This window comes from Equus quagga, chromosome 3, assembly GCF_021613505.1.
Source record: "Equus quagga isolate Etosha38 chromosome 3, UCLA_HA_Equagga_1.0, whole genome shotgun sequence".
Classification (NCBI taxonomy): domain Eukaryota; kingdom Metazoa; phylum Chordata; class Mammalia; order Perissodactyla; family Equidae; genus Equus; species Equus quagga.
The window spans coordinates 116,577,383-116,700,228 of record NC_060269.1 but is presented as its reverse complement, the minus strand read 5'-3'; the positions used below and the strand labels follow the sequence as shown (position 1 = coordinate 116,700,228).

Here is a 122,846-nt window from a genome sequence, read left to right as displayed (position 1 = left end):
ATGAGAATTTACTTCACAAACCACTAAATGCAAGTGAAAAGTGCTATATGTGAAGCAGTCATGATGTTTAACCCTCTAGCAACTAGTTCAGACATGTCAAGAGACAGCAATGATATTTAGATGTGCATTATATAGATAATACATATTACTTCACAATTATTGTGTATTAGCCAACAAAGACATCCTTTGACTAGGTTTGCATAGCTAGGAAAATGGTCAGCAAATTTGAAAATACTCAATGTTTTTTTTTTTCACTATGAATAAACATCTATCTGGTCCTTGACCTGTCAGAATTTACATTCTTTTGTTTTTCCTTTTCAGGAAAATTAGCCCTGAGCTAACTTCTGCCAGTCCTCCTCTTTTTGCTGAGGAAGACTGACCCTGAGCTAACATCCGTGTCCATCTTCCTCTACTTTATACGTGGAATGCCTACCACAGCATGGCTTGCCAAGGGGTGCCACGTCCACACCCAGGATCCCAACTGGCGAACCCCAGGCGGTGGAAGCGGAACCTGCGCACTTAACCCCTGCGCTACCAATGGCCCCCACATTCTTCTCAACTTTCAACAAACCAGGTATTGAATGTCCACTGTGTCAGATACTATACTAGACATGGGAAACAAAAATGAATGATCCCTTTTCATCACGTATACAGACAAAAACAAACAAAAAACTTAGAAGACAGAAAAAGAAGCAATTTTTTAAAAGTGCAAACGTCTGTTGAAAATTATTGATCAGGTGATGCTAAAGTAAACCGAACAACTAGATCTTTGTTGAATTGTCAGGGAAAGGTTTCCTGGATGGCTGAGTACAAGTTTTAAGAGAAGGAATCAGATTTGGCAGGCAGAACATTCTAGGCAAGGAAAATGCAGCACAGAAAGGATAAAGGGTGGAAGCAAGTAAGCCATGACATATAAGCCCACACCCAAGTGTAATAGGACTGGATCATTACTGGCTAAGGGTGGAGGAGGCAATTAGAGGAAAGCTGGAAACACAAGTAGCTCACCACTGACATCTGAAGAACAACGAATGTGGTCAAAACAAAGCATCTGAGTATTTTTTGCTTTGTTGTGCCATCAGTAGTACACATACCTGGTGCCACTGAAGGCAGATCTTTACATTCATACATCTTTCAGCATTCATCCGTATATGTCATGTTAAGTACTTTTGTATACAACTTTATATACTTTTAATATACAACTTTTTAAAAGTCAAGACACACTACAAAAAAGTTTTTCCGAAGAAAACGACCCAAAGAGTAGATGATGCATCAATGAACAGACAAAGGCGAGGGGAGAGGAGCAGTTTTCCACCCTCCGCTTCCATGCCAGTGCGCAGCAAACTTTAAGTCGGGAAAACTGTTTTAATCGATAAGATAATACCTTTAAAGTGCTTAGCACAGTGTTTAGCCTGTAGTAAGTACTCAACAATTTATGGTTATTTTGACCTTAGACCTCGCTTCACCATTTGGGATTCTGTTTTCTCATTTTCAGAGGAAGAAACGGGTGACAGAAAATCTCTGAGGCTCCTGCCAGCTCTGACACTCTCCTATTTCAAGTAGGCATCGAACAAATATTTGCTGAACAGACGAAGTAAACCGTCTCTCCACGGGCCCTGGCTGAGCGCCCATCTGAGAACCAGCCGGGAGGGAGGACAGGATTGGCCCGCTGGTCCCACACGTCCGTGTTTGGGGGTGGAGAGCACACTACACGCCCCTCATCCAAGACCAATAGGCGTGGCTGAGCGAGAGCTCCCGTTTGCGATCTCAGCCCCACCCGCGCCCCAGTCCCCACCCCTCCCGGGCGGCGGCGCGCCTATCTCCCCAGCTCAGGCCCAGCCTGCTGTCGGAATCGCTCTTCCCAGCCAGCCTAGCAGCGTCCCCCAATCCGCCGGCGCCCGGGCACGTCCCTTCCGGCCGAGGCCCCGCCCCCCGCGGCCCCGCCCCGCGGCGAGCTGGGCGCCGGGTCCTCTCAGCGCCGGCCGGCGGCCTGGCCCACCCCCGACGCTCTGAGGTCACCGACGGGGCCGGCCTACGGGGGGCGGAGGGACGGAGGGAAGATGGCGGCCGAGGCCGGATATTGGCGCCGCCTCCCCCAATCCTGGAGCCGGCGCAGATGAGGCGGCTCGGCTGGGGCCAGCGGCGCTTGGGAACCGGAGCTGGGGGGACCCTGGCGGTGGGGCCTGGTCCTGCTATGTGCCGGTGCCTCCGCTAGAGTGAGCGGCGGCGGCGGCGACGCCTCTTTCCTCCGGCTGTTTCGCTAGTGCGGGCCGGCGGCGGGCGGCAGAAGCGGCGGGGCCGGGATGGAGGACGTTAACTCCAACGTGAACGCGGACCAGGAGGTGCGGAAGCTGCAGGAGCTGGTGAAGAAGCTGGAGAAGCAGAACGAACAGCTGAGGAGCCGCTCGGGGGCCGTGCAGGGCGCCGGCTCGCTCGGGCCGGGCAGCCCGGTTCGGGCCGGCGCGTCCACTCCCTCCTCCGGCACCGCGTCCCCTCGCGGCTTCCCCTTGGGCCTCGGCGCCAAGTCGGGCAGCGGGGCGGGCTCGGGCCCGAGACGGACGAGCAGCGAGGAGCTGCGGGACGCCACCTCCTTGCTGGCCGCGGGCGAGGGCGGCTTGCTGGACGAGGTGGAGCCGCTGCGGCCCGAGGAGCTGGAGCGCCTGTCAGGCTGGGAGGAGGAGGAGGAGAGCTGGTGAGCGCGGGGCGCCGGGCCGGGGCTGGGCGGGGACGGGCCGGGGGCGGAGAGCGTTCTCCGAGGGTCCCCGCGGTGGGACACGTCGCTTTGTGTAGTCGGATCCGCGCTCTGACGGGGACCCGTGACTGTTTTTGCTTTTGGCTGCGGAAAGGTCAGCTGAAGTTGGGCAGTCGAGGCGTGCCAGGGGAACAGGGTTGGCAGCTAGTTCTCCTCTGGGTCGTGGACCCCAGTGGGTTCTGTGGGCTGGCGCAACCTGGGGAGGGCTGCTCTGCTTTATAGGAAGGGATCCTGCTTTGTGTGAAATCCTGGCTTTCGGATGGTGGCCTGGGCATTTTGGACGTCGGGGAGGAGTCTGCTTGATGGGGTATCACCGGTGCGGGGAGCAGCCAGAGTGGGCTACGTCTGTGCCGTGGTCGGGGTTTTGGATCAGTGGGAGATGGGTACATTCCTGGCGGTGATGGGGAGACGGTGTGAATCAGCACTCCCCTTTGGGTAGTAGGGCAAAGCCTGCTTTGTGTGAAGAGGGCAGAGGATGGTGCTGCTTTGTGTGAAGAGTCCAGGGTGGAACGAGAGCCCTGGGTCTTGTTTTTTAAACAAGAATCGGGGCTGGCGTTTTCCGGATCTGTGAAGTGACAGTTATCACGTCTGTCTTTCGTTTCCCTGTCATCCTAGGGGTAGAGAAAGAGAGCCCTATTTAAAAATCTAAACCAAAGGTTGTATCGCCGTAGGCCACTTCTGGGTAAAATTGTGACCCGCGCCGTAATATCGCCTCCATAAATAGAAAGGACATGGGAGGCGTTTTTCCTCGTAGTTTATTGCAACCGTATAAAGATGTCCGTGTGAAATTCTTTGTCTTAATTTATCCCTGTTTAAAGTTTTAACTTTTGGCTAAAATGTCTCTACTCTCCGTTGAAATGGAAACTTCTAACTTAGTGAAATCGAAATCCTGCATGGACTCTGGTATTGCAGGGCTGCAACTCAGTGTACTGAGGTGGTTAAGAGCTTTGCCTGGCTTCAGGCCCTGGCTCTGCCACTTACTTGTTGTATGACCTTGGGCAAGTTACTCTGAGCTTCACTTTCTATCTGATGGAGAAAAGAATAGTTCTTACTCTGTGGAGTTGTGAAGATTATGGGAGATAATGCACGTATACTTTTAGCACTGGGTCTGGCATATAGTAACCTCTCCAAGACTAGCTGCTGTTATTCTCAAGCCTGGCTATTTAAGTCAAGAAATATTTAGTGAGTTCTTGGAAGATCTTGTGGAAGATTCTAAAGATAAAAGGATTCTCCAGATTAAAGATTCTTGAGTGTTGATCCCTGTTCATTAAGGCAGTGACAGTCTTGTTGGGAGCCAAGTTTATATAAGCCAGGACATATACAGTGAATTGCTAAAAAGAGTGATAGGAACAAAATGTATTGAGAGTGCTCAGAAATTGGGAAGAAAATAGTCTAAAGTAGTTGGGGCAAACTTTGAGGAGAGGTTGCTTTGGAGCCTGGGGGTGGGGAAAGAGTGGGAAGGGCGGTTTATGCTCTTGACAACTGCCAGAGCAGGGTCAGAGATATTTGTAACTCCCAATTAGGAAGGTTTGAAATACAGGGATACTCTTGAATACATGATGTCAAGCCTTTATTTTATTACCAAGTGATACCAAATATTATTAGAACTGACTGCGGTAGTGACAGTTTCTCATATTAGTGTGAAATCACGTCCTCCCAAAGGAATCCTGGGTATGTATACGGTTTAAAAGAGCCCAGAATCATCTAAATATCATCACATGCCTCTTCCAAGTGATGATGATAATGATGCTCTTAATAATGAGGATTAGCTGCACCCATCAGCCCATTTTAGATTATGTATTATTAGAACACATTGGCTTCACTTGGAGAAGTTGTCCTTTGCTGGTTTGGTTTCTGAGCATAGGGTTTGTTTAGGTAAAGCGAGTCTTCTTAAATACTATGCCAGAAGTTTCTTTTGACCAAATGGTTCCTGCTTACTGCTTTGATCCTAGCTATGTAGCTTGATATTGTAGATGTCCTACACTTTTTCTGAAAAGATTTGTGTGAATTTAAAGTTTCATAAATCATATTTAAAGTGTTTTGGAGTATGTGTTAGGAGTATAAGTTGAAAGGGGTGGATGTTGGTGGCAGGAGGAGGAAGATTCAAAGAGTCAAGAGTTTTTTTCTTGGCAAGCTAAAAATCTTTATTTATACCCGTTGTACCTTCTTTTTCATCTAGGGGAATGTTTTTCCCAAGTGTGTACCACCAAATGCTAGTCCTGAAGGTGTTAGTAGATGTTGTGTGAAAAATAATGATAGATCTGAGGTCATGTATATGTGGGAAAAACGAGGTTCAACAAAAATAAACAGGTTTCTTTAATGCTGGACTTTTTGATATGCTACTGTGTATTAAATATGGTAAACCTCTAAGTGGTATGGTTTGTTTCCTAAACTTATTTGAGCTCCCAAGGAACTAGTATCTATAGAACACACTTAGAAAACAATGCTCTAGAGCAGTGGCTTTCACAGCTCCCCTTTTTTTTTTTTTGGCCCAGCTTCATGATAAGAAATACATTTTACATCATAGCCCAGTACACACATGTATATGAATAATTGAAACAAAAGTTTCACAAAACTATAGTTACTTTTAGTACATGTGCTAAGTTCTAATATTTTCTGTTCTGTTTCTTTGGAAAAAAATGTTGGTTACAGCCCACTAAGCTGATTTTGTGACTCGTCAATGGGTTGTAACTTTTTGAAAAACACTGTTCTAGAACAACTCAGAAAAGTCTAGAGAAGGGAACTAACATCGTAGTGTATCACGGTGTGTTGGGCTATGCCAGGCAGCTTATAAACACTTTTGTTCTTAATTGCATTTAATTTTTATCCATTTATGAGGTAGGTATCATTTTCTAGATAAGGAAGCTTAATCTCTAAGCATCAAATAACACACAGTAGATGATGGAGCCAGGGTCTGAACATCAAAGCCTATGCTGTTCCCACTATATTTTGTTTTTTCCAAGTATAATCCCTTTTCCATGTGAATGGCCCCTTAAAATATTTGAAGACTACTATCATCCTGCTGATCCCTTCTCTCCAGCACATACACATTCTCATCACTTCTTCAGAGTAAGGCAATCCCAGTTTATTTAATCATTCCTGAGATAATGTAACTCTCTGATCCTTCAACCATGGCCATTTTTCTCATAATGAATTTCTAGTTGCTGTTGTCATTAAACATGGTACTCGGAACTGTATTCTGCATTTTAGATGGTACCTGACCAGAAAGTGTTTGGTGGATATACCTTGCTTGAGCTAAATGCTATTATTTTGAAATATTTTATTAATAGTTTTAACCTCTGTTACTTCTGCTTAATATAAGCTAGGAGTGTCAGTTACACTCTGTATCTTTTATACATAAGTTGTTAAACTAAGTCTCCCTCACCCTCTTTTTGTGTAATGAATTTTTTTAGCATAAATATTAGGCTTTTATATTTCATTTTGTTAGTCTTGATCTAGCCACTTAATATTATCTATTCTTTCTCATTTTTTTGTCATTTTCATGTTTGGTATGCATACCTATTGGGTCTTCATTCAAGTTGTTAATAAAAATATTAAAATGACAGCAGAAAGGGCTCTGAAGTGTGCAGCTCGACTGGACTCCCTCCAGATTAACATCAATCCATTAATCAACATGCATTGTGGTTGTTAAATAACTATTAGTTCCACTTATTATTGTCAAGCCCTTATGCCATTTTTTGTGTATGAATATTATGAAAGATTTTGCCAAATGACTTGCTGTAATTAGGCTATACTGTGCCTGCAGGGTTCTTACCTGCAATGAAGTACACCTATTAAAATAGAAATTGTAGTTAATTTGGTTTGACTTGTTCAGGGTGAACTCTCTGACTTTTTCCTTTTCTAACTTCACAAACGTTTTGTTGAAGCCAGTTTTGAATTTTGCAAGGAATAAGTTTGGTTTGGAATTTCTAGACACTACTTATTTTTCTCTTGAGGAATGATCATATTTCCTCTCATCCAGGCTTTTGACCCTGCTGTGATGTTTCAGATCAACAATAACTGGTAATAAAATTTCAATTCTTTTCCATTATTTGGAGGGGTAGGCCTAAGCCTGTTTCAAGCTACATTCCAGGGACTGGGCCCATGGCCAAGTGGTTAAGTTTGCACACTTTGCTTCGGCAGCCCAGGGTTTTGTTGGTTCGGATCCTGGGCGCGGACCTAGCACCACTCATCAAGCCATGCTGAGGCGGTGTCCCACATAGCTCAACCAGAAGGATCACAACTACATATACAAGTATGTACTGGGGAGCTTTGGAGAGAGGGAAAAAAAAAGAGGAAGACTGGCAACAGATGTTAGCTCAGGGCCAAACTTTTTTTAAAAAAACAGCTACATTCCAGCTTACTGTCTGTCATCTTGCCTCATTTGAACTTCAGTTTCCTTCAAAGAATGTGTATTCAACCTGTCCATTTGAACAGACTATTGGTAGAAAAACAGAAGCTAAAGAATAATTTCTGCCTTCCCTTTGTCATTTAGTATCATTGCATATTTTAGTCCCAAGACTTTTTTGTACTAATGCTCTCAATGTAATTTTTTTCTCGTTGAGTTTCTATTTGTTGAGATATAATTCACATACAATGAAATTTGCCCTTTTATAGTTTGTAATTCAGTGCTTTTTAGTGTATTCACAAAATTGTGCAACTGTTATCACTATCTAATTCCAGAACATCTTCATCATACCCCCAAAAAACTGCAGCCCACTATCAGTCACTTCCCATTTCCCTCTCATCTCGCCTTCACTTATCTACTTTGTGTCGATGGAATTGCCCATTCTGGTTATTTCATGTAAATGAAAGCATATAATATGTGGCTTTTTGTGTCTGGCTTCTTTCATTTAGTATGATGTTTTCAGGGTTTATCCATGTTGTAGCACGTATCAAAACATTCCCTTTCTTTGTTCTATTTTATATCTGAATAATATTACCACATTTTGTTTATCCATTCCTCAGTTGATGGACATTTGATTTGTTTCCAGCTTTTAGCTATTATGAAAAATGCTGCTGTGAACATTTCTTCTCAGGTTTTTATATTGTCATGTTTTCATTTTTTCTTGGGTACATATACCTGGGAATGAAATTACTAGGGCAAATGGTAGCTTCATGTTTAACTTTTTGAGAAACTGCCACACTGTTTTCTGTGGCTGCACCATTTTACATTCCCACCAGCGATACACAAGGGTTCCAATTTCACCACATCCTCATAGACACTTGTTATTGTCTGTCTGTTTTGTTATATAGCCATGCTACTGATATATCATTGTGATTCTGATTTGCATTTCTCTGATGACTAAAGATGTTGAGCATCTTTTCATGTATTTGTTGGCCGTTTGTATATCTTCCTTGGAGAAATGTCTATTCAAACCATTTACTCATTTTCATATGGGTTACCTGTCTTTATGTTAAGTTGTAAGAGTTTTTTATATATTCCTTGTGAGATAGATGATTTGCAGATATTTTCTCCTGTTCTGTGTTGTTTTTTCACTTTGTTTTTGGAACTCTTTGAAGCACAGAGTTTTCAATATTATTAAATTTGATTTATCTAATTTTTCTTTTGTTACTTGTGCTTTTCCTGTCATATCTAAGAAACCTCTGCCTTATCCAAGATGATGAGATTTACTCGTATCTTTTCTTCTAGAAGGTTTATAATTTAGCTCTTACATTTAGGTCTTTGATCCATTTTTTTTATCGTGTTAAAATATACATAACATCAAATTTACTGTGTTAACCATTTTTAAGTATATAGTTCAGTGGCATTAAGTACATGCACATTGTTGTGCAACCATTCGTCTCCAGAACTTTTTCATCTTCCCAAACTGGAGCTCCGTGCTCATTAAACAATAACTCCCCATCTCCTGCTTCCCACAGCCCCGGACAGCCATCATTCTGCTTTGTCTCTGTGAGTTTGACTGCTCTAGGTAACTCGTATGTATGGAATCATACAATATGTGCACTTTTGTGACTGGCTTATTTCACTTAGCACAATGTCTTCAAGATTCATACATGTTGTAGCATGTCTCAGAATTCTCTAAAGCTTTATTTAATCTCATAATTCTCAATGGGCAAGAGAAAACAGCACTTAAATCTTTCTATCCCAAACCTAAGCTTGTATGATGAGTATATGATGTTCATATTTAAATATGGAATTTATATGTATATGCTTTTTTGTGCATGTGACAAAAAAACCCCAAAACACATGGAAAATTCAGCCTCTCAACAGTTTCTAAGTGTACGGTTCAATATCGTCAACCACATGCACATGTTGTGCAGCAGATCCCCAGAATCTTCCCATCCTGCGTGACTGAAACTCTGTACCCACAGAACAGTGACTCTTTACCTCCCCTTCTCCCAGCCTCTGGCAACTACCATTCCACTTTGTTTCTATAAGTTTAACTACTTTAGATACCTCATAAGTGGAATCATTATAGTATTTGTCTTTTTATGACTAGCTTATTTTACTTGGCGTAATGTCCTCAAGATTCATCCATGTTGTAGCATATGCCATGGTTTCCTTCTTTTTTAAGGCTGGATAATATTCCATTGTATGTATATACCACATTTTCTTTATCCATACATCTGTTGATACCTCTTGGCTATTGTGAATAATGCTGCTATGAACATGGGTGTACGAATATCTGTTCAAGTGCTCGCTTTCACTTCTTTGGGGTATATACCCAGAAGTGGAATTGCCAGATCAAATGGTAATTCTATGTTTAATTTTTTGAGGAGCCACAATACTGTTTTCCACAGCAGCTGCACTGTTTTACATTCTGACCAGCATTATACAAGGGCTTCAGTTTTTCCACATCCTTGCTGACATTTCTTTTGATCCTTTTTGAGTTTTTATATAGTGTGAGGTAGGGGGTCCAACTTCATTCTTTTTGCATGTGGATATCCAGTTCTCCCCATACCATTTGTTGAAAAGACTTTTCTGACCCCATTAAATTGTCTTGGCACCCTTGCTGAAAATCAGTTGCCCATAAATGTATGGGTTTATTTCAGGACTCTCAATTCTGTTCCATTTATTGATGACTATCCTTATGCCGGTACTGCACAGTTGTGATTACTGTAGCTTTTTAGAAAGTTTTGAAATTGGAACGTGTGAGTCCTACAATTTTGTTCTTTTTCAAGATTGTTTTGGTTTTTCAAGGTCCCTTGTATTTCCATATGAGTTTTAAAATCAGCTTGTAAATTTCGTCAAAAAGAGGCAGCTAGAGTTTTGGTAGAGCTTATATTGAATCTGTAGATTGCTTGAGGCATCTTAACAATATTGATTCTTTCAATCCGTGGAAATTGGATGTCTTTCCATTCACTTAGGTCTTCTTTAATTTCTTTCAACTATGTTTTATAATTTTCAGTGTTTGAGTCTTGCATTTCTTTTTAAAATTTTATTCCTAGGTATTTTATTCTTTTTTGATGCCATTGTAAATGGAATTGTTTTTCTTAATTTCACTTTTGGATTGTTCATTCCTATTGTGTAATGCAGTTGTGTTTTGTATATTGATATCTTTGTATCCTGCAGTGTTGCTTAGGTCATTTATTAGCTGTGATAGATTTGTGTGTATGTGGATTCCTTGGGATTCTTTTATATATAAGATCCTGTCATCTGCTAATAGAGAAAATTCTACTTATTCCTTCCCATCTGAATGTCTTTTTTTTTCTTTTTTTCTGGTGAGGAAGACTCACCCTGAGCTAACATCCATTGCCAATCTTCCCCTTTTTGCTTGAGGAAGATTAGCTCTGAGCTAACATCTGTGCCAGTCTTCCTCTATTTTGTACATGGGATGCCTCCACAGCATGACTGATGAGTGGTGTGTGGGTCTGTGCCTGGGATCTGAACCCATGAACCTGGGCCACAGAAGCGGAGCACGCCAATGTTAACCACTCAGCCATGGGGCCAGCCCCAAATGTTTAATTAATTAATTAACTGTTTAATTAATTAATTTTGAGGAAGATTAGCCCTGAGCTAACATCTGCCACCAATCCTCCTCTTTTTGCTGAGGAAGACTGACCCTGAGCTAACATCCGTGCCCAGCTTCCTCTATGTTATATGTGGGATGCCTGCCACAGTGTGGCTTGACAAGCAGTGCCTAGATCCACACCCAGGATCTGAACTGGCGAACCCCAGGCCGCTGAAGTGGAACGTGCGAATTTAACCACTACACCACTGGGTCAGCCCCTTGGATGCTTTTTGTTTCAACTTCTTGCCTAATTGCCCTGGCTAGCATATCTAATATAATGTTGGGTACAAATGGTGAAAGTGGACATCCCTTAATGTGATTTTTTTTTTTTTTTTTGGTAAAGAAGATTGACCATGAGCTAATATCTGTTACCAATCTTCCTCTTTTTGCTTGAGGAAGATTGTTGCTGAGCTAACATCTGTGCGTCTTCCTCTATTTTGTGTGTGGTATGCTGCCACAGCATGGCTTCATGAGCAGTGTGTAGGTCTGCACCTGGGATCTGAACCCACAAACCCCAGACCACCGAAGCAGAGTGAGTGAACTTAACTACTGTGCCACTAGGCTGGCCGCTCAACGTGATTTTTTTTTTTTTTTTTTAAGATTAGCACCTGAGCTAACAACTGTTGCCAATCTTCTTTTTTTCTTTTTCTCCTTTTTCTCTCCAAATCCCCCCAGTACATAGTTGTATGTTTTAGTTGTGGGTCCTCCTAGTTGTGGCATGTGGGAGGCTGCCTCACCATGGCCTGATGAGTGGTGCCGTGTCTGCGCCCAGGATCTGAACTGGCGAAACCCTGGGCCGCCAAAGCAGAGCGCAAGAACTTAACCACTTGGCCACGGGGCCGGCCCCCTCAATTTGATTTTTATTGCTCTTTTATTTTTAATAATAGCTAACAATTATTTATTGCATTAACATGTGACAGATACTAAGCACTTTATATAAAGTGTTATCTTCCTAATAACCCAATATGATCAAACTGTTATTAACCCCATTTTAAAGATGGGGAAATTAAAGTTTAGGTTAAATAACTTGCTCATAGTCACTCAAGTATATGGCTGAGCTAGGATTGGAACCTAATTAGCCTGACTTTATATTTAAAAATTTTCAACCCTTACCTAATTCTAATTATCTGTATTTTTTATGTTATTCTTAAAAGATTTATACTGTTAGGTGATATCTCAGTGTAGTTTGGATTTGCATTTTCCTGATGATTAGTGATGTTGAACATCTTTTCATGTGCCTGTTGGCCATCTGTCTATCTTCTTTGAAAAAATGTTCAGATCCTCTGCCCATTTTTTGATTGGGTTCTTTGTTTTTTTGTTGAGTTGTATGAATTCTTTCTTTATTTTGGAGATTAACCCCTTGTCAGATATGTGATTTGCAAATATTTTCTCCCAGTTGGTGGGTTGTCTTTACGTTTTGATCTTGATTTCTTTTGCCTTGTAGAAGCTCTTTAGTCTAATGAAGTCCCATTTATTTACTTTTTTCTTTTGTTTCCCTTGTGCGAGTAGACATGGTAGTCAAAAAGATCTTTCTAAGACTGATGTCAAAGAGTGTACTGCCTGTGTTTTCTTCCAGGAGTTTTATGCTTTAACGTCTTACCTTCAAGTCTTTGATCCATTTTGAGTTAATTTTTGTGTATGGCACAAGACACTGGTTGTGTATGGCCTTTATTATGTTGAGGTACTTTCCTTCTATACCCATTTTATTGAGAGTTTTTATCATAAATGGATGCTGAATCTTGATGATTGCTTTCTCTGCATCGATCGAGATCATCATGTGGTTTTTATTCCTCATTTTGTTAATGCACATCACATTGATTGATTTGCAGATGTTGAACCATCCCTGTGTCCCTGGTATAAGTCCCACTTGATATGATGTGTGATCCTTTTAATGTATTGCTGTGTTCGGTATGCCAGTATTTTGTTGAGGATTTTTGCATCTCTGTTCATCAGCAGTATTGGCCTGTAATTTTCCTTCTTTGTGTTGCCCTCGTCGGGCTTTGGGATCAGGGTGATGTTGGTCTTGTAAAATGAGTTAGGAAGTGTTCTGTCTTCTTCAATTTTTTGGAATAGTTTGAGAAGGATAGGTATTAAATCTTCTTTGAATGTTTGGTAGAATTCTCCAGAGAAGCCATTTGGTCCTAGACTTTTATTTTTTTGGAGGTTTCTGATTACTGTTTCAATTTCTTGTGATTGGTCTATTCAGATTCTCTGTTTCTTCTTGATTCAGTTTTGGGAGGTTGTGTGAGCCTAAGAATTTATTTATTTCTTCTAGATTGTCCAATTTGTAGGCATATAGTTTTTCATGGTATTTGAAAATTTGAAATCCTTTGTATTTCTATGGTAGCTGTTGTAATTTCTCCTCTTAATTTCTAATTTTATTTATTTGAGCCTTCTCTCTTCTTTTCTTAGTGAGTCTGGCTAAGGGTTTGTCAATGTTGTTTATCTTCTCAAAGAACCAGCTCTTAGTTTTGTTGATCCTTTCTACTGGGCTTTTTTGTTTGTTTGTTTCAATTTCACTTATTTCTGCTCTAATTTTTATTATTTCCCTCCTTCTGCTGACTTTGGTCTTTGTTCTTCTTTTTCTAGTTCTGTTAGGTGTGGTTTAAGATTACTTATTTGAGATTTTTCTTGTTTGTTAAGGTGGCCTTATATTACTGTGAATTTCCCTCTTAGGACTGCTTTTGCTGCATCCCGTATGAGTTGATATGGTGTATTTTCATTTGTCTAGAGATATTTTTTAATTTCTCCTTTAATGTCTTCAGTGATCCATTGGTTGTTCAGTACCATGTTGTTTAGTCTCCATATATTTGTCACTTTCCCAACTTTTTTGTTGTAGTTGATTTCTAGTTTCATAGTATTATGGTCAGAAAAGATGCTTGATATGATTTCAGTCTTCTTAAATTTATTGAGGCTTGCCTTGTTACCCAACATATGGTCTATCTTTGGGAATATTCCATGTACACTTGAGAAGAATGTGTATTCTGCTGTTTTTGGATGGAGTGTCCTATAAATCTGTTAAGTCCATGTGGTCTAGTTTTTCATTTAATTCCACTATTTCCTTGTTGACTTTCTGTCTGGTTGATCTCTCCATTGATGTAAGTGGGGTCTTAAGAACCTCTACTGTTATTGTGTTGCTGTTAATATTTCCTTGTATATTTGTTAAGAGTTGCTTTATGTACTTTGGTGCTCCTGTCTTGGGTGCATATATATTTATAAGTGTCAATGTCTTCTTGGTGGAGTGTTCCTTTTATCATTATACACTGCCCCTCTTTGTCTCTCATTGCCTTTTTTCTTTTGTTTTTAAAAAGGTTGGCACCTGAGCTAACAACTGTTGCCAATCTTTTTTTTTTTTTTTTTCTGGTTTATCTCCCCAAATCTCTGCTGGTACATAGTTGTATGTCTTAGTTGGAGGTCCTTCTAGTTGTGGTGTGTGGGATGCCACCTCAACATGGCCTGATGAATGGTGCCATGTCTGCACCCAGGATCCAAACTGGCGAAACCCTGGGTGCCACAGCGGAGCGCACAAACTTAACCACTTGGCTGTGGGGCCAGCGGCCCCTACCTTTTTTATCTTGAAGTCTACTTTCTCTGATATAAGTATGGCAACACCTGCTTTTGTTTGCCATTCGCTTGAGTATCATCTTCCATCCCTTCGCTCTGAAGCTGTGTTTGTCTTTAGAGCTGAGATGTGTTTCCTGGAGGTAGCATACTGTTGGGTCTTGTTTTTTAATCTATCCAGCCATTCTGTCTTTTGATTGGAGAATTCAGTCCATCTACATTTACAGTGATTATTGATATATGAGGGCTTAATGCTGCCCTTTTATCACTTGTTTTCCAGTTGTTCTGTATTTCCCTTGTTTCTCATCCCATGTATTTAGGACTGCCAATTCAGTTTGGTAGTTCTCTATGTTGGTTTTCTCGTTTTCTCTTTATTTATCGTTTGTGTCCTTGTTCTGATTATTTGTTTAGTGTTTTTGTGAGGTTTGTGTAAAAAGTCTTATAGATAGTCCATTTTCTGATAGCCTCTTATTTTCTTAGTTTAAGCAGGTTCTGTCTCTTTCCTCTTCCCCTTCTAAGTGATTGTTGTCACACCTTAGTCTGTTTTGTGTTGCAAATTTGTGGTTAAAATGACAAGCTTGTAGTTATTTTTGATGTTTTCCCTTCCTTTATCTTTAGTGTTATAATTGTTTGTTAACCTGTTCTGATAGCTGCAATTTTCTGATTTTGTCTGCCTATTTATCTCCTTGCTCAAGGCTTTGTGAATCTCCCTCTTTTTTCAGGTATAAGGGCCTTCTTGGTCATTTCTTATGGGGGGGGGGGTCTCATGGCAATGAACTCCCTCAGCTTTTGTTTATCTGGGAAAGTTTTTATTTCTCCATCATATCTAAAGGATATTTTTGCTGGATAGAGTATTCTTGGCTGAAAATTTTTGTCTTTCAGAATTTTTAATATATCATTCCACTCTCTCCTAGCCTGTGAAGTTTCTGCTGAGACATCTGCTGAAAGCCTGATAGGGGTTCCTTTGTAAGTTCTTTTCTTCTGCATTGCTGCCCTTAATATTTTTTCTTTGTCATTGAGTTCTGCCAATTTTACCAGTATATGCCTTGGAGAAGGTCTTTTTACACTGATGTAATTAGGAGTTATGTTAGCTTCTTTTACTTGTAATTCCAGCTCCTTCCTCATCTATTATTTCTTTGAACAAGCTTTCTGCTCCTTCCTCCCTGTCTTCTCTCTCTGGAATACCTATAATCCTTATATTGCATTCCCTAATTGAATTGGATATTTCTTGGAGAATTTCTTCATTTCTTTTTAGTCTTAGTTCTCCTCCTCCATCTGAAGCAGTTCCATATTTTTGTCCCCCAAATTGCTAATTCTGTCCTCCATGATATCAGCTCTATTATTCAAGGACTCCAGATTTTTGTTTATTTCATCCATTGTGGTTTTTCATCTCCAACATTTCTGATTGGCTTTTCTTTATAGTTTCAATCTCTTGTGAAGAATTCCCTCTGTTCATTAATTTTATTCCTGATTCCATTGAATCGTGTTTCTGAGTTTTCTTGTATCTTGCTGAGTTTTTTTAATGATAGTTATTTTGAATTCTCTGACATTTAGATTGTAAATTTATGTGGCTTCAGGATTGATTTCTGCTTGTCATTTCCCTTCTTGTCTGGAGTATTAATATATTTTTTTCATACTATTTGATGGGGTGGATTTGTGCCTTTGCATAGTGATAGTATCTGTTTGCAGATTCCGCTTGCCCCCACTGGGGAGGGTCAGGAGCTGTGTATTCAGAGCTTGTTGCCATCCCTGGCATCTGTGCCTGTCCTTTGGAATCTGTGCTGACAGGACCTGTCTGTGATTGCCTGCTCACACTGCTTCTTTACAAATGCATGCACTTTGGTGGTGGTCCCTCGCCCTGGCTGACTGGCTGAGGTGGTGTGCCAGGTGAGGGGAGGGGTGCTTTCTTTTGCATGCATAATCCCTGGGACATTCTCACCCTGCCCTCACTGTGTGCTCTCCTCCGGTGCTGGCTTTATGATGACACCCCTCACAATTGCTTAGCCTCCTCTGTCTGCAGCTTTCCCAGTGCTGGGAGGCAACTCAGAGAGCAAAGGCATTCCTGCAGTGAGCTGCCCTTCCGCCCCCCACCCCCTTTTCAGGGCTGTACGTGTTCCTGTGCCCTAGGTTGCTGCTGGGGAGGGAGAGGAGATCCCCTTACCTCCTACCACTTCCTCCTGGGGGTGTCCAGCACCTCCACCTTCAGATGTATGGATCTCTCAGACATCTGTTGTGTGAATGTTCTCTGTTGGTCTATGAATGTCCTTTTCGTTATATCTTGGGGGGAGAGAGGACACTTTTTAAACGTAATCATTATACCAATTTCACCTCCCAATTAAAAATCTTTAATATTATCAAATGTGTTCTGGATGTTTTTAGATCAAATTTTCTTTTTTACTTTATTTTTTTTTGAAGAAGAAGATTAGCCCTGAGCTAACATCTGCTGCCAATCTCATCCTCTTTTTGCTGAGGAAGACTGGCCCTGAGCTAACATCTGTGCCCCTCTTCCTCTACTTTATATGTGGGATGCCTACCACACCATGGCTTGCCACGCGGTGCCATGTCCGCATCCAGGATCTGAACTGGGGGACCCTGGGCCGCCGAAGCAGAACGTGCCCACTTAACTGCTGCACCACTGGGCCGGCCCCTAGATCAAATTTTCTAAAACTTGGTTTGCACATCTATGTTTAGCATTTTCTTTCTATTCTGTTATAAACTCTAAGATGAAATTGGCTGCTTCCAGCATTTTGATCATTTTTATATCACCAGTTAATTTGTTGATGATGGTCAAAACAGGTTCAGTTCTTCTTTCTTCCCTAGCCTTTTGAGAAATTAAATTGTTGGGGTGAATCAAGAATTTCTTGAGTGTTCTGCTGTGTGTAGGGTGAAGCTTTCAGGCGATGTCTGACTACTCCAAGTCCATATCACTGTTATATCCTTGCACTAGAATTAGAATTTTATTATTCATATCTTCCCTTGGCCTTTTGGCCTGTAATCCACTTCCATAATATCATCCTTATTTTCACATTTATAATTATTTAAGATTTTTAGTTAAATTTGGTTTTAGTGTCTCTGTACTTTGACCCATGAATTTGTACTCTCAGGCTCCTACTTCTTCTTCTTTTTTTTTTTGAGGAAGATTAGCCCTGAGCTAACTATTGCCAGTCGTCCTCTTTTTTGCTGAGGAAGCCTGGCCCTGAGCTAACATCATGCTCATCTTCCTCTGCTTTATATGTGGGATGCCTACCACAGCATGGCGTGCCAAGCAGTGCCATGTCTGCACCCAGGATCCAAACCAGTGAACTCCGGGCCACCGAGAAGCAGAACGTGTGAACTTAACTGCTGCGCCACCAGGCCTGCCCCGACTCCTACGTTTTTGTAGAACAAAGTAATTTTAGTCTAATTTTCCCTAAGTCTACGTTTTCTTCATTAAATTTATCTAAAATGTTTCTTTCCTGAGGAAGGGAACAGTCTTGGGTCTCAAAGAAAGGATCCTTTATTAATGGTTTTCATTGGAATTTCTCAAAGGCCTCATATAAAAGAATGAACAAATGCATATAATACATAAAAGTCTTTATATTACTATTTAAAATATTTGTTGTTGAGGTAAAGGGTTAGGAGCTGACTTCTCCATCTCTTTAAGTCTCATAAGATTGTTGTCTCCATCCCTACTGTTAATTGTACTAATCGAAGAGAAATTTACATGTGGGCAAAAGGGGAGTGTATGTGTGAAATACTTTTTAAATGAGTTTTAGATTGTTTATTCATCTACTCTGCACTGATATAGATGAAAGTTTACTGTTGCATATATATTCATAAAGACTGCATTATCTAATCAGTATTTGCTAGTTAAAATTAATTGTTAATATCCAGCAGTTTGTTTTATTTTTTCCCCTTTTTCTTACCTTTGAGAGATCCATTATTGCTGGCATAAACCCCGTATATCTGTAGTGGAGACAATAGATTGAGAATAGAGATGTTAGGGAAAATTGATATGACTTGTCAGGCTCTTTGTAGGGCCTCTAGGAACTTTTGCAGAATATAAAATCATAGAAAATGAAATTAGAAATGGACTTGCAGATTAGGTGCTCATTCCTCTTGTTTTTAAGCTGTTTAATATTCAAGCTGGCTGAGGCAGATGGTTTCTTAAAAATTTTTGAGATTGGAAATATAAGTTTCTCATATTCTGTTAAATCCATTTTACTTTAAATCAGTTTTCTCAAATTTTTGAAGATACTTTAAACTCAAACTGACTTCTTATCAATAAATTTTATTGATAAACTTCCCCAACTAGATAGGTATGTGGTTTTTACTTACTGTGTTTTTTTACTCATAGCCTTTCTCTTCTGAGCATAGTCTTTATTACATGACCTCTGTTTTATGTATGCTTTTTGTAGGGGGCTATTCGTAGAATTAGCCATAATTTAATATGATAAGCCTAGGTTAATAAAGCAGTTTAATTTGTGTAATTATCACCACTTATCTGAATATTTTGGAAGTCACTCACTGATTAACATCTTGAAGTTTTGTTTACTAGATTGTTCTGTACAAGGAGATGTTACCTTAAAGGAAGGTGTGAGTGTTTTAAATAAATCAGATGTTATACATCTGGGTGAGCATTTTGTTCTCTTCTTAGCAGTGTTTTCTCAAGTAATTCTAACACGGCTTTAAATTTTTTTCATTAATCTAACAAATACTTAAAGCTCCTATGTGTGAGCTGTGCAATATTGGAAACACTGAAAGACATGATAATGCAGGTCCTTGCTTTCTTAAAAAATGGAATTTGGCCCAGAAGGGCCACATGGTTCATAAAGTATATTATAATCACTATTGTTGGTGCACATTCTGTATGCTCAGTATTGTATAAGCCATTTTGTGCATGTTAAATCATTTAATCTGCACAATTTTGAGTTATAGCTATTGTTATCCCCATTTTTTTACGTGGTAAAATATACAAAACAAAAAATTTACCATTTTAACCATTTTTTGAGTGTACAGTTCAGTGGCATATTAAGTACATTTACATTGTTGTGCAGTTATCACCACCATCCATCTCTGGAACTTTTTATCTTTCCAAATTAAAACTGTGTAACAGTAACTTCTCATTCTCCTGTTCTCCCTGTCCTTAGCCCCTGGCAACCACCATTCTACTTTCTGTGTCTACAGATTTGACCATTCTAGATACCTCATGTAAGTAGAATAATACAGTATTTGTCCTTTTGTGTCTGGTTCATTTCCTTTGGCATTGTGTCTTCAAAGTTCATCCATGTTGTAGCATGTGTTATGTTATCCCCATTTTACAGGTAAGGAAACTAAACTCAAAATCACATAGCTGATATAGTGAATGAATTGAGATTCATAGCAAGCCTGAAAATCATGCCTAAATAAAACGTTTGATCTTGATTTATTTAACCTGTAGATATTTAGCTTTGAGAATACTTTTTAAATATTTGAAGTACTATAATAAGGTTTATTAGACTTATTCTGTATAATTCTGGAGATCATTACTAGAACAATAGATATCAGGGAGGCAAATTTTTATTTAATATAATGAAGAATTTTCTTTTTTCTTTTTTCCTTTTTTTTTGGTGAGGAAGATTGTCCCTGAGCTAACATCTGTGCCAATCCTCCTCCACTTTGTATGTGGGACGCTGCCACAGCATGGCTTGATAAGTGGTGTGTAGGTCCACGGCCGGCATCTGAACCCATGAACCCCGGGCTGCCAAAATGGAGCACGTGAACTTAACCACCACGCAACCAGGCCAGCCCCAAGAATTTTCTAATAGAGCTATTCCTAGATGGTATGGACCCCCTTTAAAAAGTGTTATAAGTAATCTTCAGCAGTAAGGACTACTGAATGGTCCTGTGGCAAGAGATGTTACAAAGAGGTAAAAAGTTGAATTAGTTTACTTCTAAGTGTCTTTTAAACTCTGTGTTTCTGTGATTAAAATATTACAGTCTATTTGGGAGTGTAAGATACCTTCAAGACAAAGTGTTAAGCATAAATGTGGGAGAGATTTTTTAGCAATGGAAGCATCATGGATGTTTCTTTTCTAAATCCATGGTACGATTTTTTGAATATCCTCAGCAACGGCAAATTCTTTTCCTCTTGAGGTTTGAGTTTTGAAAACTATTAAAAGTCATTATTATGCCTAGTGAACAAAAATGGATTAGCAAGATATTTAAAGTCCTCAGCAGTCCAACTTCAATTTACCTTTTTCCTAGATTTACTTGCTATTGCCAGAAAACATCATGAACATTCATGCCTGTTAGCTTTTGATGTTCATTCTGCATAGAGTACCTTTTTTCTCTCTTTCGTGAAATTCTAAATTTCCCACTTGGTTTCCTTCCTCTTCAACGTTACGTAGCACTGTTTATATATCCTTTTTAGAGTGTGTGTAACATGACAGCCTTGTACTTTGGTCTGTCTAGATTGTGAGCAATTTAAGCAGGGGGCAGTATCATATTTAACTTTGGTGTCTGAATAGACTTTCAGTATCTTGTATCTAGTAAGAGTTCAGTTACATTAAATTAAATTAAATCAATCTTGTTGTCAATAATGTTAGGTTGAAATGAGGTGAAGCTATAAAATTACAAGACCAAATTTCTTGCATGATTTGCATGACCCTTATGCCAGTTACAGATGAGGAATTTCACACATATTCTCCATAATGGCAGTATTGAATCTGTACTTTCCCATGATGAATTAAGAAAATACTGTCTAGATACAGTGTCTGATTTTAAAAGTCAGTTTTAAAATTAATCAAAATAGTGATGTCTCTATCTTTGATAGGATAACAGATGCACCTTGTTTTAAACTTTTTTGTACTTTTTGTGATTTCTAAATTTCCACTTATGAACACAGATTGCTTTTGTAATTAAAAAACATCCTATTGATTTAAATCAGTTTCGTTATTCTTTGGTCACATGGGTAGGGATCATACTATAACATGATACATTAAAAAGCCGTTGATGTTTTTCTTGTTACTTGGTGGTGTAAGATTATATGTCACAGATGGAGAAATTTTGGTTCTAGTAAGTTTAGACATGCATGTTTGATAAAACTGGAGCCCAAGTCAGCTGATGTGTATGATCCTATCTATTGTTTTTAATTTTGCATTTTAAAAATGAAATTCCACAAATATAAATATCACCAAGTTTATCAGATTTACCTAAATTGTCTGTTTTTGTGGGGGAGACCCCAAAACTTCTTTATTTTCCAGGAATATCAGATAAGAAACCCTAAAGCTGTGTAACTTACATCCTGTGAGCCTTCTGGATCACTGATGTGCTTGCTCTCCTCAGTCCCGTCTTTGGAACTACCCTGCGCACAAACCCCTATGTCAGACTTCCCAGGGAACCTGGTGCTGATGCCCTAGTAGCCCAAAAGAGTTCCTTCCCTTCTTCCTCCACTTACCCAGACCCCTGCTTCCTTGCCTTTCTGCCAGGAACATATCTATAACTGTATCTGTAAATTAGTTTGATTTTGACATGACTTTTTTAAAAGGAGACAATTTGGATAGTAAATAGTGTCTTAATGTAAATGGGTTGAGTTACAATAATGTACTGTTCCTTACAGTAAGTGCTTGTACTAGCCAGAGCACAAAACACGTTGACTCTTGTGGTGTTAGTTTAGTAGCAAAAGTGAACTTGTAAAAGCATGTACGTTTTAAGGCTTTCAGTAATCTAAGTTCTTATTTTTCCTGTTCCGTTTACTCAAAATCACATCCTCTGGGAGCTTTCATTTGGGAATCTAAAGTATGGTGGAAATGGACACCTTCAGGAACAAACTAGCTTATTTAAGAGGAAGGCTTTTAAACTAGGTCTTTAAACTAGGTGTGGCTCAAAAAATGCAAAACATACAGTTTGCTTTGATCTTGGAAAAGGCTCAAATTCTGGAATAAAATTGAAATGTCTTAAGCGTGTTAAAGGACTGTAAGAAGGAAAAGAAAAAGCGATTGCATCGCTTTGAAATGTGAGAAATAATAGAAGCAAGATAATGCAGTGCTATAATATCTGATATGAAGTTTGTGAAAATATTTGGAAAGATAAGATGAAGAGGAAGGTAGTGTTTAGTTAAAAATTAGAAGTTTAGGGGCCGGCTCCATGGCCAAGTGGTTAAGTTCGTGCGCTCTGCTGTGGTGGCCCAGGGTTCGGATCCTGGGAGCAGACATGGCACCGCTTGTCAGGCCACGTTGAGGTGGCATCCCACATCCCACAACTAGAAAGACATGCAACTAAGATATGCAACTGTGTACAGGGGGGGTTTGGGGAGATAAAGCAGAAAAAAAAAAAAAAAGGAAGATTGGCAACAGTTGTTAGCCCAGGTGCCAATCTTTAATAAAAAAAAAAAATTACAAGTTTAGATTTCATAGAGGTGAATCAAACCATCTCCCACTCCTACAGTTTACTAGAAAGAAACCCCTCCCATACACAGCCCTCCACTCCTCCATTCAAGAGCTTCGACTCATCTCTCTGTGAGAGAGTAAAAAAGAGTAGTTAACCATGTGTGGCTGTTAAGGGTTGTTTTATTTGGAAGGTGTGAATAAGAAGCAGGGCTGGGCCAGGCTAAGTATGTAAGTGACCTGTGAGTCTGATAAGCTTGAAGAATGGGATTTAATAGATGCTTTCAAATTAGTAAGAAAGTTTTTAAATATGCATTTAGTGCCTAATTAGCACTATATTTTAAAATTATATTGAGATTAGATTGTATGTCTTTAATTTAGTATTTTTAGCATATGAATATCTTTTTTTCTTCATCTTTTTCCTTCTTTCTTTCTTTTCTTTTTTTTTTTACAGGGGAAGATTCACCCTAAGCTAACAGCTGTTGTCCGTTTCTCCCCCACCCAGCTCTTCCCCCTCCGCCCAAAGCCCCAGTACATAGTTGTTAGTTCTGTGTGAGCTGCTGCCACAGTATGACTGCTGACAAATGAGTGATGTGGTTCCACACCCGGGAACTAAACCCAGGCTGCTGAAGTGGAGCACGTGGAACTATAACCTCTAGGCCATCAGGGATGGCTCAGGATATGAATAACTTTTGAGTGGACTGACTGATTTACCCTCTAAGAGGGACATAATGGGTTTTGCTGTTGACTTGTCATAGTGAAATTCTTGTTTGCTACTGGTTATTCTTAGCCAGGGCTGATCTGGAGAGGATTAAAAAACAAAATCCAAAAAACTGGTGAATCTTTGAAACCTGGATCTGGAGGTTTGGAACTTGATGAGCAGGCACTGTAGGTCTTGATGATAGTACAGTCTATGAATGACAGAGGCTAACAACCAGCACTATGTGAGTTACGATGTTCTAGTTTTTGTCTTAATTCAGCTTTGAATTCCTCTGTAGCACCATACTTGGCCAATGGTGGCTGCTATATGAATATTTGTTTAAATGACTGTGTGGAGCTTGCTATTGAGCTTTCAGGGTGCTTAGAGTTTGGAGACAGAATAAACAGAATTCGGTTCTCTCTGAAACCAATAATGAGTCCATGGAAGAAAGGTTTATATGTTCTTGAATTTGAGAGCTGGGACTTAGGATTTAGGTACAGATGGAAGGGTATTTCTTCCTGTTCTGTCAGAATCAAAGAGTGCAGGGAAAAGAATCAGTGCTGCATTTGAGTAGGGTAAAGAGAGAGCCTATGAAGATGCTTAGGTAAAGTTTGTTGGGAAACAAGTGAGAAATAAAGTTGAATGATTGGGTAGGGGACCGTACTGTGGATGGCCTCTGAAATCTAGGAGGAGATTTTTTGAGTGTTGGAATATTCTTAACAAAATGGTGTTTTGGAAAGATTAGTGTGGCAGTATGTAGATGGGAACAGAAGACACAGCTACCTTTTAGGGCTAGAAAACTGAGCCTCTGAGCTTTGCATACCTCTTGTGCCCAGAAGCACATGGCAAAACTGGAATTCAGACCAAAATGTTGAGTCGATAGTGATATTCTTTCCATTTCATCCTAACTACTTTAATTACATGAAAATCATCATATCAAGGTAAATGATTAAAGATCAGATTTATTTAGTTCCTTTTATAAAACATCCACATTGTTTAAAAATATCATTTTGATCTTAACTCTCTTCTATGAGGATATTGACATTTTGGGTGCTGTCCTGTGTATTGTAGGATGTCTAGCAGCATCCCTGGCCAAACAAAAATGTCTCCAGGCATTGCCAGATGTCCACTGGAGACAAGTATTGCTTTAAAGCATACTTAAGGTATGGTGTCAGCCTAACCAGAAATATTTAGTGCTATATTGCAGGAATTAGTATCATATTCTAGTAACTTTGCTCCACTTATATTCCTAAGTTATAAAATAGTAATGTTCTGAAAATTAGGGAAAACTAAAGTGATTGTGTAATTTATTTGTACAAACTTGGACAGTTTGCAAATCAAGGGAGTGCTGGGATGCCAAAACAATAGACTTAAATTAGGACTTCCCTGGGCAGATTGAGATGAACGGTCACTCTAGGAGTAATCATCAAACATTTATTGAGTACCTACTGTGAGCAGAGCATTATGTTAAGATAATAAGGAGTAATCATAAGAACTGTGGCAATTGGAAAGCCTCGTGAAAAAGCTAAGTCTTGAATTGGTCTTGAAGTAAGGCTTGAGTTAGACAAGGAAAATGGAAAGGAAATTCTTTTTTCTCCCCCGGTAGTAAAAAGAACTTATGAACAAAGGCATCTGTGGTTTAACTGTCTATAACGCATGGAGTGAACATTTATTTGGTCAGTTTGACTAGACAAGAGGATTTTTTTCCTGAAGTGCTTGGGAGAGAGGATCAAAGGACAAAGTTTTGGATTCGGTAACACAGGATCTTGAAAATTAAGCTGGGGACTGTATCCAGTGGGAAGGTTTTTGAGCTGTGAAACAACGTTACACTGATCTGTGTCTTAGAGAGCTGAGTGATAGGGGCTGGTGGATGGATTGGAGGGATGCGAGTCTGGTAGGTAATGGGAAACCAGTAGAGAGTATTGTAATAATAGCCTGTGTTGTGTGAGATGAGGGTCTAAACTAGAGTGAGGTCAGCGGAAATGAAAAGGAACGGATGGATTTGAGGGCATTAATGAGTTAATAGAATATGTTGACTGAATACATGGAGAGAGAAAACAGTCAAGGTTAGCGTAAAAATTTTCATTTGTTGACTGGAGAAAACAATGGTGTCATTTTAGGTCTGTTTGGGAATATTTGATTTTGGGGGGGATATGTGTAGTAAGCGGTTAGAGCTCTGTGACTAACACCCAGGAGAAAGATTAGGGCTAGAACTATTAGAAAATCATGTATGTCCAAAAAGTGATAGTTGGTTATGATGAAACAAAAAAAACCCTTCAAATTATAAAAGTTTCTGATAAACATAGAATAAAATAGTAGGAACAAATAAATAGTTGTATCTTGTGAGGGAGCAGCTGATAAAATAACAAAAATCATGTGATATAAAAAGTGTGTGAAGAAATAGAAGAGCTCAGTTTTTACATTTATACTGTGTTTTCAAACCCTCGTGTCATCACTTCTAGCTTTGGTAATTAAACTTTACTAAGTTATGTGGAAAAAACTGATGGGAAAGGGGAGAAAGTTAAGAGACTGGAGAATAGGTTAAATTTAGCCTCTTAAAGACACGGAGATAATTTGATTACTGTCACTTGGGAGAGATTCTGGTTAGTTGTTATGGGTATTTTGAAAGGAATGAATAAGGTGGAATGGCTGTGACTTAAAATAGGAAAAATTTAGTTCTGCTAATCTTACAACTGGAGTAACCAGATGGTACAATCAAGAATAACTGTAGAATTTCCATGGTTAATTTTTCAGGAAAAAATGCAGTGCTCTATTATGAATTCTTTGTCATTATATTCGTTTTCTCCTATGTGCCAGACAGTTTTCTTTGGGGGTGAGAATGGGGCATAAGAGATCAGGTGAAATATTCTTATTTCTGCCCTTGAGATGCTTGGAGTCCCATATGAGAGACAGTTATATAATTATATATAAATTGTATATATACATGCAACTGCAAACTAACAATGGAGGGCTAGATTAAGTTTTCTCTCTAGGACAATGCCAGTTCTAAAAGTATTATCCCTCCCTCTCCCTAAATGTATTTTATGCATTCTGACCCCCTCAGTATACAGGGCACTTCAGGAATCCTCGCATACCCACTCTTATCTTTCTTTCTATGAAACTCAAAAGAAAAAAAGAAGAGAATGTCTGGACTGGTCTTCTTAACATTAACTTTAGTTCTATAAGCAGAGTACAGGGTACCATTCTCTCTTACTTCCTCCTCTGGTGTATAATGTAAAAATATTGCCAAATTTTCTGTAGCACTTCAATAACCTGATATTTTAGGCTGATCTATTGTTGAGGTTAAGCACATATATTTACAAATATATGTACTTAAATATATTTGGTTTATATTTTTCTTATTTGATTCATATTTTCCTATTCTTATTTGGTTCATATTTTCACAAAGTGGATAAAATATTGTAATATTATACTAATTCAAGAAACCAATTTTAGATTCTGTAGGAATACTGCAAATAGAAATTCTCTGAGAGGACAGTTGCTTAATCTTTATTGTATTAATAAACCTTTGTTATCAGTGTGCTGTGGATTCTAACTTTATGCTCTCATACCTTTTCTCAGAATTTTGTAGAAACCTTCTCAACAATAAGAAAAGTATATTAATTTTTAAAAACCTAACGTTAGTTGACAAACTATTAAAAGTCATTATAGTATGCATTATTATTATTTGCGAATTGAAGGATGTATCATTTGCTAAAACTTATGACTTTTTAGCTATAGGTACCATGGTTTCTACAATTAAGATCTTGTTTAAGGCATTTCACAGATAAAGTTAGCTATTGATGAGCAAGGTACTCTAAAAGAATCAGTGTGAATTACACACACATTTCATATATATGTAACACATATATCTGTATGTGTATATATATATATATGTATATACATATACCCATGTATTTTTTCTGTGGACTAAAAAATTTTGCTATCTATTTATGCGGTTGTGGCTGGAAAGATGTGTACTAATCAGTATACATAAAGACTGTCTCTTGCTTTGCAGCGGTTGCCACAATTTGCAGCATCTGATGTAGTTTGAGACATTCTTCCTGATGTCTTTTCTCAGAAAGAACTCAGTTTCTGATTGTTGTGCTCTCATTCAGTCTTATTGCAACTGTTTTTTTGTTATGCCTCATGGCTATGCCTCAACACTAGAAGTTTCTCTTTTTTTTATTTTTTTTATTTTATTTATTTATTCTTTTTTAAAGATTTTATTTTTTCCTTTTTCTCCCCAAAGCCCCCCCCCCCCCGGTACATAGTTGTATATTCTTCGTTGTGGGTCCTTCTAGTTGTGGTATGTGGGACGCCGCCTCAGCGTGGTTTGATGAGCAGTGTCATGTCCGCGCCCAGGATTCGAACCAACGAAACACTGGGCCGCCTGCAGCGGAGCGCACGAACTTAACCACTTGGCCACGGGGCCAGCCCCCTAGAAGTTTCTCTTTTTAAAGAAGTAATTTCCAACCTCAGTTTTGTGGCATCCCAGGGAATATAAAAATTATTTTTATTTTCTTAAAATTAACAAACCCATGCCATACCAGAATGAAAATCAAGAGAGTCATGAAATGAAAATGAAAGAGTAGACTATCACTGTTAAAAGTTTGGGATTCACTGCTTTAAAGCTTTTCTTCAGTCTGCTCTGCTTGCTCTGCCCTGTTTTTTGGTTCATCATGTGTTCTACTGTCGTACCTGCTGTTTGTATATGTATCCTACCCTGCAGCTAATGTCACCTCCGTGCTTGTAAATTGTTCTCTTCTAAGACTTTATTCATGAATTCACTTTGTTAGTAATTACCATTATTATTGGTAATACTGGTGATGATCCTTTAAAAACCAGAAAGATTTATTTCTTGATATAAATATCATATGCTTTTAAGTCACCTAGTGGGCCAAATATAATAGTAAATGGCATGATGATCAATCTAAAATTTCAAGAAATTTGAACCAAAGATATTTTTCTTCAATTGAGTTGTGATTTTTTATTATAATAGCAGGATAAATTACAACTTTATGTTTTATGGTTGGTAGGGTTTACGAGAAGAGAGCAGAACAGCAAGAGGCTGTTAGATGATTACTATATTGAAGTCTTTAACTTAAGGATCTTTTGCATTCTTTTTTAACAATGGTATTAGACAGTAAAGTATAATAGTTAAGAGCACAGGTTCTGGAGCGGTCCTGGTTTTGCCACGCAATAGCTCTGCTACCTTGGACGAGTCATTTATCTCAGTGTGCCTCAGTGACCTCATCTGTAACAGGGATTATTAATAGTACCTATCTCACAGATTTGTTGTGAAGATTGAAGGAGTTAGTATATTTAAAGTACTGAAACATGCCTGGTATGTAATAAGCACTTGATAAAATATAAATAATAATAATAATGTTTATTATTATTGCCACATCATCTAAGAAAGCTTGTTAGGGGTCAGCCTGGTGGCATAGTGGTTAAGTTCACACATTCCGCTTCGGCGGCCCAGGGTTCCCGGGCCTACACACTGCTTATTATCAAGCCACGCTGTGGCAGGTGTCCCACATATAAAGTAGAGGAAGATGGACACAGATGTTAGCTCAGGGCCAGTCTTCCTCAGCAAAAAGAGGAGGATTGGCGGCAGATGTTAGCTCAAGGCTAATCTTCCTCAAAAAAAAAAAAAAAAAAGCAAGCTTGTTAAATCATTATAAAGCAATGTATCCTAATAGTTTAGAATTATTGAATTATATTTAGTTGTGGGTGAAACCAAAGATACTTTTATTAGCTAAAGCTTTTAAAAAACATAAAATTATAAAAATAGAAACAATTACAATCTCAAAATGGTCACTTTGATATTATTTACTTTGGTATGTTGTTTCCTTTATCTTTTTTATGTGCATTTTTAAACATTGTAAATATGGTGGTTTTATTCAGTGTTCATTCAGATGCAAATATTTGATCATCTCTAAATGTCAGTCAATATGCCGGGGATTATGTATTGAACTTTGTGAAGACAGAGGCTCTGTTCTTTTGCCTTGAATATGCCTAACTCAATAAATAGATAGAAAAGGACGATTTTGAGGTATTAAAATTTGATTATTTTCCTTGGCCTGTAAAGTTTGCATACTAGTCTAAAGAAATTTATTTCAATAACAATTTTAATATATCTTTATTTTTCCTTAAGTTAAATCTTTGTTGTTATTAGCTTCACTAGACTACTTTCTGCTGACTACAATATGAAAAGTGATTACTATGGTTACCAGAAATTCAGCAAAGTGACTCCAGTCTCCTTTCCTATCTCCATTCGTTTAATTATATCTCTACTATATGTGGATGCATAGAAAAGTCAGGAGAGACATACTTGGAACTATAAATAACTTTGGAGGATAGAATTGGTGGGGTGAGGGAAATTATCATCACCCCTTACATTTATGCATTTCTATATTACTGAAAGTTGTTACACTTTTAAAAAAATAATAAAGTTATATTCTTAGTTTTTATCACCAATCATTTTATATAGGCGTGTGTGACATATAGGTCACAATATGACTTCTTATTGTCAGTTTCATAATATTCATACTCTTAATTACCTTTCTACTAGTTCTCTCAGTATTTAACAGTATACATAATTATATTTAATGGTGTTAATTCCTTGGTAATGATTGTTCTAAGGGAAAAAGTGATATCTTGAAAGACTAGTTTATTTCTAACAGCTTTTTTAAACAGCTTTTTTGAGGTATAATTTACATAGCATAAAATCCACCTGTTTGTACGATGCTTTGTAGTATTTAGTGATTTCTAGTATATTTACAGAATACTAGAACCATCATCATAATCTTGTTTTAGAATGTTTTCAACATCCCCTAAAGAAACCTTGTATACCCATTAGCAGTCACTTCCTATTCCTCTTCTCCCCGCCCCCTCTCCCGTCCCTAGGCAACCACTGATCCACTTTCTGTCTCATGGATTTGCCTATTCTAGACATTCCATATAAATGGTGTCATACAATGTGTGGTCTTTTGTGGCTGGCTTCTTTTACTTAGCATAATGTTTTTGAGGTTCATCCATATTGTAGCATTTTTATTGCCTTTAACACATTTTTTTTAAATCTCTTTTCAACCTATAAATACCAACTCAAAAACTTCAAACAGGACAAAAATGAATAAAATATAAAGTAAGTCTCCTGTAATTAGAATGAGGGTTAGAGATGGAATTTCCTTTTTGATGGCACATATCTAAGTGACTGCAAAGATGCTTTGTTAAAACACTTTGTTTTACCATGTAATACGTAGTGGGGCACCTAATATAACCTTCTGAGAAGTGTTCAAGGGAGCTTTCCTTGAAGAAATGACATTTAAGCTGAAGCTCAGTAGAAAGTAGGAATGAGAGCTGAAGTTGGGCAAGGGGACGTTGAGGTAAGCGAGAAGTGGAATTGAGCTTGTTTCAGGCAAGGGGAACAGCATGCACAAATGAACTAAAAGCAAGTGTTGGGCTTTCCAGGAATAGAAATTAGTACCATATGGCTGTTATTTAGATTTGGATGATGGAGGAGGGTGAGAAATGTAGCTGAAAAAAAATACTGCAATAGTTAGATCATTGCTCACATCTCAAGGGCCGTGGGGGCCAGTTTTTGGAAAATACTCTCTCCTAAGGACAAAAGGAAACTGGCACAGACTTTTTAGCAGATGAATATTAATAAAGTCAGATTCATATTTTAGAAAACAATTTGGCTGTAGTATATGGAATGGATTGGAAGGGAGCAAGACCAGAGCTTTTCAAATTAAAAAAAAAAAGATTTTGTCTTTTTCAAAATTGTTTTGACCATTCTTTGTGCTTTGTATTTTCATATAACTTTTAGAATCAGCTTGTCAATTTCTATAAAAATGACTGCTGAGATTTTTTAGGGATTATGTTGATTCTGTAGATAACTTAGGAAGAATTGACATCTTGACAGTATTGAGTCCTGAGATCTATGAACATGGTACATCTCTCTGTTTATCTTTAATTTCTCTCAGCAGTGCTTTATTGTTGCCAGTGTACAACTCTTGTACTTCGTTTGTTAAATTTATTTGTAAGTGTTTTCTTTTTGATGCTGTTGTGAATGGAATTGTATTTATTTCATATTCAAATTGTTCATTGATAATATATAGAAATACAGTTGTGTTTTTGCCTGTCAATATCTTGTGACCTTGCTAAACACATTTATTAATTCTAGTTGGTTTTTTGTTGTGTTTATTGTTTTTTGTAGATTCCTACAAAGGATTTTCTATATATGGGATCATGTTGTCTGTGAATAAAGACGCTTTTACTTCTGTCTTTCCAAATGGATGCCTTTGATTTCTTTTTCTTGCCTTTTTGCACTGATTCTAGTACAGCATTGAATAGAAATGATGAGCGTCTACATCCTTAACTTTGTTCTCAGTCTTAGAAGAAGCATTCAGTCATTCACCATTCGAGCTATTTTTGTGAGAGTTTGTGTAGGATTGGTGTTTTTTTTCCCCTTAGTATTGATAAAATTAATAAGTTAAGACTTTTGGGTCTGGGCTTTTCTTTGTAGGAAGATTTCTAATTACTGATTCAATTTCTTCTTAGTAAATCTCTTCAGATTATCTGTTTCTTCTTGAGTCCCGTTTGGTAACTTATATCTTTCTAGGAATTTGTCTATCTTACCTAAGTTATCTATTTTGTTGGCATAAAGTTGTTGATAATGTTCTCTTATAATCCTTTTAATATTGTTAATGTTTGTAGCAATGTTCACCCTTTATTTCTGATTTTGGTATTTCATTTTTTCTGTCTTTTTTCTAGGTAAAGCTAAAGATTTATCAGTTTTTTAATTTTTTGAAAGAATGAACTTTGATTTTTTTCTCTATTGTTTTTCTGTTTCATTGATTTCTACCAATATTTAAAATCTCCTTCCTTCTGACTGCCTTGGGTTTAATTACTCTTCTTGTTTTATAATTTTTATGCTGAGATTGATTTTCTTTCCTAATATGTGTTTAAAATTATAAATTTTCCTCTGAGTACTTTGTTAGCTTCATCATGTAATTAGTGGTTATGTTATATTTTTGCTTTTATTCAGTTCAAGATATTTTCTAATTTCTCTTGTGATATCCTTTCACCTGTGGTTATTTGTAAGTATGTTTAATTTCCAAATATTTGGGATTTACTAAATTTTTTTGTTGTTCGTTTCTAATTTAATTCTATTGTGGTTGAACAGACTTTGGAGAATTTTAATTCTTTTACATTCAGAAAGGCTTTTTTGTGGTCTAGATGATGATCTGTCCTGGAGAATGTTCTGTGTGTGCGTAAAAAGAATGTATATCTTGTTATTGTTGGGTGGAGTGTCTCGTAAATGTCAATTAAGTAAAGCTGATTGATAATGTTATTCAAGTCTTCTATATCCTTACCGATTCTGCATGTAGTTCTTTTTTCAGTTATTGAGTGGGGGCTATTGAAAACACCAAACAAAATTTCTCAATTATCTCTTTTTTCTTTCAGTTTTACTACTGTTATTAGGTATATTTACATTTAATTTTTATATCTTCCTGATGTATTGATATGTTTTGTTTGTCTCTAGTAATATTTCTTAAACTCCAGCTCTCTTATGGTTACTATTTGCATAGTGTATCTTTTCCTGTCCTTTTATTTTCAACCTATTTGTGACTTTGAATCTAAGCTGTTTCTTTTGTAGACAACATATGGTTGGGTCTTGTTTTTTTTAATTCAGTCTGACCATCTCTGTCTTTTGAGTAGGATGCTTAGTCCATTCACATTTAATGTAATTATTGGTGTGGTTGGATTTATGTCTGCCATTTTTTTTGTTTGTTTTCAATGTGACTCAATTTCCTTTCTGTTCTTTCTCCCTCCTTTAACTGTGTGCTTGGTATGATGAGTGAGTTCCACTTGTATCTTGGACATTCTAGGTGTCATGTTGTGAGACTCATAATCATATTTCTTCTTTTTTAGTAGGCAGTTAGTCACCTTGTTTAGGTGTAAGTGGATGGGCCTGGATAGGGGTGGATGTTCAGCCAGGCCCTGCTGATACCACCTTGGCAAAAGTAGAGCACTGCCTCACACTACCTCCTTCCAGATGGATGGGGTGTAAGATCAGCTCCCTACTGAGCCCTACTGACACATGGAGGGTAAGGAAAAGAGAGAGGAGTTGTCCCACTTCCAAATGTCTCTGCCTCATTATTGCTGGGCAGGGATGGAGTCTCAGCACCCCACTGGACCTCTGTGACTTAATTTTAGCAGAAATAGAGTAATGAAGTAATATCTTTCAAGTTTTCTTGGCAAGTAAAAACTTAACAAAACTCAACCTGTTGTAAGTTGCATTAGCCATCAATAAACTGGCTGCATCCATCAGAACTAAGTCCCTCTTGATTAAACCATATATTATTATACAAGAAATTCAAAAGTGTCAGAGTGAAAAAAATGGTTTTAGTAGGCAAAATAGTTATTTTGAAGAGGTCTATGTGTTTTTAAGAAATGAGCAAAGGAGATGATATATGTAGTTATTGCAAATATTTTTACTTGGAATTTTCTTTAAAATTCAGGGACCAACACACCTAGGTCTTGCTAAAGGAGGATCCAGTTATATGCTACAACCCAACTCATGTGTCCTCTGGCCAGTTGAGAAGCACTTTGAAACCTCAGTTGAAGGTTTTCTGATTGAAGAATAATTTTGTGCCAATACTGTAAGGGCCAAAGCCCTCCATTTTTAGTCTTGGGGGTAGTGATAGGGCACCAAAATAAGAGAATAGAGTGATCGAAGATGGCATAAGCAGGAGTTATTGAATCAGTCTCCCCCTTTTCATCACTCTAGGAATGGACAGGTTGCTACATTAACTTCTATCTGTTAGTGGAAGGAAGGAGCATTCTCTATTGCCAGTTAGAGTATTAAATATGGGAATAGTGGGGGGAAATGTAGTTTATATGTGTAGAATCAGTAGGACTTAGTGACAGATTATTGATGAGGGTAGGAAATAAAAAAGATGAAGGAACCCAAAATTACTGTTAAGTTTTTAGCTTTTGTAACTGAGAGAATTATATTGCCATTGACAAAAACAGGAAAACTACCATTCATTGAATATAGGAGAAATGATGATGTTTTAGTTTAATTGATTTTGAATTGTTGATGTTTTATTCATTTACCTTATAGTAGTTTCTATATTTTTAAATATGCTAAAAGCACCTTACAACTTTTTCATAGACAGCTTTATCAGGATATAATTTACATACTATAAAATTTACCTGTAGCTATGTAATTTATGTACCATAAAATTAAGTGTATATTTTGATGAATTCAGTGTATTTACAATCGTGACACTGTTACTACAACCAACACCACCATGTAATTTTAGAACTTTTATATCACCCTGAAGAGGAACCTTTTCCCCATTCCTACCTCCATCTCTAAGCAATAACTAATCTACTTTCTGCTCCATGTTCTTTTCTAGACGTTTCATATAAATGGAATCATACAATATGTGTTTTTTTGTGTCTGTCTTCTTTCACTGAGCATGTTTTTGAGGCTCGCTCATGTATCTTGCACTTTTTAAAATGAGTTTTATAGTTAATAGTAGAGAAACATATTAAGTACATGTGAGTCATGGGGGTAAATTGTGTGAAAAACCAGTCAGTATACGGAAAAGTTATATATTGGAAGAGTGGCGATGATGTCATAAAGTGATTTTATTGTCTGTCATTAGTCTATAGAGGATTCGCTTGCTAAATATTTGCTAACATAGAATATCAGTATATAATAATTATCATAATTAAAGGGAATGCTGAGGTAGAGATTTGTTGTGAAACATTTGTAGTATTTAAGTTGGAAAGGGAATGAACTCCATTGGTTTCATTTTCATTTTGAATTTTTAATAAGCTGTTTAACAAGTTGAGATTGTATTTCATTATTTCTGTCCGAATGAATATGAATTGAGGACCAGAGAAATGACTATTCACCCTATTGTCTTGATTATCTTGATCAGAGCTAAATAATTGATGTCACAGACCTAAGTTATAGATAGAGGAGATGAAAGAATGGACGGAAAATGTACATTTTGCCACTGGGAAGTAGTTTGTCAATTATGGTACTGTAGAGATTATATTTAAATATTTACACCAGAACACACTTCACTTTATTGCCGTAACTTGACTAATGTAAAATATGAAATTATTAACTCCCTGCCTTATTGAGACATTTGACTGTGTAGATATATCAAAGCATAATTTTGTTTACCTCATAAATTCCACTTAAAGTATCTTAATTTGGAAACTACTCTGGTTAGAATTCAAGTAACTTCACATTTTTCATATGGGGTCACATTTGAAATAAATTAATATCAGTTGACATAATCTGGACTAATCTGAGGAAAAACTATAAAGTAGGCAATTTAAGTACACCCTTTCCCTATCTTCTCGCCTTTTTCTTTTCATATATCTTCTCCAGGAGCTTATAAAATACTGTCTCTTCTTTCCTGAGACTGAAGTAATTTCACAAATTGATTCATATTAAATTATTAAGAATTTAAAATAGTGCTTTTCTCTGATGTTTCATCATTTGAAAAGTGGGCTACAAAATGGTTACTGCTTAACTGAAAGGAGTGAGTTACTAATGGTAGATTTTTGTGTGGTTTGTGGTAGGAAGGCATTATATTAGGGAGTTAGTCGAGTACTATTGTAAACAGAATAAACCATTGTAAGGATAAATGTTTCCTCATAGTTTTTTGTAACGAGAGTAAAAGAGACATTTTAGGATTGGACAGTTGGGCTCATTTGAGTTCATTTAATAGTTGAGATTTGGGTTTATGTTGATCGTTGTAGTGTCATTTTCTTCCTGTGCACAAAGTAACTGTGGGTGATTTTAAAATACTCTGTCACTTTTACTCCCCACCCAAATATAAATCTATCCAAAAGGATCCCTGTCTTATAACCTTGTGCTTAATAATGAATGTTACCCTTTTGTTTTTTGTTTTCTTCTAGGCTGTACTCATCACCAAAGAAAAAACTTACACCAATGCAGAAATCGGTTAGTCCATTAGTTTGGTGCAGGCAAGTTTTGGATTACCCAAGTCCTGATGTTGAATGTGCTAAAAAGTCTCTTATCCACAAACTTGATCAAACTATGTCAGGTATGTCTATAATTTTACTTGTGAATTCATCTCTTTGCTTTCTTTAATCAAAAAACAGATAAATGTTGAGTGGTATGTTTTTAGGAAGGCAATTATTTGCTTGGATAGTGTTTTTTGAACCTCATTGTGCATACCATCATGAGTTTTTGCCATATGCACATAACCTGTTCTGTTATTTACTTAATAGATTTCTTCGGCCTCCTTATTTTTATTTAGCTTCATCCTAAAGAAAAATAGCCATGAAATAATGGATTTTATGTGATAGCTGTTTTTCTAATACAAGTTAAAACAAATACTTATTTTAAAAAATGTTTGTCTGGTATCATCTAAAATCATCTCACTTCCTACCCTCAGGGAAATTGTGATGTGGTAGAAAGATACAGGTTGAGAGCCAGAGTTAGACCTTATTCTTCTTCTAGCACTTGGTTACTGTCTGACTCTGCGCATTATTTAACTTCTGTGAGCTCAGATTTCTCATAAGAATCATGAATCTTAAAAGGTTATTTTAAAGATTACATGATCTTTATGAAAGAGCCTGTCATGTTTTTCTGGCTCATAGTAGATTCTTAATAAATGTATTCATTTCCTTGTTATGTTGTTCTTGTTTTTTTTCTTTAATTTGGTGTTTAGATTTAAATTCTTTTTATCTTCTTTTGTTTAATAGCATTCACAAAGCTGACAAAATATATCTGTCACTATGTATGGCCTTTAATGGAGCATGCCAGTATGGGGTAGAAATGTAGGAGAAATATTGGCTCTTTCTTGGAATTTATCTCAGTATCTTAAGAATGTTACTGTTTTCTGGAATACTCACATAGTAAAGGATTGATGCATGATTACTGATTCTAAATAGCTTTTTGTTTTTGTTTTTTGCATTGTATTTACTTGTACTTATGTACCCATGTACTTAAAATTGCTTATTTTGGCTTTGTTATTGAAATATGTACTCTCTTGTTTAGAGTGTAAGCTGAAAATGGTCAGAGGACTCAAAGGGGAGATTAAAAAGTTAAACTGGCATACTAAAAAAGCGTAGTTCGCTTGGCTGTAAGGAGTAATGATTATTATATGAAAATAACATATAGGATGTGATTACGGAGCTTCTCAGTCTGTTTTGACATTAAAGTCCTACTTTTCCTCTGTGTAGAGAATCTCTTTTGAAAAAGCAATAGCCTTTATGTAATTTTTAAACATGTTTTTGTCTGAATATCAAGTGTTTTTAGAATTGTATCCTGGAGGTTGGTTAAAATCATATTCATAAGAGATTATTAGAAATAGGTAGACAAGCTAGTAGACAATTTGAAATAAGTGGAAAATTTATAACTCAGATGATATTATTTAGACATTTATTAAAAATAGTTTTAGAACCAGCCCTGATGGCCTAGTGGTTAAAGTTTGGTGTATTCTGCTTCAGTGGCCTAGGTTTGGTTCCCGGGCACAAAACCATACCATTCTTCTGTCAGTAGCTATGCTGTGGCAGTGGCTCACATGGAGGAACTAGAAGGACTTACAACTAGAATGTGCAGCTATGTCCTGCGGCTTTGGGGAGGAAAACAAAAAAAGAGAGAGAGAGGAAGGTTGGCAACAGAAGGTTAGCTCAGGGCGAATCTTTCCCAGCAAAAAATATATATGTATTTTTTAGTAACAATTTTCCAGTACTCTGTCTTACCTTAGAAATATTGTAAGTAATTTTACAGTTTAATTAGGAATTTTCATTATTGAACAGTGTATGTTCATAACCTACTATGTGCTAGGCATTATTCTCAACTATGAAGATATAGCAATGAATAAAATAGACCAAAACATCCCTTACCTCCTGGAGCTTGTATTCTAATGGGGGAGGCAGACAATAAACAGAATAAGTTAAACATATAAAACAGAGATTGGCAAACTTTTTCTGTAAAAAGTCAGATAGTGAACAATTTAGGCTTTGTGGGCTATAAGGTCTCTGTTGCAGTTACTCAGCTTTGCCCTTATTGCACACAAACAGCCGTAAATAAGACATTAATGAATGGGCATGGCTGTGTTCCAATAAAATTTTATTTACAAACAGGTGGCAAGCTGGATTTGGCTCACAGGCTATAGTTTACCAATCCCTGGCTTAAAACATCCTAAGGAATAGGAAATATTAGCAATTGATAATTAGTAACTTGGACTTAGGAGAGAAAACCAAAGCTGTTGCACCTCAAAAATAGCAATTTGAGTGAGTGGTTTTTTGCTTTATTATAACAAGGATATTGAAGATAGTAGGAGTGTGTAGGAAATCCTGTTACTCTTGAACCAAAACTAGATGCAATCAAGTGCAGGATCTTTTTAACAGTGTTTAAACTTTATAGCTATATGCACAGAGCAGTAGCTACAGCTATCAATATAATGTCTATTTAAAGGAAAAATAACTTGGCTATTGCAAGTTTGAACCTTGTAGTCCTAAACCTCCCTTTTCCCAAGTTAGAGGGGAGTTTTTGTTTGTTTGTTTGTTTGTTTTTTAAAGATTGGCACCTGAGCTAACAACTGTTGCCAATCTTCTTTTTTTTTTTTTCCTGCTTTTTCTCCCCAAATCCCTCCAGTATATAGTTGTATATTTTAGTTGTGGGTCCTTCTAGTGGTGGCATGTGGGATGCTGCCTCAACGTGGCCTGACGAGTGTTGCCATGTCCTCGCCCAGGATCCAAACCAGTGAAACCCCAGGCCGCTGAAGCAGAGCTTGCAAACTTAACCACTCGGCCGTGGGGCCGGCCCCGGGAGATTGTTTTTTAATTGTATTTTTGGATAAGGCAAAACTTTCTGGGACTATTGTATTCTAGCGGAACAGTTTCTGCTCCATCACACTCAGGCACTACCTCTTGTTCCTAAGCTGTTCTTCTCTTGTTTTTTATGATTGTGCATTATCTTTTTCACCCTGTCTTACCCTCCCTGCTGTGTTCAGTTTATGTTGAAGATTTTTCCTTCTCTGCCCATCTTTTTTTTATTGTGGCAAAATTTATATAACATAAAATTTCCCACTTTAATAACCATTTTTAAATATACAGGTCAGTGGCATTAAGTACATTCATATTGCTGTGCAACCATCACCATTGTCCATCTCCAGAACTTTTTTATGGTCTTATACTAAAATTCTGTACCTGTTAAACTTCCCATTCCCCCTTGCCCCCATCTGCCCATCTTTCAAGTTTAGGGTACCCTAGGTCTCTTTTGCCCCTCTTCTCTCTGTTTTGATGATTTCATCCATTCATATGTTGTCCAGGATTATCTCTGTTCAAATTAATCTCATTCATTCATGCATATATTCCATTAATATTTATTGAGAGCCTGTTATGTATTAGGCTTTGGGGAAAAGTTGAAGGATACATGATGGGGAAGAACTAACACTGTTCCTGCAGTCATGGAGTTTATCATCTAAAGGGGGAAACATATTAATACAAATAATTTTTATAACTGGTGATAAGTAATAGAAGAATATGTAATAAATACAGTGCTTTGAGAAATAGGTCAAACATCAGGAGATAAAATTCCTGAGTCATAAAGAAAAATTTAAGTAGGGTAAGGGGGAAGGAGAAAGAGTAGGGTGTTGCAGGTAGAGAAAACAGCATGTGCAGAGGCTTTGTGAGAAGCCTGTGGCTGCATGTGGAGGGAGCATGACATGCATGAGGAACTGGACCAAGCCAGGGTGGCTAGGGAACAGTAAGGAAGGGAGAGACGTGAGATAAGGCCACAAAGATATGTAGGAGCCAGACTCTGCAAGGCTTTATAGGCCATGTTAAATATTTTGGACTTTATTCTAAAAGCAATGGGAAGATATTGAAGGGCTTTATCAAGGGTCTGGTGTGTGTCGGTGGGAAGACATGATCACATTGCTGATTTTTTTTTTAGTTTTTATTGAGTTTATGATAGTTTATACCCTTGTGAAATTTCAGTTGTACGTTATTGCTTGTCAGCTATGTTTGTAGGTGCACCACTTCACCCTTTGTGCTCACCCTCCGTCTCCCCTTTCTCCTTGTAGCCACTAATCTCTTCTTTGTCTACATATTTAACTTCCACATGTGAGTGGAGTCATACAGAGATTGTCTTTCTCTATCTGACTTATTTCACTTAACATAATTCCCTCAAGGTCCATCCATGTTGTTGTGAATGGGACGATTTTATTCTTTTTCATGGCTGAGTAGTATCCCATTGTGTGTGTATATATATATATATGTATATATATACACACACACACGCACACCCCATATCTTCTTTATCCAGTCATCAGTTGTGGGCACTTAGGTTGCTTCCATGTCTTGGCTATTGTAAATAATGCTGCAATAAACATAGGGGTGCATGGGACTTTTGGAATTGGTGACTTCAAGCTCTTTGGATAGATACCCAGTAGTGGGATGGCTGGGTCATATGGTATTTCTATTTTTAATTTTTTGAGAAATCTCCATACTGTTTTCCATAGTGGCTGCACCAGTTTGCATTCCTACCAGCAGTGTATGAGGGTTCCTTTTTCTCCACAACCTCTCCAACAATGTTACTTTTTGTTTTGGTTATTTTTGCCATTCTAATGAGTGTAAGGTGATATCTTAGTGTAGTTTTGATTTGCATTTCCCTGATGATCAGTGATGATGAGCATCTTTTCATGTGCCTGTTGGCTATCCGTATCTCTTCTTTGGAGAAATGTCTGTTCATGTCTCCTGCCCATTTTTTGATCAGGTTGATTGATTTTTTTTGTTGTTGAGTTGTGTGAGTTCTTTACATATTATGGATATTAACTCTTTGTTGGATATATGACTTGCAAATATTTTTTCCCAATTAGTGGGTTGTTTTTTTGTTTCAATCCTGTTTTCCCTTTCCTTGAAGAAGCTGTTTAGTCTGATGAAGTCCCATTTGTTTATTCTTTCTATTGTTTCCCTTCTCTGAGAGACATGGTGTCTGAAAAGATCCTTTTAATACTGATGTCAAAGAGTGTACTGCCTATATTTTCTTCTAGAAGCCTTGTGGTTCCAGGTCTTGCCTTTAGTTCTTTGATCCATTTTGAGTTTATTTTTGTGAACAGTGAAAAAGAATGGTCAATTTTCATTCTTTTACTTGTGGCTTTCCAGTTTTTCCAGCACCATTTGTTGAAAAGACTTTCTTTTCTCCATTGTAGGCCCTCAGTTCCTTTGTCCAAGATTAGCTGTCGACAGATGTGTGGTTTTGTTTCTGGGCTTTCAAGTCTGTTCCATTGGTCTGTGCACCTGTTTTTGTACCAATACCATGCTGTTTTGATTTCTGTAGCTTTGTTGTATGTTTTGAAGTCGGGGATTGTGATGCCTGCAGCTTTGTTCTTTTTTCTCAGGATTGCTTTAGCAATTCGGGGTCTTTTGTTGCTCCATATCGCATTGCATTTTGATAAAGTCATGCCTAGCTTTAGTATGGAGAGTAGAGTGGAATGTAGGACGCTTTTGAGGGGAATTGATGATTGTAGCTGGGCAGGGTGTGTTGAGGGGAAAGAGTGGTAGTGGAAAGGAAAAGATATATAAGGAAAAAGGAATGAGCCAAGTATGAGGAAATGAGCAAGAAGAAAGTATCAACAGTAGTTTCTAGGTTTCCAGCCTGTATAACAGGATGAATGTTATCATCCTGCTATAGGGACCCCAGAAAAAGAATTTGACTGTAGCAGGCAAATGATGAGTGTGGATTTGGACATGTTGGCTCTGGGGTACGTTTGCCATATCCACAGGGGAGACATTAAATGGGCAGCGTATATGGCACTGAAGCTAAGGAAAATTTAGGACTAGAGATATAAGTAATGGAAAGGACTGAGGACTTGAAATGCTAGTGATTAGATAAATAACCAAGTAAAAGAGAATAAGCTTCAAAGGAGATCAAAGAGTAAAGAGATTAGGAAGAAATTAGCACCTCTGTTTCTGCTCAGGTTGATATTTCTGAGATCATGCTGCATACTACATACTAAATGTTTAAAATGTGGTCTCTTGTCTCATAGTGAATATGTATAAAACTACACTGTCCAGCTTCCTGCACTATCCAACTAAACAGAAAACATATGTTCCTCCTCCCAAAACCACTACCCTTCCAGTAGGCAAACCAGAAACTTATCTTATTTTTTTTCCCTTTAGTAATCCTTTTTGGTTTTTAATATCTATCCTTTTTTTTCCCTTTTTTTAATTTGTCGCTTGTACTGCCTAGTTCAATCTAATCTATCAACATCAAAATTTCCATCAAATTTTTTCCTACAGTGATTGGATCATATCACTGTTACTCAGAAATCACTGATGGGGTTATCATTCCTACTCAATAGAGTTCAGACTCCTGAGCATGGTGTTCCAGGCCTTCCATCATGTGGCCCCAGCTGGTTTTTCCTGTGTTGTCCCTCATCATGTGCTTTACCTTTCTAGAGTGCTCACTGTCATTCCAGGAACATACTGTGCATTTTCAAGACACTGCTTTTGTTCATGTTATAAACACAGATGAAAACACATATTTTCTCCACTTTGAATGGCCTATCAAATTCCTCCGCATCCTCTCAAGACTGCTCTAGTGCCTCTCCTTCCAAAAAGCCTTACCTAGTTTCTCGCAGTTGTAATGAATTAACTCCTATCTCATCATTTCCACAGGCCTTTGCACCTTTATGATAGTACTTATTTTATTTTGGCTTGAGATACTGTTTTTTCTGCCTTCACCACTTAGCTGTAGGCCCCTTGAGAAAAAGCACCGTGTCACACTTGTCTATGTTTTCCACACAGTGCTTGCCAGTGGTCATAAATACTGAATAAGCCGTGGATTTTAGAATAGGGTGGAATTAAGAAATACTGTCTTAAGTATTAAGTTTTCTTGTATGTAATTGTACTTGATACTTATCACTATCTTTATATTTCTATAATTTGATATGCATGGCATAATTTTTTTTCCTTTTTTTGACAGAAGTATTCTCCTTAGGTCAGAAAATGGGGGGGAGGGTGAGCTTTTTTCTTGTTAAAAAGAGAATTCTTGCACGTTTTGACGTTAACCTGGCCTAAATAGTCAGTATTACTTTATCTTTTAAAAAATTCAAGCTTTGGGGCCGGCCCCTTGGCCAAGTGGTTAAGTTCGCGCACTCCGCTTCAGCGGCCCAGGGTTTCGCCGGTTCGGATCCTGGGCGCGGACATGGCACCGCTCATCAGCCCTTGCTGAGGTGGCGTCCCACATGGCACAACCAGAGGCACTCACAGTTAGAATACACAACTATGTACTGGGGGGCTTCAGGGAGAAGAAGAAGAAGAAGGAAAAAAACAAATCAACCAAGATTGGTAACAGATGTTAGCTCAGGTGCCAATCTTTTAAAAAAAAAAAAAATCCCAAACTTTGGAAAGGCTGTTTTTAAAACTCATTATTTCATAGTTTTTTTTTGGGGGGGGGGCAATATATTTGTTATGGAAAAATGAGAACACAAATATGCTTTTACATTCATTTTATTTTTAAAAGCCATTTAGGGTTGATACAGTTGGAATAAACTTTCTAACAAGATAGAAGTAAATTAATTTTGTGGTTAAGAATTTGTCGAGATTGTCTTGCTGTGATATTATTTTTGTTGTTTGGTGTGGCTATTATTTGCCTAACGCAATTTAAGATAGTGGGAATATTTTGTTGGGATTATTAATATGATATATTTCCCCCACTATTATAAGATGTTTCTGTATTTAAGTTGAGATAGATAATGACTTAATGAATTTCCTAATAGGAAAAATTTTGAAATAAAATGTTAACTCTTCCTCAGTTATTAAATTTGATTTCCCCCTTTCTTATTAATGCAGCTCTCAAGAGGCAGAATTTATATAATAATCCTTTCAACTCTGTGAGTTACACAAGCCCTTACAGTCCAAATGCAAGTAGCCCATACAGCAGTGGTTTCAATTCTCCATCTTCAACCCCGGTGCGACCTCCTATAGTCAAACAGCTAATACTTCCTGGAAATTCAGGTAAGGAGAAAATGAATTGAAGTAATTAAGGAATGGTTTTTAACTTACTGTCCTACCTCAGAAAATAACTTATTCATTAGCAGTTCAAGTTTTTTTATTTATGCAACTTTTAACTGGTTAGAGAAAATAGCATTGAGGAGCTACTTGGCACTAAGTACTGTACAAGGCACCAGGGATTCGGATAAGCCAGGTTACATCTGCAAAGTTTGCTTTAGCATATGCTTAAATGTTTCTAATCTGGCTTGATTAAATAGGGTCACAAGCATGCTTCTTTTAACCAGTAGATACTTAGTGAATAACTTGCTTGGGTTGTAATAGTCACAGAGTTTAAAACTTTTTTATATGAGTTTTCATAAGGTTTGGTATTGCACTTAAATAATAGTGCAAGGCTATATATGAATGTGCCAAAAGAGTGTTTGGAGCCCTAAATGATATGGGAAGGGGGATAAACTGCTGTAAATTGGGGTCAGAATGTTCTGCTGTGATTCTGTGACTAAAACTGTTACTTTGTAGCTTACTTTTCTTTAGAATTCACTCAGTTATTACTGTACTCTTTTTTTTTTTTTGAGGATGATTAACCCTGAGCTAACTACTGCCAATCCTCCTCTTTTTTCTGAGGAAGGACTGGCCCTGAGCTAACATCCGTGCCCATCTTCCTCCACTTTATACATGGGATGCCTACCACAGCATGGCTTGCCAAGCAGTGCCATGTCTGCACCCGGGATCCGAACCGGTGAACCCCAGGCCGCCAAGAAGCGGAACATGCACACTTAGCTACTGCGCCACCGGGCCGGCCCCTTACTGTACTCTTATTGCTGCTATTCTTATGGCTAATTATATTAGCTTCCTTAAAAATTAGAGTATTGTTAACTGCTTCAGATTTTTGACCTGTGACCTCTGTAGTCTAATGACTTTATTGACCCTGCTCTTTACTTTGCACATAGGTTGTTAGGTGCTACTTATTTCACCTATGACTGTCATACTAAAAAGTTTAATCTGCTATATTTGTTTAGCAGAATAAAGAGTTTTATTCAGATACTATGTGAGCCTGACCTTATAGTATTTTTCCTATCATGTGTGCTATGCTCTTCTTGATGATATAAGCATTAACTATTTTGTATTCTTCTTGCTCTTCTTATGTTCCTTTCATTTTGGAGCTGATTGTTTTGGTGAAGAATTCTGGAAAAAAATCGTTTCAAATAAGTCTGTTAGAAATATTAGTGACAGTGTTGTAATTTTATTATTCTTCACTAGAAGGTGATGATCTGGTGAAAGCATTTCCTTAGAAACAAGTTAGACTCTTCTGCACATGTATATCCTTTATTCCTCTGACCTGTCTTCTATCCCCTTTTAGAGTGATAAAGTACTTTTTTTAATCTAGTAATTTTCTTCATCCCATCTTTGTGCTTTACTACTAAACTTCAGAGGACTCCTTGGATCCCCATTACTAGTTTGGCAAAGGAATTTTATAAATATGGCATAATGTAGGAGAAATGAGCCTGGTGTCCTTTTTTGGTTTGTTCCTAAATCTCTAAGGAATCCTGATTTTCCTCAAATTATAGTTTTCTTGTTTAGGAAAAGTAGATGCTTTTATTCAAGGGAAAAGATGATGGTGTTTGCTAATGACTATGAATTTGGGAGGGGGAAAACACCACATCATGAATTCATCTATTCATTGGTTTCTTTGGTTATCTTGTAAAAGTTGAAATCCTCTAACATATATTTATTGAACACTAACTTCTTGCCAGGCACTGTGGTGAAAGCTTAGTTATTTCATAAGAAGATAGATAAGTTATAGTTAAATGAAAATTTGTTTTGCCATAGTACTTGGAGGAATCTCTGTAGCCCTCTTTATTCTTAATAAGGTCAATTTTTAATTTCAATATTTGGGATTTTTACCAACAGAAAAGGCAAAATAATAATGAACTGAATCACAAGATATAATATCAAGTTAATTGCATCAGATGTTTATTCAATTTTTGTTTCACTAAAGTTTGAATCTTTTTCTTTTTTTAAGGTAATTTGAAAAGTTCGTCAGATAGAAATCCTCCGCTCAGTCCTCAATCCTCTATAGACAGTGAGTTAAGTGCTTCAGAATTAGATGAAGATTCAATCGGATCGAATTATAAGCTAAATGATGTAACCGATGTGCAGATTCTAGCTCGGATGCAAGAAGAAAGTAAGTATTTTCATTGTTAAAGTTGAGGTCTTTCATTACTGCATAATTTTGTTATGGGTATTAAATATGTCTTACAGTGTCGTGGAATAGTACTGTCATAAGAGTAGAAATGTTACAATTTCAGAGACTTCTTCCATACATGGACTCGTTTGTTCATTAGCTTGTTTTCAGAGTCTGTGCTATGTAGAACAGTTTACTTTGATGGTAATCCTACCCTGCATGGTCTCTACGCTGGCACTCACTGCGGTAGTTATTACTGTTACACTGTGTTTTCTTAGTGTAGACCAGTGTTTCTCAACTTTTTTCATTATTGCCCCCCTAAGGATCCTTTTTAGATACTTTTTTTTCCTTTTTGCCAACTACCCTCCTCCATGAAATTTTAATACCACAGATATACTCTATATCTCTTTATGTACTATGAGGGCCACAAACTATTATGATATCTAAGATTTTTTTCACACCCCAGGAACCAATTTTTGCCCCCTTAGGGGCAAATATCACCTCTCTTAGAATGTATGGTATAAACTATAAAAAAAGACCTTTGTGAGAAAATTGGAACTGTGATGTTAAATTAAACAAAGCATGTGATACTGCTTTGCAAAGTGGTCCTTTCAACTTTGTAGGTCACAGACACTTTTGAGAATCCAATAAAAATGATGTCTCTGTCATCCCCAAAATGTACATATGCACAAAATTTTTCATACTATTTTAAGGGTTCCTGTATGCCCTGGCTGTCATCTGAATGTAAGCAGTTGTGAGAGTACTATTATTGCCTGTACATTTTATTGTAAGATGCCATGGGCTTAACTGGGAAATAAGTAATCTCTCTGAAGTGATCCCTTTAACCTTTACAATGAAAAGACCTTTGAAGCACACATTTCAGAGTCTCAACAATTGGCTGAGGGTAATGGAGCATTGCTGTCATTCAGTTCAAGAGCTTTCTGTTTTGGGCCCTTGCTTTTAGGGAAATATGTAGTAAGTTTTATCAAGCTATAACATTTATTAAGAAACTGCAGAATGTTTCTTACTCTGCTGATTCATTTCCCATTTTCACACAGCTTCCCTTAGACAGATAGAAAGACTTGGCACTTGCTTCATTTATCTTTAGCTCTAGAAACTAATAGAATGGAACCCTTTTCTTCTTCTGTAATTTTGTTTAACTCCTCACCGAGACTGTGTGATTGTCAGCTAGTGGGCTGCTGGTTGTTGTGGATGTGAAACGAGGATAAAGAATGCTGCTTAACTGTAACTTAGAGTAAACTCACTCGTTTCTTCTTTGAACCCTGACTTCTTACACCCCGGTATTTTGTTAGAAACTCAACCAGCCATTTGCTGTAGCTTTCATGTTGTGTTTTGATACCAAATAACAGAAACTTTAGCTTTACTTTAATAATCCTTTCTTAACTGTCAACCTACACAAACATTTCTTTTCCTGGTCAATAAAAAAAGATGCTAAAAATGTGTGTGATACCTCCATGAAAATGCCAGCTTTTTTTTTTTTTTTTAAGAGAATGATTTTCTTTTTTATAACGTTGTTTATTGAGTGTTTTTGCTAACAGAAGTGTAGAGTTACAGATTTGGGCTGTTGCCTGGTTAAGCCCCCTCATTTTTAAGATGGGAAACGCACAATCCCACAGTGAATGTGACTTCCTTAGGATCCCCTTGTTAGTGGAAAGCTTACATCAAGATCTGGATTTTTCTTTTCTAAGATACTGCTCTTTTCACAGCTCTGTTGTCTTTAGTTAGGTGACATTAGTGCTACGTTTGCTATAACGATATAACAAGACACTACATAACTTGTTGGATACCACAGTGGTTCCCAAAGGCCTAGATGGGCCCCAGGAATCTGTAGTTTTACAGATACCCTGGTGTGATTCTCATCCACTGCTTTGGGGAAACCATAGTGATAGCACTTTCTGTGTATGAATATATAACTTAAAAATTTGAATACTATTCTATAACAGATCTTTTAGGCTAGACTGCCGGTAGTTATCAGAACTTGCTCAAAATATTATCTAAATTCCGCACATTTTTTAATTGTAGTTTTTTTCCTTGTTTAATGTGTGTCAACATTTGTTTTTTGTTTGTTTCTTTTTTAAAGATTTTATTTTTCCTTTTTCTCCCCAAACCCCCCTGGTACATAGGTGTATAGTTTTAGTTGTGGGTCCTTCTAGTTGTGGCGTGTGGGATGCTGCCTCAGCATGGCCTGACAAGCGGTGCCATGTCCGCGCCCAGGATCTGAACCTGTGAAACCCTGGGCCACCACAGCAGAGCGCATGAACTTTAACCTCTTGGCCACGGGCCCGCCCTCAACGTTTGTTTTTGTTCTAGAAGTTTTTATGCTATTTGAAGGGCTCCTAAGGTTACTTGAGTGTTTCTGGAGGTATCAAGATACATAAAGGACTCCTTTGAAAATTCTTACTTTGATGGCTTAGAATTTAAGCTTGTTTTATTGAAAACTCTTGGGTTATGAAGCAATCGAAATTTCATTTATGCCCAACTATTGAATTCCTAAGGGCAAGATAGAAGTTTCCTTCATCATCTTCACAAATAAGACTAACTCAAGAGTTCAGCATCCAGGGAGTTTATTTACTCACTGCTGTATTCTTTTCCCTGGTTGGGTAGTAATTGTTTTTCCTCAATATTCCTTTAATGTTAATCTCAAATTTGGATTACTGTCTTTAGTAGTAGAAATATTTTTAAGTTTATGATTCCACTTGTAATATAGATTTTAGATTCAAGAAGAAATGTTGAAATTGGGCAGAAGTTTATAGAATGTCATTCAATTTAAAAATAACCTTTAGATGTGATTATGGGAGGATGTCCATGATGATTCAAGTGAGAAGGGAGTTTTCCTTTATACTTTGTACCCTATTTTAATTTCTCAATGATAATCTTTTGCTTTTAAACCTTAAATATTTAAATGTTTAAAAATGTAATTAAATAAATAACACGTTCATTGTTGTCAGGTCTCCGACAGGAATATGCAGCCACCGCATCTCGGCGCAGTTCTGGTTCATCTTGCAATTCTACAAGACGGGGTACTTTTAGTGATCAGGAACTTGATGCACAAAGTTTAGATGATGAAGATGACAATATGCATCATGCAGTATACCCTGCTGTTAACAGGTTCTCGCCATCACCACGCAATTCACCTCGACCATCACCTAAGCAGTCACCCAGAAATTCACCTCGTTCACGATCTCCTGCTCGGGGAATAGAATATAGTAGAGTGTCCCCACAGCCTATGATTAGCCGCTTACAGCAGCCTCGCCTTTCACTTCAAGGCCATCCCACAGATTTACAGACAAGCAATGTTAAAAATGAAGGTAATTAGAATGTTTCTGGAAAAAAAGTTGTCCTTCGTATTTCAGAATGAAAGTAACACAATTTTTACAAAGGTCTTGTATTTCGGATACGTAGATCAAGAATTCAGTTTACCATTTTGTTAGTAGTGAACCAATACAAAAGTAAAGGAGAAAGTGAATTTAATTTTGCTTGATTATGTTAGTTTTGCTTTATTCCTCTCATGAAGTGATCTGTATATAGATTGTGATTTAAATAAATAATTTAGGGACCAGCCTGGTGGCGCAGCAGTTAAGCTCACACGTTCCGCTTTGGCGATCAGGGGTCTGCCAGTTTGGATCCCGGGTGTAGACATGGCACTGCTCATCAAGTCATGCTGTGGCAGGCATCCCACATATAAAGTAGAGGAAGATGGGCACGATGTTACCTCAGGGCCAGTCTTCCTCAGCAAAAAGAGGAGGATTGGCAGATGTTAGCTCAGGGCTGTTCTTCCTCAAAAAAAAAATTTTTTTTAAATTTAAAAAATAAAATAATTTATGATTCTTTTTAAAGATTCTCTTATTCTACCCTTTTATAGAATCTAGGTTGAGTTGTTTGTTTTTTTATAAGGCATGTACTTCCTGTTAGCTCTTCTAAAATATGCAGAATGCTTCAATAAAGAATTTGATTTTGAATGATAATTAATATTTTAGTTTTCTCCATCTGAACAAATGGTTTGATTTTTTTTTCAATTAAAATTCTGTTGTCAGAAAAACTAAGACGCAGTCTTCCAAACCTGTCCCGAACATCTAATACACAAGTTGACTCTGTGAAGAGCAGCAGAAGTGACTCAAATTTCCAAGTGCCAAATGGAGGAATACCTCGCATGCAACCTCAGGCTTCAGCCAGTAAGTATCTTTCATGTGTTAGTTATTTAAAGGAAAATGAAAATTAGATATTCTTTGCTGGTAGGTATATTAAACTATATCTGTAGTACAATATGATTAGTAATTGCTATAAGATAATCATAGCTATATTAAAATTTAAAATTTGTCCCTCTAAGATACCCAGTTGCATCAGTAATTATATTTACATGAGACTCCGATCTCTCCAGAATTTTAAAATAAGCAAAGTCTAGCTATTTAATATATAAATATATATTTCTTAAAAACCTCACATTCTGCAATACTGCACATTAAAAATGACAGGATTTTGGGAGGAAATAATCCTAGAACAGAACACTTAAAACCCAAGCAGCTTTCTTACTAGAGCATTAGTAAAAACCATAATGATCCTATAAAAATGCTAGCACAATTAAAGGCATGTTAAATTCTTCATAAAATAAATACTCCAGCAAATATAGAACTTCATTAAAAAAATTAAAGTTGAAGATAACTTGATGGAAGGGAAGAGTTGAGACTATTGAATTAAGGAGACATATGCAATATAAACAAAGATCAGAGAGAATCATGCAGAAAGAACTTCTGAGACAAAGTGGCCAAACTGAGCCAAGAAGTGATGTAGCAGTAGGTACCGCTGTGTACTTTACTGTACAAGGTGATTAAAAAAGAATTGAACACTTTCCAAATAGTATTGCTTATGGGGGCTGGCCCGGTGGCGCAGCAGTTGAATTTGTGTGCTTCGCTTCTGCAGCCCAGGGTTCGCTGGTTTGGATCTGACTCACCACTTATCAAGCCATGCTGTGGTGGGCGTCCCACTTAGAGAGGAAGATGGGCACAGGTGTTAGCTCAGGGCTGGTCTTCCTCAGCAAAAAGAGAAGGATTAGCAGTGGAGGTTAGCTCAGGGCTAATCTTCCTTTGGGAAAAAAAAGTATTACTTATTGACTAGGATAGATATGAGCATGTAGTCAAATCAATTTTAAATGAACTATCTCAGTTATTTCTGTAGTCTTAGAAATGCTCACTGTGTGTGCTTTGTATCCCACAGCTTACATCAGTCCTGTAGTCTGATTCACTCAGTTCCTTTGTAGCATATTACCAATGGTTGAAGTGGTGGCTGTGATGTGTTCCTTCATTTCCTCAAAGCTTTGAGGAAGAAGTGATACAAACATGAGATTATTGACTGTCTGTTCATCTATAACTTGTTTATTGAGTAACACGACTTTTGAAAGCATTCAATTCTTTTTTAATTCCCTGTCCTCTTCCTTGGTTCTATTGTGTTTAGCTGACTTTGTTTACTTTGTATGAAGCTGCTGTTAGTTGGTAGCTCAAAAATCAACAGAGAGGAAAAAGTACATTTGAACCAAAATGACTTTTGTGATAATATTGATAAATTTTCCTTCTTTACCAGTTGCATATATTATTATTTATGTTACAGAAACTCACATTATACTGTACTGTACATGCATAATCCTATTTAATCCTCAGAACAATTCTATGAGGTAGGTACAGTTAACACATTTTACAAATTAGGAAATTTAAGCTTTGAATGGTTAAATAACTTGTGTATGATCATACGGCTTGTAAGTGGCAAGTTAGGACTCAAACCCATGTTGATCCTGCTCGAGAGCCCAAATCCACCTAGAGAGATTTGTCACATTCGTGATTTAGTAGTAAGACATAAAAATTATCCAGAAATATTATTTCTGTCTTTCATAAGGTAAACTCTAAAATTTAAGGCACTGTGGAAAATTGTTACCTAGAGATTTGTGTACCTCATTTTTTTCACTTGGATATATACGAAAAACATGGTTTTGTACCAAATTAAATTTTAAACTTAGTACTCCAATATTCTTCGTATTCCAGTATACACAGCTCTTATGAGCTGTGTCATTGAGTGCCATTATGATACTCATACGGTATTCATAACTGGTATAGAAAATAGGGAATCACAAAACTTTTAAAAATGAAAGTAAAGATACAATCTAAAGTCTGTTATCCCTGGAATGGTGAATGATAGGTTTTGTGCCTTTAAACCTACAAATTAAGTTAATTTGACACTTGAGACAATCTTGTTTCTGGTCACCCCCACTCCCCCCCTCGCGCCCCCCCCCCCCCCCCCCCCCCCCGCACCATGCCCTTGGTATAGTTGCCTGAAACAAAAAGCAATCCACGATGTTAGTATAAGAGGAAAGAAAATGTTATATCATTAAGAAGATGAAGTAATAAAACTCCCGTATATTATAAGCTACACTTTTATAGCCTATGCACAAGTAATCCAAAACATCATTTGTACTTGGGTTGCAAAGGTGTTTCATACTTAGTTTGAATTGTTAAGTTCCAATTTCTCAAAACTTTGCATGATACATCTCCAAACAGCTTCCCAGCTGTTTGATAAAACCAGCTAGATCTACGTCCTCTTTGCCTCATTCCATTATTGTCAGTACTAACTTTTTACTCAGGGTTGTTCCCTCATGCCCTCATACATGCTCTTTATTTGAACTATTCTAGCACCTCAATGCTGTATGGAAATGAAAAACAATTTTTCACAAAAACAGAATAAAATAGAAAAGTTGAGAACCTAGGATAAAAATGTTTATAATAGAAGAATATATTGACCATATCCTAAACTTTATGGTAATTAGCTCACCTTCGCTAGTGGTAGAATTAGGGTTGTATAATCACCTGCTGATTCCCTAGAATTTTTTTCTGTGCGTGAATTATTTTTCCTTCTTCCCCAGAAGTTGATAATTAAGAAAAATATATAGGGAAACATAATGAGGTTCTAATCACTGATTTACTTATAAGTGGAAAATGTAGTTTCATAATGGTGTATTTCAATATTTGAATAATGTACAGGTAGAAGAGAAAGTAAGGTACCGTCTGTTTTTTTAAGTGCATATGCTTGTTTATGTTTATATTTGTAGCTGTGGTGAAGCTTATTTATACTTAAAATGTCACAAACATTTGTTTTAGTGTAGAATCACACTATTCACAAAAATGTATTTGGAAAGTAGTAAATCCAGAATATTAGGAAGTTTGAAACTTAATATTGTTTATTTTATAAAAATATTTAAAGCTTTATGTTTAAAGTTAATACATTATGAAGCAAAATGTTAGTCTCTTTCTCTTAAAAGTTTTCATATATCTTTGATACATAAAAGTGTGTATGCTTTCTTTTAGTGTTATTTGTATATAAATATATACTGTTTTCATAGTACCTTTTAAATTTTGATAATCATGTACAAATATTATAATAGCAAGTTTCATACATTCTATACATGAATTATTATTTTTTTTTGTATAAACCAGTTAGTATAATAGATGTTGCATTTTGGGTTTTTTTAAGCATTTGTTTTTCTAGCTCTTAAGTGGTAAAGCTTGGGTTCTTACTTGCTGGTCTGCATGAACCTAACTTTGCAAGGTTGCTGTTATTTCCACCTAAGGGACCACTTCTTTTGCCTTGTTACTGTGCCAATCACTATTTTTATATGCTTATTTGCTGTGGCTGCATTATTGTGGATGCTGGCATTCAAATATGAATATTATGAGAGTTCTAATATATTTTCATTTTTATAGCTATTACAGTTTTCAACTTTTATATTTCAAAAATGTGAGTAACTTAAAAAGTTTAAGAAAACCAGAGCACTGCAGAGGTCATGGATACATGTCATTTTCTCAGTTTCTCCAATTAAAAGAAGGAATGTGTGTCAGGGGTAGAGTTCTTAGAAAGACTAGTGCCTTGCTTGCTTTCTAAGACTACTAGAACACAGGTTAAGTAGCAAGTTTTGTTTTCAGAAAAATACAGGAATTTTTGGTTCAGAAATAAGGAAAGAGAAGGGAGAAAAACCTAAGACAATCTGCTGGTTTAAAAAAAGTAATAATACTCAAACTTTGGTTAGTATTTTTAACTGTTTACTTTCACATATATTATCTCAGTTGAACCTCACAACAACCCATTTCTTATTTTTAGAGAGAGCAGAAATCCATATAAATTATATATATAACTTCATATAACTAGATAAGTGGCAAAACCAAACCAAATTACTCCCAACTCCTCCCTGAGTCTCCTGATGTCCTGCCAATCATTGTTTGAATTACATCATGCTGACCTAACTGCAAATGAGTAGGCATCTTGGAAAATATTCTTGGATGACTCTATTGGAGTGTGATTTGAGGTTGAACTATAAATACTTTGTAAATTACCACAAAAGAGTAAAATAATTCAATGTAATATTTATCCATTTGCTTACGTTTAGCCAAATGGAAGATTTTTTCTTTATTTTTTGAGGAAGATTAACCCTGAGCTAACATCTGTGCCCATCTTCCTCTATTTTATATGTGGGACGCCTGCCACAGCATGGCTTGATAAGCAGTGTGTAGGTCCATGCCCGGGATCTGAACCCATGAACCCTGAGCCACCAAAGCAGAGTGCATGAACTTAACCACTACGCTGCAGTGCCAGCCCCAAGAATATTTTTGCATAGAATACAGAGTATACTTCCAGAAAAAAGGCATATAGGATCAATAGTGTACTCTGGACATCTCACTGAAGAGGGAGTATCCAGGGTAATTGTCAGCTTATGCATAGCGATGCTGCACTGAGGCCCGTGGGGAAGGAATTCTCATCCAGATTTTCCTTGGAACCAAAACACTAAAAGATTACACTTGAATTTTACATAATTATGAAACATAAATTGAAGTAAGTAATTCATGATAAATCTTTGTAATGGGCTAATGTAAGAATGAATGAAATATTTGTAGAACTTCTGTTTAAAGATAAGTAGTGCAGTGAGGTTGGGTCAATTATCTGATCATGAAAAGATTTTATAAATGTAGTTTTTCTGGCCCTTCTGGAAATTTTGATTGAATATCTCTGGGATGAGGACCCAGCCTCTCTGTTTTTAGAAGTATTTCAGCTGATCCTGGGGCACATTCAAGTTTCACACCCTTTGGATTAGACCTCAACTGTGGAGGATCTTGAATGCTTAGTTTAGATCTCTGGATTTTACCCAACAATCAGTCACTTATGTGGTCCTTAATTTTTCAACCAGTATTTATTGTGTGTATGTTACATTCCAAGCACTGGGAGTGTAAATGTGAATGAGACGACTTGTGCCCTTCACTAGCAGGGAGTGATAGGCAGGAACTTCTGTGGAAACAGAGGAGAGGCATTAAATTCAGTGTGAAGAGGTTTTCAGGAAAGATATTGAGAGAGATATCAACCAGCTCAAGAGGAGCTTGTGAGTTGCTACATGAAGAAAGAAGGTATAGGTTTTCCCAACAGTGGCATCAATAATAAAATCTTAAGAATGGCACCCTGATGATAGTAGTTTTGTATGACTAAAGTGTAGGGTGCAGGATGATTAGAGGGTGCAGTGATGAAGGACGAGAGGTGTAGGTAGGGAACAGATTGTGGGAGTTTTTTTATTATCATATTAAAGGATTTGGATTTCATCTGTAAGAGTAGGGAGCCATGCTAGGGTTTTAATCAAGGTTGCTTAGAAAATTCAATCTGATGGCAATGTGGAGAAGGGATTAAAGTTGAGGAGAGACTAGAATCCAGGCAAGAGATGAAGATCTGAACAAGGCAGTAGTGCAGAGGGTGATGAGATCTGGATGAATTTAAAAAATGAAGTGAAGATATGTGGCTTGGTAACGTTGAGATGATTGGAGATGGAGAGGGAGAGAGGATTGAAGGATGACTGTGAATGAGAATTTGTAAGCAATAAAAGGTTTGAAATAAAAATGTCATGGTAGGGGGACAGGGACAAGGATCATTTTACATAGTAGTAATTAACATTCATTTCTAGTGGGTTATGCTTATTTAGTATTTGGCATCTAGAGATTATTCTTAAAGTCCCCCCATATGACAAAATTATATTTGATAGTAATCATCAAATGGAATTATAATAATAATGGCCAAGAAAAAAGGCAGAAAATGAAAATGTTCTTTTATTGACCTATTTTATAACTGTGTCAAAAAATAATAAAATCAACATTATGGTACCAAAAAAAAAGTTAATGGGTTAATACTTTTAAGTTACATTAATCATTTTTTTAAAAAGGAAAAATATACTTTTACATATTGGTCTTTTACAGTAGTGAATATTTACTTATTCATTTACTTATTATTTATTACTTATGAATATTTACTTATCTGCTTCTGCAGATGTCAATAATTTCTTCAGAATTGATCTTTGCGTCTTGCTGTTCAATACACACTATAGCCAGATTTATCAATTTATCTTCACTCATATCAATTGAAGAACAGTCTTCAATTTTTAGTTCTGGAAGGTTTTGATTTTTTTTTTCCCCATGAAGCAACTGCTATACAAATAGGAAAAATCTTCAACATAAGGGTAAGTTTGGCAGAGATTCATACAATCCATTTTAGAATAAATTCCAGAAATTGCCATACTGTCCATATCTTTGTTCCTTTGGGGATCAAGTCTAATGATTTTTAAATGTCTTCACAGTTGAAAAATTTTAAATACATACTCAAAGTCACATATAACAACAGAATTAAAGTAACTCACATTGTTTCATTGATTTTATAATCACTATACCATCATTGTTTATTTCTGATTTGTCTACATATAGGAATATATTACTGTACCATAGGGATTGGAGGCATATACTCTGCTGAAGTGAGCTTGATTTCAAATTGCTACAAACTTGCTCAGGAAAAAAAACATGTAGCTGAATCCACCTCTTTCAGGGGAAACTATATAACTGAGAGTTATCCTAGTTGTCTTTCATGTGAAATGCAATGTTTATTAAAGGATAGGTATTAAAAATGTGCTAATTTAAAGCTAATATGTTATTAAAACTCAACACTACCTACAGCAGTTGTTTATAACTTAGGCCAACAAGTTATTTTCTTCAGAGACGAGCATTTTATCACTGACATTGATTTTTTTTTTTAAGATTGGCACCTGAGCTAACAACTGTTGCCAATCTTTTTTTTTTTTCTTTATTCTTCTTCTCCCCAAAGTCTCCTAGTACATAGTTGTATATTCTAGTTGTGAGTGCCTCTGGTTGTGCTGTGTGGGACGCCGCCTCAGCATGGCCTGACGAGTGGTGCCATGTCTGCACCCGGGATCCGAACCGGTGAAACCCCGGGCCACCGAAACGGAGCGCACGAACTTAACTGCTCAGCCACGGGGCCTACCCCACTGACATTGATTATTATTGCTGGGACATGATAATGAAAAAACAGACCAAACTTGTTTTATTTTGTTTCTGAATTCCCTGCAAACAGTACACTCACTTATTGCCTGCTTTTGGGGGAGTAGAGGGCAACACTTTCACCACCTTTCCCTTGATGTACATGAAGGAAGTGAAAGAACTTGGATGTAGGGAGATCCAGAAGGACCCTGTTCTGGTCCAAAAATAGAGTGATGAAGGTCTGAATTAGGACTTTAGGAGACAGTGGGGATAGAAAGGAAGGGATAGATCTACAGAACTACGGAGATGAATAAATGGAGTTTAAAGTAAGAAAACTTTGAGCTAGAATGATTTGGAAAATGGTGGTATATGTTTAACAGAAATACAGAGAGTTTTGGAGTTGGTTTGTGGAGAAGACATTAACCTACATAATGATAACATGAGAGAATAATATTTTCACTGTACCATCTTTGCCTCTCACAGTGGGATCTTGCTAATTTGAAATTATGTAAATATTAAAAGAGAAACCAGGGAAACCATACGTATTTTAAAACAACTAACACATTGAATTCTATTATTTTAGAGAGATTTGGAGACTTGCAGTTTAACTACTTACACTTTATCATTTAAAAAATGATTTTGTCCTTAGAAAACTGATCAAATTAAGATTGATAATTTGGATAAAAATTAAGGTTTTGCTCTATTTGGGTAACATCATGTGACTATGTGGTATCTTATGAAAATCATTCATTTCATTCTGTCTGTATCAGGCAAATTTAGAGTACACTGCCTGATTGTATTTGCATTCTGACTCTTTGAATTAGCGTATGATAGTTTTCACTTGTCTATAGGTGCTGTTCTTGTGACATCACCTATGAAACTTGAGGGATAAGTAAGGTTCGTTGGAGTCATCGTAGCTATTAATTTAAATAGGACCTTTCCAAAACAGATGATTATAGTTGGTATAAAGCCCTCATTTAAAAAAATTGAATAGTTAATAGATATTGTGGATTTTTAGCGTACATACAGTTGGTAACCTTTTGCCCTCATGTACTCCAGTCACAGTGGCCTACTTTCTGTTCTTCAGACATTCTGGGCACACTCCTACCTCAGGTTCTTTACCATTGCTTTTCCTTCTGTCTAGGATGCTTTCCTCAGATATCTATATGGCTCACTTCCTCTCTTCAGATCTTTGTGCAGATATCATCCTAGGAAAATCTTTCCTGATCACCCTGTTTGTAATTGCAATTTAAATCTCCTACTTCCTGTTTTCCTTTTCTATTCAGTTTTCTCCTTAGCAGCTATCACCATCTGGCAGGCCATATATTTTACTCTTTGTTTATTGTCTATTTTTCCTTTCCTAGAATGCTAGTTCCAGGAGAGTAGGAAATTTGTCTGTCTCATTGGCTAATGAATCCATTGTACCTAAAACAGCACCTGGAGTAAAGTAGATAATTAACTATTTGAAAGAATGAAAGAAAGCAGGAATGAATGAATGAAAATATGAAGGGGATGAAAGCATGTATGAATAAATATGTAAATGAAGACTATTCACTGATAGCATCCTGTATTTCTGTGGGAGATATAGTAGGCAATGAAATTATAAAACTGATTTTTTTTAGGTTTGGAGAATTTTTTGCAGATCTGCTTAGCATAAAATATTACTTAGCTACAGTAATGTGTGGAGTGCTGTAAAATTTGAAGTCAAATACATTTGTTACTTTTAAAAAATGTTTACTATCAGACAGTGAGAAAACAGTTTTTCAGTGTTGATAGGGTTAAGCAATAGAGCATAGGAAAAATTCTCCTTAATTCTCTGATGATATATCAAGTATCCCTTTATCCATGCAATGATTTTTTTAAACTAAGGCCAGATTTATGATTGTGGGATCTCCTTTTTTTTTTTTGCATATCAATCGTAGAGATAATATGAAGTTTGACTTTCAAATCGGTAGACGTTTTAGAGCCACTTAAATAGGTGACTTAAATAGGTGTAGGACTCATCAGTTCATTGGAGCCATAGTGATCTTTAACTCTGGATGGCTCTGGGCTGCTGCTTACATGCCAGTTTTGAGAGTTTCATTGCAGTTAATAGATTAAGAGTTTTGAATAAAGCTTAGAATTCCCCATTGATCACTTTAACAAACAGATGCTCTGACTCCTCCAAACCCCTCAACCATAGTCACACACACACACACACACACACACCCCTACCCACCCCATATGCATATATGCACAGCCCAGATATGTTGCTACCCACAGTCTAAAGTACAAATTAGTTGTATTCTACAGCAAGATGATATTGAACACATTAAAGTCTCCAGATTGTGACTCCCTTGAGGACCTGCCTCGTTCTGAGTTTTCTTCTTTTTGAGTTTGGGAATTACTGTTTCATGTTAGGGCAATTCATCTAACAATAACTGCTTTGCCAAAGTCCGCTTCTTTGCACTGAACAAGTATTACATTTATTTTATTGTATACTATGTGCTTGTGTTCATCACTTTTACTTAATTAGCTTTGTATTCTTTGCATCATGTAGCATGTTTGCTGGTGATTTGTTTTCTCTTCGGTATTTTGATCAGTTTACATACTGTAGATTTTGTCATCTAGAAGAAACTGTTTCTGAAAGTATGCACTTTGCACTAAAGATTTCTATCCCCTTTCCTTTCCAACTTAATGCACTAAGCATCACTTTAAAATTCCTCTGCTTCTGGGATTCTAACACATTTTCACCTTATGGTTTCTATTCCTTGACAAATTTTCAGGTTTGTATTAAAATATTCAAGTTTACAAAAGCTATAGCCGTTATCTTGTCCTTTCAGGCAAATATTACAGTTCCTTATTTTTCAACAGCTTCGCAAAGGCTGAAAAATTTGCCTCGTACTTCCCTCAAAGCCAAACAGTTGCTTCAAACTTCATCTACAAAAAGAGGTAACTACAGCCTCTTACTAAGTTTTAAATTTCAGCACTGGTTAAGTTAGCTAAATCTTATACCTTTTGACCTACTGAGTCAGTGATGTCTGTAGGGCACGTTTTAGTTTTCTTTTTAACAAAAACAATAAAATAAAATAATGTGGATTCATTCTCTGTTATTGGATAAATGCAGAAGAAACTCCTTTTCTACAGAGGTATGTATTGGGTTGCTATTCTGTTCAGAATGAATGATATATAGGTTTAATATTAGAGAATTTATCATTTTTCTTACCAACCTAAAACTGAAGGTCATTGTTTTAGCTTAATGTTAGATGAACTATTAAATGCTTTAAAATGAACTGGATGTCAGACATCATGTATGTAATACGTTTTCTCCTGACTGATTTTTGGATTTATTTATCTGTAGGATGAAATGGAATTCTTTCACATTAGAAGTTGATTGACGTTAAGTCAGAAGTTGTTATGGTTAACTGATAATGTTTGGAATATTTAGGGAGTGGTAGCTTCTGTAAGAACTGAGAGTTGAAGAAGTACAGGAAGATTGGACATCAAAGCTGTCATATTAGTTCCAAGAGATTGGATGTATGGGCAGCTAGAAACAAGTAGAACTGGGAGAAATACTGTGGGATTGGGTAGACCAGCAGGAATAAGAATGAATAGAATTCTCAGAGGAAATGGGATGGAACAAACATAGGCAATGAGGAAAAATATTTCCCCTATCCAGGACATGGAGATTTCCTGATAGCTTCAGAACTCAATAAACAACAAAGATATATAAGGAAGATAAAGCGCTAAAAGACATTATGTGGAAAGAGGAGGTTTCAGATTTGATTTGTTGAAAAAAAGATTTAGTTAATATGGTTACAAAAGTACTGAAATAGATGTTTTAACAAGTTCATTAATGCAAATGTTTTAGGATTGATTTGGTGGATTAAGTATAATTTAAGGAAATAGTTTTAGATAATAGAATCTGAAGGACAGAGAATAGTTGAAAAGTAGGATATGTGAATGTTCGTGTTTTGAATATCAGAAGTTGATCATAGGGCTCCAATACACGTGTCTTTTGGTGCCACTGTCAGAAATTATAGGCTGGATAGATTATGTTATTTGGATGGAGAACAAGATGATTTTTTAGGGATTATTATAGAAAAGGATTTTTATAGAAATTATTTGAGGACTTCAGGCTTCTTTTATGAGACTTCTAGGTATTTTTAAAGTACTTTTAGGGGTGGGAGGTAGGTGAAAACAGATGATCATGAAAGGATTGTGGTGTCTAAAACAGGGCAAGAGTTAACTATACCATAAAAAAGTGGAGGATTGTAAGTTTACATAAATTTTATTTGCTGTCTGCTTCTGTAAGCTGCTTCATAATGTTTTTTGGAATCAGGTAGGTTTAAATCATTGTAAATTGTTATTTAGATTTTAGGTTGTTGTTTATTAGGTTAAGAAGATCATAACTTCTGACTTTTTAAAAAAGTTTGCCTATGGTTCCATTATTTTTGTGACTCTAAGCACCAAACTGCCCACCCTCCATGATAAGATGACAGGAAAACCCAATCTCAAAATTCTTGGTACCTCCAGCTGTCTAGTTGACTTAGTAAAGGGAGAGAAGTCTGTAAGTGTGTGTGTTTGGTTTTCTTCTGTGTTGTTTCATTTTGTTTAATCTCTTACTTATTTAACTTAATCCTGACTCTCATATTTTCTGGTTGGTATGATCATTTTACACTATAAGTTCTGAACCAATTGAAAAATGGACACAAGTATACAGTAGGACTTAAAATATTAGTAATTACTGGTAAAGCTGAGTTGGAGAATACCTCTTGGATTCAAGGCCAAAATGGATTTTTGAACTTTCCCTCATATCCAGACTTTAAGAGAGAGGGATCTGCATGGGACTGTGGAATTTTCTGCCGTTGTAGGGTAACTTTGGCACATTAGACCATTAGTAGAGAGTAGGCACATTAGTAGAGAAACACGGACTTTATAGTAAATTGTCGCATCAATCAATTGTCCCCTCCTGAAGATGAGTCTATAACATTTCCTAGAAAGCTGATGTACTTATTTTAAGGGCTCACAGCATCATGGGAAGAGGAAGAAAAGGTACACAATTGGAAATATGATCACTTTGATTTTAATTGCATTTAGTAGTAGCTGGAGTATGAAGATGAGAAGGGAAGTAAAAACTGTGTTACCTGGCACCAAGAGACACACCATAAACATTTGTTAAATGAACACAGTCATTCACACTCACACTCAAGAAAGGCTGGACACGTTCCTCTTTGTGTTTTCCTCTTGCAAGGTTTTTGTGTTTCTTTAGCCCATCCTTCTCTTTGAGGAAAAGAATCCATTGTGTATTTTAAGGCTTCGTGGAAGTGACTGCTAAAACAAACTGCTTTGACAAAGAGATTATTCATTCGCAGTTGTTGGGAACTCAGTCAAGTGGAGGTAAACAGGGTTCAGACCTCACCAAGTCAGGGAAAGAAAATGAAGACTCGTTAGAAAAAGTGAATGTGGAGAATCAGGACAAATTAAGATATAGAAACATTTTTATTTAGAAGGAAAAAGGCAACTAAGGAGGAGTTAGTGATGGTAGTTGTCTAATAACTTCTTTAATTCACTATATTTTCAGATATTCAAGGTCAGATAAATAAGTTTATAATAGGCCTTGTTGATTTGAGTTTAAAATACTGTTTGATATCAGACTGTCTGAAAATGGAGAACCCAGGAATTACGTGATTATCCTGGATCCAAAATTTAAAATTTCTTGTGTTCCCCTTTCTATCAACAAGTATTTATTGAATCTGTATCAGAAACAGGATACGCTCATTATATCCTTTCCTTTTTTTTTTTTCCCCTGTTCTAGCCCCTCTTTACTTTCTCTTCTGTCATAGGTGTGGTCAGAGCCAGCCTCTGCCGTAAATAGAGTTTCTAGATCCAGTTAAAGTGATAGGAGTTGCTCCCCCTCCCATAGCTTTGTTACGTACAATTGGGAATGGGAAGGGAGAGAGCATGGGGGCTATTCCTGGGGCTCCCTCCAAACACAGAAATTCCTGTTAGACCATTTCATGCTATTTGATAATTGAATAGATTATTTGCATTTGGACATGGTAAGGCTTTTATGATTTTCCAAGATCTTTCTTTCCTCTTTGGTTAAATCTTGACTGCATCTATAAATTTCCTTTGCTGAGTAAGTCCTAGATCAGAATTTTCTCCTCTGTGAAATTTGTGCCTTGATTTTTTCCAGATTAAATACTGGCTACATTTTAGAATGTTAGTTACAGCTATAAGGTTTAAAGACCTAATTCCAAGTAACCTCATTATATTTTTTATTCCTCCCTAGCCCAAAGTTTATAGATAAAGTAGAATGCTGCTACCATTAGAGGAAACATTTTTTGCAAATCATCTTCTCTAGTTTTCCTTCAACTTATACATTAACCTTGTTAAAGTATTTCTCTCCATATCTTGAGATTGTAGAACTTTTTGACTTGTCCTTTCATAGACTCTAGTGCATTTATCTAAGAATTGAAGGATTAATAAATTTAAAAGGATTTCTAATTTATAAACCTGTTTTTTAAACTTTTAAAAAAAATATAACACACCTTCAGAAAACTGTGTAATACATAGCTTAATGAATTCTTATCAGGCAACCCCCTAGTAACCACCATCCATATCAGAAGATGAGAACTTGCTACCTCAGACACTCTCCACCTGTCTGCTTCCAAACATAATCCTCTCTTGATCCCCCTCCCCTCAGACTAGCCATTCTTCCGAATTTTTATAGGAATCATTTCCTTACCTCTCTATATGATTTTTATCATCCAAGTAATGAAACTATAGTTTTGCTTCTTTAATATACGTCTTTTTGAGTTTCTCTTAGTTTACAGTTTTCTTCCATCTCTTTACTCTCCCTTGTTTGTTTGCTGAAGAAACCAAAAAGATCATTTGTCCTGTAGATGTTCACACAGGCTGAATTTTGCTGGCATCTTTTCCATGGTGTCATTTAGCAGGTTCCTCTGTACTTCCTGTAAGTTGATAGTTGGATCTAGATGCTTAATTAGATTCAGTTTTGTTATTTTGGGCGAGACTGCTTTTATAGGTGGTGCTGCTTCTTCAGCCAAAGGTGCATCACATCTTTTTTGTGTTGTTAACAGCCATTGACACTTAATGCCCATATCCTTACTTTATCAGGTATCACAGAGCTAGATTATTCCAATTCTAACATTCCTTTTTTTATTTGTCAAAATGCTTGTGTAAAGAGGAACTTTTCTTAATTATTTGGTCACCCAGCAATACAGTTTCATTAGGAAATTCAGAATAAATACTTGTTCTTTCCCTTTATTTACCAGTTTACAAAATAAAAAATTGGCAACCTAGCATCCTGCAAAGGTGAACAATATTTTTCTTAAATATATATCATTATAAACTTGTAAATGTAAATCTTTTTATGTGTTTCGATCCATTCTGGATATTTTCCCAGCTTTGGTGGAAGCTGCTTCAAGTTGGCTTTCAAGTCTTTCTGACACAACCCTACCCTAGTAGTCTTTGATAACTTCTTGCTAACTGGTATGACAAGATAGACTCACCTTGTACATTTCCTGCTGCAGACCTGGATTTAGTCATTTCTTCAGAAAGACTGGTTTTGAAGGTAGGAATTGGTATTTTAAAACCAAAATCCAAGTTTTCAGCTGTGCTCATTGGTACCAGGTTGGTCGTTGTTTCTAGGTCTTTTCAATTACTAGAGCTAGTAAATATATGTGTAGATTTGTCTTTGTGTATTTTTAAAGATTGAATGCTCTAATGAGTTCATTCTGCTACTTCCTATTCAAATTCAGGGCTTGAGGGTAAATACTTAACTCTTTTAATTTACATCTGTATCTCTTATTTTGCTCTGAGAATCCTATCTATCAGCAACACACAAAATTACAGTATCATTTAATAATTTGTTTTATCCCATATTACACACAAAATCTTGTAGGGATGACATTAGCATAATACCATACGATATTATTATTGAAAACAGTTTATGAAACTTTTTGCGCATGCTCCCTCCATTTTTTTTTTTTTTTTTAGTTATGCTATATCTCCATTGTCAGATTAAATAGCTATTACTCTCCTTTATATGCCTTATTTATTTAGTCTTAGGTCTACATTTAAATATATATTTGATCCTTGCTACCAGTCTGTATGTTATTGTCTCCCCAGTCATTTTTCTTGTTTGAATCTCATTCTCTAGTAGATTCCTCAAGAAGGCCTTGTGGAAACAAAATCCATTCCCTCAGTTTTTGCGTGTTGATGAGAGCCTGTCTGCTGTTTTTATGTTTGAAAGTCATTAGCTAGATATGAGATCTTTGGCTCACATTTTCTTTCTTTGAGTATATTAAATATATCAGTCTATTTTTGTCAGGAATAAAGAATTTTGTCTGTTAGAATCATTTGGTCTTTGGATGTCCAAAGAATGTTTTAAAGTTCAATAATTTATGAGAATATCTCTTAGTATTGGTCATTCTGAATTAATTTTCTCGGATATGTGGTGTGTCTTTTCAATCTGGAGTTGTAAATGTTTTTAAATTTTAGGCAAATTCTTTTGGATTATAATTTTTAGTATTCTGTTCTCTTGCCTTGGTTTTCTTTCTGGTAGGGATTTCTGTTGTACACAAATTGGATATTCTTTTGCCTGTCTTCTGTATCTGTTGACTTCTCTTGAATCTTTTTCATCTTTCTTCATTTCTTCTTGTTTTATAAAGTTTCTTTTCATTGTCTATTTCTGTTAAAGCATAATCTTTGTATACCATGACTCTTGTGTTCCTTCTATCTTAAACTTCATTGTGAAAGGATTTATTTTATGTCTCATTCTTTGCTGGGTTCCATTGCCTCATTTTCGAGTGTTTCCCATTCTGATTTACGATGTTCTTTCATATCTTGTATCATTTTCTTGAATGGCTTTAGAATTTGAAATAGTAGATTGTGATTTTTGTATGTACATGGTGGACATGATTTCTGGCAAGTTTCCATCATTAGTAGAAATGTTATTCTGTTGCTTTCTCTCTTTTTTCTTATAATAACTTTATGTGGGATTTGACCTCAACCCTTTTCTGTTACTCATTTTTTCCATGAAATTCATTTTTCTAAACATTTAGAAAAGGAGCTTGATTTAAGATTTTCTAATTTTGTGGCTCTAGAGTTCCCTCTTCTGTTGTTTTGGGGAACTCTTCAAAAATATGGCTACTTATTTTCTGATATTTCTTGCCTTTTTTATTCACTTTCTGCTACTTTTAAAATTCATTCTTTTAAAATATACAACTCATTGTTTTTTAGTATATTCCTAGAATTGAGCAGCTGTTACTGTTGTTTGATGTTAGAGATGTTCATCACGCCCTTAAGAAACACCATACCCATTAACAGTCACTCTCCATTCCCCACTCCTTCCAGTTCCTGGCAACCACTAATCTTTCTGTTCTCTTTGGATTTTCCTGTGCTGAGCATTTCATATAAATGGAATCATACAATATGTGATCTTTGTGACTGGCTTCTTTCACTTAGCATATTTCTGAAGTCCATCATATTGTAGCATATGTTAGTACTTTGCTTCTTTTTATTGCCAAGTAGTATTCCAGTGTATGGATATACCACATTTTGTTTATCCATTCATCAGCTGGTGGACATTTGAGTTGTTTCCACTTTTTCCCTATTGTGAATAATGCTGCTAATGCTGCAAATGTTTGCTGGAGCTTATTTATTTATATCTATCAATCTTTTTGTATGTGTGGAAGAAAAGCTAGTAAGCCCATTCCCAGAGCTTTCTGCTACCCTTATGTTTAATAAATCCTCTCTTGGGGCCAGCCCCATGGTGTAGTGGTTAAGTTTGGCACCCTCCATTTTGGCAGCCTGGGTTCACAGCTTCAGATCCTGGGTGTGGACCTATACCACTCGTTAGCCATGCTATGGTGGCAACCCACATATAAGTGGAGAAAGATTGGCGCAGATGTTAGCTCAGGGCTAATCTTCCTCGGGAAAAAAAAATCCTCTCAATAACTGTATGCTTGCAGAAATAATGGTGAGTCATGTACACTAATGGAAGAAGAAATTAAAGCTTCTATGACTTGTTATTTTTTTGTGATTTGTCAGCCATTACAAATTCACTATGCCTTGGTGTCATATCTAATGACACCTGCCTGGGATAGTAGCCCCACAAATAAACTTTCTGAGTCTAGTTGAAAGTTAAAATGGTGAAGATAACATTTTAATATCTACTCCCAGAGGTATTTCTCTTTTTGGTTTCCAGTAAGGAATGCCAATCAGGGAATCAGGGGACCTGGGTTCAAGTCCTGACTGTCCTCTTTATTTGCTCAATTGACCTCTGTGATTGTGGCAGTTTTCCTTCTCTGTACAGTGAAAAGGTTGGAGTAGATAGTCACTAGGAACTCGTAACAAGGATTCTTTAACTCTGTAATGAGAGAATCATATGTACTTCATCTCGGTGGTCTTTAGTAACCAGAACTTATTTTTAAGTGGTTATTATGTCAGTAACCTTTTACTATCTTTGATGGTGCATAGACCATTGAGCGTCTGGGATGTAACTTAACATAGTAAGGGATAGTTGACAAGGAAGCATTTTTGTCATTATTCTTTGTTAAATAATTGAATGACATATGTATTTTAATAAATGTTTTTCTCCCCATTAGTCATGGTGGCCAGTGTTTGGCAATGTGTGTATTTTTATTGCAAACTACATATTTATTGGATATTTACACATTTTTAAAAATCATAGAATTCATGTAATTTATAGTTTGGACAGATCACTATGAAGACAACCACTTGGAGTGTCAAATTTTTATAGTGCCAGATACACATGGGATATATTATTTATAATACATTTTATATTCAGTGAATAATTATCAAGCTAAAAACAGTATATAATTAACTCAATTTCTCCATTTTAGAGTTGTTTTAAGTGCCTGCTGAGTTGTCTAAACCTTGATTAGAAAACAAATACCATTTTTATTAAATGCTTATTAAAAGACAAAAATGAATATTTTAAAAATGTGAATCCTCATATTCCATTTTAGTTGTGACTTAACAAGATTAGCATTCTTAGTCATATGTCAGTTTTATAAACAGAGTTCTAATTCTTGCTCAGAGCAGATAACACTTCTTCATTTTATGCCTTGATTCAAGTGTAATTCTCAGTATCCCAAATGAGTAAAGAGAAATGATAACCTACTGTCATAATTACTTTGGACAATAGAGCCTAATTTACTTAATCCCTTTATTTTAGTTAATTTATAAGGACAGCCTATGAGACTGTCCTCAGTGGCATTGTTTGAGTATCTTTCCACAGAACTCAGCTGCAGCAGGATGAAAGGCACCATATTTCTTAGGTAAGGAATGCACAGATATGATAATATTTTACAATTTGTGTAATATTTTACATTTTACCAACAGTTTACACACACGTTATTCTTTTGATCCTTGTAGCTAACCCATGATATTTGATGATACTTGTTTTATTAGATTTACATCTAAGTGTTTCTTTTCTCTTTTTGGGGCGCAATGCAAAGGATATTGCATTTTTTATTTTGATTTCCATACATTCATTGCAGGTATATAGAAATACAGTTGATTTTTGTATATTAACCTTCCATCCTGTGACTTTAGTGAACTCAATATTTCTGTAAGTTGTTTTTTTAGTAGGTTCTTTGGGATTTACTATGTAAACAATCATGGAGACAGTTTTTCTTTCTTTCTAATCTAAATGCCTTTTATTTCCTTTTCTTGCTTATGGCACTGACTAGAACTTCCAGCACTATGTTAAATGAGAGTGCTGAGAGCATATATCTTGCCTTGTTCCTTATCTTAGAGGGGAAACATTCAGTCTTTGACTATTAAGTATCGTGTTAGCTGTAGATTTTTTGTAGATGTTCTTTATCAGGTTGAAGTTCCCCCTTCTCCTCTTTTTATGAGAATTTGTATCATGAATATATGCTGAATTTTGTCAGGTGCTTTTTTGCTTCAATAAGTGTCATCATGTGATTTTTCTTCTTTATCTTGCTATTGTAGTGGATTGTATTGACTTTTCAAATATCGAACCAACTTTATATCCTGGATTAAACCCCACTTGATCATGATATCTAATTATTTTTTATATATCACTGAGTTCTATTTGCTAATATTTTGTTAAGGAGTTTTATGTCTATATTCACGAGGGATATTGGTCTGTAGTTTTCTTTTTTGATACTGTCTTTTTCTGGTTTTAGTATCAGGGTAATACTAGCTTCGTAAAATGAATTGGGATGTGTTCTCTCCTCTTCTGTTTTCTGGTAGAGAGTATGTAGAATTGATGTTAATTCTTCTTTTAACGTTTGGTACAATTTCCTAGTGAAACCATCTGGGCGTGAAGATTTCTTTTTTCGAGGGTTTTGGAATTATGAAATCAGTTTTCCTAATAATTGTATGGCCATTCAATTTATCTATTATGTATCAAATAAGTTGTGGTAGTTTGTACATTTTGAGGCATTAGTCTATTCATCTAAGTTGTCAAATTAATGTGTGTAGGGTTGTTCATAGTGCTCCCTTATGATCCTTCTGATGTCTTCAGGGTCTGCAGTGATATCCCATTTCATTACTGAGATTGGTAATTTGTGTTTTCTCTCTTTTTTTTTCTTTGTCAGGCTTGTCAATTTTATTGTCCTTTTGAAAGAACCAGCCCTTCATTTCATTGATTTTTCTCTATTTTTCTAATTTTCTATTTTGCGGTTTTGTTGTTTTCTGCTCTTTATTATTTCCTCTACTTGCTTTGAGTTTATTTTAACTCTTTTTTTCTAGGCTTTTGAAGTAGGAATTTGGATTATTAACTTAAGACTTTTTCTTCTTTCTAATTATGACCTACAAATTTTGATATTTTGTATTTTAATTTTTATTCAGTTCTCTGTATTTTAAAATTTCCATTGAGAAGTGTATTTAGTTTTCGAGTGATTTTCCTGTTATCCTTCTGTCATCTTTTAGTTATTGATTTCTAGTTTGATTGTATTATGATCAGAGAAAGTATTCTTTATAATTTCAGTTCTTTTTAAAGTGTTGACGTTTGCTTTATGGCCCGGGATACAGTCTATCGTGGTGTATATATTGTGGGCACCTAAAAGAATGTGTGGTCTGCTGTGATGAGTGGATTGTTCTCTAAATATCAAGTAGATCCTGTGGTTGATGGTGGTGTTAAATTCTTTTATATCTTTGCTGATTTTCTATCTATCAGTTGTTGACATGGGGATGTTGAAGTCTCCAACTATAGTTGTGGATTTGTGTCTTTCTCATTTCATTTCTTTACATTTTTCTTCACATATTTACAGCTCTGTTATTTGGTACATACACATTGAGGGTTGTTATATCTTCTTGGTAGTTTGACCATGTTATCATTAGATATTATCCCTCTTTGTCCCTTGCAATTTTCTTTTAAATTATCTGTTATTAATATAGCCACTCTTGCTTTCCTTTTGTATTGTTTGCATGGTATATCATTTTCCATCCCTTTGCTTTCCACCTCCCTGTTTTGTTGTATTTGAAGTGACTTTCTTGTAGACAAGCATGAGGGTAGGCCATGTTTTTTAATGCACTCTGCCAACTCTCTGTCTTATAAATGATGTAGGTAGACCATTTACATTTCATGTAATTATTGATATGTTTAGGTCTGCCACTTTAGTTGTTTCCTCTATTTTATTTTTCCTGCCTTCCTCTGGGTAGTTGAATGTTCTTTAGAGTTCCATTTTGACTTACCTAGTGTTTTTGAGTGTATATATTTGCACAGTTATTGGAGTGGTTGCATTACATTCTATTTTGTATACATAACTTACATAATATACATATCACAGTCTATTGGTGTTATCATTCTACCAGTTCAAGTCAAGTATATAAACCTTACTTTCCTTCATGTCCCTTTACCTTGCCGCATTTATAATTGTCTTAAATAGATTCTCTACATACATTTCCAACCACCTCTGTGTTACTTTTTCTTCACCCTTCATGTAATTTTGAAAATTCAAGGAGAGAGACTGCCTATTGTATTTGTCCATATTTTTACTTACCCTTTGCATATCTTCCTTTCTGATATTCTAAGGTTCCTTCTTTTTATCATTTCCTTTCTGTTTAGAGGATTCATTTAGCCATTCTCTTGGGGTGGGTCTACTGGCCACAAATTCTCTTGGTTTTCTTTTGTCTGAGAATCTCTTGATTTTCCCTTAATTCTTGTAGGATATTATCTCTGGGTATAGGACTCTGGGTTGACATTTCTTTTCTTGGGACTCTTGACAAATATTGTGACACTTTCTTCTGGCCTCTTTGGATTATGATGAAAATCCACTGTCATTAGAATTGTTTTTCCCCTATAGATTAGGTGTTATTTTTCTCTCTGATTTCGAGGTTTTTTTCTTGTCTTTACTTTTCAGACGTTTGACTATGATGTGTCTTGGTATGAGTTTCTTTGGATTTATCTTGTTTGGTGTTTGCTCAGCTTCTTGAATCTGTAGGTTTATGTCTTTTGCCAAATGTGGGAAGTTTTCAGTCATTATTTCTCAGAGTACATTTTGTCCTCTCTTTCTTCTTTCCTTCCTGACTCTGATGACATGCAAATGTTAGGTCTTTTGTTATAGTCCCACATGTCCTTGAAGCTCTGTTCATTTGTTTTTTTCCATCTATTTTCTCTGTGTTGTTCAGATTGGGTAATTTCTTCTGTTCTATCTTCTAGTTCACTCATTTTTCTCTGTCCTCTCTGTTCTGCTGTTGAACTCAACCTTTGAGTTTTTTATTTTGGTTAATGTATCTTTCAATTGTAAAATTTCTGTTTGGTACTTTATATCTTCTATTTCTTTGCTGAGAGTTTCTATTTTTGCATGTTTCAAACACTCAGAATTACTCATTCAGTTTTATGATGACTACTTTAAAATATTTGTCAGATAATTCTAACATCTCTGTCATTTTAGTGTTGACATTTATTGATTCTCTTTTTTTGTTTAGTTTAAGATCTTCCTGGTTCTTGGTATGATGAGTTACTTTTCATTGAAATGTGGACGTTTTTTGAATTATAAGATTCTGGATCTTATTTAAACCTTCTCTTTTTTTTGAGGAAGATTAGCCCAGAGCTAACTGCTGCTAATCCTCCTCTTTTTGCTGAGGAAGAGTGGCCCTGAGCTAACATCCATGCCCGTCTTCCTCTACTTTATATGTGGGACGCCTACTACAGCATGGCATGCCAAGCGGTGCCATGTCCGCACCCAGGATCTGAACTGCCGAACCCCAGGCTGCTGAAGTGGAATGTGTGCACTTAATTGCTGCGCGACCAGGCCGTCCCCTAAACCTTCTCTTTTATATTTCTTTCTCTGACACCACTTAGGGTTTTGATGGATTGGGGGTGGGGGCATTTTATTACTGCTAGATGAGAATAGAAGCCCAAGTTCTCTACTCAGACTCTGTTGACACCCAAGGGAGAGGGGCTAGCTGGGTGGAGGTAAGAGTTCTGACTCTCCATAAGGTCTCCACTCACACTGTGGTGGGGATGTCTTGTTACCACTGAGCAATCATAAAACTAACTCTCCACTAGCCCTCTTCTGACACCAACCCAAGAAGAGGGGGAAAAGCACTTCATTCATTACTGCCTTCTCTGACACCTCCCTTGAGGGGTGTTGTGGTGCCTTGTCAAGCCTCACAAGGATAGAATTCTAGGCTACCCATTGGCCATTGTTGGCATGGGTGGGAGTAGGGCCACAGATTTTTCTGTGGTGTTTAGCTGGAGTAGAGCAGTTACTCTCTAAAAATTTTATTTCCTAGTCATTTGGCTGGAGAGAGCAGGGATTTTTTTCATACCCAATGGTGTTTCCAAGTTGCCAGTTTCTTCAGCTCCAATCTGGGTGATATGAGGGAAAATGAAAACCCTGGGAACTCATTACCATGTCATCCCTCAGGTTGCAAGGTCCCTAGGTGGTTTTTATTTCTTCTCTCTACCCTTCAGAGTTGTCTTATGTCTTTTTTATATATAGTACCGTTGTTTTAAATTATAGTTAAAGGGATAAATAGGGAAAAATACATCTATTCCATTTTTCCAAATGAAAGTCTGAGATTCATATTTTTAAAAATTTCAGGAGACAACTATTTCCCTGGCATGACTATTAATAGTTAAAATGTTGGTCAGAAGTTTTTCTAGAGGAAAAGATACTTTTTTTACAAATCCTATTTTCAAGATAGGATTTGGGTAAGCCATTCAAAAGATTATTGATATATTCCAATATTTATAAGTATGTCATGTGGAAATGAAACCCTCTTAGCCTCATCAATATAATCTGCCTAATTACACCATACCTTTTACATCGGTCACCATAAGAAGGAAGCCTAGGACTCCTTGGTCATACTTCATCTACCAGATTGTCATTCACAGTGTCAGTGCATCTCTTAATCTGACTTCATTTCCATCTATCCCCAACTCCCCAGACTTCCAAAATACTCTTTGGAACTCATGCTCCTCCTCTGAACTTTACTCTTCTTTTTCCTACCTGAAAACTGCCTTTCTACCTAAATAAAACCCTGGTCAAAGGCTCCCAACTATGGTAAAAGCTAGGACTGAAGATGGCTTTTCTGGAATTGGTACTGGAAGGTCCAGGCCCCACCCTTAGTAGCGAGAGTAGTTAGAGACATGGAGCCTTGGTTATCCGGTGAGCCTCCAGGAAGACAGTGAAACAACTTGGGTAGACACTGGTCTGGCAAGGGAGATAAAGGTGGGACTGTAGAGAATGGAATTGAGAAAACGTTTTTATAGTCACTTATAGAAAAGGGAATATGGATTATATAAGGTAAAAAAAATCTGTGAAGTTCATGGGATTTGCAGTTCAGGGGTACTTGGGCCCTGTGGACAACTTCAGTTTTCTACCAGAGAAGACTGTGTAACAATTGTTAGAAACCAGGACATGTTGATTTGAGAGCTATTATTCTCAACTATGGCTCTACTTTAGAATCCCTTATGGAATTTTTTTAAAATCAAGTTTATTCAGGTGGAATTTTAAATGAACAATTTGAATTTCAGCAAAAGTATGCATTTATGTAACCACCTGCACAGTAAATTCATAGAACATTTTCACCAGCCCCAAAAGTTCTCTTGAACTCCTTTCCCAGTCATCCTCCCACCCCAGGCAAATAATCGGATCTGCTTTCTGTTATCATAAATTAGATTTGCCTTTTCTAGAATTTTATGTAAATGGAATTCTACAGTATGTCCTGTTTTGTGTCTGGCACTTGATTCACTCAGTATAACGTTTGAGAGTCATCCTTATTGTATCAGCAGTTTACTCCTTTTTATTGCTGAGTAGTATTCTGTGGTGTGGATATATCACAATTTGTTTACCCAGTCACCTGCTGTGGACATTTGAGCTGTGTCCGGTTGAGTGGAGTGTTCTATAAATGTCAGACCAACTTAATTGGTGGTGCTGCTCATGTCTTCTACTTCCTTTCTGATTTTCTTCCTATTTGTTTCATCAGTTACTGAGAAAGCAGCATTGAAGTGTCTGTTTTTTAATTTTTATTTCATTTTATTTTATTTTTGAAGAAGATTAGCCCTGAGCTAACATCTGCTGCCAATCCTTTTCTTTTTGCTGAGGAATATTGGCGCTGAGCTAACATGCATGCCCATCTTCCTCTATTTTATATGTGAGATGCCTGCCACAGCAGAGAACCCTGGCTGCCAAAGTGGAACATGCGAACTTAACCACTGCACCACAAGGCTGGCCCTGAAATGTCTAACTCTAATTTTGGACTTCCCCCCACCACACACACCTTTGAGTTATGTCAGTTTGTTTCGTGTGTTTTGTATATCGATTTTTGGCTATACACAGATGGAATTCTTATGTCCTTTTGCTGAATCAAGCCCTTTAACGTTATGAACTTTATCTCTGGTGGTAATCTTTTTTTCTGATATTATTATAGACAGTACAGCTTTTTCATGATCAGTTTTATATGGTGTATCTTTTTCTGTCCTTTTAACCTACATCTTTATATCTAAAATGTGTTTCTTTTAGATGGCATGTTGCTCTTGCTTTTTGTCCATGGTGACAATCTTTACCTTTTTTTATTTTTATTTTTTGTTGAGGAAAATTGTCCCTGAGCTAACATCTGTGCCACTCTTCCTCTATTTTGTATGTGGGACACCATCACAGCATGGCTTGTTGAGCAATGTGTAGGTCCGTGCCTGGGATCCGAACCCGCAAACCCCAGGCCACCAAAGCAGAGCACACAAACTTAACCACTACACCACCAGGCTGGCCCCAATCTTTACCTTTTAATTGGAGTGATTACTGTTCACATTAAATTCAGTTATCAGTATGGTTGGTTTAAAATCTACCATTTCATGGTTTGTTTTCTCTTTGTCCCTTCAGATCTTTGGTCCTTTTCCCCCTCCTCTTTCTTTTCTTTCTTTTGGAATAGCTGAGTACTTTTTTTTTTTTTTGCTGAGGAAGGTTAGCCCTGAGCTAACATCTGTGCCAGTCTTCCTCTATTTTATATGTGGGCTGCCGCCACAGCATGACTGAGATGGTGTAGATCTGTGCCTGGGATCTGAACCCATGAAACTGGGCCACCGAAGCAGAATGCACTGAACTTAACCACTACACCTTGGAGCCGGCCCCATGGAACAGCTGAGTACTTTTTAACATTCCATTTTATTTTCACTCTTTGCTTATTTTCTACGTATTTCTTATTGTTTTGCTTTTTATTAAGTGGTTGCTCTAGAGTGTGCAGTGTGCATATCTAACTTACTACAGTTTACCTTCAAGTAATATGCCACTTCACTTAAGATGTAAGAGCCTTGTGGCAGTATGTTTTCATTCCTCCCCATTCTTTGTGCTACATTTGTCATTTATTTTAACTCTACATATGTATTAAATCCCAAAGTACGTTTTTATTATTTTTATTTTAAATAGTTAATTATCTTTTAGTGAAACTTAAAAATGATTTGTTAAAGATCTTTTATGTTTCCCAACATATTTACCATTCCTGGTACTACTTATTGCTGTATGTAGATCAGGGTTGCCCTTTAGTATCACTTTCCTTCTACTTGAAGAACTTCCTTTAACATTACTTTTAGTGAAGGACTGTTGGCAACAGATTTTCTCAGCTTTTGTTTGTCTTTAAAAGTCTTTATTTTTATTTTAGTTTTGAAAGATAATTTTGCTAGATATATATAACTTTAGATTGACGGGCTTTTAAGCACATTAACAGTGTTATTCCATTGTCTTTGATTTACCTCGTTTCTGTTGAGAAGTCTATAATACTTTATCTTTGTTCTTCTGTTAAAAAAATCTGGGGCCGGCCCGGTGGCGCAGCACTTAAGTTCACACGTTACGCTTCTCTGCGGCCCAGGGTTTGCTGGTTCGGATCTCAGGTACGGACATGGCACTGCTTGGCAGGCCATGCTGTGGTAGGCGTCCCATGTATAAAGTAGAGGAAGATGGGCATGATGTTACCTCAGGGCCAGGCTTCCTCAGCAAAAAAGAGAAGGACTGGCAGTAGTTAGCTCAGGGCTAATCTTCACCCAAAAAAAAGAAAATTAAGATTTTTTAATTAGTCACTTTTAGAAATTTGATCATGATGTTCCTTGGTGTGATGTTCCCTGTGTTGGCCCTACTTGGGGTCTTTTTCCCTTCTTGGGGTGTTTTTGAACTACTTAGATATGTGAGTTCATTATAGTTATCATCAAATTTGGAAAATTTTCAGCCATTCTTCCTTCAAGTCATTTCTGTCCCATTCATACTCCCCCCCTGCTCCATCTGGGACTCCAGTTGCTTATATTAGACCACATGATATTGACCTCTAGGTCACTGAGGCTTTACTGTTTTATTTTTGAATCTTTTTGTTTTCTATATGCTTTAGTTTGGAAAATTCTTATTGTTAGGTCTTCAGGTGCCTCTTCTTCTGTAGCATCTAAACTGCTAATAATTCCCATCTAGTGAACTTAGCATTTTGGATATATGGTAAGCTTTTCATCTTTCAAAGTTTTATCCAGTTCTTTTGAAAGTCTTTTATTTCTCATCTCTTTTATGTTTATACTTTTCTTTATATCCCTAAGCATATATGTAATAGTTCTTTTAAAGTCTTTCCTGCTAATCCAGTCATCTCTTTGACTTCCTGATTGTTTCTGTTGACTAATTTTTATCCTGATTTTAGTTATGATTTTTCTATTTCTTTATATGTCTACTAATTTTTTATTGGATAGTGGACATTGTGCAGTTTTATGTTGTTCTTTGCTAGATGTTATCTTTTAAATAGTGTTGTGGCAAGCAGTTGTTTATGAATTAGTTTGATTCTTTATAGCAGGGATCAGCAAACACTTTCTTAAAGGGCCAGATAGTAAATATTTTAGGATTGTGGGTAATATGGTCTCTGTTGTAACTCCTCAACTCTGCTCTTATAGCTGGAAAGCAACCATAGACAATAAATAAACACGTGGGTGTTGCTATGTTCTTATAAAGCTTTATTTATAAAAACAGTTGAGGGGCCAGCCCCATGGCCGAGTGGTTAAGTTCGCGCGCTCCACTTCAGCAGCCCAGGGTTTCGTTGATTTGGATCCTGGCTGTGGACATGGCACCATTCATTAGGCCATGCTGAGGCAGCGTCCCACATGCCACAACTAGAAGGACCCACAACTAGAATATACAACTATGTACTGGGGGGCTTTGTATAGAAAAAGCAGGGGAAAAAAAAGATTGGCAATAGTTGTTAGCTCAGGTGCCAATCTTTAAAAAAAAAAGTTGATTTGCCCATAGGTGGTAGTTTGCTGACCCCTGCTTTAGAGGCTTATTTTTAAGTTTTTAGAGTAGCTTTATTCTAGGGCAAGTTTATTCCTTTTGGGGTGTTTCTTGATTGCCCTTGTGTTTGGCAAGGATTCTCTTCTCTTACTGGTTGAAACTCAGATGTCTTTTAGTCCTGTATGAGCTTTGGAAACTGTTGAGTTTACAGTGCTCCAGTCCTCCTTTGCCCAGTTTCATAGAGCTTTACTCGGTACATGCACAGCTCAATAGTCAACAAAGAGTCAAGCAGACCCCTAAGCTGAGTTATAGAGGTCTTCTGGAGCAACTCCCTCCTTCAAGGTACTCCACCTCTCAAATTCCAATTTTTGTCTTCTCACCTCAGCAAGATAACTTTGATCTGTTCCAGATCCTCCTCCTTACTCTGTAGTCCAAAAAGTATCTCCAGACTCCCCACCTGACCCCCCACAAAAGCCAGAGTGCTCATAGGACTCACCACATTTATTTTCCTTCTCTCAGGGATTATAGTCCTGTACTGCCTGTTGTCCAGTATTTGAAAACTGTTTTATATATTTTGTCCAGTTTGATAGCTCCTTCCCAGTTTTGCCATCATGGCTAGAAGCGCCTATGGTGGTTTTAAAAGAAATATCTGAGTTCCATTTCAGACTAGATTCTCGAAGGGTGCTGCCTGGGCTTCTGTGTATATTTTAAAAGCCCCTCAGGATTCTGACACACAGTCAGGTTTGAGAGTCATGGCTCTAGAGGTTTGGGAGTCAAGCAGAGATGATTTGAGCTCATCAGGTACTGGGACCTAGTATATCTTATGTACAGAGGTGCTGACAATTGGGACTTTGATCAGACAGAAAGCAGGGAAGATCAGTTGGGAAGGAAGGAGGCTATGTACAAAAAAATCTCATTAAAAGGAAAGTAGAAGATGAATTTCCCCTATTTTTGAGTTTTGAAGCTAAAGCTTATCCTCTTGTCTTCCAGACACCGGGTAAAAATAGTGGCCAGATTCATCCATTCTTTCCTATTCTATTCCCTACTGTCGTAGACTTTACTGTTACTTACATCCTTTAGACGGATTAGTAGAAATGAGGAGGATGGAGTTGTGTATAATAATCCATTTCTGTGGTCTTAGGACAAAGTCCCTGGCCCAAGCTTTCCCCCCCTTCACATCCTCCCCAAACTAATGGAGTTTGGGAAAGAATAGGGTGACCTCTTTCTGCCTCTGATCCGTTTCTTCCCCACCCTGTCCCCTCTCACCCCCATTCTCTCTGAACCCCACCCCAGAATTCTTTGTTAGATAAAGCATGTTACAGTAATATTTTTTATTTACATTGTCTGTAGCCATCCACGGGCATTTGGAGAAACTAAAATTGATGCTCTTTCAGAAGTGATTTATCCAAACAGAATAAACAGGGAAGGATGAATGTGTCTCCTGGGAGATATGAGCTTATAATGCTAAGGGACCACCACAATAATAAAATTTATTTGAAGTCTTATTTTGGCTTAAAAGTTAATGCAAATTGTACTTTTTATTCTTTCATGTATCAGTATTTGTTTAATATGCGTGTCTTAGAGCCAACCCCGGTGACCTCTAGTGGTTAAAGTCCGGTGCTTTCACCGCTTCGGTGACCCGGGTTCATTTCCCAGGCAGGGAGCCACACCACCTGTCTGTCAGTTGCCATGCTGTGACAGCAGTTCACATAGAAGAACTAGAAGGACTTACAACTAGGATATACAGCCATGCACTGGGGCTTTGGGGAGGAGGAACAAAAGAAAAACAGGAATATTGGCAACAGATGTTAGCTCAGGGTGAATCTTGCCCTGCAAAAAAAAAAAAGTGTTTTAACTTACTACTTAGTAGAATTGACATTCCAGAAAAATGTACCGCCTTTAACCTGTGATTTCATGTACCTCTTGATATGCCCCTGGGTTTCTAACTTCCCTGCTTGGTGAAGCGCAACAGTAGAAGCAGTCTATTTAAAAAATAATTTTTAGTTTCTAAATTTTAAGTACACTGTAGGTGATATAGGACTTGGAGGCACACCCACCAGATACTTGATAACGTTTTATTTTTTTGCATATTCTTTTTTTTTTTTCCTAAGATTTTATTTTTCCTTTTTCTCTCCAAAGCTCCCGGGTACATAGTAGTGTATTTTTGGTTGTGGGTCCTTCTAGTTGTGGCATGTGGGACGCAGCCTCAGCACGGCCTGATGAGCGGTGCCATGTCCATGCCCAGGATCCGAACCAGTGAAACCCTGGTCCGCTGAAGCACAGCGCGCAAACTCAACCACGCGGCCACGGGGCCGGCCCCACTTGATGCATATTTACATGAATGTTTCTTTGAAGGGAAAGTGTGTTTCAGATTCTAGTCAACCATCTGATAGTTGACCCTTTTTTTAACCTTTAGAATATGGCCAGGTTAGTTGCTAGTGAAACAGAATCCTGCCGTTCCTTTTCTCTTCTGGTATAGTGGATTCCTAGCTGGCCTAGTTAAAACACTGTTGTCAAGGATAGTTGCAATCCTCTGAGTAAGCACTTGGTTATTTAGGACTTGCCAATTTTTTTTTTTAAGCCCAGAAATATTCTTTATTCCTTGCATTTCTATAGAGTGAGTTTTCATGAATACAGATGTACTGGTGCCCAGTCATCAAGTGTAACATAAAGCAGTGGTTTAACTTATACTTGGTTTTCACTGAAAACATTGATTTTTCTTTGCCATTTGCAGTACCTTCTCCAGGCAAATTCCGCTCCCCTGCAGCACCGTCTCCTTTGGCTCTCCGGCAACCAGTAAAAGCATTTAGTAACCATGGCTCTGGTTCTCCTGGTAGCCAAGAAACAACACAGCTCACACACGCCACCTCCTCACCTGGACCTCCCATGGTTCAGAACACAGTCCCAGCAAATCCTCCCAGCAATATCAACAGCACTACTCTAACCAGACCTGCAGGGACAACCGCGATGAGAAGTGGCTTGCCCAGACCCAGTGCCCCTTCTGCTGGGGGTATACCAGTGCCTCGCAGCAAACTTGCACAGCCTGTTCGCAGGTAAGTGGCAAATGCTCTCTTTCAACATTCTTGAGCATAGGAAAGTGAGTAGACTGCAATTACCCTCATCTCTGCATTTGATAGTGAACATAGCAGGTCCTAATGGGTTCCCACTAGAGTCTTAGTACAATTTGAATAAAACATTACTTAATTGTTTTAAAGAAATCCTCACTTAAAGCATTCAAGTATTATGCCACTTTGATTCAGATTAAATTTGCCCAGATACCTAATATGATTAAGCATCTCAGAAAACTCCTAGAAAATCGTTAAAACCACTCAATTTGGTTGTGATGTTTGTTCATTTTGAATATAATGATATTCAATAAAGATAATAAAAGTATATTAAAACCTAGAATGAGATTTAAGATAACACTTCTAGCTACCAAGTCTAGAGCTACCAATCTACCTGGAATGTAATCCAGGAGGGTGATTTTCAAATCTTGCTACAATTAAGAATCTTCTCTAGAATTTATGTAAGTATATAGAGGCCTAAGTTTTACCCCTAGAGAGTAGATCTGATATGAAGCCCAGAATCTGTTAGTATGCTGGTTTTTGTCCGTTTGTTTGATATTCGGGTGATTCTGAGCCCAGCCAGGTTGGGAACCATGGATCTGTAATCTTTATCTACTTTCAGGAATGTGATTGCCACCATCAGTAAACTTATGGGTCAAATATAATTAAACTTTATTTATCTGCATGAAAATAAATTCTTTCTTCCCATAGGCATTTAAAATTATCTCTACTACTTTTATTCTAAGATAAACATAGTACATTTCTGAATTCAGTAGTAGAGTACAACAGCTTTTTGTTATGCACTATGCTAATTGGCTTATACATACCTTATTTAATTTTTACAATAATATTAAACATGTAGGTACTGTTGTTATTCCTGTTTTTCAGAGGAGAATGTTGAAATTTAACGAGGTTATGTAATTTGCCAAAGACTACACAACTAGTAAGACCTTCAGTTCCAAGTATGTCTGACTAAAAAGTCCTTTTTTTGGAGGAAGATTAGCCCTGTGCTAACATCCGTGTTCATCTTCCTCTATTTTATATGTGGGATGCCTACCACAGCATGGCTTTTGCCAAGCGGTGCCATGTCCGCACCCGGGATCCGAACCGGCAAACCCCAGGCCGCTGAGAAGCGGGAGCGTGCGCACTTAACTGCTGTGCCACCGGGCCAGCCCCTAAAAAGTCCTTTTAGGTGCTGTCCCATTCTGCCTCTCTAGTCATGGTGACACTAAGCCTTTTATCACATTCATCACTCTGCCCCTCAAATAAGTGAAGTTGGTGATCCATGTGGTTGGAAAAGATGAGAGAATTTTTCCTTTCTTTTACTCCAGTAGCTGTGTTAACAAAAGAGGTGGAGTCAGGTGGTGCCCAGTGAAACTTGACAGTTGTGGAAATGCTGAGTGTTGGAGGGTTGGGTTGTACTAATAGCTGTTTAGAACTTTGATCTCAGTGGTCCCCTGAAACAGGCTTCACTGGATCGTGATGCCACCAGCAAAGTAATTAATATATATGGGAGATAATATGATAATGTTTCCTAAAGCCTTGTAAATCACTTTATAAAATTGCTTTATTTCAGATCCTTGCCAGCTCCTAAAACCTATGGTAGCATGAAAGATGACAGTTGGAAAGATGGCTGTTATTGACCAGCAAAGACAAGAATGCAGAGGTCCACAGCTTCATGGATACCCGATACCCCTTCACCAGGCTAAAAGACAACTTTTATATGCAGACTGTTCAGATAAGACTCTTGGGATTTATAAAATCCCAGCCCTCTCTGTCTTGATTAGCACAAACTGACAGAGATGATCAAGCAGCACTTTAATGACATTTAACATCAGATGTGTTTGGTAATCATACAATCACTCTCTATGGAATCACTTTTAGTTTTGTTTAATGGAAGCTAAGTTGATTTTTAAATATTTGACAGAGGCCAATATCTGGGCAAAAAACTAATGGATGCCAAAGAGAAATGCCCATTTGTAAATGAGAGAGTACCTTTGTGCACGAGAAAATGGTGAATTCAAGCTATCCAAAACTTCACGTTCAACCTAATTTACTGTATGAATAGTATCAATAAATATTTGTGTTAATGAGAACTAATATTCTGACTAATTATCTAAAATGTTTCACTAGTACTCCAAGAAACTAGATTGAGATGGAGGTGGGGGAGCGGAAAGAAACCTGGGCTAGAGATTTAAAACATGATACCTAAATTTGGGAGAATTCTATAAATTATTTTTGCAGATTCATTGGAAAAATTGTCATTTTGTTTAATCTTAAGTTTTGGATGTAGCTCACATATCACCACCACCAGATAGTGTTACGCTGTGCATCCATCATGTTGCATTGACACATCGGACTTCTGTGTGTTTGTTTTGATTGCCAAAAGGGCTTGATATCAGTTGTACAATCTTTCTAAACTTTATAGCTCCTGGCTCAGGAAAGATAGCCTTTGCTATTGAAGCCAACTTCTTCACATGCTGTTATCTGTAGCAGAACCTAAGAGATCTTGTTTTTATTGGCAGGTTTCCATGATGGGAAAAAGCAAGTAGTATGTGTCTTTATTCTTGATATAAATAACGCCACCTCAGTGCTTACAACCTGGAACAAAACCATACAGTGAAAGGGGGGGGAAATCTATGCACTTAACTTACGAAATCTCTGGTAATGACAGTTGTATTGTTACTATTAATTGACACAACGGTCTGTTGTATGGTAGGAAAATGTAGCCTGCTGAATCCTACTTAAGTTGATCCACTTTAAACTGAGTAACTGTATAAAACATCCTTTGAAAATACTGTCCCTTTTGACTTAGATTCTGCCTTTCATCAGTTTTGGCATTTTTGGTAACAGATGAAACCTACTACATGTGACTCTAACCTGTTAAATACTTGCTCTCTAATGGCCCTTATGTATATCCTAGAAATCACTTATTTTGGTTTTATTAGACAATTACAAGACTAAAATTTCCTTCTGCAGCAGGCTTCTCATTTTTCATAGTGAAGTCTGTTTTAAAATATTTAATTTGAACAGCTCTAAAATATTCCCAATCAGGTCACCTAAAGGATTTTAGAGATTTGAACATAAGTTCTTTTCCTATCAGTCAAAGACATTCTGTAAGTTGGCAAAGGAAACTGAGAGAGAAATGGGAAGCTTGATATTCAGAATCACATTGAGGTTGATAGGTTGAGAGAATGATAAAACTTTTACAGCCAAGCCCCCTGTTCTGCCATGACTGACACTGTGGTATCTTTATTAGCTTGACCAATAGGGAGTCAGTCAGCACAGCAGCTGGAGACTGATACTGCCAGCGCTAATGTATTTTGGTGTATAATGCAAGGAAGACATTTTATCCTTGAGTTTGAGGGTGAATGGGGGTGGGTCAGGAAAGGATGGCACCAGAATTCCACATGATGATGAACTAAGAAAATGTTGCTTTTCAGAGGAACATAAAGAAAGCATCTGCTTCAGGTAGGGGGGTATCTCATGTAAAAATCTAAGTGAAAGAAAGAATTAGCCACTGTCTCTTTTTAAAACAACACATACACAAAACAAAATAAGTCTCAGTTTTCAGTGCAACGTTGCAAAAAAATGCTGCAATCTAATAATTAAAAAGAATTTTAACTCTATTATGAAAAACCCATTACATTTTTAAGTTAGGTTTTCAGTTTCAAAAGGAGTATTCAGGTTATTTAACTTTGTTTTTAAATGGCTGCATCAGAAAAAAAAAATCTATTTTTTTTAATTAAAATATTTCATCACTTGTTAAAAGAATATTTGGATCTGAGTAGGGTAAAGTATTATTTTACCTGCTGTTGTACTACCACAGACTATTGGCTTTTAGTTTCCTAAAGAGAAAAATTGCCTTTTTACTAGAAAGCCTTTGTGTATTGCCAATTTTTCTGTTTGGGAAAATCTAAGGATTCACTGTGGTTAGTTTTACAGAAGAAATGTGGATTTGATAAACTAGTGCCTATGATTTTAACTTATGTTTGATATATAGTAGTAAGGGTTTTATGAATGTTGATTATTTTTTTGTGCCAACAGCCCAGAATTGTCACTTATATGTAAGCAGAAAGCTATGAGCTCTGCTTCCAAAGTTATTTAATTTTCTCAGTGTTTGAATGTTATTTTTTTGTGTGTTAATAAAAGTGTAAAGAATTGGAAAAAATATAAATATTCTTAACTCAAGCATTTGCTGGATCATTTTTCTACAAAACTTGTTTGTATAATATAAACACTCTCTGAAGAGTTGACTCTTTTCAGTTTTCATACCCTGGAAATCACATTTTGTAAAACTAGGGACCATTCATAATAGTCAGATACTTTTTAAAATTATTATCTCAATGCATCACTTTTATAAAAAAAGTTTTTTTGGAAAGGAAATTAGATACATATGTGTCCCCAGATGTTTGTGTAACTCTAGAATGATCTAGATGTGTATGTTTAACTTTTTATTGAATGTACAGGCGTCCATTTTTGCCATTACGCATGGTCCTTTTAGATCACATGAAGTTTGATTTACAAACATTTCTATAGCCGAACTTGTATGTGTGGTTGCCTCCTTAATAAACAGCCTGACCATAATGTTTATTATTAAATTTATATTTGTTTTTTAAGTGTTTTATTAATTTCTGGATATAAGATTGCCCCCCACCCTCCAGTTGCCCACAATTGGTTTTAATAAATTTCTCTTGTGATTTTTTTAAACACACGAACCCAAATCATGTTGCCCTTTCAGACTCGATCTTCATGAGGTTGGAATATATCATGTTATTTATATTCTCTCCATCCTGGTTATTTCATATGTGGATTATTTGGAGTAAATTTATAGTTTACTCAAAACTGGTGTGTTCCTGGAACTTTTTCACCTGTTTGAATTGATACCTAGTTAGAAAAAGCTAACATATATAAAACAAGCAAAAGGCCATTATATAAGAGTTTCCAAGAGGAAAAATTAATGCAGTTTCAAGCCAAATATGAATATTTAGTTGATCATGTGCATCTTTTCTCTTATGGATGAATGGGAAAAGTCAAGAATTGTACACTGTTTAATTGTTCCCAACATTCCGTTTGGAAGTTTTTACTGTCCTCCGTGTAATTAGTCTCACTAATGAGGCATAGAGAAATGACATCATGTTTGAATTTTTCTCCCAAGCCCAACCTAAAAACTTTTAAGAACCATTTAAAATGTCACTATTCTTCTAAGTCAATTAATAGAAGTTAACTTAAACTCGTAATGTACATAGTGCAGCAGGAAACCCATGTTCTTGTAAAGTATTTGCTGTATCAGAGTTTAGCTTTGAGTTACAAAAGCAGAGTAAATGATAGAGAAACCACCCTGGAGGGAGGTAGTGAACAGGATATTCATATGAGCATGAAACCGCAGTTAGCAGCCCTTAATGTATTTTGAATGATCCTAAATATAAATCGGAGTGGACTAAATGGCCCTCTCATTACTAGTCTGAAGATGGAACAGATTTCACTTATGGGCCTTACTTAATACAACTTGGTTAAAACTGTGTTAAGTGCATGGCAATTTTTAGAGCAATTCTTTGTCTACACTGGGTAACTTTAATATTTTTTCTTTAAACAGAAGAAAGAATCAGAAAATAAAGCTGATCCCACATTTTACCTTGGGATCCCACAATCCCATCATCCAGAAATAAATATTTATGTGCTGACCCGACATGATTATAAAATATTAAATGAAAGAGTAGAAAGTCTCTGTTCAAGATGTGAAACTATTTTTCACTTACAATGCTGTCATGAGTTCGCTTGTGAACAGAGGTATACATTAACTGCTATTGACACACGTCTTTCAATTCCTGATTGCAGATATTCGTTGATTTCTTTTTACAAGTCATGTTGTTTATATCTTTATAACATTAATTGATTTTCCTTATGAAAAATTGTTTTTTATTGAAAACCAAATTATATAGAAGAAAAAGCACTTAATGTCATAGGTACTCGACCACTTAAATTTGAGGATATTGTCTTTTTATTTTCTTATGAAATTAGGATCATAGTCATAGTTGACAGTGTAACTTTTTCTGGACTCTGACGTCACTGATGACTGCTATGATTTAGGTGAATTCTGCAAAAAAAAAAAACTTCCAGAAAGAGTATACAAACATCAATCTTTACCAAGCCTGTATTATCATAGTTCTTTATATAGTATCTCTTATTGATACTTGAACTGCTCCACAGGGTCTACCAAGCCATGAATTGACAGTATTGATTAATACAATTCCAGTTTTAAAACAAATTACCTTTGAAGAAATAATAGACAACCAAATAAAGAATCAAGATACTCTATATTAGGGTTCTCAAACTTTAGAATCACCCGACAGGTTGTTGAAACACAGATTTCTGCACCCCACCCTAAGCGTGCCTATTAAGAAATAGAACTCTGGTCCCAAGAACAAAAATTCTAGGACTAGGAGTCCCCAGCGTAAGTCAGGTGCCCATCACTAGACTAATTGACTGTGGCCAGGTGATAGGGGTTAAGGAGGAACTATGTAGCTCCTATGAAAACCATCTGGATGGAATGAGGGAAGACCATTTTCCCTGAAAGTGGTGCTGTCCCCAGTAAATGGGCCTAGTCTGGGGCAAACAAAACAACAGGTGCACACCACGAATGTCTCAGTGCATATTATACAAAATGGTTGTTTCATGTCAGTGGTCGTATTTTCCTGGAGGTGCATTTGTAGTGAGAGAGGAGGTTCAGATAGTATTTGAGCCCTTGGCTCAGTTGTTCGTGAGGCCCAGTATCATTCCTGTCCTTGAATTCCGTGAAACAACAAAGTATCCTTATTATAAATTCCCCTTAGTATGTAGGTCAATTTAAGCTAAGATTCTGTCATTTTTCCCAGAAGGAAGAGTAAATTTTTCTGATGTTTTTTAAATTGATACATAAAATATGTACAGAAAAGTGTACAAAACGAATGTTCAGCTAAATGAATTATTGTGACTACTGTGTAACCACCATGTAGGCAAGAAGTAGACTGTTCCCAGCACCCCAGAAGCTCTCCTGACGCCACCTGCCAGTCACTACTTCCTCCTCTTCCAAGATAACAGCTATCCTGACTTCTACATTATAATTTAATTTTGCCTATTTTTGAACTTTATATAAATGGAACCATTCTCTCTGTCATTTTTTTCTGTAAATTTTATTTTGATTAAAGGCTAAAAATGTTTCTCTGAGACTCAGAGACTAAATGACAAAAATAACGTGAAGTTCACCCATGTTGCTGATGTCACTGTAGTTTGTTCATTCTCATTGCCATATTATATGCTATTGTTTAAATAGATCATGATTTGTTCATTCTAATGGTGAATGAATGTTGAAGGACAGTTGGATTGTTTCCAGTTTGGGTCTCTTAAAAATAATGCAACTTTGGACTTCAGGCATAGTCAGGGTGAGTATGCCCTCAAAAGCCTCTCTCTCCCACTTACAAATGAAAATTTTGGGAAGAATGCAAAAGGCAACTAACTGATGACACTGGAAAGTAAACAAAAGCAGGCAGATTGGGGAAAAGCATCAAACCTGGAGAGGGTGAGTTTCCTGTTTTTCCCCTCTGTTCTCTCTCGGCCTCGAGCCAGGAAAAGAGCACCCAGCAGAGCTGTCATAGTGAATCCCTGGACAGGTTAAACCAGAGGAAACTGTGAGGAAACACCTATGGAAGAAAAACTCTAAAAGACAAGAAAAAAAGGAGCTTCTGGAAGCTAGAGCATGTTGGGGGTTTCATTTCCTTCCTCTTCTCTCATGGCATGTCACTGGTAAGCCCACAGCTAAGCCCTGGTAGCCAGCAGTGCCAACAGTTAAAATAGATGGAAACCCTGTCTTTCTAGACAGAGGAAATGGGGAAGAGTGTGAAGATAATCCCTGTTTTTCTCTCTACTGTCTTTGTCCTGAAAGGGGCCTGAATTTTGGGAACTGCACAGCAACAGTGGTGGAATTAAAATTCCAAGAGAAACCCCATATATCTAGTCAAAGGACAGGGCAGGGGCCCTGTGGGACAAGGAAGGATCCCAGAGAGAGAGAGCTGGAGAAGGGAGGCCTTTCATTGGCACAAGCTCCAAGCTTACCCCTGAGCTACACATACTCAGAAAAGACCAAAGCAGCATAGCAAAGCCTTTGAGAACCGAACTCCAATTTAAACCACTGAACATGACACAGACTACTGAGTAGTGCACGTGTGAGAGAGAGCCAATATAGCATAACAAAGCCTTTGTAAACTGAGCAGGAGTTGGAACCACAGCCAGCAGAAGATGAAACAGAACTTAGAGTCTGAACCTGTCTGGGTTGATTGTTAACTAAAAATCATCATTGTCTGGAATATTTTGCCAGGACCTGGAGTGTAAACTATAATATTCAAAATGTCCAGCATATAATCTTAAAATTACTCAATGTATAAAGAACCAGGAAAATGTGATCAGTTCTCAAGAAGAAAAGCAGCAAATGTCAACACCAAGATGATCCAGATGTTAGAATTGTCAGAAAGAATTTAAAGCAGCTGTTGTAACTATAACATGAGGTAAAAGAAACTGCTCTAGAGATGAATGGAACTACAGAAGTTCTCAGAGTAGAATTTTAAAAAAATGGAAATTTTAGAACTGAAACAGCTGAAATTTTAAAAATTTGCTAGATGGATTTAGTAGCTGACTGAAGACACAAGAGTCAGTGAAGTTGAAGAGAAATCAATAGGGTTTTTTCAATCTGGAGAACAGAGAGACAAAATAGCAAAAATGAGCAGAGTTTCAGAAAGCAGAGGACCAAAATCAAAAGGTCTAACATTTGTGTGACTGGAGTCCAGTGGTAAACTGGCTCTCAGAAAAAAGCCCTTGTTTGTAGTGTTTTCCAATGTCTGGATGTAAATATTCCCACCATGGCCATTTTCAAGCTATCAACATGACATCGCTGAATGTGGAGTAGGGAGGAGATGTGCAGAATCAACTCTTGTGAGCTGATACAGGCATACTCCAGCACACCATGTTAGAATACCAGGAAAAGAAGAGAAAGGGTAAGTACGGAAAAATTATTTGAAGAAATAATGGTTAAAACTTCCCAAATTTGTTGAAAGACATAAATTTACAGATTCAAGAATCTCAGTGATTGAACCTATCTGGGTTAATAACAGGATAAACTCAAAGAAAACCACACTCAGACACATCATAAACTGCTTAACTCAAAGAAAACAGTACAGACTCAAACACACCTGGACACATCATAAACTGCTGAAAACCAGAGAGAAAGGGAAAAAATCTTGAAAGATGCTAGATAAAAACATTATATACAGTGGAACAACTATTCAACTGAACACAGATTTCTCATCAGAAACCCTGGAGACCAGAAGATAGTGAACAATATCTTTAAAGTGCTGAAAAAAAGAATTATCAACTCAATTTTCTATCTAGTGAAAATTTTCTTCAGGAATCAAGGCAAAATAAAGACATTTTTCAAGTGAGGGAAAACTAAGAATTTATTGTCTGCAGACTTGCTTTTAAAGTAAATGATGCCAGAGGGAAACATAGAATTACAAGAATGAAGGAAAAGCAACGTAAGTGTTAAATATATGGTAAATATAAAAGACAAGTTTTATAAATTCTTTAAAATATGTATGACTGTTGAAAGCAAAACAATAATGTCAAGAGAAGTTTTCAATGCATTTTGGAACAATGCAGGTGACAACTGTAAGAAGGGTAAAGGGACCTATATAACTGTAAGACGTAAATTTTACTTGAACTGGTAAAATATTAATTCTAAGTACATATGAAAGATTAGGTATGTTTATTGCAATCCCTAGAGCATGTATCTTGCAGTTGCAATTGAGAGAAAGGATAGATAAGTTATAATAATAAATAGATTCAAATAATCCAAAAGAAGCCAGGAAAGGTAGAATGGAAAAACAAAAACAGAGGACAAACAGAAAACAAATATTAAAATGGTAGACCTAAATCCATCTATACCAATAATTACATTAAATGTAAATGATCTAAACACATCAAATTAAAAGAGATTGTCAGGTTGCATAAGGGCAAGACCCAATGATATGCTGTTATAACTTTATGCTTTATATAAATATGAAGACAAGTTAGAAGCAAAAGGATGTACAATGCAAACATCAATTGAAAGAAAGCTGGAGGTACTATATTATCAAACAAAGTAGACTTCTGAAGAAGGAATATTGTCAGGGATAAAAAGGAAAATCACATAATGATAAAAGGTCAATTCACCAAGAAGATATAACAGTCCTAAAAATGTACACTTAATAGCAGATCTTCAATTTCATGAAGCAAAAACTGATAGAATTGAAAGGAGAAATAGACAAATCCACAATTATAATTGATAGAACAAGTAGACAAAATTAGAATATGGAAGACTTCAACAACACTATCAACCAACTTGACCGAATGGACATTTAAAGAATACTCAATCTGGGCCGGCCCAGAGGTGCAGCAGTTAAGTGTGCACATTCTGCTTCTCGGCGGCCTGGGCTTTGCTAGTTCGGATCCCGGGTGCAGACATGGCACCACTTGGCAAAAGCCATGCTGTGGCAGGCGTCCCACATATAAAATAGAGGAAGATAGGCACGGATGTTAGCTCAGGGCCAATCTTCCTCAGCAAAAAGAGGAGGATTGGCAGTAGTTAGCTCAGGGCTAATCTTCCTCAAAAAAAAAAAAAAAAGAATACTCAATCCAATAACAGCAGAATATGCCTTCTTTTTTAAGTGCATGTGGAATATTCACTAAAACATTATATGTTGGGTCATAAAACAAACTTAACAAGTTTTCTTCTCTGAATCAAAGTTAAAGCAGAAATCAATTACAGGCATACCTAGGAGATACTGTGGGTTCGAGACCACTGCAATAAAGTGGACGTTGTGATCAAGTCACACGAATTTTTTGGTTTTCTAGTGCATATAAAAGTTATGTTTACAATATACTATAGCCTATTAAGTGTGCAATGGTATTATGTCTAAAAAAACAATGTATATAATTAAAAAATACTTTATTGCTAAAAAATGCTAAATGTCATCTGAGGCTTCAGTAAGCCGTAATCTTTTTGCTGGTGGAGGGTCTGGTAAAAAAGGTAACATCCGTGAAGCACAATAAAGCAAAGCATGGTAAAATGAGGTGCCTGTCCAGCAAGATAGATAGCTGGAAACACAACTATTTGGAAACTTGAAAACATACTTTTAAATAACCCATTCATCAAAAACAAAGTCACAAGAGAAATTAGAAAATATTTTGAGTTGAACGAAAATGAAGGTACAAAACGCTAGTGTAACTAGAAGGAAATTTATAGTCTTAAGTGCTTATATTAGGAAAAAATGTGGTTGGCAGAATAATAGCCCTCCAAAGAGCTAGCATCCTAATGCTTTGAACCCGTGAATATGTTAGTTACACGGCAAAGGGCAATTAAGGTTGCAGGTGGAATTCAGGTTGTTAATCAGCTGACTTGGAGATGTGGAGATTATCCAGGTGTGTCCAACACAAACACAAGGGTCCTTATCCATGGAGGAGGGAGACAAAAGACGGAGAGCCCGAGAGAGGGCAGCGTGAGGACTCAGCCCAGCATTGCTGGAGGAATGAGGCCATAAGCCGTGCAATACGGGCGGTCTCCAGAAACTAGAAAAGGCAATAAAGCCCTGCTGGCCCCTTGAGTTTAGCACGGTGAGAGTAATTTCAGACTTCTGGTCTCCAGAACTGTGAGATAATACATTTGTGTTGTTTTAAGCCACTAAGTTTGTAGTAATTTGTTACAGCAGCCGTAGGAAACTAATAAAAGAAGGTCTTCAAATCAATGATGAGCTTCCACCTTAAGAAATTAGAAAAAGAAAAGCAGAAGGAAAGAAAGAATGAAGAGCAGAAAGCAAAACTGAAAACAAAACAATTGAGAAAATCAATGAAGTCAAAGTAATGCCGCTATGAATTTTCTTGTACATGTGCATGGATTTCTGCTGGGCATATATATAAAAGTGGAATTGCTGAGTAAAATGGTGTGCATATGTGTAACATTCACACGTTTTCCAAGCTGATTTTCAAAGTGGTTGTACCAGCTTACATTCCCACCTGCAGTGTGCAAATATTCCCATTGCTCCACATCCTTGCCAATGTTTGGTCTTGACAGTCCTTTTTATTGTAGTCATTCTGAGTATGTGGTGATATCTTTGTGCATTTATTTTTCATTTCCTTGATCACTTATGATAGGTGAGTACTTTTTCATATGCTTATTGACCATTTGGATATCCTCTTGTGAAGTCTGTTCAAATAGCTTGCCTGATTTTCTATTGTCTCTTTCTCTTACTGATTTGTAGGAGTTTTATATGTGTCCTAGATAAATAAATATATATAGTTGTTAGTAAAGTTTTTCATGGTTCTTTTTAATGAATGCATAATCTGAAGTGCTGTCCTTTTCGTCCCGCATATTGATATCAGTGTGTTTGCGCATTCTCCCTCTCCCTCTCTCTCCCCTTTCCTCTTATCAGTTTCACCAGGAGTTTCTCAATTTTATTCTTGCAGCTATTAATATGATGTGTCCCAGGAACCAGTCCTTGGTCCACTGCTCTTTCTGCACTCACTCAGTGATTCATGCCTTAGAAATCATCTATTATACATGTCTGGAATTCAGGCCCATCTCCTGAACTCCAGATTTACATACCCAACTGCTGACTCAGCATCTTCACTTGGATACCCAATAGATATCTTGGGGTGTACATGTGCAAAACCAAACTTCTGATCTTGCGAACCTGCTTTATCCATCTTGGCTGATGGCAACAGGTTGAACACTTGGGAGTAATTCTTGATAACTCTTCTCTTTCTCTCATGCATGCACACACACACACAATATAAGCTTCATAGGAGCAGAGAACTTTGATTTGCTTATCATTTTATCTCAAGTGCCCAGAACAGTGTCTAGCACATTGTAGGAGCTCAAATATTGAATTAAAGCATTGCTGAGAGTCTCTTTAGAGAGCAACTTGTAACAAAATTTAAAATGTACCTTTAGATCCAGGGATTCAACTTCTAGGAATTTATCTTAGATATACCTGCACATGTGTTTGTGTAAATGTGAATACAAGGATATATTTTATAGGATAATTTGTGGCAAAGGCTGAACTTAAATGACAATCAATAGGAAACTGGTTAAATTATGATACATTATTCACTGAAATATTATGCAGCATAAGGAAGACCAAGATACAATAGCTCTATATGTAATGATGGAATTGGGTGAAATGACACCCAAGATACATTGTTAAAAGTAAAAATGAGATGCCAAGCAGTGCCATTTGTGGAATAAAACAGTTCGTGTGTGATATCTGCTTGATTAGCAATGACCATCTGAGAATACAAAAGAAACTGGTGACTGGCTACCTGTGGAGAGGGTAATTGGGGACTACGTTAATAATGGTAAGAAGACTTCTTTTACCTGAATTTTTTTGTTTGTTTTTTTTTTGCTTGTCTGGAAAACTCTTTCTCTCTCCTTCCATTCTGAATGATAACCTTGGTGGGTATTCTTTGCTGTAGGTTTTTTTCTTTTAGCACTTTAAATATATCATGCCAGTCCTTTCTAGCCTGTAAGGTTTCTGCTAAGAAGTCAGCTGATAGCCTTATGGGGTTTCCTTTGTGTGTAACTTGCCTTTCTCTTGCAGTTTTTAGGATTCTCTATTTATCTTTCATTCTTGACAGTTTAATTATAATGTGTCTCGGTGTGGGCCTCTTTGGGTTTATCTTGTTTGGTGCTCTCTGTGCTTCCTGTACCTGGATGTCTGTTTCCTTCCTTAGGCTAGGACAGTTCTCAGCTATGATTTCTTCAAATGGATTCTCTGCCCCTTTGGCTCTCTCTTCTCCTTCTGGGATGTTAATAATATGGATGTTAGTGTGCTTGATGTTGTCTCAGAGGTCCCTTAGACTGAGCTTGTTCTTTTTAAATTCTTTTTCTTTGATCTGTTCAGCTTGGGTGCTTTCCTTTAGTCTTTCATCCAGTTCGCTGATCCATTCTTCTGTATCATCTACTCTACTCTTGAGTCCCTCTAGTGAATTTTTCATTTCCGTTATTGTATTCTTCATTTCTGATGGGTCCTTTTTTATATTTTCCCATTCTTTATTGAACTTCTGATTGAATTCATCCATTCTTCTCCCAAGATCAGTGAGTACCCTCATGACTATTAGTTTGTACTCTTTGTCAGATTGTTTATCTGTGTTTCGTTTAGTTCTTTTTCAGAGGATTTGTCCTGTTCCCTTGCTTGGAACATATCCCTTTGTCTCCTCGTCTTGCCTCTTCCTCCGTGCTTATATCTGTGTTTTAGGTAGATCAACTGTGGCTCGCAATCTTGGAGCAGTGGCCTCATGTAAGAGATGCTTTACCAGGCCCAGCAGTGTACTTCCTCTTCTCACCAGTTCAGAATGTTCCAGGAGTGTCCCTGTGTGGGCTACATGTGTCCTTCTGTTGTGGCAGAGTTTCTTTCACTGCAGGTGCATGGGGAGTCTGGGCTGTCCCCCTGCCCAGCTGGTTGTAATGCTCAGCTGCGTGTGGCTGCTATGGTCCCTTCAGTCACTTTATTGGGCATGGGGAGCCCCAGCACCGTTGGCTGCAAGGTCTAGTAGCACATTTCTGCTGCAGTTTTTCTGTTAGGTGTGTAGGCCCCCAGTGTGGCTGGTTGCTAGGCTCAGGGGCTTACAATTGCTGTAGGCCTCCAGTCTGCAAAGCTGTTGTCAGCTCTTTCAGGAGTGCAGCTGGGTGGGGCCAGCCCCAGGCATGGCAGCACACAATTGTTTCAGGCACTAGAAGGTAGGGCCAATCCCCTGTGTGGCTGTCAGGTCTTCTGTTGCTGATAAGCCCCATGGCCCAAGGTCCACACACCCTGTCAACACTGCCCTGCCCTATGCACACACCCTGACCCACTGAAGCAGACCCACTCACCCCACTGCAAAGTTCCCATACACCCCACATATTCAGGCCCACAAGTTACCCTAGGGTTTGCTGTTGGGTGGGACCAGTCCCTAGGGCTGGCTGCCTGCCCTGGCTGAGCTGGATTAAATTGGTGCTCTAGTGGATGGGGCAAAGCCCTGCACTAACTGGCCAGGGGAAGAACTGCAATGGCGTCTGCCAGTGTCTGTGTCAGCACGCCTATATTAGGTCACAATAATGGCTGCCACCAAAGTCTCAGTCCCTTCAGAAGTGAGCCCAGCCTGGGGAGCTCTCACCTCTTGCTGAGATGCGCCCAGAGCCTATCAAGTGAGTCTCTTTTCACCAAAGGACTGTGCAGCTTTCTGGTGATTTTAGGTTGCTTTCCAAAATGGGTGAATTTGTGCATGGGCCCTTTAAGAGCAGGCTTTTTTCCCCTTATGTCCCATAGCTTTTCTGGGAGTATTCCCTCTTGTTAATAGCCACAAAGCCAGATATTATGACACTTGCCGTGGTTGTGCTGAGTTCAAAAGCTGCTTATTGTGGCAAAGCTCTCCCACTCAGATCCCCCACTCCTCCAGGAAAAACTTCGTACCTTAAGATCGCTTCTGGCTGTGAAGTGCCACAGCTTGTGAAGGTGGCTTCTTTCTCTCCAGAAAGGCATTTCTTCCCCTTCCACCTCAGTCAGCACTGTCCCTTGTTGTGAGGGTTCTTTTTATCCACTTTTCAGTTCTCTCTCAGGGGTAATTTTTCCAAGAGTAGTTGTAAATTTGTTGTGTCTATAGAAGGAGGTGAGTTCAGAGTCCTCCTCTGCTGCCATCTTGACCAGTACCAGTGAATATTTTTTTGTACTGTTTGAATTCTTTACCATGTGCATATGTACACCCGCTGGTTTCTCTTTTTTTCTTTTTTTTGAGGAAGATTAGCCCTGAGCTAACATCTGCTGCCAATCCTCCTCTTTTTGCTGAGGAAGACTGGCCCTGAGCTAACATCCGTGCCCATCTTCCTCTATTTTATATGTGGGACGCCTACCACAGCATGGCTTGATGAGTGGTGCATAGGTCTGCTCCCGGGATCCAGACCGGTGAACCCTGGGCCACTGAAGTGGAACGTGCAAACTTAACCACTGCATCACCAGCCCAGCCCCACCCACTGGTTTTTCAAAAAGTAAAAGAGAAATATAATTCTTCTCCTAACTTCCCTACCATCTCCCAAAAAACCTATCGTCTGACTTAGCTAAATGAGTAGAATCTGGTCTGTGAAATGTGCTCTTCATTTTTTTAGCCCTCTCATTTATGTCATCTTAAGTTTATATATTTGGGCTACAAAAAACATTTTCATAAATTTTACTTTAATGTTATGCTTCGAGTCTTATCAAGGATTTTATAAAGAACAACCACAAAAGCTGCTTCTGCCTCTGGTGTAAAATTATCAAGAGCATTGCTCGTTATGTTGCTCAACACCGTCTATATAAGGGTCTGTTCGAGCACTTTATTTTAGAATGCAGTGCCTGGAAAATCACTGTCCCTTTCGAGGAACTGGGGCTCCCTGTCTTGGATACAAGACCTGTGTGCTCTACCATGTTTGCATTTTTGTCCCGGTTGCAGGAAAGTTTAGATCTATATATGATGCTCAATTGTAGTAACTGAACTTAATTATTTATTTATTTATTTATTTTTTTTTTGAGAAAGATTAGCCCTGAGCTAACATCTGCCACCAATCCTCCTCTTTCTGCTGAGGAAGACTGGCCCTGAGCTAACATCCATGCCCATCTTCCTCCACTCTATATGTGTGACTCCTGCCACAGAATGGCTTGACAAGCGCCATGATCCAGCAAACCCCGGGCTGCCAAAGCGGAATGTGCGAACTCAACTGCTGCGCCACCAGGCTAGTCCCTGAATTTATTTTTTTTAGCCTGCCTTGGTCCAAAAATTTTAAGGTGGTTTACATAAATACAATTTCTTTTTTAAATTGACACCTGCACTAACATCTGTTGCCAATCTTTTTTTTTTTTTTCTTCTTCTTCTTCTTCTTCTCCCCAAAGCCTCCTGGTACATAGTTGTATATTCTAGTTGTGCGTGCCTCTGGTTGTGCTGTGTGGGACGCCGCCTCAGCATGGCTTGATGAGCTGTTCCATGTCTGCACCCGGGATCTGAACCAGTGAAACCCTGGGCCGGCAAAGTGGAGCACACAAACTTAACCACTCAGCCACGGGGCAGGCCCCAAGAAGTTTTTAATTAGACAGAAAAACATCATGAACCTAAAGAGAATAGGAGAAACCTCATGTGGCATATTTGCTTCCTCTTCCTTTCCAGAGCCTGGTTCATATTTCTATTTTATAATATAAATATTCCCTTAGAAAGAAGGTGAACATAAGTGAAGAGGCCATATTTATATTTTTTATCCAAATATTAAATTTTTCTACCTATTTTCATTCTTCAGCAAGCAAGCAAGACTTCTGTAAGTTTAACTTACTTTGCACAGCCCTTTGCTGTGGACTGAGAAAAAATCAGTTCTGGTAATATAATTTTATAGTCAAATTATAATTATTGGTTTCATAGTAAATAAAGGAGACTATGACTACTAAATAAGTGTAAGCAGGGACTGGCCCCGTGGCCGAATGGTTATGTTTGCCCACTCCGCTTCGGCGGCCCAGGGTTTTGCCGGTTCAGATCCCAGGTGTGGACATGGCACTGCTCATCAGGCCATGCTGAGGCGACGTCCCACATAGCAGAGCCAGAGGCACTCACAACTAGAATATACAACTATGTGCTGGGGGGCTTTGGGGAGAAGAAGAAAAAAAGATTGGCAGCAGATTTTAGCTCAGGTGCCAATCTCTAAAAAAAAGAAAAAAATGTGTAAGCAAAATTTGTCAAAGTCCTTTTACAAAAAACAAAAAAATTAGAAACTATACGAGTTTCTTTGTCTTGATTACTTTTTTCTTTTCTTTTTTTTTTTTTTTTTGAGGGAGGAAGATTGCCCCTGAGCTAACATCTGTTGCCAATCTTCTTCTATTTTGCTTGTGGGACACTGCCGCAGTGTGGCTTGACAAGCGGTGTGTAGGTCCGTGCCTGGGATCCAAACTTGCAAACCTCAGGCTGTGAAGCAGAGCGCACAAACTTAACCACTACACCACCAGGCTGGCCCCTGTCTTGATTACTTTTATATAACATGAAAAAGTTTTAATTAGAGAACTCAGGTTTCTGTGGGAGACATCCTTCTTTTAATATACACTTTTAGAAAGTTGGGATGGAGGGGGAAACTATATTTGAGAATTGATAATTTGGCTGGCAGCTACTTAGAGTGTTTACACTTCAAACATCTTTTAGATAAAAGGAGGTACCTATACGTTATTCCCTTGTAGATACCAGCAAACCAGACAGATTTATAAACATCTAGGAAGAGTTCCTTTAATGCTTTCTCTTTTATTTATTTGCTTTTTATTTTTATTTAGGTATAACTGACATATTATATTAGTTTCAGGTGCACAACATAATGATTTGATATTTGTATATATGGTGAAACTATCACCACAATAATCTAGTGAACGCCCATCACCACGTGTAGCTACAAAATTTTTTTTCTTGTGATGAAAACTTTTAAGATCTACTCTCTTAGCAAGTTTCAAATATGCTGTACAGTACTCTTAGCTATAGTCCCCAAGCTGTACATTACATCACTATTACTTCTTTATTTTATACCTGGGAGTTTGTACTTTTTAACCGCCTTCAGCCATTTTGCCCACCCCCCGCAACCCCTCTCCCCACCTCTGGTAACCATCAATCTGTTTTCTATGTCCATGGGCTTGGTTTGGTTGGTTGGCTGGTTTTGGGGTTTTGTTTTGTCTTGTTTTTTAAGTTCCACATATAAGCGAGATCATATAGTATTTGTCTTTCTCTGTCTGACTTATTTCACTTAGCACAGTGCCCTCAAGGTCCATTCATGTTGTTGCAAATGGCAAGATTCCCCACTTTTTATGGCTGAATTATATACATATACACACACACTCATATATACACATATATTATACACATAATATAATATGTGTATATTATATTATACACATACACATACACACACATAATATATACATAAACCACATTTTCATTATCCATCTATACATCAATGGACACTTAGGTTTCTTCCATTTCTTGGCTATTGTAAATAATGTGGCAATGAACGTGGGGGTGCATATATCTTTTCGAATTAGTGTTTTTGTTTCCTCCAGTTAGATACCCGTAAGTGGAATTGCTGGATCTTATGGTAGTTCTATTTTTAATTTTTTGAGGAACTTGCATACCGTTTTCCATAGTGGTTGCACCAATTTGTATTCCCACCAACAGTGCATAAGGGTTCTCTTTTCTCCACATCCTTGCCAACACATGTTATTTCTTGTCTTTTTGATGATAGCCATTCTAACAGGTGTGAGGTGATATCTCATTGTGGTTTTGATTTGTACTTCCCTGATTATTAGTGATGGTGAGCACCTTTTCATATATCTGTTGGTTATCTTAATGTCTTTTTTGGAAAAATGTCTATTCAGATCATCCACCCATTTTTTTAATTGGATTGCTTGGTTTTTTGCTACTGATTTGTACGTGTTCCTTATATACTTTAGAGATTAATCCCTTATCAGGTGTATGATTTGCAAATACTTTCTCTTATTTGGTAGGTTTCCTTTTCACTTTGTTCATGGTTTTCTTTGCTGTGCAGAAGATTTTCGTTTGATGTAGTCCCACTGTTTGTTTTTGCTTTTGTTGCCTTTGCTTTAGGTGTCAAATTCAAATAATCATTGCCAAGACTGATGTCAGGGAGCATGCTGCTTATGTTTTTCTCTAGGAGTTTTATGGTTTCAGGTCATGTTCAAATCTTTGATGCATTTTGAGTTAATTTTTGTGTGTGATGTAAGACAGTGGTCCAATTTCATTCTTTTGCATGTGTCTGTCCAATTTTTCCAACACCATTTATTAAAGAGACTGTCCTTTCTCCATTGTATATTTTTGGCTTCTTTGTCATAAATTAATTGACCATATATGTGTGGGTTTATTTCTGGGCTCTCTATTCTGTTCCATTGATCTATGTGTCTGTTTTTATGCCAATACCATGCCATTTTGATTACTATGTCTTCGTAATATAGTTTGAAATCAGGGAGCATGATGCCTCCAGCTTTATGCTTCTTTCTCAAAATGGCTTTGGTTATTTGCAGTCTTTTATGATTCCATACCGATTTTAGGATTGTTTGTTCTATTTCTGTGAAGACTGCCATTGGAATTTTGATAAGGATTGCGTTGAACCTGTAGATTGCTTTGGGTAGTATGGACATTTTAACAATATTAATTCTTCCAGTCCACAAGCATGGAATATCTTTTCATTTATTTGCATCTCTTCACTTTCTTTCATCAATGTCTTATAGCATTCATTGTAAAAGTCTTTCACCTCATTGGTTAAATTTATTCCTAGATATTTTATTCTTTTTGGTGCAATTGTAAATAGGATTGTTTTCTTAATTTCTCTTTCTGATAGCTCATTATCAGTGTACAGAAACACAACAGATTTTTGTATATTGATTTTGTATCCTGCAACTTTACTGAATTTTTTAATTAGTTCTAACAGTTTTTTGGTGAAGTCTTTAGGGTTTTCACTAGTTAATATCATGTCATCTGCAAATAATGACAGTTTTACTTCTTCCTTCTGATTTGGATGACTTTTATTTCTTTTTCTTGCCCAATTGCTCTGGCTGGCACTTCCAATACTAAGTTGAATAAAAGTGACAAGAGTGAGCCTCCTTTTCTTGTTTCTGATCTTAGAGGAAAAACTTCAGCTTTTCACCACTGAGTATGACGTTAGCTGTGGGCTCGTCATATGTGGCCTTTATTATGTTGAGGTACATTCCCTCCATACCCACTTCATTAAGAGTTTTTATTATAAATGGATGTCCTAAATTTCTCTTTTAAATACAAGATGTTTCCATGATAATCTGAAGCACAACAACTCATTTTCACTGAATCTTAAGTTTCTTTCTCTCAAAATCTCGAGGAGATCTGTGAGTGTGCATTAGAAGACAATGGTTACTAACATTTGAGAGAGAGGAAGAGAGAGAATGATTTTGAAATTTCTAAATCTGAGTCAGGAAAGAATTATAAGAGAAATGTTCATTCAATAGAATATTATTCAGCAACTTCTACGTGCCAGACTTGTGTTATGTGCAATTTTCATGGAGTAGGAAACTCTTACATTGGTGAGTATACATCCTAAGTTATTTCAGTTTTTCCCAAACACCCTCAAATGCTACTATCTCACGGAAGACTTGGTTGTGATTAAGTCTACTACCTTATCTAGCAGCAGCTCCCAGCTGCACTCTCCCTGACCTGAGAAGCCAGTTTTCAGACATTTGATATAAAGGGATTCCTGCTTAGGGTAACAAAACTGAAACTCAAACCACGTCCTCAAACCTTTACAATATAGCTTCTCTAAATTGACTGAAATGGCATCCTTGTTCATAGAACTGTTAAGTGCCAATATCCTTTGACTAATTCACCTATTGTAAATTTGATAGGCTTCCTCATTAAATGTCAGAGCAAAGAGATTAATCAGAAATCAATAAAATGAATAGGAAATCTCAATAAAGTTAATAATATAGCATTTTCACAAATTTATTATAAATGCTTAGAACATTCTAAGTTGTTCTCAGTGTGAGTCATACAGATTTTCAAACCCCTTATAAAGGGGCAATTGTTCTTATTATATACGTGGCTGAAAAACCACCTAATAAGACAGTAGACGAGGGCAAGACATCGGGACTGGTAGGGACAGACAGAATGCCTGGTTTTTAGTAGTTTTCATTTGTTGAAGCATTTTGCTCTTCTAGAATTCGGCTATTTAGGTTTCATTGCCCAAAAGAGAGCAAAGTCCTTAAAGAGCATGGGATGTGGTTAGCTGGGATGATAATACTTACAGTAGCAACCATGTATTAAGTAGATACTATTATTTTTTCCCACTTTTATTAAAAATTTTTACCTTATATAGGTCAAACTACTTGTCCTTCACAGTTGAAAGTTCCAAGCAAAGAATTGATAGAATAAGATGATGATGGTTGGCTTTGGGGGGAAAAATGTTAAGATAGGGTTGAAAAAAACCATTATGTTTAAGCCACTGACATTCCAACAGAGAGTTATAGGGTATTATTGATGCAATTGTGAGACCTAAATAAGTTGTTGAAATCACCCAGAGTTTCAGGGATAAAAACATTGTTATAATTTATTAACATTTAGTGTTGGTAATTACAAGCCTACCATCACTGAGATTCAATTGCTGATGTAAAAATTCACTAACTTGAGTATAAAAGTTATATAACAGCAAGATCCTCAGGATGAAATATAATGAGCTGAGACAAGGAAATGGTAAATGGAGTAATTAAAAACAAATTTTAAGGGCTGGCCTGGTGGCATAGTGGTTAAGTTCATGCTCTCTGCTTCAGCAACCCGGGGTTCACGGGTTCACATCCTGGGCACGGACCTACACTCTGGTCATCAAACCACACTGTGGTGGTGTCCCACATACAAAGAAGAGGAAGATGGGCACAGATGTTAGCTCAGTAACAATCTTCTTCAAGCAAAAAGAAGAAGATTAGCAACAGATGTTAGCTCAGGGCCAGTCTTCCTCACCAAAAAGAAAAAAGAAAAAGAAAGAAAGAAAAGAAAAGAAAAACCAATTTTACCCATGAAGAAAATCATTAGGAAAACACAAGAGCTGTCAGACCAGCCTGGTCTATAAAAACTTAATGCTGTAATTCTCATTTTTTAGCAAAGGTTTGGGAAGCTATGAGACAAGAAACATAGAAAACTAGATCCTACAGATAAAATGTATGTAAAAAAATTATAAATGGTGGTCTTCAACACTGTTGTGGGAAATGACACTAAGTGCATGGCAGAGTGGATAAGAGCACTTATCCAGAGAGTGGAGAAGTGATGTTATCGGGTTACTTAACTTCCTTAAACTTCAGAATCTCCCTCCATCCCTGAAAAAAGGGCTTGATCATAAGATCTATATCATGAACTTGTGGTGAATATTAAAAGAGCCAAAATATATAAAAAGCTTCACATAGTGCCTGGGCCTTAGTAACCATTAATTATTGTAATTATTAATACTAAAAATAATATTTAGGAGTAATATTAATTGGTCAGTATATAATATATTGGGCTTCAAGTAACAGAAAACTTGATTTTCAGAGGCAGAGTATGTAGGAAGTCCAAGTTAGGTCATTGGCGGTGTTGGTTCAGTATTCATCAATAATTTCAGTGATGCAGGCTTTTTCTAACTTTATGCCCCATCATTCTTAGAGTTGAATTTTGTCTTCATTCTTGTTGCCTCATGGTTCTTTATAACTGCTGCAGATCCAGCCATCACATCTTTACTGAAGATAGGAATATGAGGGAAATGGGCAGTGTCAGGGATAGCTGATCCCTTTCATCAAGAATGCAAAAGTTTCCCAAAAGGCCCAGCAGATTTCTGCTTGTATCTCATCAGCCAAAACTTCGTCACAAAGCAACTCCTGCTAAAGGAAGCTGAGAAAGTGAGTATTTAATTGAGTACATTGCCTTCCCAAATAAATGAGTTTTGTTTGTGGAAGAAGAGGGTGAATGGATGTTGGAGTAGCAATTAACAGGGTCTGCCACAAATAAATGAATTTTCTAAAGAACAGAAACTTAGCCAAGTTCCAAAAACCTTTTAAATTTTAGTTATTTTTAGTGAAAATCTTTTTCTGGTGCTTTCATAAACAGAAGATGCTGATCACAATCATGTGGATGTTGCTTAATGATGAAGCTCGTCGGTAAAATCAATGGCTATATTCCGTGTTCAGTACATTTCTTTCCTTCTGCCTGCCAGCTGTCAATCCTCCTGCCAGAAGCCAGTGGTGCTGTCTTTTGTCTGCTGACCCAAATCAGATAATCCAAATTATTAGAGTTACATATAAGAATAGTCAGGAAGTTCTTAGCTATGCCTATTTCTACACGGATGCCTCGTTTCTGTTTATCCATCTTTGGGACAGGTATTTCACAGGCCTCTTTTAGCATGCTTTTTGATGTTGCACTATGTTCAAATGTTTGAATAGCCAGACATCTGATATCCAGTAATTGGGGAGGGAAGCGGAGGGAGAGGGAAAAAGTGCTGCTAACCGTAGTGCTCATCAAGCCCAGTCAAGCAGACAGACAGCTGTTGAGGATAATAATATACACAGGGATTGAATGCCTTACCTTTCAGATTCATTAATCTTGCTTAACGAATATAAAAGAATGTAACCCCACAGAAAATTGCTCATTCAGGCCTTGACTACCTATTCTGTAGAAGGCCCTGTAGGGTATGATATCGATTGCCAATTTTGTAGGCTTTTTTTTTTTTTTTGGTAAGGAAGACTGTCAACAGCTGTTAGCTTACGGCCAATCCTCCTCTTTTTGCTTGCGAAGATTGTCGCTGAGCTAACATCTGTGCCAGTCTTTCCCTATTTTGTACGTGGGACACCACCTCAGCATGGCTTGATGAGCAGTATGTAGGTCCACATCTGGGATCCGAACCCGTGAACCCCAGGCCACCAAAGTGGAGTTCACAAACTTAACCATTACGCCGCCAGACCAGCCCTGCAGGCTTTTAACATGAACACCTGCCAGGTCCAAGGCTCCTTCTCTTTTCAAGGATATTTGTGGTTGAGGTTGTTCGCCATTTTTGTTAGTAATTGACTGTGTCTACTCTTTCTATGATGATATTAAACTATGATGTTTATTATCATTTCCAAAATATACTTTTTTACGAAGATTTATTCTTCAGCATTGATGCAGTGTTGGAAAGTCAAGTGCTATTTTCTGTTACAACACTAGAGGGAGATCTTGTCTTCTCCTGGAGTTTTCAAAAATCTCAACTCGCCCTCAGGTTGCTCTGAATTCAATTTATCTTCAGTCCAAGGGAATCCGTGAGATTTTCATATTTGTCAAAATAAAACGAGGACACAAGGACTAAATGTAACGTGGTATCTTGTGTGGGATCCTGAAACAGAAAAAGGACATTAGGCAAAAACTATGGAAATCTGAATAAAGTATGGACTTTGGTTAATAACAATGTATCAATACTGGTTCATTAATTGTGACAAAGATCCCATACTAATGTAAGATGTTAACAATAGGGGAAGCTGGGCGTAGGGTAAATGGGAACTTTGTACTTACTATCTTTGCAACTTTTTTTTTTTTAAGATTTTATTTTTTCCTTTTTCTCCCCAAAGCCCCCCCCCCGTACATTGTTGTGTATTTTTAGTTGTAGGTCCTTCTGGTTGTGGCATGTGGGACGCTGCCTCAGCGTGGCTTGATGAGCGGTGCCATGTCTGCGCCCATGATCTGAACCAGCGAAACCCTGGGCCACCACAGCAGAGCGTCTGAACTTAACCTCTTGGCCACAGGGCCACCCCCTCTTTGTAACTTTTCTGTAAGTCTAAACTATGCCAATATCAAAAGTTTATTAAAAAAATACATTAAAAAAAAGTGAGACCAGAACCTAATTTCCATTCTATTTCTTTTTGGAACCATGGAAAATACTTTAAAAACAATATATTTGCAGGATGAATTGAGTATTGGAAAGAAGAACTTTGCTGAGTGAGCTATAAGTATTTGAAGGTATCGTTAAATAGGATTAGACCTATTTAAAATACTTAAATATTAAAAAAAATTGTTATCTGAGCTTCTCAAACTCCTACCAAAGAACCCTCCCAGCAGAGGAAAGGATGGAGGACGGGAGCAGGGCAGCTCGCTTCAAGGGCCGAGTGTCTGGGAAAGTCCTTGGCTTCTCTTGCTAATTCACAAGTGTGGGCTCCCTGAGGCCTGGCTCACCCTGCTGGTCCATCTCGAAGGAATGTAACAACAGTCTGTTAAAGTTTCTTAAGGAGTATCAGAGAGCCGTCTCTGGTGTGTTGTTATGTGGCGCCCACCCCCAGGAGTTCCTGCAAATCTGATTCAGACTTCTCTCACGCTCTCCAAGCTCCCACTTCCCAAAGGAACTCATTTCTCTCCTCGCTCTCAAAATCCACACCCACTGTCCATGTCCCTGGACTCATGGCTCCCTTCCCTTCCTCTGGCCTTCTCCTTATTCCCCCCTCCAGGACCCATTTGTTCCTCTTTCAAGTGGCTCCACTCCACTTCTTCTCTAAAGCCATGGCTTCTTTCCCTGTGGTTGGGAGGGTGGCCACCAACTCGTCAACACACCCCTCCTCCTCCGCCTGGGCATAAGGTAGGATGGCATGGCCCTGCTCATTCCCCTGCTTCAGCCAATGGAACATAAGCAGGAGTGACATATCTTATTTCTGGACAGGAGCCTGTAAGAGCTGACTTTTCCTTCCCCCTCCCATGGAAAACACTGTCATTGCAGGTGATGGAGTCTCCCCCAGTTTTCAGGCTTCAGTGAGGACAACGAGGAGCCCACAGTCAACCCACAGGGACATACATCATGCGAAAGAAAAATGTCTTTGTGATATTAAGCCACTAAGATTTCGGGGTTGTTGAGCAACATAACCTAGCTCATCCTGACCATCCACCATCTCTCCAAGCAAGACATCCCGTCATCGTCCCTGATTTACTTGTGAAGAAACTGAGGTACTGGAGATTAAGTAGCTTGCCCGGTATTACCTAGCTACAGAGTAGTAAAGCCAGGAGTGAAACCTAGGAAGGAGGGCTCTGGTGACTGTGCCTTAAATAACCATCACCTAGAGACTCTCAGAGAAAAAATACAAGGAGACATCAGAGAATCTGTCTTCTGTTTCCTGGCCCCTGAACAGCACCATTCTGCTGCTCCCATTGGCCCGGGTTGTTTGCTCAGCCGGCTGCGTAGCTGTTGTCCTGAGATTGGCCTGTTAGAACCTTTTCCTAGATCCATGGGTTTTCTTTCTTAGTTCACTCCCTTGTTCTGCTGAAACTTTCTAAGAGGCTCATAGGAAAGGGTACATGAAAGGTAAACTTCTGGAGGCCCTGAATTTTTGAAAATGTTTTATTCTTCCCTTATTATGATAGTTAATGTTATGTGTCAACTTGGCTAGGCCACAGTGCCCAAACATGTGTCAAACATTATTCTGGATGTTTCTGTGAGAGTGTATTTGAATGTGATTAACATTTCCATGGGTGCACTTTGAGTACAGCAGGTTGCCCTCCATAATGTGGTGGGCCTCATCCAATCAGTTGAAGGCCTAAACAGAACAAAAGACTAGCCTCCCCCAAGGAAGAGAGAATTCTGCCCACAAATGGATTTTGGACTAGAACTGCAATATTGGCTCTTCCTTGGGTCACCAGCCTACTGGCCTGCTCTGCAGATTATGGACTTGAGAGCATCCATAATCACATAAGACAGTTCCTTAAAGTAAATCTCTTTCTATCTAAATATACATCCTATTGGTTCTGTTTCTCTGGAGAAGCTAATACACGCATACATAGCTGATAGTTTGAAGGATATAGTATTCTCCCTTGAAAACAATTGTTCATCCAAACATTGAAGGCATTCCTCTATGGTCTTCAAATTTTTAGGGTTAATATTGAAAGTCTTACCATCATTCTATTTGTTCCTTTGAATGTGGACTCCCCCTCTCCCCACCCCTGAAACAAAAAGGTATTTTCTTTGTCCCAAGTGTTTTGATCGTTCATCATATTTTTTTCTTGATTAAGGTCTTCAAAATCATTGTGGGCCTTTTCAACTCGGAGATTCACATTCTTCGGTTCTGCAAGATTTTCTTCTTTCCCCATGAGTATACTTCACTGGACTAGAAGCTTTGTGAAGGCAGGGGCCAGACAGATCTTGCTCCTCATTCATTTATGGTGCCTATAGTGTAGTACTTGGCGCCCAATGTCTATGTGAATGAATGAATGAATGAATGCAGGAGAAGAACATGTACACTTTGGGAAGAAGAGATTGAGCTGAGTTTTGGCCATATGGAGCATGAGGTGCACGCTGTACGTAAAGCTTGGCGTCTGAGTCAGGTGTCAGGGCTGGAAAGGTAGACTGAGGACTCAACTGCATATATTTGGGAAACGAAGCCCTGGTCGTGAAATGATCTGGAAGAGTGTATGGAGAAAGAGAAGCAAAGACAGTGGGTGGCAGAGGGCTGTAAAGTAGATGATTCCTCTGAATAGGGAAAAAGATTTGTTCCCTAACTCTTCCTAACAACAGGAAAGCTGGAGGGAGATGTTCTCTTATCCCAGGGCGTTCTGTGCCGCCCAGCAGATTCTGTGTATTCTTTGAGAAACACGGTAGGAGGAGACACTAATTATTAGGGTCTGCCTTCAAAACTCACCTCTTTCTATATCCACAGTTCAAATAAGCAGAGAGGAGACACACATGGGTTGAAAACAGAAATGGCAAAGAGGAAAAGTGGACAGATCAGAAAAGTTGCCAGAAGAGAGATATAGGTCAACAGTTCTGGCCCACCGAGCCCTCAGGGTCCTCTGAGCTCTTCAGACCCTCGGCCCCAGGCCCTCTGCTCCTGAAAACCCTGCTGCTGAACACTTCCCCAAATAACCCCCGTCTATGCAGATAATCCGTAGTCAATCTAGAAAGCAAAACTGAGGGTGAGTTATGATGAGTCAGTATTACAGTCTGAGGATTACAGCCCCAAAGGCTTCCTTCCCCAAGGAAGGGGGCACGGCAAAGAAGTGGGGTCAACAGAGGGGGTGTATACAAAGAGCATACATCACACGTGACTGGAATGCTCCTTTTAGTACTGTCATGAGATGCTCAGCTGGCACAGCAGGTCAGTGGTCACAAGGTGAGCACAGCAACTTGGTAATGAATCCTTAGTTTCCAGGAAGAGATGCTTATCCTTAAGGAAATGCTGATATGGCAGGAAGCCACGCCTCTATCTTTAAGGGCATCATTCTTGTCTTTGGGACGTGGTAAAGGTTAAAGCAGATGTACAATACATGCTCAACAGGCACGTCAGGCCCTTTTGGAGAAACAAGGTCAGGCTGAATTCGTTTTAAATCAGATGGCTTCCTCATAGACTCCAATAGCTCCTGTTGTTTGTCGTTTACTCATCATCCCGATTCCACCCCTGCCATTAGCAACTATTTCTTGCAGGCCCAGCTTCTGCTCTCTTAACCATGCCCACAGCCCACTTTCCACCAAGTCTAAATCCTGCTCTAAGAAGGCTCTAGTCTCTTCTTAGTAAGCCTAGCTTGAACTGAAACCACTGTCCCCAATTCTAGCTGAAGTTAGCTGACTTCTCTAATCACTGGATATTTAGGGCCCCCTCTAGTTGCCTGTATCACCAGCGAAATCACCTGGCGGGAGCTGACTCTCAGTGCGGGTTCTCTCTCTGCCTCGCCCTTCATATTTCTCTGCAAGCTCCACAGTGTCTCAGAACGAAGCTCTCAGGGACCCCCGCCCTGCACGGTATCTTCCTGCCAGAACATGCTTGCAGATGAGCTCACAATCGAATTTGTTTATTTTAATGGTTGGGGTTTGGACACCTGGGAGCCAATTTTAGAAAATGTACTGCCTGTTGCATGAGATGATGAAGTCCAGATCTAGCACGCAGTTCTGAGCCTCCACCACCGGGCTAGCTGACTGGAGTGTTCCAAGGAAGTAGAGAGACGGTTTGTGTGTCGTAACATCCTTCACAAACAGGAATTCAGGTTCCAGTAATCACGGGCTAGATAATGAGCACCAACCTTTTCTCTAAAATGAGACGTTTTGGATAAAATATATTTACAGTCACATTAAAAACAATGAAAACTTGAAAAGACAGCGGGAACTGCCATGCTAAATTATGGGAGAAAGCCTGACTGGAAGTCCGCAGAAAGAACCTGAGCGCCAAAGCCGCCTTGTGCTTAAGGGTGTTAGCTGACGCTGAACACTGAGTCTTGAGTTGTCCACCCTTGGGCAGCCTGTGGCAAAAGGGACAGAGTCAAGGCCAGGGCCCACCCAAGAAGAGGAAACTTAGGGCTAACATTCTCTACCTCACAGGGATCCCAAAAGGCTGATTTATAATAAATATGCATTTGGTCTTCATCCTTGTTTCTGGCACAGGGGGCCTAAAACCACTGGAATTTCTTAAGTGATGAGAGCCAAAAAGGTGTCTTTTGTTATGTTAATGAAGTGACTTTTAGAAAGCCCCTATGTCACCTAAGGACGGGGGCCAGGGGAACCAACCGTGTCATTCGAGAATTGGAACTTTCAGTCCCACCCCCTGATTTCCAGGGAGGGGAGAGGGGCTGGAGGCCGAATCAATTGCCAATGGCCAATGATGTCATCAATCACGCCTATGCAATGAAGCCGCCAGAAAAACCCAAAAATGGGTGGGGCTCGGAGAGCTTCCAGGTTGGTGAACACTTGGAGATTTGGAGAGTGGCCTGCTCAGAGAGGGCATGGAAGCTCCACGCCCTGTCCTTGCCCTGTGCATCTCCTCCATTTGGCTGTTCCTGAGTTATATCCTTTCGTAATAAACTGGTAATTTGGTAAGTAAAATGTTTCTCTGAGGTCTGCGAGCCGCTCTAGCAAAGAAATTGCACCTGAGGAGGGGGTTGTTGGAAGCTCAATCTGTAGCCAGCTGGTCAGAAGCACAGGCGGCAATCTGGACTTGTTATTGGCACCTGAAATGTGGGTGGGGGACAGTCTTGTAGGACTGAGCCCTTAACCAATGGGATCTGAAAATATTGGTGTCAGAGAATTGCTAGGTGGTGTGGCACCCACCACACCCCCGACACACACGTTGGAACTGGTGATCAGAATCACTACCTTACGATTTCTGATCCTGCTTAAAACAAAATAGTCTTCATTTAAAAATAAACCATTAATATCATCAGGCATTTATTAAATATCAGGCATCAGGCAAATATTAAAGTGAATGTTTCATAATTTAATGAAAGTCTTTAAGGAAAACATCCATAAGAGACATTTTACTTAGTTTCAAATTTAAAAGACTGAAAAAAACTCCAGTTATTTAAGCCCTTTAAAATAGCTTGGTATCAATTAGCAAAATCATGATTCAATTCGGCTACATGATCACTTTAACCCTTGAAAGTACAGATATAGACAGAAGAACCCAGGACTTTATTTTCTGGGCAAACTTCCAACCCGAAGCATGACAATGGTTAATAAATTTCGTGTGTCAGGGTCATATGAATTCTTTTAAGACTGCGGTAGAAGTTCTTGGCAGAATTTCTTCTAATGGTACAGGCTCTAAAATAAGAAGTATCTAGTGAAATTTATGCTGTAATTGACCCCACCTGACTTTGTAACACTGCTAAGTGCAGCCAGTCATAAGGGGAGAATGGAATGGCTGAGACAAATGGCATCACAGATTGACGTCATGAATTTCATTTCCTGGAATTACTCGAATCATCAAATTGTAACTGACCAATCAGACAAGAAGGGGGAAACCATCCTTTCAGCATGTTTTTCAACAACTGATGGATATCCTGAATGTCTTATTGAGCATCCTCTCTCCCCCATAAAGACAGCCTTTATTTGGGATGGTGGAAATTCCCAGGAACAAAGGTGACAGTAGGACTTCCCTCCTCCTGAGGCTTGCTTGGCAATCAGCTCTGGGATAATATCACTGAAGGAGAGATTTGCAGACTACGGGGCAACGGGCAGAGCATTTCTCTGCGGATGTTTTCATTAGAAGACCTGTTGGCTTTTAATCCCACAATTTCACAGAGTGCAGCTTCTCAATACGTTTTTCAGCTGAAGTTTGTAGAGAAAAGATTTTTTATTTATGTCCCCAAATTCAATATTTTAAACAAAATGATACATAAGTAAAGTCTCAAATTACTTCCAAAAACAATTAGGAGACGTCAGAATGGCATGAGGATGGTTTGAAAAGGGCACCAAGCGTGCAGGCTTGCATGTGGCTGGATTTCACAAGTCAGCTGTTCATAACAATTGTATTAATTACAAGGTACCCAGTACGTGCTGTTTTAATCAGTATTCTTTCTAGCATGGGGGTTTATTACTTACATGCAGGTATGTAGGTGTTTCACCAAGTTTGATTTTAGGAAATTGATTGAGTTCTGGAAACGTTTAGGAAAAGAATGAGTTCTAGGAAAGAGATGGTTGACTGACCACAACTCGGGGCATCTGGCAGGGCTGCAGGGTGGAACATACAGATTGTCATGAAAAATAGTGTCAAAGGGAGCGGGATGCCCTGTATTTCCTGCTTCTAAGATCATAAGATCTACCTCCCACTCTCAGGAGTAGGTCAAACCCCTTGGGGAGGATGAGCTCCTTAGCTGACCCTGCATGGACATGGAGGGGAGAACAGGAATTTTTATAGCAATGGTCAAGAAAAGTCAGTACACACATTCTGTTAAGCGAAATAAGTCAGACGGAGAAAGACAAGTACTGTATGATCTCACTTACATGTGGAATCTAAAAATGCTGAACTCACAGAAACGGAGAGTAGACTGGTGGTTGCCAGGGGCTGGCAGGTGGGGGAAATGGGGAGATGCTGGTCAAAGGGTACAAACTGCCAGTTGTGAGATGAACAAATTCTGGGGATCTAATGCACAGCATGGTGACTGCAGTTAACAATACTATATTATATACTTAAATGTTCTCACCACTCAAAAAAAAAAAAAGACAACTATGTGAGGTGATGGAGGTGTTAACTAACCTTATTTTGTGGTAATCATTTCACAATATATACATGTATCAAATCATCATGTTGTATACCTTAAATTTAAACAATAGTATGCCAGTTTTATCTCAAAAAATTTGGGAAGTAAAACAAAAACAAAGCAACAACAAAAAAGAAGAGTCAATACATAGAATATGGCTGGGCATTCTGTCTTCAGGTAAAAAAAAAGAAACTGTTGAATGATGGCAGGGATCTTGGTGATGACAGCTATCAGTGTGTCTGTCCCTTGAATCATATTTCTCCAATATAGACATGTTTCCTCTATGCCAGGGGCACAGCTGTCATCCTGGCAACTCCTTTCACTATCTTCCTGGAGATCCGTTTGTGTCTCTCCCAGTTTAATCTCCTGTTTTCTGTTTTGCACGTTTTTGATTTACTGTTTGATTTTGATGGACCACGTCCTCCAGTATCTCCATCGGAAAGGGTGCAGGGGAGGTAAGTTTTTTGAAACACTGCCTGTCGAATACCTCTTTGTCCTAGTAAAGGCTGGTAATTTGTTAATAGTTTAGCTTGGTATAGAATTTCAGGTCAGCAATCATTTTCCTTCTGAATGGTGAAGGCATGACTTTACTATCTTTTGATTTTTATTTTGTTTATTTTTTACTTTTTTTTTTAAAAGATTGGCCTTGAGCTAACATCTGTTGCTAATCTATTTTTTTCTTCTCCCCAAAACTCCCCATACATAGTTGTATATTCCAGTTGTAGGTCCTTCTAGTTCTGCAATGTGGGACGCCGCCTCAGCATGGCTTGATGAGCAGTGCTAGGTCTGCGTCCAGGATCCAAACTGGGCGAAACCCTGGGCTGCTGAAGCACAGCATGCAAACTTAACCACTCGGCCATGGGGCTGGCCCCTCCTGTCTTTTTTTTTTTTTAACTTCATGTATTTTTCATTTCTGGAAATTCACTTTGGTTCTTTTTCAAAACCGCTGTGTCATTTTCACAATCCTTGATTCCTGAAGATATTTTTAAGTTGAATTCTTTAGTTCTTTAAGCTTAGTAAGCATAGCTGCTTAAAGCTCAGGACCGATCATTCCAACACCTGTTCTCGTTCAAGTTCGTGTTTTGTTTTCTGGTGTGCTTCTGCTGCTTGCTGGGCACTACCCTAGAAAAATGACTTTTAGTGGTTCTCTGGGGTCTGGACAGCAGAGCTGTGACTTCCTGCAGAGCTTTCCATTTGTTTCTGCCAGATGCCTAAGGGCACCATTAGAAAGGACCACATGAGGTTTGCAGCTCCTGACCCACCCAGGTTACATGTCTTCTGAGGATGATTTCATTTGAGGACCTGTCCATGGACCTCCCTAGGACAGCTTCTTTCCCTTTTTTCCTCCTTTTTTTCTCTCCTGCTCCCCAAGGTAGCACCAAGGCAGCCCGTCCCCCAGTTCCCTGCAGACCAGGGGAAGGACAGTAAGGCTAGCTCAGGTTTGCCACTGTTGCTCTGATGTTCTGCTTGCCTCTCTGGTTAGAAGTTCCCATCTGAAAAGGGACCTGAGAGTTCCCAACTGTATTTTTATGCCTTTAATGCTTTTAAGGTATTTTTATTTTCAAAATTTTTATTTTCAGCAGGAGAATAGCCCAGCTTCCTAGCCTGTCATTACTGGAAACTGAAATGCTCCAATGATTTACTTCCAGTATTACTGTTAGGAAGTCCAAAGCCATTCTGATTCCTGATCCTTTAGATAAGATCAGTTTGTGTTGTTGTTTTTACTTTCTCTTTCTCTGGAATCTAATAAACTTTGATGCTAATATTGTTTAACTTCATAATGATGTGCTTTGAGGTGAGTCTGTTTTATCCATTGTGCTGGGCTATCAGTGGGCCCTTTCAGTCTGCAAATCACATCCTTAGATCCTGAGAAATGTCCTTGAATTACTTCACTGAAGATTTACTTTGCTCAGCTTTCTCTGTTCTTCCTTCCAGGAATGCCTATTAGATATTACGCCTATGGACTCTGTGGTGGACTGAATGTTTGTGTCACCCTAAAATCCACAGGTTGAACTCTAATCTAATGTGATGGTATTAGGAGATGGGACATTTGGAGGGTAATCAGGTCACGAGGGTAGAACCCTTATGAATGGAATTAGTGCCTTTATAGGAAGAGGCCAAGGAGCTAGCTTGCTCTCTTTTGCCATGTGAGGCTGTAACAAGAAGTCTGTAACCCTGAAGCGGGCTCTTACCAGAACCCAGCCATGCTGGCACCCTGATCTTGGACTTCCACCCTCCAGAACTGTGAGGGACAAATTTCTGTTGTTTATAAGCTAACCAGTCTACAGTACTTCGTTATAGCAGCCTGAACTATGACTATTATAATCTTTCTTTCCTATGTTCTGCCTCTGTCATTTTGTTTTACTTTGTAGAAAAAGTTATGTTCCAACTTTCCTATTGAGTGTTTCATTTCTGCCTCCATAGTTTTCATTTTTAAGACTTCCTCTTTTTGTTGTTCTCTAAATGTTCCTTTTTATAGCATACTGTTCTTGTTTTGTGATTGCAATACCTATATCTGAAAGTTTCTTTTTTTTTTTTTTTTGCTGGGAAAGGTTCTCCCTGAGCTAACATCTGTTGCCAATCTTCCCCTTTTTTTCTCCCCAAAGCCCCAGTACATTGTCATATATGCTAGTTGTAGGTCCTTCTAGCTCTTCCATGTGAGCTACCACCAGAACATGGCTACTGATGACGAGTAGTGTGGTTCCTCACCAGGGAACTGAACCTGGGCTGCCGAGGCAGAGAGTGCCAAGCTTTAACCACTAGGCCAACAGGCCTGGCTCTGAAATGGTCTTTTTTAACTTTGAAAGGTTCTATTTCCCCTGCTTGGTTTGTATTTTTTATATTGCTTGCTTGCTTGTTTGTCTGCGTGGGTCTCTAGCTTCCACATTGGAGGTTTTCCTTAGATGTCTGGTAATCTTTGGTTGTGTGCTCATGCTTAAGAGAGGGAGACTAAAAAGCTGACCAGAAGCTCTGAGCACATGGGTGGGACTTGCCTTCCCTTTAGGGTGATCTGGCTGGGACATTTTATTAGGGAAACTCCAGTGTCATTATCTTTTGACTCTAGCTGCCAAGTTTTGGGGACAAAGTGAGGAGAAGACTAGAGTAGTCACAGTATTTTGTGTGCACACATTCACCTATTGCTTTTGCTTATTGTATTTGTACCTTCGACTATATCTGATATCTCCCAGTATGGAGAATCTCTGATGCTCTCCAGAGAGGGAACCTCTAGTCTAGAGGAGCTTGTCTAGAGACATAATCCGGGGAGTAGATCTGGACATTTCACCCCTCTCCTCCTCTTCCTCTCCTCCTCCTTTTCTTCTTCTTCGAAAAAGTTTTTACTAAGATATAATTTATATACAGAGAAATGCACAGATCTTCAGGGTGGACCTGACTAACTGCTTCTCAAACGATCCTAATTTTAGCCCATCCTTCACGCCGTCTTCCTGAAGTATACGGTGCTGCCCATTCTGGAGCCTTTGGGGATTCTGGGTGTCAGTTGAGTTAATAGTGTAATCAGACCCCAATCTGGGTGCGAGAAGGGCTGATTCTGGAAACTAATTCTCTCAGGGGACATCTCTTTCCCTTCCTTCCCTTCCTCAGCACCTAGACTGGAACAAAGAGGTTACCTTTTCCCATGGTTTGTCTTTGCTAAGGGACAGACAGTGTTCTCTCCTACCTTTTTGAAGAGGGTGTGGCTCTTCTAGATTCCTGACATTCTGTGGGGTGTCTACTTCCAACTCCCCAGCTTGTGGCACCTGAGGCTCTGTCTCCTCGGTCCTGTCCCCAACACACCCCTACCCAGCCTCGCCCCAGGACTCTGGGGTCCCAGTTTTGGCAAACACCCTCAAGACAACATGGGCTTCAGCACGAGCTCACCATTCTATGTTCCTGGTTTTCAAAGGATATTTGTTGTTCTTAGTTTAGCAGTTTGGGTGTTTGTAACTGGATGATTTTTCATAAAATCTAGTCTAGAGTATTGCTGATAACAGTTCGTCTTGTTAAACACTACTCATCTTTAAAAGTTCAATTCAAAGGTCACCTTTTGTGTGACAGCTTTCCACCTTTCTCCTGGAGGAGTGAGACCCTCCTTCTCTAAGCTCCCACAGTCTTCATGACCCTCCTCCTGCAGTGCTGTCTCTCACTTGCAAAGTTGCTCTGTGTACTTACGTATTTGTCTCCATCACCAGTTACGAGCTCCTCAGGGCAGCCACTTTGGGGGGCACCTCTTATCTTCTGCCTCTAGCAGAGAGCCTGCCACCTGAGGGGTACTTCATACTCACTGAATTCAAACTATGAACTATGGACTATGTGCTAATGCCATAGTTCAAAATCTGCTGAGGCTTCCAATCGTGTCTGTTAGGAAAGACTTGCTACACACATATTTATTGCAAACATGTATTGGTTGTCTTCATTCTGTCCCTGAAACATGCCAAGCTTATTCCTATCCCAAGGTCTTTGCATTACTGTCCTTCTGCTTGGAATGCTCTTCCCCTGGCTGTTTACATGGCTACCACCCTCCTCTTATGTAGATCTCAACTTGAATGCTGCCTCCACAGAGGAGGCTCCACTAACCACCCCCACCCACGTGTCCAGTCACATTATCCTATTTTCTCTTCTTAAGAGCATTTATTACAACATGTGATTCTGTAATCACCTAAAATTAACTTGTTTATTCATGTATTTAAAAAATAAACATATAAATGCAATCTATGTAGTAGCACTCCCAGACCTAGAACGATGCCTGCCACGTGATAGATATTCAATAAGTAATTTGTTGACTGACTGCCTAATATGTACAGGTGCAAAAAAATGTAGAAAATGAGTGATTGGCCCTGACAGGCTCATTGAAAAGTTCATTTGATCAAAAATGGATGTTCTTTTGGGCCACTGTTGAGAATTCTCTGAGTGTGGTAGACAACTAGTAATATCTGCCTTTTTCTAGGCCTAAGCTATCTAACTTACACTCTGTAATTCTGGGGACCTCTCTGACCATCTAGTCATATGTCAGAGCAGGTTTAACGTGTTTTCCTAAGCAAAGTCCTGGCTTTGTCTGTAGGTGGGACTAGCTTTGGTCCCTCCAGTCACGGAGTTGAGTTCAAGTCCTTCCAAGCGGGCACTTAGGTTCAGCCCACCAGTTTCTCCTAAAGGATGTCCCCTCGCACCTGCTTATCCCTACCCCTCTGCTGAAGCTAAGGAGGAAGGAGGCACGAGATTGTGGATGAGGGGGAACACACTGCAGCGGGGGTTTAGAAAAACAAGATGGCACGAGGCACCAGGGGTTTGAAGACAGGAAGGCCTAAGAAGTAGGATAAAGGGGAAAAAGCAAAATGGAAAGATCTCAGAAATGACTGAGACCAACTTTGATATTCAGTCCAGGGGCAGCTTTGCTCAGAATTGGTCTGAAAAGATGCAGTTCCTCTTGACTTATCTTGGCAAGAAAACTTGTGTGAAAGCAGGGGAAGGAAAGAGGCTCAAGACGGCACTTTTGTCCTGGGACACGAGCTTCTTACCTCACAAGGAGTACAGTGAAGCAGGGCATCAATTTCTCCTTTAGTTCTAAAAATGCTATTATCTCTGGAGCTCAGTGACCACGTTCTCCCTTTCCCCGACTACAAGCCACGGCATGGCATAAACAAGGTTTGCTCTGCATGATAAATAAATGTTCTTTGGAAGTGGCTTGCCCACATCTAGCCACACATGCACGTGGCTGCCAGCCGTGGTCCTTCAGCTTTAGTGTGCAAAGAGGTTTGCTAAAAACACCAATTCTGGGGCCAGCCCGGTGGGTGGCACAGCGGTTAAGTGCACACATTCTGCTTTGCTGGCCCCAGGTTCGCCGGTTCGGATCCCGGGTGTGGACATGGCACCGCTTGGCATGCCATGCTGTGGTAGGCGTCCCACATATAAAGTAGAGGAAGATGGGCACAGATGTTAGCTCAGGGCCAGGCTTCCTCAGCGAAAAGAGGAGGACTGGCAGCAGTTAGCTCAGGGCTAATCTTCCTAAAAAAAAAAATGCCGATTCTCCCTCAGAGGTTCTGATTCGGTAGATTTGATGGAAGCCCAGGTATCCACATTCTAACCTAGCACCACTGTGATTCGGAAAAAGGGATTTGTGGACCACTGTTTTAGAAAATTAGCTTTTAGAAAATTACAGTAATAATACTTAGCATTTACTAAACGTTCACTATGACCCAGGCATTGTGCTAATACTTTATGTGTACTGTCTCTCTGAATCCTCACAAGAGCTCACTAGCTGGTCGGAGACTCTCATTAGCTGAAGAAACAGGCTGGGAGGTCAGGTGTAATTTGTAGGTGGCGAATCATGGACTTAAACCCAAAGGTCTCTGATTTCAAAGCCCACGCTCTTTCATCGGGCTGGGATCTCTGTAGGATTCTCCGATCCCTTGCTACTCCAAGAGCGGTCCTTCAGTACACATCACCTGGGAACTTGTTAGAAATATAGACTCTCAGGCCACTCCCCAGACCCTGTGCATCAGAATCTGTATTTTAACAAGATCCCCAGGTGAGGTCTATACCCATTAAAGTTTGAGAAGCACTGTTCTAATATATTTTACTTATTCATTTGTACTCCATCTCACGCCAAAATAAATTAGAAGTATGTTTTCCTATTACGTATATCATGGAAATGCCTTATATCTTGAGCAATGTGATTCAAATTGGTTTATGAGCTTTAATTCATCCATTCAACTAGATTTAGCTGAACTAATTTTATTATTCTTCACCCAGACTATTACAATTATCTCCTATTTAATTTATCTGCCTCTACTCTCTTCTATCTTCTGTACATTTTGGCAAGCAAGTTTTTTTAAGCAATGAAACCCCTTATTGAAACAAAATTTTGGTGAAAGATCTACAATAATAAAAGCGCAGCTGCTCTGGTTGAAATGTGTGTATTGGCGGGGGGCGGGGCAGTCAGAGCTCTGTCTTCTTAGTTCTCCCTGCCGACCTCTGGTTCCCAAGACACCTCCCCTGAAGCCCCAGGTTTCTGTGGAGCACAGATGACTATCCTTGTGCTAGCCTTTCTCACCCGTGGCATTGTAACTCTTTCGTGATCAATCATGAGATGCATTGGCAATAATTTAGTAATAATTGAAGTACCAAAGTTTGTGACAAATTTAGTTTAAAATAACTTGGAGTGGATCCAAGTCAAGCTCATATTGCATTTCCGTGTGCTTTCTCGAGGATGAAAGCCCCTGTATTAGTTACACATGGGAATATGGGGAGTTGTCAACACGGACGTCATAGTGGAAAAAGGTCCAGAGTCATGGATTCGGGCTGGCCTCCATGTTGCTGCCAGAGCGTTTCCTTAAAAGCATCACCCTCCTTGCTTATAAACTCAGCCCTCCACAGCCTACACATTAAGACCAATCTGCTTACGTCTATTTATCTCTCTCACCTCTTGTCATTTCTCCCTGTAACCCTTCCAGGACTCTAGGACTCCAGTCTCCTCATACATGAACATAGCAGACCTTCCACGATTCTCTGTCTGCACAAGTGCTCTTCCTCTGCCTGGAAGTAGGAAAGAAACAGAGAGCAAAGCGGATTTCTGACCTTGAGTGCCTGCCTCTGATCGCTCCTGGGCTCCAGCTCTTCTTCCCGCCCTTGCATTCTTTGATGCTCTTTGACACCCTCACATTGGGCTGTATCTCATCCTTCTTCATCTGTCGTGAGATCTCCTCTTACTTTTGTACCCTCAGGGCCTGGAAAGCAATGAGACAACAAGTTATTTCTTCCTTTTTTTAATAGAGCAAATCAAAGAAAACTATCTTGTATTTTAGGGTTTTTAGATTACTTCTCTTTCTTTTACTCAAGGTGACACTTGAAAATACTCCTTTGAGTGAAAATAAAATACAACATGCTCCTCAGGGCTTTAACTTAACACAAAGACTTTTCCAATTCTAGTTTTTTTCTATACAAACAAGAACTTTTTATGTTGACTCCCTGAAGAAGCAGCAGTACTCTATCATCCCAATCATTTTCCATTTGCGTGCGATAATCAGCAGGAATTTCCTTCTTCGTGCCAAACCCAGCAGTGCAGAGAGCCAGGCTTTTTAAAAAGTAATTCATTAGTTTGTAAATAGGAAGTGACAAGAGGTAATTGATCTCTTTCAGTTTGCTTTCAGAGCAGACAGTTTTTATTTCTTTGCCCCATGGCCCCTTTTGAGCTAGTGTATGTATTTTCCAGAAAATTTGTATCGTTTTTTCAATTCAATGGGGAGCATTGAGACTATTGTAAATCACAAATGGAGACCTCTCAGTCTTAATGTCTGCTTTCCTATTATAACTAAATATAGCAATTAGGCAATACCAAGGTCTTCTCTCTTGCCCCTGCTCTCATCTCAGCATTCTGTCCAACCTTCTTTATTCTCTGCTTTCCCCTCCCCCACAGAGATTTTAATTTTGTTAAAACGTTGTTACTGCGGCTGTGACTCAAGCAGCTCAGCTAGCTGCAGAAACACAATGTCATTTAATATTCCAACCCACAGCCCAGACAGTTTCACATCGGGTCATTTGGAGCAGGGCTGTGGAGGCTGCTTTATGACAATGATTGACAACACCCTGCTATTGAAAAACAGACAGCATGAAAACCAGCTTG

At 38.0% G+C, this 122,846-nt stretch overlaps 1 protein-coding gene across 2 annotated transcripts; it reads left to right on the top strand.

Moving 5' to 3' along the window:
* The first annotated feature begins 2,053 nt into the window (after positions 1-2,053).
* On the top strand, positions 2,054-86,295 carry LOC124237205 (SLAIN motif-containing protein 2). Of its 2 annotated transcripts, XM_046656646.1 has the most exons (9): positions 2,054-2,689; positions 36,292-36,440; positions 44,209-44,373; positions 46,391-46,552; positions 49,522-49,881; positions 50,608-50,745; positions 60,760-60,837; positions 81,346-81,664; positions 83,253-86,295. In XM_046656646.1, the coding sequence occupies exons 1-9, from the start codon at positions 2,301-2,303 to the stop codon at positions 83,317-83,319; spliced, it is 1,827 nt and encodes a 608-aa protein (XP_046512602.1). In that variant the 5' UTR covers positions 2,054-2,300; the 3' UTR covers positions 83,320-86,295. The 2 variants fall into 2 exon arrangements, with proteins under 2 accessions (XP_046512602.1, XP_046512603.1); XM_046656647.1 differs by lacking the exon at positions 60,760-60,837.
* Positions 86,296-122,846: the final 36,551 nt, after the last annotated feature.

Coding starts and splice junctions, on each gene's coding strand:
- LOC124237205 (XM_046656646.1), top strand. CDS start 2,301: ATGGAGGACGTTAACTCCAACGTGAACGCGGACCAGGAGGTGCGGAAG. Junction 36,441..44,208: donor ACTTGATCAAACTATGTCAG/GTATGTCTATAA, acceptor TTATTAATGCAG/CTCTCAAGAGGCAGAATTTA. Junction 50,746..60,759: donor GCAACCTCAGGCTTCAGCCA/GTAAGTATCTTT, acceptor ATTTTTCAACAG/CTTCGCAAAGGCTGAAAAAT.